We start from the raw sequence: 144,179 nt of genomic DNA, 5'->3' as shown, positions 1-144,179 counted from the left end.
GTAGTCCTGGATTGAGCAGTGATGACACACACTCCCTCTGAGTGCATCTTGGCAGACTTTAGATAACAAATAAAAGCCCCTGGCATATCTGACATCAACATATTGGTCCGAGCAGGTGCAGAGGAGGAGTTTAGACTCAAAGTGATTAATGGTTTGGAAGGGTAAAGATATACGATTTCTTAAGAAGAGCTGGTCAATGACCCTCTCTACGGCCCTTCATTATTTGATCCCTTCTGTCTGGATCAATTTATAATTAAAACAAACATCATTGGGATGTTTTCTAAGATGCCGTTGCAAGAACTTAGTGTCTTTATTGTCTCAAATCTCATCATCACGTGTCATGTCTCTGCATTTCCTCTTTATCAAACAAGTTCCATTTCGTCATTTTATTATGAATCCTTTGAATGTAATTTCATGTACTTCCCTGATCTACACGGACTAAAGTTTACGACACCAATCTAACCTCTTAAGGTGAGAGCAGCAACACTCCTTCAAGGTAATTTAAGCTATTTAATAAGAGATGTCGAGTACTGTATTGTGTATTATCTTTAGGGAAATTAACACCACAAGTTTTAATTACCCTGTCATTCTCATTTATTCTTACAGGGAACCAATTAATACATGTAATTGTACTTGCAAGGCTTCTCATTAAAAAAAAAAAATCTTTTAACACCATCCTTTTGTGAAGTGTGTGTAATAGAGCTCTTCATTGTAGCTGTTTTAAGTAATTGTTTCAAAGAGAAACTTTAATTTAAATACATTCTTAGGATGCTGATAAAGCAGACGCAAATATTAGTAGGGGGAACAGTTGCCTCACTCAGCCTAAAAGTAGAAGGTTTTACTGAGGTTTTGTCTTCTTTTATTTTTTTTCTATCAAGGTAGAGAATTCAGAAAACAATGGCTTAATTTAACTAGAATGACAAAGATTAACCAAAATAAAAGCAATTCAACCATAAAAGTCCTTCATACTGCTTGTCCAAACTTCAGGATATTCTGAATACTGAGAACTCCAGAAGTTTTCATGGACAAAAAAAAAAAGAAACAACCAAATAAAATCCCTCACCCAACATTCAGCATGGAGTAGATATTGACTGAATTTCCCTGTTTGTGTGAATTGTCCCTTTAAGTGAGTGAGCCCACACTTATTGTAAGAAAGAAACGCTAAAAGAACGGGATCAGAAATACATGCCTCTGCTGAAGACAGCATTATTCTGATATGAACACAAGTAAGACAACTCTGAATAAGATGCAGCCATTTAAACAGCATTTTAATGACCTAAACCTGAATAACATCATACGTGAAGTAAACAATAATGGAATCAAGGTGTAGAGCCATGATTCCCAACCAGTGGGCCGCCAAATCATTTTCCAAAATAGTAGGATTTTTTGTGGTGGGGCGGACATAAACAACCCATACAGAACAATGTTTTAAATTTTAAAACGCAGTTACATTTAAAATGATATCAAATCTTTAAATATCATTTTCATTATTTTGTTTTGTTTTTCCTTAGTATTAGACATGTGCCAAGCAAATGACAGATACAGCAGGAAATTTGGTTTTTAATCAGCCGCACTACTTTGCAGCGGGACTGCATTGCACCTGACTTGTCTTCATTTGATGCTGATGGCTGAAACTGCAGTGCAAGGATGGAAAGCTGGCTAGCAACAGGGAGAATTAAAGGGAAAGAGAGAAAAGACACTGATAGTGAATTGATAAAAGCTGTGTGGTTATATGCTAGCCTACTGATGGTGTTGCTATTTTTAAAGATGCTGTGTTAGTGACCGTGGAGCTTCCAACATGTTTCTCCTGCATTCAGCTCAGTCCTTCAGCTTCAATCTTCAAAAGTAGAAGTGCTATGAGAACACATTTTCTGGCCTCCTTATTTCTGGGGTCGGAGGTGGGCTGCGAAAATTTTTGAGGCTTAAAAGTGAGCTCTGAGTTGGAAAAGGTTGGGAACCACTGGTGTGGAGTATTCAGCATTCTGTCACAGGTAGGCAGGCATACACCAGATTCTCGGTCCCACAAGAGCTGTTGCTGCGTTCTTGGCACTTAGAATAAGTGTTACACAGTCAGCTCGGACCACAGTGTTTTGCATTAGTAGCAAGAAATTAACAGACATGTTTCAGATCAAATTCTGGGGGAAACTCCACTGAAGAGGCCAGGGCTGTACTGAGAGCAGGCGTCTTCAGTCGGTAGTCAGATTTTGCTCTTTAGCATGTAAACAGGAAATACGAATGAAAGGAACTGCCATTAACACCTTCATCAAAATATCATCCCATGTAGAAAGAGGCCAACTATTGCTATTGCTATACTATTGCTGTTCATATAAGCACAGTTAGCCCGTAGCTGAGTGAGGATAGCCTCGATGCTACTGTGCTGCTAGGAAAGGCTAAAATGATCCCCTCACAAATCATCTGTTTGAATAATATGCGTTCGTGTTGCAAAAGAAAACCAATAGCACATAAATAAATCATCATCTAATGAACTCATACACTGTATTGTTGATTCTTCATTGTTCTGGGTTTCCTCTGCCTATAGCCTTTGTTTCTTAAAACAGCTGTATAGGTAAATCTTGTTGATATTATTTAACATGATATATGAATACCTAATCGGATGTTTTAATGACCCGCACCGACACATCTGAGGTACAACAGAGCCAACAGCAGTCAAAGGAAATTGCCCACAAGCCTCACAGACTCCATGGTGACTCCCTGGTCAAAGTTCCTCTGTGAGATCAACATTTATCAGTTCAAAGGAATTGTAGAATTCATGAAAATGCTTTGAAGAGCCAACAGTTAACAACTTCTGACACTGACAGGGAGATCATGTCAGAAGTGTGAGTTGCAATAACTATTATATACATTTACACATATACACATTTAAAGATAATGAGGACAGCATGATGCTACAAGCCTGATGAGAGCAAGTGGTGATGTTGCTGCGACAACGGTAATCTTCATGACTGCATGATTTAGATTTAAGATGCATTGTTGAGACTTTGTTTTGTGTTTTGGGGTATTCCCCCATGGCCCTCTTCTTTATTTGTAGTCGATTGATAAGCTGGAGTCTTGATAAACTTATTTCTGTACAACCAGGCATTACTCATTGTTTTCACTTGTACCTCCTCTCCCAAATTCCCAGAGGGAAAGACAAAATATCTGCAAGACTCAGTTATAATGACCACGGACGGATCCTACAGGAGATCATTTGGAGCAGAGAGGGAACGAAGCAGCGGAGGGGGAGAGGGATGTGCACGGGGAAGTGAAGCCCACTTGGCAAAGTGTATTTCCCACTCCATCATTAAACATGGATGTTATTTATGAACTGATGTAGCCTCAAACCATCCAGAAGCATAGATTGTCTTTAGGCCTCTCTGTGTTCACCCGGGTAAACAGAAGCTAAGGCCGCTAACACTGGCTCCTCACTTGAATGCTGAGTAATAATTCAAATTCATAGCCCACTGATGAGCCATTTCCTGTATCCTGTGTGTGTCATATGTTTTGCCCATGCCCAGGTCCTTCAGCAGCAGGTCCTGGCTCTCAATTCACTCTAATGGGAGACGTGAATACAGACTCGTTTTTATAAGCCCTGTGCTGTCAGAGCGTTCTGACAGTAAAATCGCATTTCTCAGCCAGAGAAGTCAAGAGAAAATGAACTTTGCTCAAGATCTGTCTTCGTCTCAGCAACATGCACTTGTGACATCTGGCAAAACATTTCTTTATTCTATTGGGGCCGAACCTTCCAGTGTCACTGGCTGCATTTATTTGTGAAACTGAAGAGAAAACTTGCTTTTATGCTTCATCAACTTTCACAACACGTCTAAACATTTTGCGGGATGGGGGGGGGGGGGGGGGGGGTTTGACAGGAGCGGTGACCACACCCATTTACAGGACATTTCACAACATATAGCTTTGGATAAATTGTCTCTGGAAGGCCATAAGTCATTTTTGTAGTGACAGTTGATAAAACTGATTAAAATGAGAGGTTAATTAGCATCTGCATCTTCATGTGACACCATAGTCGGTTGATTATTATATAATTATTAATACTTTAACATTATTACTGCTGCAGCTAGGGCCATATAATTAAGTGGAATGGATGGTGACTGGTGACAGAAGCAATTATGAAATAAGTAGACACTGAATAAAAGTATCCCTAAAAAAAGACTTGCTATTAAGAAATAAAGACTAAAAAGTGGCATTTTCCGACAAACATTTTACACTGTAATAAGCTCGAGATTCAAAAATTATGAAACCATACAAATTAATAAGAAAAAAAGCATTTCATGACTAGAAGTGCCCTCAAAGACTTCCATTGAGGCCAATAGTCCACTTATAATTAATCCTTTATCAGGAACCACAAACTGCAAATATGCTATTACCAGTATTCTTTGTCAGTCATCGGTGTGCTTACATACAGCCTAATATTCCACTATCATTCAGAAAATGACAATATTCTGAATGATATAAGAGTAAACGGCTTGTCCTGGTTTATTATTAGAATTCAGCCTCTCTCCAATTTTAGCACATGTGGGATAAAACAATATCAGGCAGGTTTTCATGTTTTGCATGTCTTGTACATGTATGCAGCACATTCAGGATGTTTCTCTGTGTGACGAAAGGTTACAAACCTGCTGAAAAAAGTCAGCCTCCAGTCTCTTGATCATTTATGCATGCAGACTGCATGCATAAATGCTAACGAGCAATGTCTCTCTTCCGACTTTTGGAAATCCATTCAAAGTCTAACTGATTATTGATTGTGTCTTCACAAGGTAAGCGAACTGTAGAATAAGTCATATTTTTCTTTCATGAATTTTGAGGGGAAAGTGTCAGAGTGTGCAATACATTAACAGGACAGGAGGGAAACAATGACAGCCAACTTTTAGTTCCGACATTAGCCTTTCTGACAAGCCTCGCTAGTCTGAATTTGTGAGGCTGCGTGTAACTTGGATTATTAGCAGGATATTCCCTTGTAAACTACATCGTTAGAATAAAGTCACCGTTAGAATGAAGTCAAGAACTGGAGTAGTGGAATATTGAGTGCACGTAATCATAATCACTGATGCTGGACATTGTCCTCAGTTGTTATATTAGTAACTTGCTGCAGTAACAATACACTCTCAAAGTGAAGTAGAAGAAGAAGTGGACTATCCAAACTCTTGCTGAGAAAAAGCCACGAACACATAAACCTGCAAATGAATCCATCCTTTACTTAATATCTCCATGAGAATTCAAAGTCAGATTTTATGTACTCGATAATACGGCAGATCTAAATTACCTGAACACTGATATGACAATACAAAAGTGAACATAGTCCACAAGTGTCCTTGTAAAAGTTTGTACACTAAAGGTAAGAAACACTGGCAGCCATTAAGTGCAGGGAAAATACAAAACATAAAAGTCCTGCCAACTCTTTCAAAAAATAATGGAGCTATCAGCTGTAATGACATAGCCTCTGCTGCGGGAGACTTGGGGAATATTCAATCTGAAGGCTATAAAAGAGCATTGTCAACCCTGTTAACAGCCAACCTCTAAAAGCAATGTCTGGTTACATGTTAGGACTTAGGCGGTGGAAGCACTTCCTCTGTGCACTCCACGTACCCCAAGGAGATCGAGTGTGAAGATAATGCACCAAGAAAGATGTCATAGTCACAGCTTTGGCCTCCCCCCATACCAGTGTAGTTGTACTCTGGAGGCATCAACAAGGTGTAAGGACAAGAAAGCGATAAATCTAATACACGCTGACTGAAAGCTTGCAGGGTCTGATGCTGTTAAGGGAGATTTTCCCTTTTTCCTTTTACATCAGATGAATAAGTGGTGCCCAGTTCACTTAGAGTCAAGCAGAAACAGATTTCTCTCTTTTCCAACTGGAACATGATAAAAATGATGCCTGGAAACAATTCTGTCAACAATTTGAGTCATTAAATATACATATTCCTAGCAGAAGAGCATGCCTCACCTCCATGACTTTGTGTGACCTCAGAAGGGGAAAAAATGCCATATGTATGGATTGAAATATCTATTTTTGACAGGGTTATTGCATTGGGTCACATGAGAAAAAGGGAGATGTCAGCACACAGTTGTCAAGTCATAATGTAAACAGATATTTTACATGGCTGTCAGGCTGAGGCTAACGTCAGGAGACCAGGAGCAGCTGCCTCAGGAGCGTATCTCTGATATTACATTTTCAACAAATACTTTAAATGAAAGCATCCAATACAGCAAATTAGCACAAAATACATTAGTCTGGTAAAACAAATGACATTTAGGAGTTTGAATGAGGACAATATATTAAATCATAAATAATATGAAGATTATACAGCTATTGTTTGACATTGAAAGGTTACAGAATATTTGCGCTGCTCAGTATGCTTGCATGGTGATTGTGTCCTCACATTAGCAGTGAGGACTTTGTACTTAAAGGGCGACAGTAATGAATTACTTGCTCTTTATGGACAGCGGGACACCTAGATAAGTGATGGCCTTCCCTGCAAATTATTCTGTTTTAGGATGTGCACTTTCGCTTCACAGTGGCGCCAACAACCTCCTGTTGAGTGAGGGCATTTGGTTACAGGTGACACTTCGGTGATTAGAACTTAAGATGATTATACAATTTCTACTTTTACTTTTTTGGTAAATCACTCTTAGCTATTATGTCCAGAATGGCAGCAATTTTCAAGACATCATTTCTGTGTGTGCTTACTGAAACTGGGGACACACTGGAGGCAGAAATGATGCGAAGCTCCATGAAACATCAATTCTCCTGCAAGCTGCAACCTGACTGTTCACACCAGATTTCTGCACGCTGGTCAACAAGCGAATCTACTCTCTATTTTGTCTTCATGCTTGTGTGTGTAAGGCCCCCCCCCCCCCCAGCCTCATGGATTCATCCCACTCCAATCATTTTCTCTGCTTGTGTGCGTCTGCCTTTTTGTCTCCCTTTCTATCTGTGCATACACAGTTACGTGGGCTGCACAGCCAACATCATCATCAATCAGAGGGCTTTTATTTTGAAATGTCTTTTTTTTTAAAAAATGTACTGGCTGCTCCATGTCACTCGGTGTTGTGCTTCCTGCTTGGGTTGACTTGTTTGCTTTCAGTAAAAATAGGTAAGACAAAGCAATCACTATGCAGCTTTAGCAGTTGTTGGGGCACTGCCAGTCTGAGCGGTCAGATAACTTAAAATGGGTGCAGATTGGAAACTTTGTGGCGCTTCAGCTTCCTGCGTGTCCCACATGCTATAAATTACTATTTAAAAATGCTTCAACCTGTGTTTTTTTTGTTTATTTGGTTTGTTCCTTCCATATTTTCATACATATTTCAAATATTTAGTCGTAAATTTACAGGTTTGTGCCAAACTTGAGCAGATCTTACTGTTGCAACCTGATCTGCTCATGCCTGCATATGGTGGCAGCAGTGCATGAGGTAGAAATATCAAGAGTGAAACAAAATCAATAGAGCATTGGTCTTTCCCAAATGGAAACCACTAATGATGTTTTGAAAGAGGCATAAACGAGATGACTGCAACCTGCAAACACACTCGCTAAATCCTCCACACCGCCTCTTTAAGAGCCACCTGCAGTCAATGCCCCGATAGGTTTCGCTGTCACTATTAGATTCATCCCTCTAAAACATGCACAGTCATGATTTTCTTTTGTGACCCCCCCCCCGCTGCGCGCAGGCTCAGGTCAGCAATGGCAGTGTTACCATGATGTGACCTGGGCTCTGTTTTTCTCTCCGCTGTAGGTAGGTAACAAATGAAGATAAGAGAGGATGCAGAGGGCCAGCAGTATCCACCGTGTTCCAGTTGTCAGGTGTCTCGCTCTTTTAGTAATGGTGTAATGGTTCTCGTCATCTCACCCTTAGAGCAGAGGCCGAACTGCATCTTGCTCGCAAAGTTTTTTGGCAGATGCAATTCCAGACCCATTTACATATTAACAGGATTATATACTCGCCCCACTAACTGCTAGCATCAGTGTGCTGCTCAGATGGCTGCAGCACAAACAGCACTGGGCTACTTCCCTCCATTGTCCCCACCACCACCATCAGTCTGGGGCCGGACCTCTGAGGAAGCTGCAGACACCCACCCGACTCTCACCACAGTGCTGGTCTCTAACTGTCATTAATAGCTGGCCTCATATTGCCAACTTCCCTCCTCAGATCAGATGTAAGCTGCTGGATGGCCTCAGTTTGCCCTGCTGGACCACTTTTCAGGGTGCCAAAGTTCAGCTGAATGTTCAGACACACAAGCTGCTGCTTCACATGGTCAGTGGCTCCTCCTCCTGCTGCAGCATCCCTGTCCTCATCAAGCTTGCCTTCCTCCTGACAAGATCTGCCACCAGTGTAAGTGAAAACACAGGTTCCTTTGCAGTGCCAACGTCTGTCCTCTGTAAAGCAGTTAATTCTTGACTAGTCCACTTTTGCCTTCACTATGGACCTTGGTTTGTTATCAGCATTTTCCCTTCACACAGTGATGTACCACGGCACACACTCACGGTGCTGGTGCAGCATGTTTTCATATGTGATGAATTCTCACCTGAAATACACATTACTGAGTGCAAAGAATAATCGCCCTCCTCCTACCAGCTGGGGCGAGTCGAGAGTGATATTTCAACACAATCTGTTGAACACACAGAGCCAGACGCTATCATGTGTTTCCAGCCTCTTGGCTGATGCCACTCAATGTGGCAGAGAAAGTTATGGGCTGGCTAAACATAAACATGTCATAAAGCTAAAACTATGTCTCAGTACGCACCACAAACATGCAACTGACCGCCTACAGACTGCCGCGCTTAGGGGCGCAAGATCCGGCACTTCTGAATTTTGGCCTCCCTGTGTTCCGGTACTTATTTGGGCAGATCCGGTCCGGTACCTCGGTTATTATTTGGGCAGATCCGGTACCTCTTGTATTAAAAGAAAAATATGAAAACGTTTTAAAAATGTTTAAAATACAATCATAATGCGCATAGATAAATTTACGGACCAAATCCTTAGAATTTCATGTTGTTTATTAAGATTCAACGTCATTTGAAAGAGTCGGAGATCTGTTGATGCACTGATGCCGACAAACCACGCCCCTGACACAACAACCTTTCTTAATTCGCTGCCTGTGAGGAGCAAGCAGAGAGGAAAAAATAAACAGTTACCATTTCAACGCCAACGTGTTAAAAGACAGTTAAATTTCCTGTTTTTTCGAAAAGAAGGAAGAGTCGCATGACGCTTAAAACGAGTCAGAAAAGCCTCCACAAGCGGCGACGAGGGCAGCTGCAGCGGTCATGTTGACGATCAAAATCGGCTGCAGCAGGAGGCTAGCGCCGCCACGGCTAGCCAGGTTCAACTCCAGCTAGCCAAGCCGGGTCTAACGTGATGTGGGGTGTCTTGGACAACTTAATGGTGAGCATACCGTCTAATAATAGGCCGCCGTGCCAATCTTTAAATACCGTAATAATAATAGTAATGGAAGATTTGTGGTATTAATTGTGAGCTGCTTTTGGTTTGTTTTACAAGCTAGACCTGTTGAGAAACGAATTGCTGACTGTAGACTCAGGGTCCCACCTGTGGTGATGTGCTCCTGAGGAGGAGGATAAGTAACTGAATTGTCGTCATAACATTGATACCATGGATATTATTTGAAATGGAGGCTTGCAAGTCCCACATCATGGCAAGTGGACATTTGTATGTTGTTTTCTGTATACTATCCGGGATCTGTGCCCCTCTCTCACCCCTCATAAGTGTTCCGGCACCTTATGATTTACAAATTAAGCAATGGCCGTGCCACATGGCAAAGCCTGCTGTTCATGAATACATGAATGCAGACTATTTTCAGGAGACTACACACTCTAGCTCGCCCCTGCACCTTTTGTTGTAGGATAGTCATGTCATCTTAAATGATGCTTATTACTCTGACAGCAGATGTGACGTCTAGAGGCAAGGGAGGTTAGGAAGTGCTCTCCAGGGTAGGGAATGGGTGGATTCTATTCCCCACAGTGCCTCTCTGCACCTTTACACTTTGTATTGTGAGGTTGTGATCGGATGTATGTTAACTGCTTGGGGGCCTTAGTGTCCCTGTGGGCACCAACTACATCAACTTCACGTTTTTATCCCAATAGCGACAGCTTTTAGGGGGTGCAAGGAACAGAACTTTCGTTACATATTATAACGTGAGATTCTATAAGTACATAGAGCACATTCGTAAGTGCCTGTGCATGTTCCCAAGGGGTGAACCCAATAGAGAACTAAGGCTGTTTAAAACCTGTATAAAAAACAAAAAAATTCTACTTTTGAGCCACACGTGAGAATATGCAGCCTCTTGCTACACACGACATCATGAATATGACATCTTCTAGTGCTCAGTCGTATCTCGAAACCTCTGTACAACACTTCCTCTCTACTTTACTCAGCATTACTTTATGATTTTAATAGAAGAGAAATGAGCCCACCTGCTCGTAAACGCAACAGAACATATCTATATGAACAATTATGAAACTAAAACGCTTCCCTGAATTCTGAGAATATGGTTGTTTTTGTGGTGGACAGTGCAGTTTCCAGATTGTGAATCCTCACAGATTTGTCACAGACCAATTTTGGATTAATTTTAAGGCATCATTAAAAGAGGTTCATAGTGAACGCAGTGAGCCAGTAAATTATTTCAATGTAACAAATTGAACATCCAGCCCAGCCGTTGTACATTGATATGGCCTGGAATCACTGCGGTTTGTTGCCATGTTTTTTTTTGTGTGTGTGTTTTTTTTTTTTGGTGCCTTGGAAGATTTGCAGGTTGAAATTCCAGCCAGATTCAACACCAGCTGATTTCACCAGCTTGCTTCTCTCGCTCTGGCTGAAGGCATGCTGATGAGTAAAATTAGTGGGTTATGTTTGATGGGATTGAAATTCGGCACACTCCACCACTGGCGGGGAGCATTTGTGTAAATGATGTCCTGCAGAGCCAGATTGCACAGGCCCATCCCATAATGATGAGGCATTGACCATTAAACAAGTGTGACAAAACAAACTTATATTAAATCTATAGCAGACAAGGCACCTTTTATAGATTTCATGCAGTGCACATAGACTAAAGGAAACATTGTACATGGACCGTCTTTACATTTCATTTTATTTGAGTGAATTAATTTGTTCTTTGCGGCAAACACTTAAAACTGCATGTAACAGTTAAAATTAGAGTGCTTTTTCTTATCTTCAAGGATGAAGACTCTTTTACCACTAAGATTGTTTGAGCCTGTGATATAATGAATAATACAATACTATTATTAATTGAGACTATCTGTTTCCTGGCTGGCCCATCAAAATTACCCTCTTATTTCAATCCATCTACTTGAATCCAGGGGAAACTATGAAAAAGGACATTTTTTGGAAAAAATGGTGCCATTATCAATGTGCTTACATGTTACATTTTATGTACTGATACAAAAAAATAACACATGATTTAGAATATTAATATCATAAAAACATGATTACATGTTTGACTCTAAAAATCTCTAAATTTGCTGCTTAAAATGTGTATCTGTTTTCTTCCACCCCTGGTATTCTACGATTTAATGCAGACCATGCGTTATACAACATGGAGAAGGCCTAAATTTGACAAAGCGATTATATAGACACATATCAATAGTGTATTTGTCATGTAATACACTTCTCCGTTTAAGCTGGAATAATGCACTTGCTTTATAAAATCACATATGTGGCAGTATTTACTGGCAATTGACACATGACAATAAGTGAATTGACATGACCCAATACAATATTTTTATGACTTGCTAACAAAATGCATCTGGATACTAGAAAACACAGCACCAGTTAGATGTTGCAGTTCTGCTTGCAGGTTTTTTTGAGGTTTTTTTGTGTGTGTTTTTTTTGCTTTTTTGCAGAAGTGAAAACTGTTGGTTAATTGGATTATTTTTATTTTATTTTGTGTTTCATTTTGGTGTAGATCATTGTAATTCACAGGGTATTGTTGCGGTGATGGTAAAATTCAAAGATAATGAAAATCCTGATGTGTATCCTTGGAGTTATGATTTCAATTGCTATGCACAACTTGATTTTCAAGACCTGGAGACTTTCTGGAATGAATGCTGGGAATCTGGCTCTGGGGGTTAACAAGGAGGCTCCATATACTACTTAACAATTCAGCCCATGTTCGCACCACGTGACTGTGCATGCAATAGGGCCTGCACTTGTTTATATCTCTGGATAAAGCATCCCACTGGCCGCAAATTAAGCATTCAGGCTCGGCAGCCTTGTTGTGCTCCAGTATGACGTGTTTAGAGTACCAAATCTGACTCTGCACCTAAGGTACACCACAATCTTGTTTGGAGGCTTCATAAGTTCTGAAGCTGCCGTATCCTTTGAAATGACATCAATGCACATGATTTACACTTGATAAGGAATAAATTCACCCTTTATAATGGGGTGACTTGTGTGAGGGACTGCTGGGGAGTCATTAGAAATTATGGCCACAGATTTATCACACAACGGAGACAATATGTTCAGTACCTGGAGATAAACACTCATCTAGACTGATTGTATAAGAGCCAGACGAATGCTGATTTTGTTGCGTTGGTTTCTGACATTGTACTGCACAACGTTGTTAAGTTACTGTGCATCATTTGTTTCATGTTGAGAACCAATTTAGCTCTCGATGCTGGGTGATATTTGTAATCCTACTGGACAAGTGTTTCTAACAATTTGATCTGAAGACTAAAAGTAACCCAATAAACTTTAGATTTTTTTTTTTTTTTTTTTTTAAAGGGGGCACCTTGTTAAATATTCACCTTTGCAGTATTTGTACCTATACTCTATATTTGGGTCTTCATGTGGACAGAAAAAACCCCCAGAAAAATAAGAAAACCCAGTTATTCTGATGGGAGGTGGCCGGCTCTGTATTCTTGTAATTCAGTGAGCTATTCTGATGCAACTCCCCTTAACGCATCACAAGGGGCTTCATTGGGGATAGAAATCCCCATAGCCTGTTTGTGACAAAAGTGACTGGATTCATGGTCCGTAGAGCTGTAAGTCAGAGCTTTCTGTCTGTAAAAACATGCTATTTCATTAATTACACACAAAAAGGGTATTAAACTGGGAAAGGGGCATAATATGATCCTTTTGCAGGACCCCACACTGATTATCGCCAGTCCAAATGGACTATGGCAAAAATTAATTCACTGAATAACTACTCATTCATACAGAGCCTCAGAGTTTAAGTTGCTGAGGCAGAAATTTCAGAGGAGGAATACAAAGTGAAATAAAGAGGACATCTCAAATTCATTCATTCATTATCTATACTGCTTATTCTGTTCAGGGTCTCATGGAGCTCAAGCTCAGCTGACACGGGGGGAGAGGTGGGGTACACCCAGAACACATCGCCAGTCAATCATAGGGTGGCTCTCTCAAAAACATGTCTGATGTTTGTCAGTTTACCGGGTGACTCACTTCACCTAAACCATATATTACACAAAGACATAGAAGGAGGTCGTACAAGAGCAAGGTCTTATCTTGCACTGACGACAAGGGACAAGTCCGATCACACACTTAATGGACAATTCCTCAGACATAATATTACATGCATAATTAAGCACCAGATGAGATAGGTCAGTCTCTCAGGATGATGACAAGGATGATACAGGATCAGACCCACATCCTTATTTTATAGTTTTAGCCTTTAGTTCTGTCGCCTTTTGACACAGCAAGTCGATGCAGACAGAGAAACAAACCATAGTGTGAACTGCCTTTTCTTTTTTTATTATGACTCCTCTCTTCAATTAAACTCCCTACATTTTACACAGATCAATACGGAGGAGTCTATAAAAATGTCAATATCTGAAGCATAGACTGCAACTCAAGAGAAGCTGGAGATAATACAGCATCCCCCATGTGTGTCTGGCTTACAAGTTTCTCTCTTTGAACTTAATGCAGGCGTTCTTTGTGAAATACCAAAGCATTGATTAATCCATCTGTACTGATCTGAATTTTCTGAGTTGTGTTACATCCCTTTGAAATATTCAAAGCAGAGCTCTTGGAATAACCATTATATGGACCTCTGCTCTCCTAGGGCCAAGCGATGTAAGTGGCTGCATACAAATGAAGTATCAGCAAAGCAAAGTGAGTACAGAGCAATTGAAACTACACTTGCATAAACATGCTTTTAGAAATGGACAGACCTTAATGACAAAAGTTGTAAACAGAGTTTACTTCGTGATTAAGGGCAGCAAATACCTGTGGTTATAAACGTTAGGTAGGGTGTTGATACACCGTACCTACAGGAATTGCAGGTATGCAGAGTTGTTTCATATGACAGCAGTATTGAGGGACTCACCAAGGTTATGAGGATGTAAAGGTTTATTGATTTACCCACTTTTATTGGGAATGTAACTTGAATGAAATGGAGGTATAGTGTCGAGAGTGCCAAATATTAAGAATTTACATAATAAATGCCATAATTACTCAAAATCACATCCAGGATAGTTTAAATATATAACAGCCTCTATGCCTAGCAGGTGTAATTAGCCATTATTGTGTTGAACGTTAAACAATCAATGCTCCATTTACATTCCCTAAACAACATCAAGTGATACATGCAGATGAAATTCTGTTTTTATGTTAATGTGTGGGTTTCTGTCTTTTAAAATTGACTGTATATATTTAATAATAATCACTGCAGATGTATGGTGGCATATTTTTATTAAACAATACATCTTGGTATTTTGGTGTTTCTTTGCCGTTACCATGGGAAGCTGGATTTTATTTAAATTAAAACTGATTTATTTATTATTTTTTTTATATTAAGGTTGAACATCACTGGGTTTGTTAAAGCATTATGACAGTCTGCAGTAAATGTACAGGACGTTATGTTGTTTTAGAAGGAAACTCATGGGTTAAATCTGTAGGATAAAAGGAAAAACAGGTTGAGGTATAATTTAAACCTATATTATGACCTTTTTAAAAGTTATAGGGTACACGCTTTGATAGGTGAACTGAAGTACCTTTTTTTTTTTGCCAATGAACCTGAGCCCCTAAACACCTGGTACGATGAATTCAGTTTGCTAGAGGGCTGCACGGTGGTGCAGTGGTCAGCACTGTGGCCTCACAGCAAGAAGGTTCTGGGTTCGAGTCCCGGCTCGGGCACGGGATCTTTCTGTGTGGAGTTTGCATGTTCTCCCTGTTCCTGCGTGGGTTCTCTCCGGGTACTCCGGCTTCCTCCCACCGTCCAAAGACATGCAATTTGGGGACAAGGCTGATTGGATTCTCTAAATTGACTGTAGGTATGAATGTGACTGTGAATGGTTGTTCGTCTCTGTATGTTGGCCCTGTGATGGACTGGCGACCTGTCCAGGGTGAACCCCGCCTCTCGCCCGTAGATGCTGGGATAGGCTCCAGCCCCCCCGGCGACCCTTACTAGTAAGGAATAAGCGGAAGATGATGATGGATGGAATTTGCTAGATTATGTGGAGCTCGAAAAGTTCTCTCAACGTACAGTAATATAAATGCAGCACTGTTTCAGGAAGTCACCTCGAGACGGATTGAAATGCGGTTTGAACAACTTAAGTATCACACAGCCTGTTTGTGTCTACCTGTGAGACCCTGGATGCCCACTGAAGCATTACTATTGTCTCAGGTTTAGTTTTCAAAGTGATCGAAATATCAGGTCCTCCTCGTTTTTGGTCACTAATGATGGACATCGTGTGGTAGCCATGTTGGATTTTCAGATGTATTCTTTCTTGATATTCTATACTGTGAAATCTTACATGTTTTTACTATGGTCAAAATAACACAGTTACCTACCATTTTTGGTTGCGCTTACCAACTTCTTCGGTTGGCCATCTTCAGTATTTTATACATGCCTTGATGAATTTACCTCATATTTCAGTCAATTCAGGAATACATTTTCTTTTTATCCGTGGCTCTCACTCTTACAATATGAAGGCCCTGATATTTAAATTGGCACCATGGTGAAGTGAAGTGTGGAAATATCTTTTCAAATGTCACCATAAATGGAACTGACCAAAGTTCCCCTTAGTGCAATAACCCAAATACTCACGGACGAGATAATGTCCATCATTTCAGTTCCTGCTATCTTTCAGATTTTCTGAAAGACAATTCTGAGGGACTAAATCACCTCATCAGAGTCCACGTTGGTACAAAGCAAAATATATCACACGAGTTATAGGATCCTCTGGAGCCCTCATGGTGAGTTGTCCTAAACCTCGCCAAGCCACAGACAGACAGGCCCTGCCCTGATACCACCGGCATCCACAGTCTCAGCTGCTTTATTCTCTAATTTTGCCTTAAAATATGCAGTGGTGTTAAACTCTCAGCTGTTATCAGCATGGCTGGCTGTCTCTGTGCAGAAATGCAGGGTGTGTTTGACTTTTCTTAAGAGATATTGCAACGGGGTAAGCGTCTCAGCTGGCCTCACAGTGTTATCTCTGGCACGCTGCCAGCGCGATACAGCGTTCTGCACTCGGCTGGCTTCATCATGTTAGAGGCCGACACACTTGATAGGGGGAATTAGTGGTTACAGCCAAGCCCCGACTGTCTTACAGGAGACTCATGTTCGCAGTGGACAACACAATGCTGCAGTTTGACTTTAGGTAAACTTTTACCACCTTCAGTGTGGCACAGGAAAGTCACATACCAAGTTATTTTCCTGCAAAGAGAACCAGGCAGCTTTATGTTGGTGCTGCTGAGAATACTAGTGAACTTCAGCATGATGACCTTGCTGATATCTTAGTACTTATTCACAGTGAGCTTTTTGCTGCTGCATATGTTATTACATAATTATTGTCGAGCTTTAAAAGTAAATGCAGTTCAATCCATAGAATGTTGGGGACAAAGTGATATTATTATAGACCAACATGGTCAAACTCAAAAAATACATCAACATTAGGGATGTGATGGTGTGGAATATTGTGAACACATTTCATAAAACCCAGTCCACACGATTATTTTTTTTTCTCTCTAAGTGTTGCACTTTATATAGCAGAGTGGAGGAGGCTAGAAGAAGAAGACTAACACTATAAACTAGTGCTGCACTTCCATTTATGACACTGCTGCCAATTCTAGTGACTTTATGGACAAAATTCAGAGAGTTTCCATGGACTAGAGTTGTCATAACTTCCCTTCAAGCTTCTTGTCAAGCAGCGAGAAACAGTAGCCCAGAGCTGTGAGCAAACGCTAACACTGCAGCCAAACAGACAGCACTTAAGAAAGATACCCTGTAGCTTCAAACACTTTTGAGAAATTGTTTTCCATGCAAATGCAGCTGAAGACACAGCCCAGTTATACAGCTAGGTTTTAGCAGCTCCAGTAGCATAAGCTAATGAGTGGTAGCATAAGCAAAGGAATGATAGCGTAAGCTAAGGAATGGTAGCATAAGCCAACAAGTTCTGGTTAACACGTAATGTTAATGAGCCATGCTGTATTTAGTTAATAGTCAAAAGTGGTTATTTTTTAAATGAATGAAAAATATTTTATATAATTCACATGTAGTCACACATTCACATGTAGTCATGCATTTTTTTACAAAATATATATACATACCCACAGGCTGGTGAATTAGAATTCCTAGCACCTCATTAAGGGCGTGAGGGAATTTTCCTTCATACGGGTCTTCAATCATATAGGTTGTTAACCTTTGAGTAACTTAATAAACTCAAGCTGTTTGCCGTCCTCACCTGTAGCTGTGAGGAGACTGAGCACCACCAAGGCCCTTGTATCTGTCTCTGTGCTCTGACTCGCAACACTGCCACCTTTCAGGGTTGGAGACTAATGAGACACACACCGTCACGTTTAAATTTAAAATTCAGTCAAATCTTTGCTCTCTTTATACGAGACCTACCGAAGTTTAGCCTATATACTTTGAAGACCATCTTCTTGTTAGGTTGTGGAGTTGTGGAATGCTTATTAAGACATCTTAGCTACTCCTGAAACTTCCTCAATCACACCAGCTCACAGAATTTCCTTTCACAAGGGCGACATGAAATAGGTAAAACCTTTAAAACTGCACTAAAGTGTCTTTTGAATGATCATTTATTCAGAAACTACAGGTTTGGATATTGCTCTCATGTTGGACTCAAACATTCAAAGATCTTAAACCATCTGGATGTGTATTTACATTACAAAGTAATTCCAAATCAAGTGGTGTATTAATTACAGTCCTGGCAGGGAGGATTTAATAGCTGCAAATGTATTTTAAGCTGCGGCAAATGATTGTAAAACAAGTTCATCTGAATTAAATTCTGTTCACTGCTCATTTGTGGTTGAAGCATCACATGCAGGGACAGGAACAAACCTAAGTGGAAAACCAGGTTAGATTAATATTAAGATCATGAACACAACAAAGCTCCATACTTAATGGAATTTTATGGTCATTGTAAGCTTTATCCTGTCGTGCAGGACGATGTCGCCGTAGATATAAAATGCTCTTCATGTTCCTGGTCTTGTCGTTCCGCAAGAGGCTAACCAGAGTGTCTGATAAAACAAGTACTAACTTAGTACATTCAGCTGTCACATGAATCATAATTACTTCTTTCTCCTCATTATGAAGATCTTAGCTGGCAGAGAAATGTGGTGGATGACGGCCCACAGCCCTGGGACTGTATTTTGTAGATACGTCAAAGTGAAATATTTAATTGAACACACCCTCCTGCTTCAGTGATCACAGCAACAAATCAAATTTAACATGACCTGATCAAGCCTCTCTGCCACACAGAACAATCTAAAGCCTCTTGAGACCTTGAATTTAAAAGATGTCTCTTTTGTTCTCTTTCAGGCTTTTATGTGTAGAATAAAATAAGAATAAAACGCATGCCCCAGGGCCAAAGAGGATTCTAGCGGTTGTTAAGTACTACACTACAGATCTCGGCTACAGCACATTAATTTTCATAATTCAAAATAATACTGACATAAAGTTAGTTATGAATCCGAGTTTGGGGTTGAACGAATAGTTAAAAAGCAAAGTTATAGCTAACTACGAATGAGTACAATGCATTTCTTCGCTATATTTTTGAGTAGAATAGCATTTTACGGCAGAAAATGAAATGTGAAGCTTCAAAAAGTCGAGGTCAACTGAAAGGTATAGAAAGGAGACATGAATCAGGGAAAAAGAACAGGTAAAAAGTACAAGGTCAGTGGGGCTTTGATGAAGTGCAATTTACACTAAGAATGTTTAATCGAATGTTTGTCCTGTGACGATGAGAAAAACACCAGCTAAAAAAATACCTCTCTCTATAATTATATGTAGAATTTGGGTATAAACTGTGGGACAGGGAAGTTATTGGAAATGTTTTATAAATAAAAATCGATGTCTGCCTTGTAAAGGGGGAATTGTTGCAGGATTAAAAATATGATTATATATACGATTCAAAAATTATCTCCTTTTAAATTCCTTTTTTAATAAAAAACTGAGTATTTTATGAAGTGAAATTGGTTGAAAACTGAAGAGTTTGACATCAGAGTGGTTTAAAAATCACTGAAAATAGTTGTAAAGCTGGTTTAAAAAATAACAGAATATTGACAAATATCTGAAATACATGAACAGTTCTGAATTCACAATTTGCAAAATCTTACACTAAACAGGACAGTTCTACATATTGAGGTCGGTTATAATCGAAAGCAGCATTTGTGCAACCCCCAGCAGTGGAGGATCTCCCGGCACAGGCCATCTGGTCAAGGGCTTTACTAACAGATGCATTATTTTTCAAATCAATAACTTCACAACCCACAGCTTTGAAAGAAGACTAATTTCCTTATCAATCCATGCAGGTAATGATCTCATTAATTCACTGTTGATTCATTTTCAGCTGAGTGGATATTAACCTTTTGCTAGTAATCATTAATTTTCTGTGAGAGAGGTGTGGCATGTTGTGACTGGAGCTACATAAACACAACAGTTAATAGGCTCCTGACATTAGAGGTCCTTCATGATGCTGAGCTGACTTCTTAACATTCAGATGATCAATTTATCGATCACCCCTCAGAACTGAACAGATCTCTCACCTCACGTGGGGTACATGTGGCCCCATAAGTGACAAGGGGGATTATTTGTGTTATTTTGTGTAGTCAGGCATGCATTTTGAGGACAATTATCATGCTCTGAATGCTCACAACTTTAAAGGCAGGCAGTCGGGGATTAACATGCTGCACCTGGTCATTGCTTCCTATTTTGCTCTGTTTAAATGCCAAAACAGTGGCTGTGCTAATATTGATTAATTTAAAAGTTAAAAAAAAAATTCAATTTCTCATCAGAGTCACTTTGTCTCTTGAGAAAATCCTCTTCATTTTATACCGAAAAAAAAACTCCGCCAATAAGGAGTCAGTAGGGAATCCCAAATCTCCCATTTTTGAAATAGCTAAGTTTGCACTTCTCTATAAACGCCCTGCACAGCAAGTGATTTTTAAATTGGTAGTAATCACTGTGGCCCTTAAATTTTCCTCTAAACATAAACATGGCAACTCATTACAGATGCAGAACTGTCCACAGCCAAGTAAATAAGAGCTCATGCAGGGTATCTTAGCTTGTAACCCCCCCAGTGAGTTTAAACTCGGTTTTACTAGAGAATGTTGTTGCCTCACATGAGCCTCAGTTGCCCTGATAGGCTTCCGCACCAGAGCACCGCACGCGTTTGTTTTTACTGACTCCTCTGTGACAGAAGTCCACTAAATCCTCTACCAAAAGGGGAAATTGTACACAAACAAGACAACTGGAAAGAGGAGCACGGTAGAGTCCGACATGATGCAGAGAAGTTTGGTAACACAAAACGCCGGTTTTGCAAGGGAACAATACAGAGAATTGAACAATTAAAGGATGCTATTCAATTGCAAGTTGAGCATTAAAACCAGGCAAAATGTTATTACTTTTTCACACTGAGATTTAATTGTAGTCTCAGTCCTGTGAAAAAGAGTCAATGATGATGCAATAATTTGACCCCCAAAAAAATCGATATTGTACCACAAAGACTTAGAGTCATCAATTCAAAGCAGAAATAATTTTCATGGTTTGAACAAGACAATCATGGTTCAACCAAATGTAGCAAACTAATCTTCACACCCCCCACCCTTGTTTTTTTTTAAATTTTATTCTGCCTTCAACTCCCATCGTATTGCATGACTTTGAAAACAATGAATTTTGTTACATTTGTCCATCTCTCGCTTGCGCGGCGTGCACTGTGTTTTTCCTTTGCAACAGTATTGAGCAAACAGTGGCTCTGATTTAATCTTTTAGTGGGTGGAAACATGTCGATATGTTTGCTCACTGGACTGAGTCAGTTGCAACCGTTGCATCCTCATGCTGACAATGTATAAATGATGCAAGACTCAAAGTCATGTCAGGATTTTGCCTCAAGCAATCCAAGTCCTAAGCAAAAACACTGCAGACCAAAATGAAAAACATGCTTATTGCATAAAAAAACATCAGTAGCTATTTAGATAACCAGGACTCCCAACCTTCCTGGAAAACACACTTGGCTATGTTAAATTTTTTTTTTTTTTTCGTATTTTGCATCAGATGCTGTAATGCACTGACAACAAGATGTATAAACTTAAGGAATGTGAGGAAAACACATGTGTGAAAGCATTGTTCTGTGCGCTTCTTAGATGCGTCCTGTGGGGAATAAGGTTTGAGCTGGTTTAGTGTAATGAACCTTCTTGGGATTACACAGCAGCACACAGGTATTCCCAGCCTGCTGTCCATGCTGTCAAACAACAAGAGATATGTTAATATCTTCAACAAATAAGACCATATCCTGTCGGCTGGATATGCCAATTTATGTATTTTAAGGCACCGGCTGTTTAACAATGAGGAAAGTGGAGTTACTGGAGATACACAAAGATTCTGCCAACATACTGTAACACTTAAGACTTTTCAGAAGTGGCACAAAGGCTTATACATGTAAAGAACCAGGATCACTTTGGGGATTTAAGAGGAAATCTTTTGAGACAATATCAGAAAATGCAGCAGAACTGTGACTGAAAATTGTTTGGACACTACCTTCATTTGAATAATGACAAACACTATCATTTAATTGCGTAGAAAATTGTCAGCTTGTGAAATCACTACAGGAAGTGAGATGAGGCGCGCTGTGGCAAAAGACCCCAAATAACTGAAAACGATAAATCTAATCAGACGAGGGTTCCATGTTGAGGCCGAGGCGGATTTGTTTGTTACCTCTGCCTAGGAGGTTGTGTCTAAGGTGTAGTAGGTAACAGCAGCATGCAAAAAAACCCCTCCTGGGCTGATATTAATGGGTCAACAAAGCAAACATTACATTTTGGGGAGGATCCAATACTTTTTAATCTAATTTTGCATGGCAGGGCATATTTTTGGATATTTTCATTAAGGTTTCGCAAAGGAATATTTGATGGACTTTCAGGCATAAAACTCCCCCACCTTTTTAGAAATATTAGAGACATAGTTCAATTTGGGATTAGAATATTAATAGAAAAATATACCTATTACCCTCAGTACTAGTTTTTTTTTTTCCTCATCATAGGTTCTATTGGTGTAGATGTGGTACCATTTATCCATTGCAAGGATCCGATTTTACATGTATCAGAAATGTTTGTCATCAAATGTCGTGTATATTGTGAATTTGTTGATCTGCTATGCGTCGTTGTATCCATGTAATGTCAAGGTGATGCTCTTATGTGGCTTATGAAACTTTTTTCAGTGCTTGTGTGTGTGTGTGTGTGTGTGTGTGTGTGTGTGTGTTTGTGTGTGTGTGGGGGGGTATAAGGCATATATGGTTTCCGCAGTAATAGAGAGAGGCTTGGGTGACATGATAATCATCATATTATGTTATCTTATTGTATTTCATAGTGTTCACTGTAATTTGTTTTTTCTGCCTACCTTCCTAAGGACTGCATATGAAAATGAGCTAATTGGCTCTATTCTATAGGTAAAAACCCAAGTCTGTCCTTCCAGGGACAGATAGCCTTCGTCCTTCGACCATTTTTCCAGTGTTACAAGGATTTTTTGGGGGGCAGGTTTTCTTCAACCGAATTGTGGCTCTCAAGTCAGAGTTTGTCACACACCTTATTAAAATAGTAAAGCTGCCTGAGGCAAATTGTGATCTATGATTCTGGGCTATATAAATAAATATCGATTAATGTATTGTCTTGCCAGAGATCCACTTCCAGTTATCGAATGTTGAAGACTAACTAGGATATTTTCACTGTTGGATTGTAGTTTATGTATCCCGGAATCGTAGTTTTAAACGCTGAAGTCTCTCATCTGCAGCAGTAACAACCATCTTTGTTTTGTTGAACCTTAACAGCGGGGAGAAAAGGATCTGCATCAAAATTTAGATTGAAAATCCAAAGTTTACGCAGCATATGAGTAACTATATAAAGATATTTATAGTGCTGTGACCTGCTGGGGCTGTGCACAGACTAACATTTTGAAAAAGTGTGTACTTATACTAAAAATAAAGAACCTTTTGTTTTCCCACTGCCATTTTTTTAATGTTTTTTTTTTTTTTAAACAAAAACAATGTAATGGACCTCTGTACCTGGGAGCATGAACAATGGTAGTATGAGTCACATGTTTACATGGGTAAACACTTGTTACTGCACACTTTATGCATGTATTACAGGGTATGATTCACCATTTATAATATTAGCTCTCCAAAGAGGTGTTATAATTCTGAAATTAGTAACCACAGGCATACAGCAGGGATCCAGGCCAAAAAAATAGCGTGTGTATGTGTGTGTGTGCGTGTGTCTGTTTTGCAATTTGTCCTATATTCAAAGTATTTAGAGGTTTATGTACAAATTATTTGTGCTCTTGTGAGACATAATCTGATATAGTCATTGTTTTTTTTTTTTCACTGCAGTCTCTTGAAAAACAGAATTCTGGGAGGAAGCCAAGATTTCACTAACAAACATACGTTCACATGAAAACTGTGTCCGCAGATTTGCATAGATGAAGCTATGGATGAGAGGAAGCTGCCAGCATGGTAAATATTGCACAGTGCATAGGAGACCAAATGAGACTGTGGTGACAGAACTTTGCCAACAAGATTATTATAATCATCATGTTGTGAGAATCATCATTAGACGACACCTCTACCTGCTCCACACCGATAAGCAACTTTAACTGCCTGAATCATCCTCCTCCTCTTTTGATTGTCTGAGATGAACGAATCGCTCTGTTAAATTTGCAAACACTTCCGTGAGGTTAAAAAAAAACAAAACAAAACAAAAAAGCCTGTCACAATGAATCTCACTGGAGATAAGCCATGTCTTGCACGCTCAACCTCCAGAGGACAGGGCTGGGTTTCTCTGTTGTGTTTTTAAAGAATGATGAGATTTTCATCTGCAACTTGACCTGGAGATATCAAATGGAATTAATTCTAATACACTGATTTCACTTGTATGCAGCCACGCTATGTAAGCTCAGGAGGATATCACAATATCACAGATACAGAAGCATCACCCACTTCAATGATTTGTGGTCTTAGTCAGAAAGAAGGTTTCATCTGGTGTAGCCTGCGTGCGTGTCTCATTCAATTTATCCAATTTAATAAATTGTCCCTTCATTGCAGCTTTTCGTCTTCTTTTTCAAAGTTCAGGTTGGCCCATGTTCCGTAATTCTATCGAGGTAGCAGACATGCTGACATCTTAAACAGTTGTTGAGTTGAACGGTTAAAACTGACCCGTGTGCACGTTCAAAAAAGCTGAACGATATAAAGCAGCTTTGTTAAAATAGTTGTCAGGCGACAACTAGATAGAGGGATGCTACTAACTTGAGCTGCATCCGGCCAAGAATCTTGCAAAGTCAACTGATTATATTTGCAATGCAGTTATTGTGTTTGTGTGTAGATATGTTTTTTTTTTTTTCCACATTAGTAGATAGATACGCTATTAGCACTTGAGTAACATTATTGACCTTCCGTCTCCTCCTACACTGACGGGCACGAGTGATGTGAAGAAACCAACAGGGAAAAGGGTTGTTTTTAAAGGCGTAATTAATGACACAATTAGAATACAGTCTGTTAAATTATCATCAGTAATTTCCATGCAATATTTAGTAATACAATCAAATCTGCTTGTGTCAGGTCAAAGCGTGATTTTTCTGTCAATCAGTGTTGAAAGGAACGCTCAGATGAATCACAAGAAGTTCCCAAGTCTTTAAGCGGTTAATAATTGTGCTTCATCCCAGGAACACTTCACTTCGAATTAGGATTAAAAACAGACAGATTTCCTGATTGGCAAATACAAGTTCAGCTGTTTTAGTCGGCATATTTTGCCAAAACAAGCGAAAGGGTCGAAATGTTAATAGCTGGGAGGGTTGAGCTGTTATACCATTCCATGAAAAATAAATTGTGCTTCTGTGACACTGATTAGTGGATCTTCATTGTGTTTCTCAGCCCTCGTGTTCTCATCTGGTTTCACAACTATACAAACGCCATTAATTTGACCACTACTCATACATTGCAATGGGCTTATGTCCTCCTTAGAAAAATGACAAGAGCAGTCACATGCCAGGTAGCACGCCTAGATAAGCTAAATAAAAGGTCCGCAATAAACCCAGCCTTCACGAGGATTATCATTTCCAGTTTTTATTGAATCTGTATCTGTTGGAACTAATTGGTGATGCCGTTACTGGGTTATCCCTACTGAGAGCTGCTCCTAATATCTTGTCAGCCTTAATTTATATAAATGTGATGGGGAACTCAAGTCACATTTAATCGTCCATCTTTTCAATCATTGTTGAGACGGAGGAAAAAGGTCTTTGGGAAAAAATATCAGAAATGCTCCTTTTTGGTTTGATCCTTCTGGAAGGGTGTGTTCGTGTCTGGTTTGATTGATAGCAGGCAGCCAGTGGATCGATGCTGAGCTTAGAACACACTGGTGCACATAATATATGGCATGCTCCACCCCTAACATCAACAGGGAAATACCAATAATACCATATAAATGTTCTTAACAATGCTCATATATGAACTCAGAGCAGACAGCTAAGAACTTGAAGTACTTCAGACAATAATTTTCACCTGAAGAACCAATTTCCAGAGCAGTTTCTTCAAATGCGCTCTCTTATTCCATTTTTGATGACAAGACCATGAGAGCAAGTACAGCTCACTAAAGACAGGGAAGAGACACCATTGACACTGAGTACTAACATCCAGATTTTGATGCCAAAAGTGAAAAAACAAAAGAAAACAAAACCTAAATGCTTAGTAAAACCAATCTAAGGTCTTTATTGAGGCGGTGACACGCAGCAGTCTTGCACCTGCAAGCGCGGTCCCATCAGCAACATGTGCATTGCCGTCACTGGACGACTAAGTTTGTTGTGTTTATGGCAAAACAAATTCATCAATAAACCCAGTCTTTTATTGGGACATGATTGAAGCGCCAGGCAAGAATACTGCTCTCGGTGTTAGAGACTTGCTCTGTGTCACTGTGGGAGGAGGGTTAGTGGCGGGCGGGTTGTCATCTCCAGTTAGGTGTGTTCTTAACCAAACAGGGATATTGTGGGTTTGTTAGCTGTTATTCCATTTCTATGGAAGCTGGGACGTATAAAAACAGCTTTCATCCAGAAAAACTGTTTAACTGTAAGATTATGAGAAAATATGCGCATGTTTCATTGAGTATTTTATTAAATAATCCATATTTTTCATTGAATAATACAAAAATGAATTATGTATTTATATGCATTCAATATCTCATTATATATGCATAAATGTCAATGTATTTTACAAGTATTTTTATTTATCTGTCTTAGGAAAGCATTCCTCCCGTCTGAGTGTAAATCGCAGTTCACGGATGTTTGAATCTTTAATTTTATCCTGAAGCTTAAATCAAATGTTTGTGAGGGGAAGGCCCAAGCAGTCGCTCTGTTGTTTATGAGGCTTAGAAATGCAAATGGGAGCTTTTCAAGACACAAAGCATAAACTATACTCTGCATACAAGAATTTGTTTATACTGTCACTGTTACAATATAATATTTGATTTCAAGGCAGAGGTTTTATCTGCCTAACAAATCAAGGTTATACCCAGCGACAGAGGATAAGTCATGCAGTTTCTGCGGAGGAAGTGGTTGCTCCCCGGATGACACAAAATCAACTCTGGCTGGCTGCAGTGCGCTATAGATGACGAGGTCAAAAGAGATAGGAGAGGACTCTTAATTAAAAGTCGCTGGTGATACGACCCAAATTCAGCCTGTCCAGTCATTTCTTTACTGACAAAGAATCATTACATTAGATGTCAGCGTGGATCAATATTCTGACAGGGTGAGGTACCCTCATTCCCATCTCGTTCACCAAACCTGTGCATTGACTGCTAACCTTAAGCAACAAGAGGGATGGGGTCAAAGATTTGTTGAAATCAGCGGCTCCATCCCCGCAGCTAAGACAAGGGGAATCACTCTTCGTTTGTTGAGGCAGACTGTACCAGTGAGGCATCATTAAATTCCTTCTCACTGCTTATTGTGCATAATTCATATTCAGCCGCTGAAATATAAATGTTGCTGTGTTGCAGAAACTCTGCAAGGCACAAGATGAGGGCCGGGATCGACCTCCTTGTGGGACTTCAGGTTCAAGGAAAAGAAAAAAAAAAAGTACAGGTGAGGACTTCTTTGGACAGTTGTGGATCGCCTGCAGCGAAATCAATTTTGAATGTTATCCTGAAACTCACGCAGCACGTAAACAAAGATGGCAGTTTAATTGCTCATTATGTGAGACACTCCTCATGCAGACTACGCTTCGCAAAATGTCTCTAGTAAACGACACCATCATGCACCTTGAAGATATTGAGTTTGCAGCGCAAAACTTCATAAAAATGCTTTGAAAAGATAAATGTGTCAGTCACTGGCTGATGAGCAGGCGCATCACATGTTGCCTGGCAGGAATGGTTCGGCATTCTGCCTTTTACCCAACTATTCATCGCCGTCACTGCTATTTTTAATGAAAAGTTTCTGGAAAAAAAAGAAGATGAAAACATTTGCAGAATTTTAATCATAAAATGATTTGGACAATACTTATTGAAAAGCACATTTTCATTTAACATATTTATAAATCGCTTTCACAACCAAACCAACTGGAATAAACAACTCATGTTTCAGAACCACAATTCTCCATAAAGCTGATGGAGACCATGATGAGGGCTTCAGAAATTGTTTTTTGGAATTTTTTCAACTTTGACTGGATATACAGTTATTTTTTTATGAAAAATACTCTCCAGGTTTAAATATACCTTTAAGAAGTACTAGAGTTAATCTACATTAAATCTCCTATCTTGGTCATATGAGTTAACTGTCTTCATAAGCAAATATCCACTCGTGATGACATTTCTTCATATATTTTACCACAAACTACAGCCAACAATGTTTTATTCTGTTTTTTGTGTTGATGTCTTCACACAGAGGAACTCTGAACCGGTCACACCACAGCTCAGCTGCCTAATATGGCAAGCACCATCCAGCAAATGGAATCACTTCGCCCCTCGTATGTAACAAGTGATGATAAACATCAGGAACAACATTGCACATCTCCATGACACTTGTCTCTACGCGGCGTGCTCCTATATTCACAGGAATGTAGCTCCCCTGGCTTTGCTTGCATTTAGGTGAGCTGTTCCTCCTGTGCAGTGTTCCCGAGAGAGTGATTCACTGTCCCGTCTCAATCTCAGCCTCTCAAAGCCTTCGAAGTTGGCCTGCTTTCAACCTCCTGAAACATTATCAGTCAGCCGGCATCGTGTTCACTTTCAAGCGAAGCATCACTTACAGAAACATTACATTTTCCAGCTGTTGGCACTTTCCTGCACCAAAACTTCCACCATTTAAGTGCCGCTTTTCCCCACAACGACGTACTAAAGTTGTATGTAGTCATCGCAATACGCACAAGATTTGAGACATTTGTTTTGATCACAGCCCTATATTACACAAACACTCATATGCCTTCAGTATAAGATGATTATAGCTTAGTTAACAGTGCTTATAAGTGTGTGTGTGTGTGTGTGTGTGTGTTTTAAGGGTCACCTATTGCAGCAGTGGCCTTGAGATCAGTGTACTTCCTGGCGGCTGAACAGTATTAATGAGGATAGTGTAGGTTGGAATAGTTGATCCCATCTATGATGCTCATTCATTTTACCTTTGCTGTCACAAGACTGTGTGGAGAATGCATGTAATGAATAATACACCAGAAGACTAACAGCAGGGTAATTACAGGATAATGAATGCACCTGCATTTTGCCTACAATGTCAGAGAAAAAACGACTTGCAATATGCTGGAAATCACCGCTGCTCATCCCAGGAGTGCACTCACTCACACTATAGGAGAGAGAGGCTGGGTTTTATAGAGCGGCAGCCAGTTTGTGTTTTAATAGATTCAGTTCGCCACTTGACTGTCAAAATAATATTTCTGTGTGTTGCCACACTGCTGTAATTTGTAATGATGTGCTGGTCTGCTGAACATTTTTCAGCTTTAACAAAAACCAAAAACAACAACAACAAAAAAAATCCATTTGTGTACAGTGCAGCATTTAAATATTGATTAAGAGGGTGACCAGAACTCAGGGAGCTAAAGAAATATAACCGGAAACAATACAGTATATTGACAAAGATATTTCATTTTATTTTATTGGTGTGTCCTATGGGTTTCCAGGTCACAGGGCTTAATAGACATTCTAAATCCACACGTATTCTTACCTCAGACCTAATATCCTCCATGATTTAACGAATTACGATACCACATAAAGTACAACTTAAATTCACATATTTGTCAAATTTTTCATAAGAATTTTGGCCTAATCACATTCATAGCAAAGGGCCCTCTGTGGAACAGGCTGACTCCACCAGTAATATTACTACATGCATGTATGAAGATTCTGCAAGAGGGACGTTTGACATTAAAGTAGCATTCACTCGATATTGTTAGCAAGTAAACGGTTTAAGAAGGCAAGCAATGCTTTAAATAAATGGCATGATGAGGAGTGAGATGTTCCTGGTTACACACTGAATGTATTTGTGCGATTCCAGCAGTCTCTCTTTATCAGACACACTCAGATGTACACTGATGGTCACATGCTGTCAGCCATTTGAGAATTTTAGTGCAGTCTCTCTCAACCATTGGGCTGAGGCCGGGCGGCACGGTGGTGCAGTGGTCAGCACTGTGGCCTCACAGCAAGAAGGTTCCGGATCTGAGCCCCGGCTCCAGCTGGGGATCTTTCTGTGTGGAGTCTGCATGTTCTCCCTGTTCCTGTGTGGGTTCTCTCTGGTACTCCAGCTTCCTCCCACAGTCCAAAGACATCAAGAGGGGACGAGGCTGATTGATACTCTAAATTGACTGTAGGTGTGACTGTGAGTGTGAATGGTTGTCTGTCTATATGTGTTGGCCCTGTGATGGACTGGCGACCCATCCAGGGTGAACCCTGCCTCTCGCCCAAAGGCTGCTGGGATAGGCTCCAGCCCCCCCACCCCCCACGACCCTTAACAGGATAAGCGGTAGAAAATGGATGGATAGATGGGATGGATGAGAGCGGCCTCTAATGTGCTGAGCAGTGCTTTCAAATTGAAGCTCAGTTTTTGTGAGGAAAATTATTCTTTAGAGAAGAACATTAACTGGAAAGTATGAGGGAAACCAGATGTTCATGCCATGTAAAGTTTATAAAAACATTAATTGAATAAATTAGAAGTTCTATCAAATCTCAGCATTAATTTTGGATGCTCAGTTGAGCAAGTTGACCGCTAACATTCCATTGTGTTGTGGCAAATAGTGGAACATTTCTTATAATACACCCCTGCAATTTTAGTCATTTTATTGTTTGTTTGTTTTTTTTATTAATTCCAAGACCCCTCTGTGTATAACGGGGAATGGTGGTGTTGGATTTCATAAATACCTTTGAGTAGATTTAATAGCATTAATTTGGGATGCATTTTTTTTTAACTGTAGGTCCACTAGAAGAATGAAAAGGTTTTCTTCATTAAAAAAGTTAATTAAATTAAACATGAAACTATGATTTTAGATCAAAATTAACTGTTGTAATACCAGTTGATGGAAAGTGGTTCTCTTTTTTTTTTTTTTTGCCTGACCACTTCCTTCCTTGTCCTTTTTATTTTCTGATATACCAAAAAGTTCATTTGACAGCCTGTTTTGTGTTTCACTGTGGGAGGAAAAATCCCTGATAATGGATTCATAATCGCTTATATTGTTGCTTTTCATTCTTGTGGTAACCTGATTTTTATATGCCACAAAGAGGTTTTAGAATATGAATGATTAATATGTTTTATCTTTTGGAAAGGAAAAAAAAAAGAAGAAGAAGCTAATATGACAAATGAGAATCAGACCTGCTGCCAAGGATACGTTCATGAGGTTTTGTAGGTCAGTAGTGGAAATTGTTTTTCAGCAGTGTGAAGGACATTTACTCCATCTGTTATTATGGCAAAGCCAAACATAAAAGTACGTCAGGGTGTCTTTTACAACATATTTTATTAAAAAAAAAGAAAAAAAAGATGGCAAATGCAAATAAATTTAAATTAACAGTTTTTTCCCCATCTATTGTGTTATGGCTGGCCAAAGTCCGATAAACTCTTTGATCCATACTGAAATATATTAAAAACTAGGGGGAACAATTGACAGGCATTTATGCATTCATAGATTACTGTTTAGGATGTGACAAAGTAATTCTGGTTGAGACTTTTAATTATAGAAGTCTAAGTCTGGATGATGACACCATTTCAGAAACATTTCAGTGCAGTGAAAGCTTATGATTGACCTGCAAGCAATTATATAGTGCTCAATTTTTGCAAAAATGAATACAGTATCCTAGTAATCATTGTTTTTTTTGCAGTGGGTTGTTTAAATCATAGACTTTGAAAGAGTCCCATTGCACAACCATGCTGGCTCTTGGATTTCTTCTCTTTTGAGGAATTTGATTATTTCTGTTTAAATTCTCTCTATAAAAAAACAGCCAGAGATGAAAGTTTGACGTAAGTGAGGCAACTAGTCAGACTTCGGCATATAACCTAGGCGGAAATCAATCTTACCATGTATTAGAGCAATTATTGAATGCCATGTTGCCCTTTAGCATGACTAAAAGTTACCACTCAGGTCATAGAAACCACTTTCAAAGATATTTTTGCATTTAATGAGAGTTGATATACTTTGAGGCAACATGTACATGTTTTTGACGGTAAAGGGGCTTATTCTGGATAGAAATGTGGATGATTTAGTATTAAAATAGTCATATTCTGGTACACAGGAAGTATTTTATTCCTTCCTCCCTCTGAGTGTTGCTTCTGATGCCGCTGAGAATGAATTGCAAAAGCTTGTCCAAATCAAGTTGGCTTGTGATAAAAATATGCTGTGCATATGTTAGATCATTTTAGCCTCCTTAGCTCCTCCTGGCTCCCTGTGATTGCAGTAAGATGGCTTGGAAACGGGGCACAGTGACTGAGGACTGACCTTGTCCAGGACAATCTTTCAAAGTAATTGAGCCAGGATGGTGATGACAGTTGAGAAATGCCGGGCCACACCAGTGGGGATATATCATTGGCTAAAATTGTCTTCATATTGACCTCCTTGAAAAGAATGAACTCATTCTTGCAGTGGCCAGGGCGGAGATCCCAGGAAGGAAAGAGAACAGGAGTGCCCAGAAACAGCTGGTGTGTGTCTGTGCCACTGAATGCAACTGCCAGTTCATGTTTGGGGTTTGTAATCACTCTCAACATGAAAACACGACATTTACTCCGGTTTTTGTTGAGCTTTTCAATTATTTTTTTTGTACTCCCTATAGAAACATTTGATTCAAATGGTAAAAACAGGTGAGAAGGAGTTTGTGATCATTACATTCTGATATTCAATCCTTATAAAGATTAACACTGTTTCGTCAGATGCATTACAGGCAGTAGTTTGAAAATGTTGCTGCAGACTTTACTTAAGCATTCATGAACTGTCATAACTTGACATTTTGTTGTCCTTCAAAATGTTTTCGGCATCAAGAAATTGAAAAGAAAGAAATTAAAATATTGTGAATTGCCAAGGCAGGCTCCGGAACATGTTTGCAGTCCATCATCAGCCTTCAGCTGCTAAACAATAATACATGGAGTACATCAGTCGTCACTGGCCGCACTCACCGTGATGGCCAAACAAAGTCAAAACATGGAACTATTATCTAGTTTGCAGTAATGAGCCATCTTGTATTTTTGAATGCTAACATCATGCTCCACAACTCTGAATGTACACTGCTGTGCATTATGGCTGTTCCCCTTTCAACATGTTGCCATTACTGTCAAGGCAATAACCTTTTATGAAAAGTAAGATGTGGAGAGGACACTTACTCCTGGATTCTAGTAAAACTTCGAGAGGGTTCTATATCATGTGCAGTCATACAGTCATAGTAAAGAGGAGACAGGCTTTATTGCTATATGAGGAATGATAGGAGGACAATAAATGCTGCCAGCACAGGTGTCGTTACCATCACTGGTGCTTTTACCGTACATCTTAATTGTTTGGTTCATCCCCTGTCAACGGGCCCTGTGAATTTTATGTTTAAAGCAGGTTTCCTCTCCTGTAAATCCAAAGAAATGGGATTTTGACATCCGTGTTTTATGGACCATTCAATTAAATATCCACATTTGGTTACATTTTCATTATGTCCCACATTTCACATCTAATGGAATTCTAACTTGACATTCCTGTATCTTCTACATACTTCATCAGCACCAAATTTAGTATTGTAGCAGTTGCAGAGAATGTTAGCCCCTGTTTGAGACCCTGAAGGTGTTTTCAGAGTAATTAATTGAAAGAAAAGGAGAATGCAAGATATCTGGTCTAAAAGAACTTGCCTAAATTTATCCTATTTTTTTTGTATATTTATATATTATTATTGTGGAGAAGCAACTTGTAGCAATGTTAAAAAAAACAACAACAAAAAAAAACAACAGGTGAAATTAGCTTAAGAAGCTAAACTAAGCTAAGCATGCCAGCTACAATCCAAATGTTTCTGTTCATCAGTTGATTTTGTTAACATGTAGGAAGGCCTCACTGGTCTTTCTCTGGGGCTTCTAAATCACCCAAACAACCCTGCTCTTGATCACCATCAAATTACCTACAGTGCAATAATTAAATATATACGAATGCCACTTTTATGTGTTTTTTCCCTTTTTTTTTTAATCTATGTTGTGAACTTTCACTATCCATCCATGTATTTATTAGGCCAGTTTATCTTAAGGTGTTGTAAAGAAATCCTTGATTAGCTGATTTTGTGTGTTCAGCGCTGTGTTAAATCCCTGCGGCCATATTTCATCAGCTTCATTGCCTTCTGCTGGGCCTGGGTCCATCTCAGGGTCCGGGAACTTTGCCAGTTTACATAGGTTGTGTAGCACTGCTGCGGTTTTTACGATCAAAGCCACTTTCTCTGGTGGATACTGGGAGGTAACCTTCGCGGATGATACAGAAATTGAAAGCAGCCTACAAACAAATACCACAAGTAGGCTTGAGTTATTTAGATGACAAATTGCTCCTAGATTACTGTGTGTATGTGTGTGTGTGTGTGCGCTCCTGTTTCCCATTGGAGTCATTAGGAATGGCTTTAAGGGATATCCACCAGAGTCACCGAGCAGCCAGTTGTCTTTCCTCCAGATGAGCATTGATGTCACTGCAGACATTGAGTGTTAAAGACGAGGCTAAAGATGGAAAGAAAATTAGGACCGAAGGCTCTCTGTAGATTTTGTTTGATTCCTATAGTCTGAAATTAACCCTCATTTTTAGGTGAACACCCATGAAATGACACATTTTTTCTGTAAAATGAAACATATCTAAATTGCAGGTCATTCGCAACTCTTTGAAAATACTCTTTACTTTTTAGAAATTTTCACCAAAAAAAGTGAAAGTGTTATCTATGGTTGGTAACAATTATTACCCGTGAGGTAATGTGTTGTATACTGAATTACTTCTCCCAGGTCATCGAAAATGTTGCTATACTCCCAGCGGTGAATACATTTATAACTGTTGGTGGCAGTGTTTCTACTAGAATGCTCACTCACATTTATGTGTGCCTTGCGTTTGAGACTGCGGCACCATGAGTTGCATGAAGCCACTTTGTTATCAAATGCCTGATCATTATACCATCCCCCATGGCTTGATGGTGTCCTTGGCAGCACACGTATGTTGTCTCATCTTCCCCACTGGAAGCCTTTATAGGAGACCCATCAAGAAGTCCAATTACAGTAGGCAATCAGGCATCCGACAGTCTGAGTACAAAACTTCCTCAATCATGGTGGGTTTTTCTCCTCTGAGAAACTTAAAGGTTTTGAAGAACCAAATAAATTAGTAATTTCCGTTACCGCTTTTCTTAAATTGTGAGGCATTGCAGGCTGAGGTTGCGTTTCCGTTATGACCACCTCACCTCAGCCCCACTGCTCGGCAACTCAAAACTAGGTCTTGGCCAACTGTAAGGTCATAACCCAGCGATGCATCAGTCTGTAGCACATTGTTGAGGACCTCCATGAGCCTCTTATTAAATGAATAAATGAAATCCACCTGACATTTCGTATAACAAAGATAAAAGAGCAGCCACTCCGATTAAAAAGTAACCTCAAAGCAAGCAGAGTTTCAAGTTTGTGGGAAGACAGAGATACACTTTTCCAGTCTAAAGTAAATATGGGAACATTGGGCCTCATTCATGAAATGTTCTTACACATCCTCAGTTTGGTCTTATAGACAGGAATCAAGCGCGTGATGCCTTTTTTTTTTTACCTCCTTGTGTACATTTATTGTGTACCTCTTGTACCTTGCAAAGACTATAACGTTATAAGAGGGACACAATAGAGATCAGCAAAAAGGCTGAAAGGCAGTAATACAAGGGCTGGAGAAGTTCTATAAAGTGGGAAAATATTTGTGCTCAAGAACATTTCCTAAATGAGTTCCAGCTACTTTGAGCAGCCAGTCGGAATGAATGCAGTGCAGTAATACTACCACTGACAGTAATATTCAACAGTAATTGTAACTGACAGAAGTACAAATCCAGAATAATTGATCCACTAAAACAACTTGACACAACATTTAGTTTTACTTTCAGGATAATTAACACAATTCAATTTTTAATGCATTTAACAATGAATATCAAATTGACCCATATTTTTATTTTATTTATCCAATTTCTGCAATTACTGTGATATAAAAGGCAACTGCAGGAACTGTTAGAAAATATTTCGGCATTTTTCTTCTTCCCAATAAACAAAAATGAACTAAGGCAACAAATAGCAGATGCTGCAGTAACGAAGGCGTTTAACCCCATCAGAGGGTTATTATTTTGATCGGAATAAATGTACTCCAACTAGAAAATGAGCAGAGGAAATGATCAGCTTTGCAGTTTGTGCAAAGTTGAGAAATGTCAATGCGCTGAGTCATTTGGGAGTATTATTCAGAGGTCTAATGTCTGGGACTGAGCTGCAATGTTTGTTTCGGCCTGTTATGCAGACTTAGTCGAGAAAAAGAGGCTGATAGAGACCCTGCGTTGAATATTCTTCTATTTTGATCATTTACTCAGCATCAGTGAGGCCAGTGCTTTTCTCTCTCTCTGTGCCCTGAGAGTCTGCTCCACTGCTCTGCTGATGGTAGTGTGTGAGGACTGGCTGTCCAGACTCTGCAGCGCAGCAGAGATGTTTTTGGCTTCACATCGCTGCACACTGCTGATCTTTACTAAATACAACTTGAAGACATGGGACACATGCACGGTTACCACAAAAAGTTATTCCTTCCAGCGAGGATAAAAGGAGATTTTTTTTATCCTTGTTTAAATTGGATTGCTCGAAGAAAAGAGGAAATTTCTCACGTTTTGGTACAAAAGCAGTGAGTGTGTGATCGGCACGTTTTATCTCCAAGATTATTGTTTCACAAGCTGTGCCGTGTGGAGCTTGAGGTACTTCTTAAATTCATAATGAGGCTCAGTGCTTTATCGTGGGGGTTTTAGGCATTTAGAAAACACAAAATACAAAAGCAAAAATTGTAACAATAAACACAGGCTAAAGTACTAATCGGGGATTCAAAAAAATCTAAAAAAACAAAACAAGACACCGATATTTTTATACCAAAATTGTGGACGTCTACCATTAATGATTGAGAGCATGTGTACAATTTAGGTTCATCATAGTGATTTCTGTCATTTCAAGCGTAAGTGCCACAAGATAGTGGCAACTGAAACCAGTCAACTGAGCTTGACTGGTATAATTAACTTTATATAGCTCTTGTAACAGTGTTACAAAGGGCTTCAAAATGAATAGATCCAGAAATGAAGACCAGAGGAAATAAAAACTGGAATGAAGAAGCAAAAAAACCAAAAACCAAATAAAGATGCACGCCAATGATCTCGTTACCTTTTTGGCAGAAGTAAAAAGGTTACAGCAATCAATCAACTGCATTTCAAAGATGGTTTCTTTGTTATATTTTACAGAACGAGCATCCCCCCCCCCCCTCATTTTATTATGTCAGACACTTTTCAGGAATGCGCTTGTCTGTCAGTCAACTCATATCAGGCCACCTGGGTTGATCGCTAAAGATCAAGTCTTTTGCAATTAGTCGCTTTGCCTGATTTGAAGAGCAATATGTGATGTAAGCGTACAGGGTGGCAAATTAACACTAGCCACCAGGCAAATCAAACATGCTGAAGCTTTGGCAGTGACAGGAAAGTGTCAACTCTGCCAGACACACTGGCAGGAAGCAGACCAGCATTTTGCAGTATTTTCAAGTACATTTTTTTCCAAGCTATTTAAGATACGAGTGCGCAATAAATCTATACATTCAGAAAAAACATCATCCTCTAAAAAGCCTATATCTTGTTTTCTCTCTAATTGTCCCCTAGCTGTTTCCGTCATAGCACACCCAGTGTCACTCCTGCCACTGAAAATATGGCCAAAAGAAAACCTGTCTGCTATTACAATTTTTAAAGTTACATAACATAGGTAGGGCAGGAATTTGTCATAAACAGCATTACTAATCTTCAAAGCCATTTTGTGACATACTGGAGGAGGTTTAAAAGAATAAATGTTCAGTTGACAAATCTGCTTCATTTGCTATAATAATCCAGGCTGCTGTGTACATCACGGATTTCAGAATTTAATAATTAAAAAAAAAAAAAAAAACTATTCAAATATTACATTTCTCTGGGGCCATCCTTGTCATTTATCGTATCCCTTGAGATGTCCTTAAATGAAAGAAGTATAAACTTCAAATATAGATTTCTGATCATCAACTGGAGTAAGTAGTGCAGTGCTTTTATTGCATATAAATGAATGACCTTTATATTCAAGCTCTTCGCAACCTCACTAAATGCCGTTTTTAAAATTTTGAATGCGGCCCTAACACCCACCTACTGTACCTAGTTGCGTGTGTTAGCATGACTGAAGTGTTCCGTTCCAGGGGATTTATGAGTTTGTTGCATGTGCAATGCTAGCAAGCTAGTTAGCAAGCTGCCTCAAGGGCAATAGAACAATTTATGTTACTGATTACAAACCAGAAATACTGCATTGTGGGTGTCTTGACCTTTGACCTCCATTATTTTCCCTCCACTTCATCCTTAAGTCTCAATGGAAGTTTGTGCTATAATTTGTTTGTATGAGTGGGTGCTCCCCTGAGCTCCAATTGGACCACAGATGTCCCCGGAGCAGAAGAAGAACCCAATTCCAGAGTCCCGCCACTGGATCTGCTAGCAACGTTTATCGTTGTTGTTACAGCTCCTCTCAAGTACAGCAGGGGAAGACAACGTTATTCACTACAGCTTTAATACGCCAAAAAAAGATTACATGCATAATAGTTTGCTCTTACGTCTCCTCTTCCATTTCCTCCTCACATCGCTCCTTCAACGCATTCATCCCATGTCTTCATCCAGTCTCTCAACTTTTCAGTTAGTTTCCTATTCCTTTATTCTTTTCCTCACTTCCAACTTTCTGTCCTGTCATCCTCTCATTAATTCTGTTCTTCCCTCCTGGCTCTTCATTCTCTTCTTCTTCTCCCTCCTTCTCTTAAACTTCTGCTTTCCATCCCTCTCTCTTCTCATGTCTCATCAGCTTGTCCTGCTTCCTCTCCTGCTCCACAGGGTTTACTCTGTCCTTCCCTCTTTACTCTTCACTTCATACCTGAGAGCAGCTGGAGTTTGGAGCTCTTTAGTCACCGTTTTTCTCACAGTTCAGGTTTGGCACTTCTTCACAAATGTAACTGTTATGAAACCTTGTCTTCTGTAATCACAGCATATTTGATAAATGGAAGCTTAAAAGTCTCCCACCAAAATTCAGACGATATAAAATAAAGGGCAATACAAAGTCTGTACAAATCTACAGTAAATTGTGAGCTGGTCAAAGATATTGAATGTGGTGCTTCTTCAAATCACCTAGAAACAAAAACTCTTCCAAAGTTTGGGAACAAAGTAATATGGGGGGCTTATAAAAGGTAATATTGTGGTCAAATAAATCAATAAATACATTTAACCAGGTTTGATGACAAAAGCTTTTGATATTCTCCGGTAAAGATGTGACCCGTCATCACCGATAGTAGAAATGAGTAGACTGGGACTCCGCTTTGACAGCTTCACCTACTGGCTGATGGCATGAAAGATGAGAAGTGTAACCTCTTACATCCAGGGACACAACAGCCACGGGTCAGCCCTCATCTCCACAGAGAAAATGCTGGGAGCGGGCCAGCCGTTTTTAGTTTGCACTTTGGGGATAAAATCATTTTACCTCGCGAGGCAGGTGGAGTCACAAGATCACGCAGGGATCCATTTAGCTGGCTTCAAGTTCTGTGCTTGTGCCAAAAACCCCAACCAACCAATCTTACAGAGGAACGACAGTCAGCTTCAGCCACAGTTAAGGTCTGATGGCAGCATGATTGGCCTTTCAAAGCAACGATGGCACCTCCTGAAGAAGTTAGCAAAGATGCTGCTAAATCAGAACTAGTCAATACGACTTCATTGAAGGAGTGAAGAAAAACACTGAAGGCTTTTCCCGATGGAGAAGTTATCCCTCTTTTACCAAATTGCTTCAGTTACGACAACAGTTGAACCATGACAGACGGACGGTTCATCCAGTCTACCACGGATGTGGTTGTTTTGTTTTTTTTAATTGTCTGCCCTTTTATACTAACTCCAAATAGTTCGAGCAACTTCTCAGATGGTTTCTGTGAGACAAACATTCATGCAACTCTTCAGATCCTGCACATGCGCAAACACACACACACACACACACACACACACACACACACACACACGCTATTCTGAATGGGTCCTGTGAAGCAGCCTGTCATTGCTGGCTATGGGCCATGATAGATGATAGGAAATGAAACGGATGAAGTAAAACTCTTCAGAAAGAGTCTGATTGTCTGTGCGAGCTAACATTTGAAAATGTCTTTGCATCCCCCCCCCCCCCGACTGATATTTTCTAACAACATTCCAGCAACGTAATCTAGTGCTCTCTCCAACTGAGTTTCCAGCTGTTGTGCTCAGTCCATAATAACAGGCGTACAAGCCAAAGAGTCTAAAACCAGAATTCCTCATGCCCTCAAAAGTAAGTCTTGGCTGTGTAGAAGTTTTTTGAGAAAATCATCCTACTTTGCTTCCCTAAGTAAAATCTGTGTTTTACAGTCTCGATTGGTAGTTTCAAGTTTTTTGTGTACGTTTTGATTTGATTTAAAGAAAAAAAACAACAACAGATAAAGCAGGGTCCTGAGGGTTCGGTTGTCATGTGGTCTGTGACCTCACCTCACTTGATTCTAGCTCTATGACCTCAACTAACATGGTTTCCTCCAGTTATTAAATAGTTGGTGAAAGATTGTCAAACTCAAGCCCTCAAAACACGAGTCGATAAAATAATGAGTCAGTTCAGTCCCTAAATGTTATAATATTTGTTGAAGAGACTCCAGGTTTCTCTTGCACCGTCATGTTTTTGCAGTCTTTAAGAACTAAGCTATCAATGGGTCCCACAGCAACATCAGTAGGGATTCATACAAATGAAATATGTCTGCTGAAAATTGAGCGGGTTTATTAATTGGCAGGAAGTCCGGCAGTGCTTGGGAGACTCCAGAGATGGGCTGATTCATGTATCAATTCTTCATTTGAACAGCACTTCAAAGTTAAGTAGTCAAACTGAGTCTGCAGTGAAATGTTGGAATAACACTAGCCAGTCGCTGGACTCTGCTGCTACAGCTTGGAAGGTTATGAGCATAAAGCGACGTTTAATACATGTGGCCTTTTTCCAGTAATAAGCTAAAACACGTCCCCAGAAATTTTGAAGTCTCCTGTTGATTCTGTGAACTAAAATCTGAATATTTTAGTATTGTCATTTGTCTGTTTTTGTAATTTACACGTACAAAAACAAAAGAACCGTATAGCTCATTAGCCCTCATTATAAATTTAGCATCATTTAGTGGGCATGATGTTGTACAGCCATGGCTGGAGCTGCTTTTGCTGCTATCAGAGCTACAGGTTTCCATCCACAGTGGGACTTGTGGTTGTACCACTCCTGCAAGAGTAGCCTGAAAGACCAATCCAAGGCAACGCTCTTGAACCAGAACATCCACAAGATACTCTTCAGGTGAGGCATTTGTAAATTCTGATTCCCAACAGTCCTTGCAATGAGAAACTCTGAGGCAGTTTTCCTTCGAATAGCAGACAACACCGAAACATACATGGGAAAATGTATATAAAGCATGGACGACTACACTGTTAGTAGTGTTGAGTCTGATGCCAGTGTGTGTGTTCTGATGCATTTAAATCTATCAAGAGAATATTCCAGACCGCAGTGAACTACACACTTAAAGTAAAATATTTCTACCTCTAAATGGAAAAAAAAAAAAGAAGCAAAAAACAAAACATGTCTGGCAATGCTGCTCGAGTTGCAGGTACTGGAAAATCATTGCCAAGAACCTTAGCTCAACTTTCCACAAAAACAGTAAAGAGGGAAGCGGGTTTGTTTCTCTTAGATATACCTACAGGGCTGTTCTCTTTATCCGCTGGACAACTGACTTTGATGGGTAAACTGCTGCTTCTGGCGAGGCGTTGCATTCTGTTCCAGTGGATCAAGCAGAAGACTCCCCCAGTCACACAGCAGGACAGAGGAACATTTATAGGCTTTTTTCTATGGAACACCTTTGTGCTGAATAATGGTCTTTTTGGTATTTTTTTTATCTTAGTTGGCAACGTTTCCTTGATCTCTCTGCTTTCTTTCAGAACTAATGTATGAATGTCAGTACAACTCTACATTAACAAATGTTTTTGTAGTAAACATTTTCAGGGCTGTGTTGCTCTTTGCGCTGGGGGGGGGGGGGGGGCGTCCTCTCAAAACATCAGTAGTATAAATAGCAGTTAGCTTTAAAGAGTAAAAGGTAACATCTAAACAATCAAATACAGCCCAAGCTTTCACTGGCTTCCGAGGATGCCTTGTCATTTACTGTATGATCCGTCTCTTTTTGCCAACAAACAGTACGAGCGCAATACTCTGGAGAGCGTGTTTAAGAGCAACTGCTAACAATATAACCATGTGTTAAAACACCTTAGTTCATACAAAATCCGGCAATCGGATGCAGCACTTTGATTTCACAGTCACAAGCCTTCAGCACCTGTATTTTCAAGACCTTGAACTTGACATCTCTTCCTTGTGCTTCAGCTGGATAAAAGCCCTCAATTCAAGGTGACAGAAGACCACCTTAGAAGAGCTTTTCTGCCCGTGGCCTCATGACAAGCCTCGGTTTTGGCCTGGAGCCTAGACACTAAATTCTACTCCTTGAGGCCTGGTGTCCTCCAGCTTTTTGATCCTTCTTCTGATCTTCCTAGATAGTTAATGTGCAGCACTTGGTGCCAGGCAGATAAAAAGCGGGTGTGGTTTGTTAAGTGTCAGGGAGGATCAAACACCTGCAGGACACTGACCCTGAAGGACCAGAATTAAATATCCAGGGAAGAGAAATCTTTATTATTTTTCTTCCAACTGAGCAAGTCTCCGGGGAGTTTGAATCCATATAAAAAGGAACCTACGTGAATTCCTTTTTCTCTTTTTGTGGTAGCCTGTTGCTTACATGGAGCTAAACTCAGTTGTACCAATTACTACAATCATGGAGGGTAAGGCTTGGATCCCTATTTATAGTTCCATATATGCGGGGTGCATTCCATCTCACCTGTTTAATTCTTTCTCCCAATCATCGACTATCTTATCAGGTGAGCAAAATCTACAGTAAATTAGTAGAAGTCCCAATATGTGTGAAATCGTTTAAATCTATAAATTTTGAGATAGAGGGTACCCCTAACATTTTAAGATCACGCATTCACATTTGGTTTAAACTAGAATCATTGCTTTTGGAGGTGTCTGCCTGTCACCGTGGTCACTGACTGCTGGAATATTTTCAGTCCATCCATAAATGTGCATTAAAAATTCTTCATGCCAAAATGCACATTTTTGCTGTTTAATTCCATACAAGTACTGATGGGCTATTGTGGCATCTCTTGAGTACAGATGCAGCTGTGTGTGTGGCGCCTCCAGTCAGTGAGTGGTATTTTCACTGGGATGGCACCACTCCATGTGTCATGTTGAAGCATTTTAAGCTTTCCAGATCTCGTTTAGAGCCGATTTGTCCTTAAGGGCTCCAACTGTGAGGGTGGCACTTGTGAAACCACCAGAATTTTACCAAAAAAATGCAGCCTTTTTAATTAAAAAAGGCGCAAAATGGTGAGAGGCCAGTAATGAAGATGACAGTTAGGGATAGTGACAAAAAAAGCCCTTTGACTGGAACTGCTCTTACATCATGTTGAACAAAGGACAAAATGCAAAATCGCTCCGCAAAAACACGAAATGGATTAATCATGGATACCCTATTTTTTCAATATCATGGGATTTTTAGACTTGCCTCAATGCAAATAAAGAAAAACCTCTTGGGAAATTCAAACTTTACTGTTTTTTTGTCATTGTAATTACTCAGAAATAAGTTCTTTGGTGGGGAAAGGAGAGGGGTGGTTTTAAACTTTGCCTGATGCAGCAGTTTTCTAGTTAACAGTCACCTGCTGCTGTGTAATTATTCTCTGATCAGAATGGGAACCAGTTGGACTCCACACTGAACACCAGCTGCTTCACAGCAACATTCAGAAGTCGAAGCAGCAGAATGAGCATCATGCAAGAAAGAGGCAGTTGTTGTTGTTATGGTGGGTATTAATAAAGAAGGGAGGGGATTACTAGGTTAATATAATTCAGGCTACTGATTTAATGCACATCATCACAGCACAGCTTGAAAAGCCAATATCATAACACACATGTTAATTATGTATGCCTTATTTATTGGTTTACATTACAAACACATTCATCTTTTAGTGATTACTGTTTAATTGGCGATTAGATAGCTCAGCACTATGCCGAGTGTCATTTTGGCTTTTAAGATCATCTTTGATCATGCGGCTCTAGACACCCAACAACATCTGTATTAAACTGAGCCACAAAAAAAAGGACTAGAAAAGTGAATAAATCAACAAAAAAACTCTTGATTTTTGAATATTTTCCATCTTCATTTTTTGTGAAAATGTTGTTCAACTGATTTGTTTCTACATTTGCATTCAAGCGTCTTTTTTTTTTTTTTTTTTTTACATAATGACAACAGCAACTAAAGATTGTGAAATTGGATCAGAGAACTTTGAAAAGGTCTTTTGTTGTTTAAAAGAAAGGATGCACAGTGTGCAAGACAGGTCAGAAATCAGGTAGCACGGTCGGGAGCAGGAAGAAGAGAATGGCCTGGTGTGTCAAGATTTATGGGACAATGCTTCTCTTCTTCTGAGGTAGTTTCAGAGAAAATGCACTGAATCTGGACACAACAACTATTGAAATGATTACTTCTGGTAATGACCACTGGAAATGGCAGGAACTGGGTTGATCCAAGGATGCAGGAACCACGTTTGATTGAGGATGTTTTCTAAATTTATTTCTGTCCTGCTGCTATGGACTTTGTGATGATTATTACAGCAACTTCAGCCCTAGTTTCCATATTAGATTCATCTCTGAAATTGGGTGGAATATCATTTCTACTCCACAAAGCAGGGCAACACTTGAATAAATTTAAATTTCATACAGTATTTAGAGAATGTAGTAGTCAGGCGTCTTCTAGAGGAAACAGGAGGTAGACTTTTATGTTTGGGTGAATCTTAATATGTTCAATCATCAATGTACATGTTGCCCTTGGCAACCAGTCCCTTACTGACCCTCCTCCACACAAAGATGTTGAAAAATTCAGATAGAAGGGCAATGTTGAGAGTGAGGAAGGATTGTGCTTAATCCTTTATTTGATGATCAATAAGATTGGGGTGCATGAGTAGGAGTTAAATTCAATGAACCACTAAGCTGCCTCAGGAACATTTCTATGCAGATACAATTGCAAAATGGATATGCTGGGACCACAGGGATTCAGTTTCCCATGATCCTCCATGGTCACAACCCCCTCAGTCACTTCTTGTGGCCGTCCCAGATTTAACATGCACCAAAGCTGACGTCATCAGATCAATACAGACTGCAGCTCCGCTATCGATCTCTTTCTCTGGCGTCTTTGTCACTGGTGGACGCAGAAGCTCTAGTGGCCCTGCATGAACCAAAGTCCTGAACTCTTGCCTCCCTGAGTCCTCGATAGAACTCAGTCCCTGAAGCTAGTGCTAACAGACTGCCAGCTGATCAACACAGAGCCACTACTTGTGTAGAGAGAGAGTAGAGAGTAAAATGTGAGAGAGTAGAGAGTAAAATGTGAGAGAGTAGAGGGTAAAATGTGAGAGAGTCTCCCCCCCCCCCCCAAAAATAAAAAAAACTTACCTGAGTTGCTATTTTTTTTATAAAGCAACACCTTTACTCCTGGTATTACATTCATACATATAATATTTTCTCTTCAATTATACACAATTTTTCTGTCCCACCATTTAAATGCACAACATGGATCACTGGCTTTTGCATTCATTGCATGTTATTTCATGCATGTCATGAATATTTGTTAAATATCTGAAACGTGTTAAGTTAGGCATACAGGTTTTCACTAATTTGGGCTTGGACAGAAATGTTTGCGCTTCTCATACACTTTCTGTGGACTCACCTGCCACAAATTTGATAAAAGTCAGACAGCTGAGGTACACAGGTCTTATTTTACCACGGTTCTACCTTTGATATCGCATGAAAAAAATAAGTGTGAATACTTTGAACATAAGGTGAAGGTTACCTTCACATCTATTCGTAGGAAAGAGGCAGAGGAGAGTGTCAGTACTCACAAAAACAGGGACTTGACTCGTGTAGAGGGACCACAGCAGAATCCAGGAACGAACTTCTCAATACAGTCATTAAGAGCTCAGCAAAGAAAGTTAGCAGTCCAAACAGGGAGCAGGCAAAACCCAAATCCAAAACCAGTAGAAAGGTAGTACAAGATGAAAAAAACCACAAAACAAAAAACGTTTCAAATTACACCAGCAAAGATTATAAAATAATCCCACACCTGAAGGGCTATTCAGGAACAAGACACAGGTGAACTTAATTAGGGCGGAGCAAGTAATCAAAGAGGGTGGGGAAACCAAACAACGACAGGAAGGAAAAGCTACATCAACACAGGATGGCAGAACTACAAAATAAAACAGGAAGTGACAAAGAAATAAGTCCAAAGAGGAATCATATTTGCACTAAGCAGACAACATGCTGGTGGTACACAATTCTCTTTGACAATGTGCTAATTTGTAAAGATTGCCAACCCCCCAATTCCACTGTGCACCTAGAAAACATGAGCAGCTGTTCATCAAAGAGTTGGCTAAAGAACTTGTCAGACCTCACATGGTGAGGTGATGCCGGCATCATTTTATAGAAGCAAAGGGAAGATGTGGGATAAAAACACAAAACTCAGAACTCAAATCCAGCCTTCAGCCACTGGAGGATATCAGTGTTTGGGGGGGGGGGGGGGGGGGGTGTGACAAGGAAGAGGTGCCAGATCTCCTGAGCTGCCAAAGATAGAAAAGTCAGCAGCTGGTGTTCCTGGTGGACCAGGCCTGAGTGCAAAGGAGCACAAACATGTAATTGCCATTGGTGAGGCACGTAAGCACTTTTGTGATTTAATCTGATTATTTGTATTTCTTTTATTCAATCACATTCAGCACATTTCAATATCAGTATCATTGGGTTTGCAGTGATGCAGTATGCTTGTGTGGCAAAGTGACAAAAACACTCAGCCATGCATGAAATAACACAGGAAATGAATATGGATCATGTCGACAGTTGTTGTGCATTAGAAGGTGTTGTGCATCAAAGAGTCATCAAACATCAAGAGGGCAAACCTTTGCTCGCCCCGGGCGGGCTTCAATTTGTCCTTCAGTACCTGTTGATTTGGCCCGTCTGTGCTCCTGAGTGTAGAGCAAAGTGCATCTTGTTTGAGCAGAGGGTGCGCCTGGGTTCCTTTCACCCATCATGGCCAGTGTGTTTTCTTAACTTCTACACCACTTATCCACCAATGAGCCCTGCTACACTCAATACTGTGGCTGAACGCATCCTGATTAGACACGAGAAGAGGAGTGCAGCTGCATGAGAACTTCCTCGGACACTACATCAGACCTCCATTCAAAAAGGGTTAGTGCAATATTGATTGGAGAAGTTGACACGCTATCATTCTCTAAGCAGAAGTGACAAAAATCATTAGTTGGTCTTAACTATTCTCACAAAACCAGACATGGTTCGATTAAGCATTGTATAATCAGTGGCTCTGCTAGCATGTTTAATTCTTAATGAATGGAGGAAGTGGATTGTGGTTTTGCTGCTTTTGGCCAAATAATAAAATCTCATATTTCTGAGGATATCTGGCTCCAGAGTGAAGTCTTAAAACAAAAGAACAGAAAAAAAGAAGAAAGAAGCATTACATCAGCTATCAGAGAATCTCACCACGGTTCTTCAGTAGACTTCTTCATGACGGTTTCCAACACAAACGTTTCATGTCATCCCTCTGCTCCAGACTCCCTTTAGAAAATCAGTGTTTTACCGCAGCAGAGTCTGACAGCTCAGGCCCAGCTCTGGGGCTCCTGTCAATCCAGGAGTAGCAGTACTGCCTCTAGTGGTGAGCCCCCGTGCCGTACAGCCACAGTTGGCCCCAGTTGCCTCATTGTAGCTTCTCTCTGACTATCCGTCTGCACAAGTAGTGGAAGTTCCCTCCGATTTTAAAAGAGGAGATGGAGCCGAGAACATTGCAGATTTATAAACTGGTGTTATCTGGACAAACTGACAAATGTTGGTAATCTGTATGGTGTGTCTCTCACCAGAAAATGTATCAAAATGTAATATCTCTACAGAGTGATACAGCAAAAATGACATCATCTTATTCATGCTGCGTGTTGGTGCGAGCAAGGGGACATGTGATGTTTGGGTGGTGATGAATTTATCTTAGAATATTTTTATGATGCACATCCCGCGGATTAAATCCCCTCAGCAAAAAAATGCACAACCACAGCATCAAAGTCTTTTTAGACACATTCTGCTAGCTTTCCAAACAGTCAATTACTCTTTCAGCTCTTTGCCAAGTTGTCAGAAATGACTAATCTGAATTTATACTTCATTTTGGAATAACGCCACTTAAAGCTGTGACAGTTTGATGAGGATGAGATGCTCGTTCATCACCGGTGTTCTTTACCTGGTGCCGGAAACACTGATGAACCACATAACGCAGCATGATCCCCACTGGGAGGAGCAGTTGAAGGACAACTTAGCATGCCTTTCATGCACTGTAACTCTCGCAGGATGTATCACAGTATTCTTCCTGTGACCACTGACAAACCTAAAACAAGCAGGAGGAACAAAAGAATAAAGGTATGTGTTTCGTTCATTGAGGGGTTGGATCCAAGTGTTACGTTTGGAAAGGAATTCCCTCATGCAAGTGATCCTGGAAATGCAAACGATAATAGCACAAGTGCATATTCATAGATGGAGGATGGAGTCTTCATCTGTCCTGATAAAACTGCAGGGTGCCTTTTGAGGATTTCTTTGAGTATCTCAACACTGAGTAGGAGGGCTGTCTAGGTTTGAATTTGAATTACATTTGTGTTCAGGCAAATGTGAGTCGATATATTTTGAGGGTGAGAGGCTTGATTAGCATGTCTTGATTGCATTTCCTAATAAAACGCCTCTGTCACAGTCCATCAGCACACCGTTTCAGCTGCAATGATGTTTTGGAAGGAATAAAGGGAGGTAGGGAGAGTGGGAGTAAAAGCACAGAGAGATTGTCAAGAAAACACAGAGGGATGGCTGCACAGAAATGCCTCAAAGTGGAAGTTGTGACTCTAGGATAGTCAGACTCAGAGGTAAGTGTTCAGGCTTGGCGCTACAAAGGGCAGTATAGTGCTTACTTTGATTGAATCAATTGCTCTGTGTAAGTAGCTGCTGGTGCCGGCCTCCCCAGGGTGACAGAGAGGTCTGCAGAGAGTGAACCAATCCAGCCATCCACGACCAGAGAACAGGGAGGATTAACAGAGCAATGCATCATAGCTGCAGCAACCACTGATGTGTAGCAGACTGTATTTATTGACTCATTGACTGTATTGATTGTCTCAATTGATGAAAGTCCAGAGACAACAGACAAACACAGTGAGTTATGCAAAAAAAAAAAAATATTAATGAGAAGGTTGGTTTTGATACTCATAAATGAGTAAAGAAAGGAGCATTTCACAGCAAAACCTTTTTTTTTTTTAACATATGCTATATAAGCATCAGCCCATCACAAATGTTTGGTTGTAAACTCACAGCTCATTTCCCTGCCAGACATCAGCTCATTCCGCTTAAGCACATACAGTGATGGCTCAGTAATTTACCTGCATGTATGTAGCTTTTCCTTGACAGCAAATTTTCTCTGACATTGACATTGTTCCAGCAGCAGCAGCAGCAGCAGCTTTATTTAACAAGCCATTAATCTCTCATGACAGAAGACCACGCGGCAGCAGATGTTTGTTAACAAACTTCTGCCCGGTCCTGCAGCGTTGTTCTTCACCCTCGCTGACGTGTGACAAAAGGAGGGTCACGAGGCAAATCGTCGACGACTGTATGAGTTAACTGGTGATTTTGGCAACAGGAACATGTCAAGATGCGAAATTGTTTGATGAACAGCTGAGTATTGATATTTGTTGTGTATGGATCCATTTGTCAAATTATGCCAAAAAACCTCCGATCCTGCAGCACATCTGCGTGGTCATCAGTATGCTAATATTCAATGATGGAGTGAAACCGTCCAATTATTGAATAATGGTCACTGTACATCAGCTCTCTTATTGAATAAGTGTGCAATTAATGAATGTAGGGCAACTGGAGTACATTAACACTTTGGTAAACTTTGACAGGAAAAAAAAAAAGAAAAGGATTGTCTCCAACAGAACTCAAACGATGAACACGTGTGAAAGGATCGTTTTATCCCTCATCTGTAATTTTCTCTCTATCTCTTTCTCTTTTAAAGCGAAAGGACAAAGTTGAAAGAAATGATACAGAGCACTTCATGGCCTTAGCCACAGGAATTGATTCTTTTTGTATTGTGTGCTGGTGAGTGGGTGTGAGAGCAACAAACTGCATGAAAATAAAGGGAGAAGAAACAGGCAGATTTTACCCTTAGGGCTCATGAGGTAAGGACACTTAACTCATTGCATGCATTGCCATAGTCAACACGATTTTTATATCAGCTCTATGTTTCGGAAACAAACAAAAAAATGAATAAATCATCTCCTTTTCACAAATATAAATATATTTTATGTTTAGTATATACAATAATGATTTGCCATCATCAACAACATTAGTATTGAAGAGAGAGAAGAAGCATGTCAGTAAACTCTTGCTAATGGATACAGACACTGCAAAGACAGCCATGACTGATTGATGTGCTCAAGCAATCTCCCAACACGAAGCAAAAACGATAGTTTTATTGAGAAGGCTGGTGGTGCGGCTACGCTGTGCCATGCCACAGTCTGCTAGTCCTGAGAGCTTCGAGATTCACTGTCCTCCTCCAGCTCCCATTCAAAGTTCTGTCCCGTCATTTGGTAGAACATCATGTTAAAGGGTTTGTAGAACTTGTGCAGCCGCCGAATCACATCCGGGTCAATTTTAGGATGAGTTCTCCCTTTAGACTTGCCGAGGCATCTGGGAGTACTGCTGTCCTCTGGCTTTTTCAGACATGGGAATCCTTTAGTTTTATTGAAGTAAAAGTGTTTGTCTGTGACGATCCGTTTCAGCCCCAGGAAGTCCTGCACTTTAGCCATCTCCCCTGCAGGGTCTACAATAAGCCTCTCACCACTGACAAAGTGCATTTGGGAGAGAGGGAAGTACTGCATCCAGCTCTCCAGGTGCAGCGCATATATTCCTATACGTAATGCACTCCACGAGGCATCTATAAGACCCAGCGTCCGGTTCTTGAAAGCCAGAACCTCAAAGGTTGGGATCTCAGGTTTCTTGGACAGAGTCTGAGTATAGTCAGAAATGGCTCTAGTGACAGGATTACGCACCACAATAATAAGCTTGATGTCCCTGGCCATGGAGTGGATGCGCTTTGGGGCATGGTTAGTCACAAAGTAGCTGGGTGTCTTCTCCATGGTGATCTGCCCCTCCAGCGTCGAAGGCATCAGGTCTCTGTGAACACAAAGAGCAGACAAAAACAGCTTAGCGGTATTATCCTCAACACCTCCTGCGGTGCAAATGAAATACCCAAGGACACAGGGAAAGCAAATTTGGTATATTTATTAAGCAGTACATTATTTAGAATTACAAGTGAAAATAAGAGTTATTATCACTGGACATTATGTTGCAAGGAGAAACACACAGCTAATTACATCCATGGAGTAATATGCAAGAGATAAAAGAAAGAAGATGAAACGGCAGGCAAGCAAGTATGCTCATTGCTTAATTGACTCCATCTGTGTTACTCCAGGAGCTGTTTTGGAACTTTAATAATGAGTTCGCTGCATATCATTAATACTGGGGTGCCTGGGGTATTGTTTTGTCATACATTTATTATGCACGCTAGGCTCATACTCTGTGCAGGCGGTTATATTCCTTATACACATGCACTTCCATAGCAATGACACATCTTTTCTTCTCCTCTCTATACCGCGTGTCAGGATATAGTGGCTTTTTTATCGAAGGCAGCAGTGATTAATTATAAGATTCAAGGTGATCATTTGTAGTACAATGGGAATGTCCCCCCCAACTTGAGAAATTTATCTCAGTAGATAACAGGGAATTCATTTGCCATCGCCGCAAATACTATGTTCAACTTGAGTTGTAGGCTATGACTACAAAAACAAGCATATTATACGCACGCGCGCGCGCGCACACACACAGAAGCAAGTCTTGCTTCTACAGTTTCAGCTTCTGTATCAATAATAAACCATAGCACTGGCCTCAAGCAAATCCTTATCAAATGTTTACACTGATGTTCATTCCAAACTGTGATGTTTTCATTGTTTGTAGGCTGCATGATTCAGAGCTAAATTAGTACATTAAATCCTCTCTGATGCATCGTTTATTTAACTACTAACAAATACAAGACCTCCGCAACATCAGACAAACAACATTTAAACACTGTTTGTTTTTTTTTCCCCTCCCACAAGTGTCTAATTCCAAATGACACTATCAGGAATCTTAAAAAAAAAATCATTATAATTCTGTGAAAAAAGTTACTTTCTTCTCACTGCAATTATATCTATATATCTATATAGATATATAGATATATTTTTTTCTCTTCCCATTACGCTGCCCTGCACCACAAACCTACAGCTGTAACGATATAGTCACATCAATCATTTGCATCTTGGACATATTCTAAATTAACTGTTCCCCAGCAAAGAATCCAATTTACTCTGCCAAACATAAGAGCTGTTATGCACATATCGACCACCCTCACACACAGACATGCACCCATGGATACCAGGCTGAAAATCTCACAAGTGGCCTGGTAATTGCATCTCAGTAACAGTATTGCCTTGCCTGATGGGTAATTTCCCTCTGGATCATGTTTGTCTCTTGACAGTATAGAATGTGGTTACTTCTTGCCCTGTAATAGGATATTAAACATATCTACAGATAGCAAAGTGACTAGAAAGAGTATTCATTTTCATTACATTCCATCACTTCTCTCAGTTCCTCCTTTGTAGTAATGAATGGCTAAAGATTTTTGTAACCTTTCAAGGACTTCAGCTCTTTCTCGCCATTTAACTCGAATTCACTAGGTGGTCCGACAGTGCAAAATAAACCTGTACTACGTATAGTCATAAAAGGAAGCTGAGGAACAACCTTTACGGACAGGAGGTGCTGCCTCGCGCTGGTAATGTGCCGTGCATCTTTAGAGCACATCCAATTGATCAAGGTTACCTTTTTGAAAGCATGCACATAACAACCTATTGTCCTCATCTGGCTCAACACTAATCATCATATATTCAATTATAAAACAATGAAAACTGCACAAGCCAAAGGTTTTGTTGTGTTACCGAGGCTCTATTTTGATGGGGAATCATCATCAGTCATGGATCATGTACGTCTAAAATGTCAGTAGGACAGTGAGGCGGGACCAAAATCAAAATGCTGATAAACAAGCTAATTTCTCTCTGCGTGCAATGACTTCTCTGGCCTTGCAATCTAGCGGAACTGGAGTAAACAAGAGCTAACGGTTAACCCCCCCCCCCCCCCACATCAGCTGCTGAGCTCAACGTAGGTCATTCAGGTGGGTAGGTAAATAAAATCCATAGCGCTAAACAGGCCTCGCTTACCATCTGCTGTTTACTGCCTCAGACTGAGAATACACCACATTAAATTTGCTTCTTGTTTCTAAACACATGTCTAACACTTTATTTAAATAGAAAAGAGAAGATAAAGATGCCTCACACTTGGAGCATGGAGTTACTGTTAATGATCTTTACCATAAGAGGCATAGAGAGAGAATATGGTAATAAATAATATAGACAAGATAACAGCGGGTAGGTGACTGCTACATTCTTCACTGCACAGGAAAATAGACTGACAAAAAAAAGTTGTTAATGGAAAACATTTGAAAGCGGTCTCATTACCTTTCAGTAATTTGTAAAAAAGGTTGACAAATTCCCTAGAAGTCACATTAAATATGTGTAACTAAAATATTACCAGGCAAATAACTAATAACAGGGGAAATCAACCTTTATAACATTTGTATTTGTGTCATGCACTCTAACTTTGGACGGAAATCCATTTCACAGCCACTCCACGTGGAATTCGGATCTGTTCCCAGTTGTCGCGAAAGGTTGATTCATCATTCAGACACCATCACAGCAAATTTTGGTGTTTGGTAAGTCAGAAACTAATCTTTGCAGATAATCACAAGTCCTCGAGCCTTGAACACCCACCACAAAAGTGCTCTGGAACATGCCTAGGCATTTAGCTCAATGTTTCATTACGCTCTGTCAAACTAGTATACAGGGAATATTTTCGCTCATGATGAGGTGAGGGATCATGCTAATTTACATTCCAACATCCTAATAGGTCCAAGCTGTTTCTTGAGAAATAGAGTTTCTCCAGAGGAGCTTAGTTGTCTCTAATAATTAAAAAAGATCAAATAAAAGCTCCCCCCGGTCACTCATTTAGATTGATCAGGGCCATGCCGCATCAATCCACCAAGCTTTCTCCATGACATGTCAGATACAATCAATTATTCTAAAGGAGTCCACTCATAACAGCTCGCGGGTCCTCGCAGAGCTAACTTTGAAGACAGTGCCAGAGATGTGAGTAGACATCTCTGAGCCGGTAAAATCATTCCTAAAAATAATACGATGTGATTGAGGTGTGAGTTGTGAAGATGTTTTTCTCCCTCTCATCAGTATTGACGAAGCTGTCATGGAGAATCATTGCCCTTTGTGAAATAAACAATTCAAGTTTTATAAAAGAGATGATGAAAAGGTGAAGTTTATCAAGTTGCATATCTGACAGGATTCTACATTTTTCCTGAGCCCTCCTACGAATGTCCAGCAACAAGAAAGGATCAGCGCACCTGCAGGAAACCCCTGCAGTGAGAGGGGAGGAGAGAGAACCTCCAGGAAGTGACAGACATTCATTTTATTTTCAATGGAAGATTCTAAGGTAGTTGCTGCTGAGGTCTGGTTTGGTTTAGGAACAAAGCCCACTTGGTTTGGGAAATATCTTATTTTGGGTTTAAAAAAAACAACAACAAAGAATTCAGAGAGGTAATATCTCTGCAAAAGTGAACTTTTGGCCCCTGGTACTTTTAGGCCTGGGCTCTCGTATTTCCCACATTTTGATGTTTGTGGCTGTTCCGTGGAGAGAGAGAGGGAGGCGAACCTCTTCAATTCTGCATTAAGGGGCAGGCTAAGGTGCAAATTTCACATCATGCATCCACTAGGCAGCAAAAGAGAAAACATGCCTGCTGTTAATTTTGCTTCTGTACGTAAGTCAATAAAAAGGGCTGCAAATGTCACGATGTCTCAGTAAAAACACACTATTTCACCACCAGAAAGCTCCTGGTTTATGATTACATAGGAATCATAGTGCAATACATAAACACAAACAGTGAATGACAACAACTTGAAGTATTGTCTCAGTACTTGATGGTATTTTCTCTGTACAAAGTGTCTTTCCCGTTGTATTGGTAGCACCTAATGCATGAAAACAATAGCAAAGAAAAGTAATGGTAATTGAACTGTGGAGTTACTCTGATGGCAAATATCAGCAGTAATCAGTCTGGGCGTGTGAGGCAGCATGGTGGTCAGTTTCCAATGAATAGGCCCATTATTACACACTGAGTGATGTTTGTGATACCAGCAGAACAAAGAACAAAGACAATGGTTTAAGGAGAGCTGGAGAAGCGAAAATCAAATGAGTCACTGTTCAACAAGTGGATGTGTACTTGAACACACATGAACATAAGCCTACAGGCCAGAGCCAAGGGTCCTGCAGGGTCTGTTACAGAGTGGGAGGCATTGTTTTGTCATAGTGAAGGTGCAGGTGGGGTGGGGTGGGGGTGTTTAGGAAGGAAAACAATGCTGCCATTGTCAGTGATCAGTTCTGTAATGATACGTGTGTGTGCGTGTGGGTGCGTGTGTGTGCGTGCGTGTGCGCGTGTGTATTTGGATCCAGGTGGGTTTGTTTTTGTTTGTTTCCAAACTTGAATCTGACCTTTGCATCAGAGTGTAGTGAGCAGATCCACGGGCTGATCTCAGCTCCCAGCTATTCACAGAGTCCACACTCATGTGTTTTAAATAGCACTGCTGGAGGCAAAATAGTGACCCCCCCCCCCTCCCCCGCCCCAATGGTTGTATAATCCTCTGACTACAAGTAGGGGAAGATTGACAGCATGAGGATAATTGACGCTGTCAAGTTAGAGAGAAATAATAATAAAAAATAACAACAGCACTGCTCCTCAACATTGCTGTGACTGAGAGATTTAAAGCAATGCGGTGCAGCAAAAGGTTTTTTAATTTGTTTTTTGATTAATTTCTGTCTTGAAATGTTATTTAACTCACATAATGGGATATTGCATGAATCTCTGTTGGAAATTCATCTCAAAGATTACACCTGTTACCCCTCCTTCCATATCATTTCATCCAATTAGTACATACTTCATATTCTTCACACATTGAGTGCCACACCAGTCATTACATTAATTTACCTTCTTATGGTTCCTGTTGAATCTATGATACATCTTCCAATTGGGTCACTTTCAAAATGGAAATCCTCCAAATCAAATGAAAAAATAGACTTACCAGATTATTAGGGACACCCACAACTCATGCAGTCTCAGCACGATGCATTTTACAAGATGTTTGTGTGACGCTTTCCCAGAGGACGGCTCGTGGTGCTTTCAGAGGTCTTTGTGCTATTATATCTTATGGCTGGATACATGGATGGATACAGAGTATTTTTCACAATATATACATCCTTCTGACAAAATCTTGTCACGGCATCTGTTAGAATAACTTACCAGTACCAGTAGAAAGTCAAGGAGGAGCCTCATTCATGGTGGACACACTAAACCCTGGTTCAGTGACACTATGGGCGTCAGATACAGGTTTGTTGATGGGAAAACTTCATTTTTTACTGTTGTTCAGTGAAAACAGCTTCACAAAGTCGCATTTATTGTCAGGAAATAATGTTTTACGATTTGTCGATGATTGGGGTTAAAGATGAAAAACATGGTGTTGTAAATGGCATTCGAACAGGACTCAAACACCGTCTCTCACTGTTTTGTACACATTGTCGGTGCTCTCCGATGTAGACAGCAGTAATCACGTGTATCATGATTTTGTTGAGCCTTCACCCGTAGAAACCCGGACAAAAGTCATGTCGTGTGTGAAGTTTCTCAGCCTGCAGATTGAACTCCTATCCTGCCATATAGTTAATAATATTATTGTTGCAGCTGTCTAGCATGGAGTCGGTTTTTAGTGAGAAGAAAATGCCGAAACTCATTAAAACTCTAAATAAGTCCGTTGTACCGCTGCAGGACTTCACCAGAATAGTTGAGGACAGAAGAGACAGCTGGTCCTGATCAAAACCTTATTCCCTCCTCTCCTTCTGAGATCCCCTAAAGACCACCCAGCTTCCAGCAGGGCACGGTACGCCAGGTATACATCCCCAGACTGAAGCACTGTGATCTGACGCTGTGTTCAGAGGCCCTTTGGACATAAAACATCATGAAATAAAGTGTGTGTGGGGGGGAGGAAACCTATGGGGATGTTTGGGAAGTGGAGCCACCCTGGATCATTAGTCCTCAACAGAGCCACAGAATTGCTCTATTTTTAACAGTCCATAGAGAAATGAAAGCAGTCTTATCTGAAATTAAATGATCAAAGAATTTTTAAGTTCAGTAACTCAGTCACTGGATATTCTGTGTACAAAAGAGACAGCAATGTACCAAACTTAGACACACATAGTACACGACAAACCTAAAATCATCTTGGCTCTTGTGACAAAGACGATGAGACACAAAGACTTCAGGTTTCACTGATTCTGTTCATGCTAAAATGATTAAATTTAGAAATAAGAAAGTGAGAGCCCTCAACCAACAGTGCTGATATTTGGACAGTCGGGTGCCAAACTACCTGAAACTGAGCAAATCTGTGTTTGCTGTGTTTATTAAATTCTAATCCTCACCATGCATTCCTAAATAACCTTAGAAGGGTTCACAGTATAACGTTCTTTATCAAACAACAAATCATTTCAAACAATCTGAATAAGCAGCTTTAGAAGTAAAAAAAAAAAAAAAAAACATTCTGAAGAGGTATATTTTTACTTCAAAAAAAAAAGCACAGAACGGCCAACTATAAGTGGTGGTCACACCTGACTACGTCGGAGTCAAAGGTTAAAATTTATATCCAGGATATGTTGCAGATTTGCCTCAGTAAAGCAGAACCACTTAATGCAGCAGTTTGAAAATGATAGAATCCCTCGCCTGAGAAAAAAAAAGTCATCTGGCACTTCAGGATTCAATCATTCTACTCAAGTGGACGGCTGATAAAATCCTGCACTGTCTGACCACGGCGGTATTGTAAATTAATCCTGCTTCACAGCTCATTCACGTCTGCTTGTTATGTTATGAATGAAAGAATGCATCTGCATGTAGATTTTATAAAACATACTTGGATTAACGAGGTTCATCCATTGTTGGATTAGCAGTATGCTGGTGTGTGGGCCGATTAATCAGTCCGCGACTAGTATTATTCCTTTTTTGAAATTATAAAGTCGCATTTTACTGTCAAAACACGCATGTAGATCACATTTACAAAATAAATGCATCAACTGCCCACATTGATATACGCACCAGCCAGAACACGTTCTCATCCCGCGTCAATTAACGCCACTCCCCAGCTCATCAAGTTAATTGTGTCCTGTACAAATGAAGAAGGCACCAGCTTTCCGCTAACTCCAGTTTAAACACATCTGCATCAGCATGAGACACTCTCGGCTTTCTGGAAGAAGGTTCATCGAGCAGGCGCGGTGATGGATCGGCCAAATAAAGAGCATCGTGCTTGATACGGCGGAGGGGACCCACTTCCTCTTTACAGCCACAGGGTTCTCATTTGAAACCCCTCCAGGCTGCGCCAGCGTTCATGTAAATGCTATAACTGAGGTGCTGGTTCAGACACAATGTGAACCATCTGAGTGTCTCATATTGATGCTAATGGGCTTTACACCGGAGTTATTTGACAAACCCCTGCATCTCATACAAACACAAAAGACTGCTTTGTGTGTCAATCAGTATCAGACGTCAAGGACAGTGACAAAACATATGAGGACCTGGGAGAAAGATTAAATGGGCCCAAGTATGAACAAAGCGGCGCTGAAACCTTTTTTTTTTTTCCCCTCTGAGGATTAATTGGCTGGGCTCTTTATTCTTGCTTCTGTACTAATGATATACAGAAAGCGCTCAGGTCACACATCTTCACCGAAGAGGCTTCATGGATTCAGAATACAAATTTACTATCGTCAACATATGTTCATGCAGTACCAGACCAGTTTCTAGACCTGAGTATTACAGATCACCAGTCCAACAGGATCCATACCATCTCCACAAGTTTAATACTCATCATACTCATTAAAATTCATCACCAAAACAAATTTTATCAAAATGTTCTCCAATTTTCCGGGCTATCAACCATTAAACTGAAAATAGGTCTGCCAGATTGTTGCTTGTAATGTGATCTATTTGTCCACAGAATTCATTCAAATCTCGCCATTAGTCTGTGAAACAAACAAATAAACAAAAAAACAGTCTGTCTCTTGCTCTCTCTCTCTCTCTCTCACACACACACACACACACACGTCGGTGCTCTTGTTGTATGGCCATGAAGACTGAGACATATTGTGAAGGTTCCAGTGCTGGATGAGATAATCAGATCCTAATATATCACTGTAAAAATGTGCCATCGCAAGTAAAAAGCTCAGGCCCTGAAGCAAATTCAACAAGTGCCGTTTGTGAGCATTTGTCAGATTTGGCGTTTTGAATGTACTTTTACACACCAAGCCTGAAGTGATGCGGCATGGGACAAGACGGAGGGGCATCAATGATTCTGAGGATAAACAAATGGCAACAAAGATATCAACAGCTCTCCATCAGAGCAAAGCCATATGGCTGAAACCATCATCACAAACAAATGGAATAAGACCGCTCATTAAAGACACCAAATTAAACCCCAGCTGTGCCTAATTTCATTCTCTGTGACAGGAGAACAAAATGAATTCAGCTTCTTTTAAATAGCATTTTTAGATGCTATGTAGCCTTAAGGTATGAATACCTGTACAAGTGTGTTTTAATTTAATTAAATATCAAATAGGTTATTTTTGTCATTGTTATTAATTAAACACATGAACATTAACCTCTTTGGGATATAACCACTCATAATCACTTCCATGTCTTCTAAACTGATCGTGGACCTGCAGGTCAACGTGACGAATAGTAAGAGAGAGCAATCGGGACCGACTATGCTGCTATGAGGAAAAAAGGCGGCACGGTGGCGCAGTTGTTAACTCTCTGACCTCACAGCAAGAAGGTTCCAGGTTCAAGTCCCGGCTCCAGCAGGGGATCTTTCTGTGTGGAGTCTCCACGTTCTCCCTGTTCCTGCGTGGGTTCTCTCTGGTACTCCAGCTTCCTCCCACAGTCCAAAGACATCAAGAGGGGACGAGGCCGATTGATACTCTAAATTGACCGTAGGTGTGACCGTGAGTGTGAATGGTTGTCTGTCTCTATGTCTTGCTCCTGTGATGGACTGGTGACCTGTCCAGGGTGAACCCTGCTGGGATAGGCTCCAGCTTCCTTAACAGAATAAGCAGTAGAAAATGAAAGGATGGATGATGAAAAAAGGGAGAACAAGTGTTGTTCCTTTGTGAGAAAACAAACAACATGTCATAATTCCTATTATTCCTATTCATACTCGAGCCGTATGGATGCATTAAAAGGTTAGAAGTACTATCATCTGCCCCATCCATTCACTCACACCAGTACGGTTGGTAACCCCTGGCCTCCTGTTATTTTACAGAGAAAAAAAAGCTCCATGTGTCTGGTTCTAAGTTTGGGAGGGAGAGAGCGGAGTTTATCAGACTGGTACACACAGATACCCTCAGCTGAGGTATCAGGGGTGGAAAAATTCCAGCTTGATAGTTTGTGGAAATGAACTTTTCCGCCCTATTTGCAGACAATGTCTTACCCTCTCACCTTCACACTCAACTGGAATTGCACAAGATGCTGGACTACATTTTTGTTTTTACAGTACTTAACTCATGTCATGCACCGTGATCTAGTTTTTCTGTTCATAAAATCATAACACTTGGATTAAAATCTTTTTGAGCCATCGAAAACGAGGTGTTGATCAACTGCATTAACTGTGAAAACATTTAAGGACGCGCGTGTTTACCTCACTGTAATCAACATCATCATGAGTTTTTCTCTGTTTTTCCCTTCCCACGGTTTTCCTCTCCAAAAACTATTCTATATTCCTCCACATTTCTAAATTGAATTATTCAGTTAATCGAGAGTAGTGATGGAGCGATGAATCTTAATTGTATCACCAGCTGTGCTAGTGATGCATTTGCGGTGTAACGTCCACGTCCACAGAAGCAACCTGAGGCGAAGTAGCAGTAAAAAGTTCAATCAGTCCTATTTCGATCATCTGGAAGGGTTCTGAAAGTGGCAAAGGCTTGGTCATGTGTGGTCAGCAACAAAAAGACGATACATTAAGAAAGGATTTTGCTTTAATGATGGATGGGAAAGTGTGTTGGGTTTGATTGGCAGCTGGGATTATATTCGATTTCCAGCTATCTACTATTATATTTATGATCGTATGCTGATAGTCCTTTTTAAATAGTTCATAACTTTTCAAATATGGTATGAATATACAATAAGTTACTGTGGAGTATGTTGATGCTGTACCTGCTGCACTGCAGGTATGTAATCATCCATTTTAATGTTATCTGGCCTCCTGGTGTTTTATAGCTTTATATTTATATTAAGGTGTGTGTGTGTGTGTGTGTGTGTGTGTGTGTGTGTGTATGTGTGTCTTAAAGTCACATGGTCTTCAAGTGTGTGTCATAACTAAAATCTGCATTTGGAGAGCCACCAATATTCTTTTTTACTCCCAAAAGACAAAAATAGAAAATAAAGAAAAGCGAAGGTGTGAAATTACCGTGAGACGTACCATCTTTCCATTTCTTTCCCCCCCAAAGATTCACATCTTTAATGTTCAAAGCACCACGGTGTGTGTAGTGGTGTGATGTCATCTGAAATATCAATCCCAAACTGTGGTGCAATTCCTTTCTAGCTGCCGTGGCAGATCTTCCACACCCATCACACCACTCAGTGAAACATTTTGCCGTTGGAAATTAAGTCAAGAAAAAGTCTGGAAATGACTCATCAGTACAGGCGATGACATCATTCATTCGTTGTCTCTTTTTGCCCTCGCCATTCTGCCGGAAATGAAATCCATCAGAAACACAATTAATCACTCAATTATTTCAGTTTTTAAAAATGAGAAAATAGTTCCCTCCTACCGACATACAAGCATAGCTGATCAGTTTAAGCCTTTGGGGCACAGCAAACTGGCGCTAAATGGAATGTCGAGGCTCTCCGTCCTCAGTCGCGGCTCCATGTCCACTGAGCCTTGATGGCAGCTTATTGTGTTTTGCCATAAAAGCATGAATTGTTTTCGAAATTATTAAGGGGAGCTCTCAAAAAGAGATCATCTTTAGCAAGCTGTTCTCAGTCACTCCGCAGCTGTAAAAGCACTATAAATTCAAATAAAAGGACGTAATCATGAGCCAGGAGTGAGATTTTAATCAAATGTTTGAATTTTTGCAGCCTGTGATTTACTTTATTTTATTTTATTTTATTTTGTTTTATTCCAAATCATTGTCTTCCCTGGGTGTTTTGTTGTTAAAACTAACCAGACCTAAACAAAAAGCAGGGTCACAGCAATCTTAAAATACTGCATTTTCCACTGCAAATAAAATGAATGTTTAGCATCTCGCTTGAAGTTATCACTGCTGGGGTTTCTGCAGGCGCACTGATAATTCCTGTTACTGGATATTTTATGTGAAAAAAAATTCACGTAATGTGTCTCATCATAAAAATGTTTCTAGAGAATAATTTTCATTTAATCATACTTTAAAGGGCGTCACGGGGGTGCAGTGGTCAGCATTGTCGTCTCACAGCAAGAAGGTTCCAGGTTCGAGCCCCGGCTCAGAGTCTCCATGTTCTCCCTGTTCCTGCGTGGGTTCTCTCTGGTACTCCAGCTTCCTCCCACAGTCCAAAGACATCAAGAGGGGACGAGGCTGATTGATACTCTAAATTGACCGTCCAGGGTGAACCCCGCCTCTCACCTGAAGGCTGCTGGGATAGGCTCCACCCCCCCTTAACAGGTTAAGTGGTAGAAAATGGACGGACGGATGGATGCATGGATGGATGGATGGATACTTTAATGCTGTTTACAATGTGTATGTAAAGTAAAGAGCTAGCAGCAGAGGTGCTGAGAATTTTGGACATTTTTTACAGACTTTACAGCCTGTAACTGCAAAACTAAGATACAGTAACTTCCTGTTTAGCTACAGTTGACAGTAGCATACTGGCAACAGAGACGTCATCATTACTGAGGAGAAAAGGAACAGGCATAATGTTTTATAAGGTATCGTAAGAATATTTCTAACCATGCCATCTGCTTGACTCTAGCAACTGCCAGCATCGGACAATTCATACATGCAAACAGTCAAAACAACACACATCAAGCACCAAACATGCACGTGACCTGCCGTGAGCCGCCTTCCTCATTGTTTTGTTTTTGTTTCAGAGGCTGTGAAAGAAATGACCGCTGGTTACCCTGCTGAACTTAATTCAAGATAATCCCAAATTTCTGTTGCCAGATAATTACTCTGTGCATCTGAAAGCATATTTATCTCATTGCCACTTCACAAGTCTGCATTCATAAAGCTGTGGGCTGCCCCGCAGCAATCTGCTGAAAAAGTGTTACTGACTGCACGTGCAGCTCATAAGATTCCGCTTTAATGTTGGAGGCTCGCAAATAGAGTCCACATGAAAGTCCTGTCAGTGAAAGATGACGGACAGCAACGCTAAACAAAAGCTTTGATGATATATCTAGCTTTTACATCGGTGTTCATTTCTGGTCGAAATATGTTAATGTTAATAATGGAGGAGGATGTGTCTGTACTACGAATGATAATGGAAGAATCCTCTGAGTGGTATTTCTGATCAAGGAGACTTCTGAAACAAGATCAGACCAATTAAAACGACGATACCATTTCATTCGAATATTTAACTCTCATTTGAAAAATGTGTCGGGCCTGTACCTGTTCAATGATCGTGCTGAGAATCGCTCACTATGATGCACTTGGATCTATAGGAAGGGGTACACTTATTCTCTTTAACACACACGCACACACTCGTCAGTAGAGTCGTATCTGTATCATATGGCATAATGTGATTAATCACGGGTGTATTTCATCAGAACAGCTGGAGGGAGCCACGATTGAAAGCAGAGCAGCAATCTCAACTGATGAAAATACCTTATGAGCCGAATGTTTGAGTAATGTACTTTTAAAAAGGGGATTTAAGTACAAAAAAAAAAGAGCACAAAATGACTACGCCGCTAAATGTGAACTGACTAAAAGCCTTTTTCCTCATACGGCAGCTTTTTCTCAGCAGAAGCGTCTTGTACATGCAAGAAGTTAAGGATGCTGTTCAAGTTGACGTTATCGTTTGTCGATTCGGTGAACAGGTGAAACAAACAGAAACGCCACACTATAGCAGATTTAATGCGGCAAATATGAAGACAGCTCTAAATCTTCCAGCTAAAATAATATATAAATATATGATTTGCACACTTATTAGAATCAGCAGCACATTTATAATAAGGCTCTTGCCATATACGTCCATATTTGCAATGATAATTTAAAAGGATATTAAGTCCCTGTGATCTAAATTTGTTCTCGGGGGCACGGATGGATGTGCCGCAACAACATCTGGATGCAAGGAAATAGGCTGCAAATGTCATAATCATGCAGACAAGGCCTAAGCTGCTCCATTACGGGCTAAGCTGACCTATCAGTAGGGCTTTTGCTAATCCAAATTGTGCTTTGGCTGGCAGAGATTGCTCAATTCAGACAGTCTGCTGGAAGAAAAAAACAAAACAAAACAAAAAAGTACCACGCCAAAATAATTCACCTACCATGTGAACTGCTATCATTTATTCCATGATTATGTCCCAGGATCATATGTGTACAAAAACTGAGCTTTTTTTTTCTTCTTTTCCTTCCAAAGTTCATTTCCATGGTGATTGTGACGTTTTCTTACCACATAAAGGCCAGTTATGACCAGTTCCAAGTGCCATAAGTGCACTTTCATTTGACACAAGCTTAATAGCTCCCATGCTTACATCAAACCTCGAACGTGCTGAGTGCCAGTTAAATTTACCACTGCAGACAGGAGCAAGCACAGTCAAAAATTCTTTTATGTGAGATTTACTCAGTTTATGATTGCTGACAAAAACAGTTTTAGGGTATAATTTTTAGAGAATATAAATTGACACTTTGGCATCCATAAATTCTCATTTGTCTTAGTTAAGTTCCAGTTCATGTTGTGACCTTTGCAGAGAGGCCAGCCAGTAGTTAGCTGCTTTATTCTGACGCTGGTTTGACTACAGCTGATAGCAGCAGCACACACTTGGCTCCACAGATACACTCTTAGCCAGGCTGACATAAACTCAGGGGAAATTAATTTGCCACAGCCTTATAATGGTTGGTTATTTAATCACTGTTAGATTTAATCTAACACCTTAATCTCAGTGGGTTGCTTCTCCTCCTGGAGTTTTATACCTGCAAAGGTAAGAAGGGATTACAGACAGCGGCTGCTGCAAGCAACAAAAATGAAAAGAAGAAAGAAAAAGACCACCACAATTTCACAGAATGAGTGGGTTCACTGTGATGTCAGAGAGAAAACATGAAAATGGCTGCTAAACAACCACTCCATTAAATGTCTCGCTTTATAGAGACTTCGGATGACGGCAGCTGAGCTTTTTCGGTTTCTGTCATGTATATTTAATCATTCTCAGGATCAAAGCATGGCAAGCGCCTTCCCACTCTCCCCGAATCAAAGAATGCTACTTGCAACCGTGACTCGGGCGAACACCGAGCAGAGATGGCAACTCACTGCACAGAGAGAGACTCCGCAGGACCTCTAACCTATTTATTATGGTGTTGCACATTATTTCTGCTGCTCACAGCTCCGAACCAAAGGAATATTCTGTATCGCAGAGAAAATGGACAGACAAACACCTCAGCTGTGAAATGGCTGATGCAAGTCGTTGAACATCTCGCTGGTTTTCAATACTGACGATGGGAGGAGATATGAGGATGTAATCCTTGAATGGATCTTGGTATAGCCCTCAGCCCTTTGAGCAGCTTGTTTGAGCACTTTCAGTAAACCCCTGTACACACCCTTAATCTCCCTGGCAGAGGTAGTTTGACGCAGCAAGTGAATCTGCCATAAAAACACATCACAAACGCAGGATAATGTTTTACAGATATACAGATTAACTTGTGTAATCCAGGCTGCCAAAGGGAGAGCTTAAAGAGAAATGTGTCAAATGTTTATAGATAGAATAGAACCAAATATTAAAGCGTAATCTCTAAAGATTTTTTTTTTTTTTTTTTTTGCTGTCCTCATATGCTCTATTCTGAGAGTGGAGGGAAGAACAATAATACAGTTTGATATAAAGAGTAACAATGCACGGTAATTTACCTGCACAGTGGGAAAAAAAAACGTCTTACTAGGTAGATTTGGGTAACTTCTAGTTGAAAAACTTCAGAATTACTGAGTAAGTGAGATAATTTTGTGTTATAACAAGAAATAATTGCTTACTTCAACGGCAGATTCTTTTATTTATTACAAACAAACAAACAAGCTTTTTTGGTTTTTTTGGGGGGGGTTCATTTTGACTGAAAATGACACAAATATACTTGGCAAGACTTCGTTTTTTGCAGTTCAACACATTTATTAAAAAGACTGGAAAAAAGTAATTTGTACTACGTTAACAGATAATCCGAGAAAAGCCGTACTTGCAATTACTTTTGTTTAATTACGTTATTTATCAGCTTTATTTTCTTGTTGTGACACAACAGCATGAGAATTTCACATTGGCACGTCTTGGCTTGTGTACGTTACTCAATTAAATTGTCCAAATTCTCATTGAAATAAACATTCCTTTTGTATGAATATCAGTGATGAGTATTTTGGTGTCACATTCTCTGAGCAAAATATGACCAATTATTAATTCCTCCCTTGTTTTGCTACTTGGTTGCTCTCCCAAAAGTACTTCAGCCATTATGCGGTCACATTTTCTCTGCTATTAAGAAGCAAATCATAGTTTGTTTTTTTTCTACGACGTTTTCTCCTAAAGCAGATACGATCACTGAGACTGAATTAAATTTCTATTAGTGATCCAAGGTCAGTGAATTTCTAATCACTGATCCAGCTCGAAATGTTGATACACTGACAAAAACATCATCTTCTACTGTGTATTATCACACACACACACACTCTGTGTGGAGACTTTCTCCTTCAAGGTAGAGGAAACTGCAAAGCCTGCTGCATCTGCACTATGAGAGAACTCAGTGCTGTATGTCTTGATCGGTGCCTCCGCTGTGCCTCTAGTAGTCCTCACAAACAAGTATCTCCTGCCACTGGTTGAAGGAAACATTCACTTCCTCTGAATTTCGGCTGTAATTTTCAACAGATTCTCTTGTGCTAATAGTATGCAAATGTTATGGTTGAAACTTGAACCTCAGCGGGTTTGTCATTAACCACCGAATCTATGCCACAGCTCGCTTGTTTATTTGGCTCACATCTCCGCCACAGAAAATCTGCCTAGTGGATAATGCACTGGGAGGCATACTGTGTACCACACCGTCCCCCTGCACGTACTTATTAACTATTAAATATTTGCATATTTACAAAGCAGCGTGCAGGCTCGATGGACTTTCATCTCTTGAACTGAACCTGTGAAGTATTTACTGCAAATAGTTGGCCTACATTTAAGCATCCCTGCTACGAGACACATCGGTGAACTTGGATATTTCTTGTAGCCCGAGGTGATGGCTCTGCATTCCCGATGAGATATATCTCTGAAGTCTACCTGATTAAAAGCTGCTTAAGACTGAGTTATGACTCCATTGCAGCATTCACTCCTTCTATTGCTTGAGATGTGTAGATTTCTTTTCTTTTTTTTTTTCTGCTATGTATCATGACCATGGATATCCCTTATCAATAACCAACACTTAAAGCAGGAACACTTGCAGCACACAGGATAAATGAGTTCAAGCAAATTATCCATATGGGCTGAGTAGCATGTTTTAATTACTTGTGAAACTTGCTCAGCTATCTCGGGCTGTCTGCATTTCACATCAGTATTCAATTAAGCGCTGTGATCAGATGATTTGGCAGAGCGAACTGCATTGCAGCGTTTAATGCTTCTCTTGGTATAATTCAGGGGTTCCTACACTGTAGGTATATTAAAGTGTTTGAAATTAGCGTGGGTTCATACTTGGAACAGATGTAAAATCCAAGATGTGAAAAACGATTTTTAGAAACATGGAATTTAAATAAATAGACAACTCTGTGTCTTTGATTATTGTGTTAATTCTCTATACTCTCACACACACACATATATACACACAGTGTGGACATTAGAGATGTTTAATCTCTGTCAGGACCCTGGTTTTTTTCTTCAGCGAGCCAATGAGTTGTGGATACATCATTAAACACCATGCGCTTTTTACAGATTTATCAGCCAAGGGAGAAAAAAAAGCCTTTGGTCTCCAAACCGTTGACCAATCTATGCCCTCTAATACTGCAGTGAATCTGAACCCACCGTGAAAGAAAACCTTTTCCCACAATATCATTCCACTATCAATCCACTCCTATAAATTGAATCTGACATCACGGTGTGTAAATTTGTACAATAAATTAATTGCCTAATGACTCTTGCACTTATAAGCAATAAGCTCAGAGCTTCCTCTGTATAGTAGAGGGGCGAACAAAGGCAGAGAGCAAGAGCCCCGCTCTTGCTTGGTGTCAGCAGACGTGTTGGCAGTTCAGATATCATTCACAACAAAATGTCACTTCCTGTTTTCTTCAGTGACAATCTCTTTAGGCGAAAAATGAGTGAGGAAAGTTCAAACAACTTCACCGAGGGCTCTCTTTTTAGTGACATTTTCAGCTCATTCAGACAAAGACGTGTTAAAGGGGGGAGTTTGCTTCTTAAGCTGGAACATTAGCGGCACATGAAATGTCCCTTTATCATCAGTAGCATAGATTTAGTGTTGTCCTGCTGCACCTCCTGAGATCAGTGAGGACAATAGATGATATGCACCCTCTGATCACCCTGTCTGAAGTATACAGGGACTGTGCACATAGAATATTTGGACTATGTCCCTTCTTCCCGCCAAAATGAAGACATTTCACATGACCTCATTCTTCTTACTCGCTTTCCCAATGTAGCAGATAAGGATGCCGCCATCTTGCACTGCTGATGATGGAAGTGCAGTATTGAGATGCTGCCTGAATGCAGTTTCACAATGGAATGTTGATTCCCGCGGTACTTTGTTCAGAAAAGCTGTCACTCATGAAGTCACACCCTTAGCACCCAATAACTCATTAAAATCAAAGTCTTCGCAAACAGAATCAGCTGAACGTCAGTGACAGAAGTCCTTCCTAAAATGAAAGAGAAAAAAAAAAAGGTTTTAAACTCGCTACAGTTGAGTAGCAGATGACCGATTCTTACAACCCGTCAAAGTTAGCATTGGTAAATGCACTGTTCCCACATCTCAAAGAAAACTTTTGTCTTCTGAAAACTTGTCTGAATAAAAATCCGTCACACTCGCTTGGTGTACTTAAGCACTTTGTTCTATGGGTTAAAATACGTCAGTAAATACCACACTTGGGAACGTTCGAAGCATTTGAGTGTCTTACATATAGCCGATGCTATCAAGAGGCTAAGCACTGAAATCAGGAGATACTGAAAGCTTGTTGTGGTGATGCTGAGTTTAGCCCACCCATCGGCCTACAAACATACAACACCACCGTGACAATCCTCCGTATCTGCTGGGATGCTGGAAGTACGTTTCACAACCGACAATATAGGCAGCCAACAGGGGGCGATCATGATTTGTCTGCTTGTCTCTGGTGTGAATCACGACAATGACAGTGATGACAAGATGATAACGGACATTTGATGGACTGAAGTGGGTGTTGATGCGCTGTAGAAGCTTTCTGTCTTGGCAATTGTTGTTTACCTTTCATGTTGTCATTTCTATGACGTGACAGCAACATATATTTAAAACAAACAAACAAACCACATTAACCCTATGGTCACAGTTTGGATTAAATAAATCCTGTGTGATAGACCCTTGTTCGTCATGGTTGCAATAATAACCACAGGGTTAACTGGGGATGATCGTGGTCATGGTGTAAAGAAAAACCCATTAAAAAAAAAGGCAATGCTGACTTGCGGTTGGAAAGGGGAAATGAAGAGTGAAATCCCAAGTTGAAGTCCAGCGTTGTGTTAATTAATCCCACTGGCTGTTAATCTGCTTTGTCATTAATTGTTTGGAGTACTTGGTGAAACAATTGATTCTGTTTGTAACGTTCAAGTCGACGTGCTCCTCATTATACACAGCCAAATCTGATTATTGTTCCCTTTTTTAACCAAGTAGATTCATATCTGTTCTTTTCTGCAGTTTATTTGAACAGATGTTGGTGTAATTAATATCACACACACTCTCACACACGCACGCGCGCACGCACGCACGCACACACACACACACACACACACACACACACACAGTCATCTTTCACATCAAAAATGATTTACACTTTATTGCTTGGACCGAAAATACCCTGGCCTCTCCCATCACTTGGATCTTAAAGAAATTACGGAACTAAGAGTGGTTTCAGCAGGGATAATCTCAGATGAACTGAAACGAGTCCAGAGTTTTTAATGGACAGTTTTTATATCTGAGCATTGCAGTTAAAAGCCTGTCGGAAATAATTTTCTCCTCAATTAATCCTCTGGTTGCTTGTTCACATGATCACATTTCAAACGTGCATTTTTTGAGTCGGCATGCAGGCACTACTAATCTTTACAAGCCCGGTAGAATTTTGTACGGAAAAACCTTCAGCGATTCGCGTGACTCCTGTTAATATTCACACACACTGCAGATGCATGTAATGTGTTGTTGGTTTTTTGCAGGTCTAACGAGCTCAGAAAGACTTGTGCTGCTTGTCTGGGGATGGTTTGTGAGCCAGGAGAGTTTCAGGGCCACATTATGTGAAACAATATTATCACGAGGTCCACCTGATGATTGCCTCATTAAAACTAGTCCCCACATTGACTTTTACCTCAGCAAGACAGAAGTCTATTAAAAAAGCGCCTTCTTCTTCGTCGTCGCCGTCTTCTTCTTCTTCTTCTTCTTCTTCTTCTCCTCATTATTTCTCACAGCTAAGGATGTTGACATCTCAAACAAAAACAGTGAAGTGACCAGCCTCAGGCCTGTCACAGGGAGGTGAGATAAGCTTCATATGCATAGCCACCCCCCCCCCCCCCTTCATATTTCATTCAAATGGCCAAGAATGATGAGGTACCGTCAGGATAATTCCACTTTTATAAACAAACAAACTTCTTTTGAACGTCATTTTCTTAAATTGAGTGTAACTTTGTGGCAAATATTGCAAAAAAAAATCATATTTGGGCTTTCGACATATCTAGGACAGCATGATGAAGTGAAAAAGAAAGGCGCATATTATTGATAAATATACGGTACTGTATATGGCTCATTTGGACAGCCCGGCGTTTATGATGACTTAATGTGCATGTAGTGAGATGCACAAACCATCTCCTGACCGTGTTGTCAGACATCCCAATAAAAACTGTTTTTATTCATTTTAAGTGCTCCGAAGAAGAAAACAGGGTTGACTTACTTTCATAGGAGCAGAAGCAACTATGAGAAAGAAATTGGGTAGTTTTGTGTGTGTGTGTGTGTGTGTGTGTGTGTGTGTGTTTTTATCTTGACACAGAAAGCAGAAAAATATCAAAGCAGATATAATTAATGGCCCTGCGCATCTATAAATAGGTGTGTGAGATTTCTGAATATTCAGACCTCTTATTAACAAAATATAAATGTGATGGTCACGCTCGATAGACCCTAATCAGAGGTAGTCCGTGTGCTGTAGCAGGTACCTGGACTTTATTTTGCGACACAAGTTCATCAGAATAAACCAGCAAGTGTCCCGACCAGACTGGACCAAACCCAACCTCTGAATCCATCACCTACGTCTGACAACTTAGCCTCTGGAGCAGGGGCCAGTATTTCAGAGGACCCGTGTAGCCAATGGATATTTGCTCCAAGAATTCTCCTTCCATCCACCACTCATTGTTTACATCCCGCATTGTTCCAAATGGAGCCAGTTTACACTCTAATGGGTATGCAGATTAAAAAAAAAAAAAAAAAAGCTAATAATTCGTTAAATCATGAAATTACAGCCATTTTTCTGACCTTCCATTTCAGTCAGGGCTCTCCCTGTCTTTTGCACTCCACACGGACTGTTTACGCAACGGAGGCCGGCTAAAAGGTGAGTGGTAAAAGCTGCTAAAAAACAAAAAAACAAAACAAAACTCTTCGCTGTCCTGACATTGTCCCACTTACTGGACCTACAGTTTCTGCATTTAAGCAGAATCTGTTTAAGTTTGCAACAGCAAGACACGAGTGAAGAGGAGATGCCACTATCAGCTCCACCACGCATGAAGGCCTCTCATGTTTTCACTCTTCTGCAAATAATGATATTTGCACATAAAGCAAGAGAGAGAAAAGTAGGATCCAATGACAAGTGGTCACCTGAGACGCACGTGAAGTTGCGTTCTGATGCCCGGTGTAAACCAACATATTTAGATGTATCCACTTGTGATCCCATCGCCCAGCATGCATGTTAATGGCAGGTCTGCCAGGTCTATGACATGCATAACAAGTTTTAATTAATCTCAGGTAATTAAAATGTCTAACTGGAGTGTTTGTGTATCTTTAAAGGTTATCTTTGTTGTTTTGATGTCCTCGACATGCTAGTAATCAAATCAGACATATTTTATGTTGATTTGATTAGTATTTAGGAACAATGGTCCCATGATATTACCAACTTATTCTCTGAACAGATGTCCAAAGCAATTTGATGGAGCACCATGGGGAAACGAAGCTGCTGAAAAAAGTGCCAATAAACTACTGCAATCTACACTTCATGTTTACGCATTTAATCTTCAAATACAATGAGTGTAATTAAAATTCCAAACTACACTCACCCCAGTTTTAACCTACAGAGGAGAGCAACACCGTAAAGATTTAGTGTTGTTCCATTTTTAAGACATCCCTTAATACGATCACAGTTTGATTACCTGGCTTTATATTTGCTTCCATCCATCCATCCATTTTCTATACTGCTTATCTATTAAGGGTCACTGGGTGAGAGGCGGGGTTCACCCCGGATGGGTCGCCAGTCCATCTCAGGGTCATCAGGAGCAATTAGAGGTGAGGTATCTTGCTCAAGGACACTTCGACATGGTCACCGGGGGAAGTGAGGACAGAACCAGCGACCCTCCGGTTGCTAGATGGCCACTCTACCTCCGAGCCACGCCGCCCTCCAGCTTATATTAACTTATAATTGAAAAATAAAGGCTCTCTCTTCTCTTCCTCCATTGTTTCTCCACATGGCCTCTTCTGCTTTAAAAACATCACTTTCACTTGAAGTGATTATTTTCTGATGGTTTGATGATATGACACTCTCTTGCCGTTTTTTAAAGTGTGTACTTCTCAGCCCCAGACAATCCTCCTCCTCCGCTGTGCAGCTGAGTGACAGAGAGCCCTGTCTGGCTGTCATTTGGCCTGACCATGACAGAGAAGCATGGCTGCAGGCTGCATACACATTCCCTCTGCATCGCATCTGCCTACGACATTGACACTCTATCTTAGCTGCAAAGAGCTGTGTTCACACACTGGGAGCCAACGCTACTATCTGTAATAGAAGTAGTTTTGAGGCGCCTCTGAATACCTGTCAAGAAACAGCATTGTTGTTCCTTTTAGCAATTCCAACTAAAGCAGCGACACAATGCTGAAAGACCCATCATCTGGTTGTTTGCTGTATTTTTTCCATGAAGGGACAGAATGCCCACTTGGAACAACAAATTTTGTATTCTTCAGTGTGTCTCATGAGGTAGAATCACCAGCTACTTTCACACGGGGGACGCATTCACCATGAAGAGCCACATGAACACGCGTCTCGTGGTATTCATAACCACGGAACTCCATCATGTACACAACTTCATCAGCAATAACTGAGGTTGATGCAGTCATCGGTCTGAGAACTTCTGTTTTGAAGTATATATATATATATATATATATATATATATACATCCTAATATTTACTCCTGAAGGGGCTTTCATTTAGAAAATGAAAGTTTAGAAATTTAGAAAGTGATGCTGTATTGAAGATGTGTAACCATCGATTGAAGCCATGGACTCTTTGGAAAATTATTGAAGAAGGTAATGAACCATGAGAGAATTTGGATGATTTTCTCATTGAATTCTGTGCAATCAGACTTCTTTTTTGCAACCAGTGAAGTCGCCCCCTGCTGACCAATGGGAGGTTCAAAAATCTCCAAGTGCATGTCAGGTCATATTATTCAGACGAAAAACTTGTACGGCAAGAACAATTTTTCATTCATAAACGTATAAATTTACAGCAACATGAGAAACCAGCACAAACCTCTGCAAAGAGAACTGTCATTCTGATTCAAATTAATAAAATATAATGAAAAAAAATCTAAATTTTTAATGGTGACAACACTGGGGTAAGGATTTGGAAAAAGATTTAGGCACAAATAAAGCACTTATTTATAGAGAAAGATCAAAGTTTGGGGTAAAATACCAATAAATAAATCAGTTGATAATGAAAAAAAATGGCTTCAACTGTACTGATGTCTCACTCCTGCTCCACCTGGTGTAAGATTACCTGGTTAAGATTTGATTTATTGTGGACAGCTTTTGGTTGGTAGGGGTCCAGACAGTGAATGACAACAGCCGGACCGAGGCGAGCTACGTCCACACTTTTACACATGTCAGTGGGTGGTATAATCCCAGTAATCCATAATCTGGAAAACCTTCAACACACATTATCGGATGTACTGTCATCCATTCTATAAGTGAATGGTGTGTGCTGTGTCATAACATTAAAGTCTTTGAGTTGACTTCTCTTTTAACTTGCTCCAGTGTTACTAAACCATATGCAAAGTGTTTGCGAGTTGTTTCGCTGACCCCTAAATGTGATTTGAATTTAAAACATCATTTGCCAAGACATCCGCAGTTGTTGGCAAGCAAGTACTACTAAAGCTAGCTGCCACTGTTTTGTTTCAATTAACATACGCTGTCCTAAATTTGCTGAGCGCTGGACTTTTCTCAACACCACCCCTGGGACAATGCCTTCGAGAGCAAAATAATTAACAGCTGTGCTGACACTTAAATCAGTTATGTTTTACTGTTTTCATTATGTGTGTCAGGATCATTTAGCTGTGTCATCTCCGCCGAGAGCTCCAAAGGAAACCCTCCATGTTTGACCGTTCTGATATGACATGCAGTTTTTGAAGATGGCTTCACAGATGAACAATGAGGTTGGAGTGATATTTGATGTGTGACGACGTGAAAATGACAGGAGGGTACGATGTACAAGCATGACGTTAAAGAAATCTGTTTGCGAGCACCCCCCCCCCCCCCCCCCCACACACACACACACACACACACATACAAAAGTTGTGCATGTACTGGCATGACTATGTTCACTAAGGGTCATCATTTTCATAAAATATTACTTGTAATATACTTCTCTTTTGTTTGGTTCAAGGTAATAAGAATAAATTGCGATAAAAGCCTTGTTTAGTTTTTTTCTGAAGATATAATTGACTTAATTCAAGCCATGTCAGATTATTTTTCCCACCAAATTGTTCACAAAGCAAATGAATAACATTATTATTTTTGGGGTAAATGCAATCAGGCCGAGTTAAATGGCCAATAGCAGGTCTATTATAAGCTTTTATTGCTTGTAATTGAGATAAAACCAAGAACTGTTATTTTCATTTAAAATTGCTATGCGAGTGAAACATCGGCCCTGCAGAAACGACAGGTGCGTCACAAAAACCCAAACAGCAAACAAGGGTTCCAGAATGATTCCACATCATGCCAAATTTGTTGAACTAAGAGTTATGAGATCGTCCATCTTGAAAACAACGAGGCAAACACAAGAGTATATCAGTGGTTTATCCCAAAAATATGAACGTACTCTTTTAAACATGATGTCAAGGCTGAGAAGAGAGACTTTGGAAAGGATTGCTATCGTTTTACTGGTGACGGATATTTCACGACTTCACTACCTGGGCATCTTTTGTCTGTTAATCCTTTTAAATAGCCGGACCAAGGTCACTGCAGCTGTGCAGTTAATAGTAAACACGATAGGCTGAGGAACTATTTTGGGGAAAGAAGTTTATATCAAATGTTGTCTGACGATGTTAGAAACTGAGATTGATTGTAGCTGCTCTGAGAAGCAAACCAGAGGGCCGGAAGTAGAAGTCGGACAGTATAAATAATGGAATTAACCCATTATTACCCCCCAAAATAGACAAATTCAGACCCCTAGTTCTTTTTTCCCCTTCACACATCTGATAACCAGGAGAAAATATTCTTAAAGTTCAAAGAAAAATGCCTTTTCAACCCGTTTCAGATCACCAACAACATTATTCACCTGCTCAACAATATCTAACAAAAGATTAAAAAAAATCTTGACTTCATATCAAAGTCATAGTTTAGCAAAATAGTCCAACCAGTTATATTGTGATACCCACCTGTCAATCAATATCCAAGTTTTAGCTGCATTTATATATGAGCTAAGATGCGTTAGCAAGCTACCTAGCAACCATGTTACTTTGGTGTGCCTTTGACTGTTTCTTCCCAATGAATCGTATGGTTTCGTGCTTGCTAGCTCGCATTTATTAAATTTCGAGGACATTCCTATCTTGTCTCTATCACAAAAAGCAGTTACAAACTTTTTAAAATTCAGTTGCAGCACTTCTTTTAATGCAGCATCGTTGTTTGAGTTTCAAGGAAGGCGTGATGGACAGAATGAATGAAAAAAAAAAAGATGAATTCTTTATTCATTCCCATGGGGAAAATTCAAGGTAACATGGCTCCATGTTGGGTGGCTTCCAAAGCTTTAAGATTCTACAATGATGAGAAGCTGTGACTTATACATGAAATCTTGTTAAAGAGTCTTGCTGAGCCAAATTTAAGTCTTGTGCACATGATTTCCTCCCCGGCACCTTGCTATTTCACTGTACTGTACATGCCACAGATTCTAATTGTCATTAGAAAAAGAGCCAGCTGAGGAGGATCAACAAACTTGTGATTCTATAGGGAATTGCACTCCTGCACATAAAGGGACTGTCTGAAATAGCATCTTGCTCTGCATGACAATTACAAATCCTTGAGTATTTTTAAATCTGTCAAGAAATGGTACAAAGAAAAAGGAGACAAACGTTTTTGTCTCTTAAGCATGTTTTTAGCATATTGTCATTCTCTTGTACTTCTAAAAGGCCACAAAAGAAATAAATTAGATTTTCAGTCTTTATTTCGTAGAAGGTTATCCTAGATTTTTTCTTCTTCCCTTGCACTTGCTTGAACCACTTATTGTTCTTTAACATTAGAATAAATCTTGTCTAAACGGCTGTCATTTCCCAAGAGTGGAGTATTTCAAAGGTTCCACAAAGGAGCTGGCGAGGCTATTACCCTCATAGGCAGAAGTGTTTTGATAGCTGTCTTGATCGGGTGGCCTTGTGAAATATTGTGAATCAAAATGTGCAGAAATGTCAGTCAAAGCAGTTAAATGTCATCCCTAACACAACGTGGATCAGGGCCTAAAACTTCATCTCAGCCAATTAAAGATAAATATGCCACGGACGGATAGCAGAGACGTTAGGTTATCAGGTCGCTTCCATTTCATAGCAATTAGGCTTGTGTAGAGTCAAAGTTCCTATGAAGGCTGAGCGACTCAGCGCAGTGTCAAGAGACCTGGCACACGACATCAGTTAGCTCAAATCAAAGTCTCTGACCTTTGCTTCCTTAGGGATTGTTGACTTTTCTTTACAGACGATTATAGAGTGTAGATATCACAGCGCAGCCGGATTCCGCGACTTGTGAGCCAACACGCCGGCCAGTTTTTCGATTTTGCTTGTTTATACCCGTCATGATGCCTTTGTACAGAAGAAAAATAAAGAAAATCCAGCTGTTCTACCACAGCCATTATAATTGACCTGTTGTTCAAATGATTTTCCTTGTCCTCTGGCATGTCAAGACCTGCAGGACCGAAGGGCAAGAAACAATTCGCTTGAGGTGATATTGTTTCAGTCCGTACGCTATTTTAGCTCTCCTGATTATTCCAGTTAGTAATTGAGCACTCAGTAAAATGCCATATTTAAACTCTAAATGTGTAAAAGAGAAAAAGACAGATTTTTCTTAAAATCAACAGTCAGTTTTCCGTGAAAAGCGACTGCAATTTTTTCCTGTGCTTATTTTCTAAAATGACACTTGTTTCAAACTCTACAAAAAGCCCATTAACATTTGTGTTTAGTTTTCAAAAGGACATAATTTATATCCATTCTCAGGTGGAATTCCTGAACAGTGGTCATGGTTATTCATCGGTTCCTTTTTTTTTTTTTTTTTTTTTTTTTTTAGCACTGATGAAAACCTGGACGGACGAATCTTTAACCCCATTCTTTCATGAGCATAAAACCAGAGATTCAGTGGCAACACCTTGATGTGTAAAGCAAGTATATGGACGGCACGCGGCACAGCGCACTTACGCCGACTAGCTGCTAGCTAGAGCAGCTTAGCATAGTAAAGGAATATGCATTCTAAAAACACACATTTACTGACTGAAGCATCTCTTCATGTAAGGTGATGTATGTGCTTAATCAACTTGGTTGCATATAATACATGTTATTTTCTAGCTTTCATGTTTCAAAAAAATGATTGATATTTTGCAATATTGATGTAGTTAAAAAAGTTTTCTTTCTCTCTTTCTCTTCTAGTCCTTCTCCATGTCACGGATTTGGACATGACAATCTTTAGGGCTCATGAGGTTACACAAATCTGCCCCTAAATTTAATGGCTTCTTCCTGGACCCATGATATACGCCTCCACCGAGTTTAACAGAAATATGGTATCCTGCTGATAAACAGGCACTTTTTTTTTTTTTTTTTTTTAATGTGAAATAAATCTGTCCCAGAATAAAATAGGTTCCTCCTTTTCCCAGTGCAACATGCCTCCATCAGGCGTGGTGAAAAGTGTCCTGGTTGTTTTGGTGTAATCCTGCTGACCCCAGACAGACAGACAGTACGTGGGTGAAAACATAACCTCCCCAGCAGAAGTAATAAATAGATGAATTGATCTTGCATTTTATCGCCCCACCATTCTATTGACTTTAGCAGAAATATGATTTTGAATTACCTCGTTATCAGAGATCAGAATGCGAGTGAGGCAGCACATTTGCTTTCACCTTGTGCTTGTTCTTCCCTCTGCACTTGATTAACCTTTGCTCAGGTTTTAAAATGCGATGCTAATGTGTCTAATATAGACACAGAAACAGAGAATTCTGTGTTATGTTGGGCTTGCAAGGATGTGCTAATATCATTCTGTCTGAACAAATATTAAATGCTGTGATTTCATCTTTAGATGTGATTATGTTGATCTTGATGTTTGATTCATTATTCTCTATATAGTGTCTTTGCACGTGCGCCTCAAAAAAATAAAAAAAAAACAGCAAAAAAAAAAAAAGGGAACAGTTGATCTCCAGATGCTGTTTCGATATAAAACAGGATTTTCTTTGTGCAATATCAAGAAGAGGAGAAGAGCGGTAGTACTACAACAAAACAAGGTAACATTATTTTCCAGCCCGTAGCACACGGTACACCAAAAACTACATGATTTGTCAATCATCCCTGCCAGGATCCATGCAAGTTAATCACTCAATGACATTAAAGCAAAGAGTAAAGCAGGTTGACACTTGAAAATTACACTTGAATTTGAATGATCTGCGGCTACCCGGCAGATCCAGGATGGCACTCAAACAAACAATATCATTAAATATGGATGTGTGTTTTGTCTTCTAAAAGTGTAAAGTGTATTTGCCCAAGTAATGGATTGTTCACGTAGCGATTGAGACACAAGAACAAAGACTATTCAAGCAAAAAAAATATGGCCCTTTGAGAGAATATGATCACGGTGAAATATAAGTCCCTGTACACTGCACATGAGCTGAGGAATATTTCTGGAGTAACTTTTTCGGTGTTGCAGTCCACTCATACGGACTAATGTTACCTGTCCAGCTTGGAGGAGCTTGGTTTGTCACCATTACTGCAATGGGAGGGAGGCTCTCTTTCTGTTGTAACAAAGTTCTGAGCAGTTGTTTGTTGAAGTTGTTCAATGGAATCTTTGAATATATTCACTGTTCTCTCACATTATCTGTCAATTTGATCCTTTTTCTTAAAGGGAAGATGCATAAAACTTTGTCAACTCTGACTGGCCTCAGGTTGGATTTCAAGTAAATTATGTTCAATCAACAGGGCCTGCAACTCAAACAACCGTAGAAGTTAAAAGTTAAAAAAAAATAAAATGAATCTCATAGGGTGTCCTTCTTATTTTGCAGTACTACACTGATAACCCTCCGTCCGCTCCTTGAAATCATCCACTACAGTTCTTCAATGTACTTTTGTCTAAAGTACCTCTTCCACTTTCCTCCCATCTTCCTCTAATTGGAATAAGTGAATAATCCACTGCACCAGCGAGACTAATAGATGTAAATATATGGATTTTGCAGTAAATGAGATGACAGTAAATATCTGGTGCTCACCTGATTGAATAACTGAAAAATCTCATTCACACACGCAGCTGCAAAAAGCAAAGCATATTGAATATATGCCTCTGATAACTTATACGAGTAGTTGCACCAGCGCTGTAGTTCAGCTGAGGTGGGTTGGAATGTATTAAGGTTAAACACCAGTGACATCAATATCTGCTATCAGTTATGGCGATCATATTTCTTGTTTATGAGGCGTAATATTTGTCTTCCAGCTAGTAATTTGTTACACAAACAAGTCACTGCCTTTTATGTCATCTCTTATCATCAAGCTCCCCCCCCCCCCCACTTTTTTTTTGTGTTTTTTTTTTTGCATGTTCCTATTCTTGTGATGAACATTAGTGAATGATAATTGTGCAATATTGCTTTATATAACTGATATCCTCGCCAGTGGAGACATAACCTCTGCTTAGTTCTACTCTGAGACCCGTCTGAAGTGTGCGCAGCCTCCTCTCATTCATCATCCGCACGCCAAAAAACACTTCTCTTCCCCTTGGGAACAAGAAATAAAATGACAAAGGCAAAACAGCGAAAATGAAAAGTAAACCTGATGGTGACAGCCGTGTTTACAGTGTGTATGTAATGTATTTTAAATCTTTCAACCTTTTCAAGCCTCATGTCCACCGAGAGACCAACGGGCGAGGGATGCAGTTGCACCTGTGCTATATGGTTACCATGGTAACGCTAAGAAAGGCTCAGACTGGCGCCATCTGTTTTATTAAAGAAAAAGGACACAAGAAGATAGAAAAAAAAAATAACCTTACAGATTTCAATATACATGTATTATTATGACCTTAAACACTTTTCCCAGATACAGGGTTGAAAGACAGGTCAAAGATTCTCCTCAAATAAAGTTGGGATGAAAAGTTGGGGTTATGTAAAACAGTTTGTAACATTGCCAAATTTAAAAATGCGCATTTCTAATATTGGGAATAAATTGTTGAAAAGTGGCAAACTCATTAAACAGCGTATTTTGCATCATATGTTAAACATAAACATGAAAAAAAAAACCTGGTGGGGAAATATGACCTTAATAAAAACAAAAGTTTTATTGAAATACGTGACCACTAAAGTGTCTGCTGTCAGATGTGCAATGCAGATACTTAAGTTTTGGCTGCTTAGTCAGCAAAAAAAAAAGAAAGAAAAGAGTGTTTGTCACTTGAAAGTTCTCTGACAAACACATTATATTGTTCATTTACAGAAGCTTTGTGTTCACAAAGAGCTCTGATCAATATGATTTTTAATGGATATTCATTGATTAGACAGAAGCCACATATCATTGCTCTTACAGCCTCAAGCTAATTTGCAGCACTCTCTACGATAGCCTTAATTGTTAACTGCTGCTTAAATGCTAACACGATGCATTTTTCAGCGAGCGTTATTGAGGAATAGCTTAGAGAAGGCATTTAATGGATTGTTGTTGAATTATAAACCTTCAAGAAATAATTTATGAGCCGAGCTGTGAAGGTACTTGCGGATTGTACATTATTCATGGCATTTATTTACATTTTCCCGAGACAGACGTCCTATGGCCCAGAGAGAGACAGAATTGTTCCCTCTGAAGATGAAACATTATAGAAATAATTTTGTCTCTCTAAAGAGGAATGACTGCACCATGCAGCCGTCTCATGAAATGATGGCTAATGCCTCTCAGCCGCAAGCACCTCCCCATTACACCACCATTTGACAGTCACGCATTTCCATTTTTTTTGAGGGGGGGTTGTGCGTCAAACTGCACATGATAGATAACCTGAATAGATTACCAGACATGACTGTAAAAACCACCCACGGATTATATTGTAAATATCAATCATTACAAATGCAAAATCTGAAATTTTTAAAGCAGTGCTGAGCTGTATACTCGCTGGTAATCCTTTAAAACCCAACAAATTCAGGGAATTAGGTAAACTAATTCCATCCTTGACCACTCTGATATGCCTATGCAGCTTTAGCGCTGCCGTGAATAAACAGACGGTTTTGACGTCTAAATCGCTTGCTAACAGCATCCTGGATAATATTCTACAATGGAGATCAAAGGTTTGCAGGAAGGTCATGCTGGGTAAACCATCATATATATATACAGTATATATATATATATACAGTATATATATATATATATATATATATATATATATATATATATATGTAAAAAAAAAATTTTAATTGAGAATGAAGCTATCAGTAATCATTACTAAAATAAATGACAGAAAAACAGACAAACTAATTGAGCATGTTAAGTGCCCTTCAAGTAAATGAGGTATGACTAAATGCATCCTTGGAAATATGAAGCTGCATTAGGTCCAAAAAAACGGAGTGTTCAAAAACGTCAATTATTCTTAAAATTTCCAAGTAATATTACCCCGCCCAAAAAAAAAAAAAAAGTCTGGTACCCTTCTCGTTATATTACTTTTCTGTTATACTGCACAAAACTGTTTATTGCATTTTCTATCCTCAAAATGCCTCTGTGTGAATATTAGAGTAATTGGTGCTAAGTGCAGCTAAGGCTTCAAACTAGCAGTTTGTTACTGCAGCATATGATTCCATAAAAGTTAAAGGCTGGATGAAAAGCACACCTGGCTCAGCCATCCTGTTCGCCCACAGAGGGCTCATCTTTGGCGGGGTGCATTTCCATGAGCTTCACATTGTTGTGCTGTCGTAGGTGTTTTAGGTCTGAGCTTGTGCTATTCACAGTGAAAAGAGCCTTAATTCCAATACCTGCACATCTTTTCTCTTGACAAAAACAAAGTAATGAGTCTAAATAAGAGAGGATTCTTACTGAAATTTGTAATTTGCTCCATTATTAGAGGGGAGAGTATTTTTACTCAAATGCTTTAACGCCCAACGCCGATGCCAGATACATAAAATCAGGAGAGAAATGGAAGGAATAATCCTCATAATTTTAAAAAAGGTGCTGCGACAATGACGGAAATCCAAAATAAGATGTGTTTTGTGTTTGCCTGTCCCTTTTATTACACTGTGATGTGCTGCCTGTTAACCTTCAAACAAGAACTGAAAGCGGTAAGAAATTTCACACGCAAACACGCTGCAAAAGGGCTGGTGTCAAACATCTGAGATGAATTTGAGATACAGTGAGTAAGAAACAGTTTTCCCTCCACATTTCCATACCGTAAAATACTTGTCTCTTCATATGTTCTATTGGTTTTACTTCTTAGTGACAATGAAAGATTGTAAAAATAGACGCTGTGATCAAAGGCACATCTGGGACTGGTGAGAAGAAAAAGAATTCATCAGCAGTCAGAGAAAGTGGGTCTGCTTCTCACGTCTGTCTAAAAGCAAAAGAAGAAACCACGGAGCGGTGCCCGTCTCCGCTGAGAGCCAGGTGCTCAAAATCACCTGAGGTCACCAACTCTACTCCCATATGGGCTTCCATGCCCTCCGCAGGTGCTATCAATGTTTAAAAGCTTTATAAGCATGGAGAGTCTGTGAGGCAGAAACGGGGGGGTTGTCATTTAAACTAAAAGCAAAGAGGGAGAAAAAAATAGAGAGGATTTGGAGAAGAGGGGAAGAAGAAGGGGAAAAAAAAGTAGGGTTTGGGAGTTAACTTTCCCAATGAAAGTTCTTATTTCTAAAAACCTAAAGTGGGTCATTCATTTTGGACAGTTTGTGTCAGGAAGTTTCTAACAAATCAGCTAATTCCCCCTTCTAGTTAAAAGCAGACTTGGACACATGTATGAAAAATTGATGGAGCACAAAAGATAACACTTCCTGAATGCAAATGAAATCTCTGCCTTATCTGTAGCAAAGGATATACATGTTAGAAAAACACAAAGAATGCCTTAAAGCCTGGGCAAGGGTTAATCAGTTTAGCCAGAAGGCAACTTATATTATTAAATATGCAGTTGTTACACACACAGCGGGTTTAATTACTCCCTAAAGCTGTAGATGGTTTTAATGGTTGATAGTGGGTCCAGTTGCCATGTAACACGCACACTCTGTCTGCCTCACAAGGGGAGCCACCTTTAAGTGAGATCCAGGAACCTGTGGAGTAAATTACAACAACCAGTCATCAGCTAGAAGTCAGCCAGGTGGGAAAGACATTACTTGAGATAATACAAGTCATTATCAAGTGTGAGGGTATTCTTGGTGGTGAGCAGCATGCATGAGGATGAAGTGGCCCTCATTTAGGAAAAGCAAAAGCGTGAGAGGGTTGAAGCTCCGACCTGAATCGCAGCTTTGACAAAGAAAAATGGTGAATGATACACGGGGAAGAGCTCCAGGATTGATCCTTTAAATTAAAGTTTCATGGGAATTTTGCAGGAAGACCGAGAGTTTAAAGCTTTACTGAAGCATTTTTGTCTCCATCCTCTGGCACTGACAGGTATTACAATAACGTCATTAATAGTTCAGCTGTAAAACTGTGGATACATTGTCCTGAGCCTCTACAAATCTGATAATTTGATCCGACAACATTTTGGAAATGTATGAATGGGCAACAGATTTGAATCAGTTATTCACAAACGGTCGTTAGCAACAGCAGTTGATGACCACAAGCTGTAGTGTATTCTGCGCTTATAAATATCATAACAACACCTTTACAGGTACAATATGAGCAGTACTGTGTGCATGACTGATTTCATGGGACAAAAATAAGACACAAAAGGGAAGTTTTGTAGGTGTTTATGTGACTGACTCAGGGAGCAGCTGCTCTGAATTTTGATCTCGGGGTTCCTCAGGTATCTGCGTTTCTGACTGGGAATCTGACTTGGAAACATTCAACCAGGAACTCTAAAATTAAAACTTTCAACTGTAATGCAGCATAACTACACAGAGCCAGCTAAGCCTGCATCAGTCTCTAATGTGCGTGCTCCGCCTATAGAGCATGTGCAGGATTAGGGCTCATCTGCAACAGAAAATGCGAGTCTAACGATCGTCGCTGCAATCTGTAATCATTGCAATCACTTGCACTGTTCTTTTTGCGAGACACCTCGTCAGCACACAACAAACCTCTGTTTTCACGGCAGGTCTATTTTTCTTCCCTTGCTTTGTGTTGACGTGGTCCTCCGGGCATTTATAATTACAGAACCTCCGTAGGAATGACTTTCCTCGGTGCGCTTGAGGGTGGCCAGAGCCAACGGAGGCAGAAACACATATTCAAACGACAGCTTTTAAATAATCGCTGATGTGTTCAACTGATTAACCCTTCGCAACAACATTACAGGATATTTCAACTTCACAGAGCATGTCAAGACTCGCTGGCTAGCTTAAACTATTAAACATATCGTCTAATCCTGTTTATGGTCTCATATTCAGCAGATGCAGGGGAAAGATTGTGGGAACAGACGCGTGACTTCTGTCTGTGTAGAACTGACCAATCACGTTCGCTCCCGTACCTGTAAACAGTCTGTGCAGAAAGCAAAAGAATGCGTTGGTTGAAACGCAACCTCACAAAAAAATATGTATGATCTTGAAAGAATGTCACTTTTCACTTCATCTCCACTCACACGTGATATAAGAGAGGCGCCTTCCAAAGAAGCCGAGGAGAATTTACACGATAAACAAAGAGGCTATAAGCTCCACTGGATGCCTGACATTTTGGTCATTGCCCCCAGAAGCAAATCACAGTCGTGCTGATTGTTTTCTGAGATATCTGTCTGAGATGTTTGCCTCCACCTGAACACAAGTCAAAGAGCTCAGACTTCACCCTGCTGGTCTGTGGTTGATCCAATAAAAGAGAATCACTCTTTCTGGAAAGATACATTAATATTGATTTTTTTAAACGCCACGCTCCACCTCCATTGTATGGGGTTGTCTATCAGCGTGACAAGATACTAGAAAAAAGTAAGCAATAAAATATCTTATTTGTCATATTGACAAACAAACCATTTACGTGATGCTTGCCTGCGCTTGATACAGCAAACACCGCAGAGTAAATTCATTAATATTGACAACATAGGAAAATTATTTCATGTAAATTTTCCTATGAAAACGAGACGGGATCTTTACATCACCTTATTGCATTCTAGTTATAAAGATTCCTGGTCTTTCTGTAAATACCTCATGAAGTGCATGTGAAGCCAACATATTCGTCGGATGTTAAATAGTGCGGCGTCAAGCTTTGCCTCATTAACGGCAGCATCATTAGGCTGAAGGCTCTGGGAGCAGTGCTCAGCCATGTGACAACGTTGTCAGAAACGTGAGGAGCAACTGCACTTAATGAAACATTTGCATCTCAAAACAAATCTTTTTCCTTTTTTTTCTTCTTCGACTGGGCAGGACGGAGCACCGGTTCTTACAGCTTTTTATGTACTTTTCAAGTTGTCAGTATTAGCCATGTCACATTCCTGAGCATAGCACTGTGAAAGCAACCCACTGTGCTGTAAACGAGATGAGATGAGCCCTGTTGAGAGGTGGCTGCACATTCTGTCTCTTTTGTGTGTCCCTGACCTTCTAATGATCGAGTCATGGGCCCAAGCAGGCAACCTTGTCTAAAATTGCAACTCAAGCCATAGTCAGAGGAATGAATTATGAACGGTTAAGACTATGGCGCACGGAGACTTATTTCATCGCACCATGCAAAGCTGATAACAAAATCCCTCTGACATTAGGGAGGTAGCTGCCTTCCCATTTTAATTACCTGGGAAACTGCAACCCAAACAGTATTACTAAAGCCTCAAGCCTCTTTGATGGCAGTTGTCATTTTAGAAAGATAGGAAAAACTGTCAAGTAGAACTAACCCCTCTCTGAAATGGCACATAGATTTCCAGCTAATCCGTGTGGGAGAAGGAGACTGAATGGATAAACACTGAAAAGAACTGAGCAAGCAAACAATCTGAACTGCTGCTCAAACCATGTCTTAAAGTAAACAGCCCCTTCAAAACATGGTCCTAAATTATCATACCTTGAAAGAGAGAATGGGGGTATACTGGAACCAGTGCGCGGCACATGTTGTTGTTTTTATTATTATTATTATTATTACTCAGGTTTTTTTGTTGTTCTTGTTTTTGTTTTTGTTTTGTTTTAGTTGTCATAGGATGGGGAGCATCTTTACTCTGTTTCTCAGAATAACTAAAAATAGTCAGTTGTATAAGACTGGGCTCTTTTGTAAGCTATATGCCCATGGTGAAAAGGCGCTAAAAGCTAAGGTCTGCTCAGAGCTTCTGCCTGATCCACAGAATGTTTAATGGCATGGAAACGCTTAAAGTCAAGAATGGTGTGTGTGTGTATTTACATTTATGTTGGTAATGGTGGACCATCTCCTCTGGTATGTGCTTGAGTAATTAAAGAGGTCACAGATTCAATTGGCCTGTTGTTTGTTTGTTTGCTTGTTTGTTTGTTTTTCTTTTACTTGTCTAACTAGTTTACCAGATCTGAAAAAAAATGCAGTCATTGTGCAGGATATTTATGGTTTTTATTTTTTAATAATGTTCACTTGAGTTGTTAAAAACGCTTGATTTTACTGGAGAGATTCTAAATTTGTTCTGACAAAACTGATTTAACGTATGTTTTTTTTTTTGTGAAAATCAAATTCACAATTTCATAAAATACAAGTTGGAAAAAAAACAACAACTGATGGTTGGTTGCCAATTTAATTGGCCGATAAGACAGTCCTAGATTTACAGTGAGGATGGACTTGATGCTGGCATGAGGTTGCAGGGATAACTGCTCTAAAAAGACAATCTTGATGATGATTCTTCAAGGGCCGGATGTCTCCAGTGTTCTAACCCAAATGTTTCTGGGACTGGGAACTGGGGTTTTATATGACATGGAAGCAAATGCTTCAAAGTAAACTTGGAAAACATCTGTAGCATCATTAGCTTGCTGATAGCGCATGCTATTATTAGCCGTACCGGGTTGCAGGGAGTACTAGTTACATTCTGTCTCTCATAAAACCAATCATGGTAAATCTCCTGTGTCACCACTGCTGCAGAAATCTGAGCTAGATGCCAGTTTCTGTTTGATTTGACGACACGGGGTTGTTTTTGATGGCACTGCTGACCGCAGCTAGCATGCCAGTGACTTGCTGAGAACGGTTACTGATGAGGTCTCCTTCCCAGGACACCCATCTCCTGAAAACGGCTGCAATGGGAGTCTGGTCAGACTGATTAATGAAGTGAAACGAAGTAGATATGTCCCTGATTTCAATTACACAGCCTTAATTTGAGGTTACTTCTTCAAGGAAAACATTATTTTAAGAAAAAATGAATCGACAACTATGTATATTTTCAGTTTAGACCCCAAAATAATGTTTTGCATTTGATAGCAAAAGGTAAGCTCAAGAAAGGAGAGTTGTGACTGGGGGTGTACGACATGCATCAAAGCCAGTACGCTGAGACAGGAGGATGTCCTACATTGTTGGCATGAAAACATAATAGTGTATTTATGATAGTGGGGGACCGGCACTGGCACAGTACGAACAAAGTGTGTTTTCATTTTTCTGGTTACTCCACTGGGTCTGCAGTCTCTGAGAAATTAAAGAGATTTTGCGATAGACTGATAGGATCATTTAATTATTCTGGTTTCATCAAGAGAGCAGATTTCAAACACTGGTGTTCTAAACAGCAATCAGTGTTACATATTATTTAGAGCTGTCTGGAGATTAAGTAGCGCGGCGAGGTGATGATAAATGACTCTGGACAAGGATCCTGTTTTTCTCCTTGATCAATGTTATCTTTTCTTTTTTTCTGCCATGTTTTCTACACTCTGTTCTTGTACTTGGAGTAAGTCTCACTTGAGATAGTGTCACTGGAAGGTTATACTGAATACTTTTACAACCCCTCGGTTCTTGAGACACTCTTTGCCTCTCATCAAGTACCCAAACCAGACATTGTCAAACACTCTTAAAGGTTATCTGTGGCCATCCAAATATCCCCATTATAGATAACTCTTTTAGCGTGCTACAATTTCAACATGCATGGCTGGATGACACGGGAATGTTTTACAAATTACAAAACGAGAGAGAGAGAGAGAGAGAGAGAGAGAGAGAAAAAGGACTCATTTATTTTTTAAATACAGTTTAAAAAGTGATCATTTGTTTCATGACAGGGTTCATCCTGAGGAGTGTTTCCACTGCAGTAAACAACACACTCAAAACCCAACTAAACTGTGCAATTCTCAGAAAACTGAAACAAAATATGTCTCCTGAGAGAAGGAAAGGAGGAGTGTGCTCATTTGATTTACCGCAGAGACTGCAAAGAAGAAAACTTGAAAGACACAGGTTTACTAGAGTGAAGCAAGGCTTCCCCCAGCACACTGTAAATTATCTTCTTCACTTTGAAATTTAGAAGCAGAACCTGAACTGGAAAAAAAACAGCCTTTTAGAGCAAGATGGGGATCTGTTGAAAGTGATAAATTTCTGGCAGAAAAATAGTGTACATTCTTATATGTGCACCGTTACTCATTCAAAAATCACTGAGATAGAGTTGATTCTGGCAAGATTTCTGTAAAGTTCCGCAGTCATTGGGTCACGGTTATCTGAGAAGCCTTCAATCAGGAGCAACCAGACTTTTGTTGTGTTGAAGAAGAAGCTGACAGTTACGTGGGAGACACACGGATCACAAGCAGGAAGTGCAGTCCTTCACTGACCGCAATAGGAACATCAGATTAATTTCAAAAGATTTGAGCTTGGCTTGGCACCGACTACACCTACGCATTGACTCTCTCCACCCACTGGAACACAAGCTAGAAGCTATCAGAACCAGCTAATACCAGCTAATAATATAAAACAAGCGCTCATTCAGGCCCAAGAGAAGTAGCAAAGATTCTTGATGGATGGACTGATACCGATGGACCCCTCCATCGCTGCTCTGCTTTAATTCAGTCTAATGCCAACAGAACATGAAGGCAGTGACAAATGCACTGACCAGTTGTTGCATGTCGGGCATCATGAAGGTGGAGTGGGTATAACTAATAGGTCTCTGGTTCAATCCCCACTTCCCACAGACACCATTTTAAGTGTCCTTGAGCAAGAAGCTGAACCCATCTTTGTTCTTGATGTGTAAGCTGGCACCTTAGATTGCAGACTTCACCTGAACAGGTGACCGAGGCAGCACAGGAAACCACTTTGAATACGACTGAGGCAGAAAGGTGCTGTATAATACAGTTCATTTACCATCAATTCTGTCCATAAAGGGAGCATAAATGATTATAAAGTGGTCAAATACAGGAATTTGAGAAATTTGAGAAAAGGCAGAGGACCACTCCTACGTAACAAGATGCAAGTGAAAGAACTACAAGACTAGGACAGATGGAAGCATGTTTTAATGCCAACTGCGTCAATGCCACGACAATTGATCCGGACCAACTGAACTTTTATTTGTAAAAATGCCTCTGTTGCAAATCTGAACCGAGAATTCTGAGCTGCTTTACACCTGGAAGAGAGTTACAACTTACGAACTGCGGGATCAGAACAAAGGAGGTCAGAGGAGAAACCAAGGAGGTGCCACATCTCCTATTGCAAGTCAATGTACAGTTTCATCAAAGTGTTGAAACAGTTCGTTTAAGCTCAAAATGCTGCTTAATTGCTTTGACAAAAATGAGGCATGATGGCAAGTTTTAACTCCTGGCTCCTGTTAGCCATTTCACTGAAGGTCTTTGTTTTGTTGCTGTGACATTTAGTTGAGCTTAATTTAGATGAAAAGCTAAAAAGAATTAGCCGGGCCCTCCGCGTGCAAATGTTAACTTCTTGTTGAGCAGTGAAATTACCTTATTCATCAGGCCTGAAGGAGACAAACTAGTGATGGTAAAGAGTTTATCTTGGTATAAGAGATATTTGAACATAAATGTAACATTTATCATAACCAAAAAGATTTATATTCCCTTTAATTTCCCAGTTATAAAGTACCAGTTCTTTAATATCCTTTCAGTGGCTGATAAAGAGGTGAAAAGGCCTTCCCTGCAATGAATTGAGATTCCTCCCTCTGCTCCTAACGTGCAGAGATGGCAAACCTTCCCTACATTTAACACTTTACATGGACTGTGGTTTCCAATAGATTCACCAGGAGTAAAGAAGCACTAAAAAAAAAAAAAAAGGAAAGAAGAAGAACCAGCAGAGCATTTACTGGCTCGAGCCTTATCTCTTATGACAGCAATTAAGGTTTGAATATGGAGAGTAGCAGGATAAGTATATGAATGCTCCTCTGTTAGACTAATTCACAAAGAATCAATCATACGCTCGCACTGATTCAGCAAAGAATATTCACCTACATAGCACTGAGTACATCTTTCTGAAGTTTTCAAAGTGAAGCCTTTGAACTTGGCAGGCTGCTCTCATTCGCACTTCCAACCAATAATGAAAGGTATAAATGTTAATGCACTATATTTTGTATATAGCCTGTGTAATTGTGAGCCGCGAGCCAGACATCCGAACATTCACAGCTGTTGTTCTGGCAACAAAAGTGGGTCTTTTTTTAAAATAAAATGTTAGGACATTTGTACTTGTTATTGTGGGGTCAAACCAAGGTTTTTTTCAGCAAGTTGTCCAGACATATGCAGCTGTTCTACTGGCAAAACCATGTATCTTTAGCAAGATGTCAGGATGTTCACAGCAGTTTTTATCCATCCATCCATCCATCCATCCTTTTTCTATACCACTTATCCATTAAGGGTCGTGGGAGGGTTGGGGGGGGTGGAGCCTATCCCAGCTGAAATTGGGCGAGAGGCGGGGTTCACCCTGGACGGGTTGTCAATCTGTTGCTGGCCATCAGGAGCATTTAGGGGTTCGGCATCTTGCTCAAGGACACTTCGAGATGGTCACCACGGGAAGTCAGGATCGAACCAGCGACCCTTCAGTTACTAGACGACCACTCTACCTCGAGCCATGCCGCCAGCAGGTTTTATTCACTTATGAATCTGGGTCAAGGTTCAGTTAATGCAAATAAATACATTAAAAAAGGGCTGTGAACGTACCATAGTCTTGGTTCCTGGCTTATAATTACATGCCTTATTTATATGAGCCTTATCATGCATAACTTTTTTGTAAATGTGTGTGGACAGAAGGGGAACAGCCTATACTCTTTAACTCTACTTTCTGTCATTACTGGCTTAAAGCAAGTGAGGTTCAATGTAAATGAAGACCTGAGCTCTGGCCTATTCCATTTATTGAAAGCTTTTCCAGCAGTCAAAGGCCCCTGGTCATTCAGGGGAAAAGCACAGATGGTTAATTTTTAACATATCTCTTCATTTATTTATCTTCTGCATGTACTGTCCCTTTGTGTCATCCATCGCAGCTTGAAAGCAGCTCTTTTCTACACTACCATGGGGAGCACGTCATGCAGTGTTGTGTTCGAGCTTGACGCAGATAAGAGTAAGCTCATGTGACACACAATAAAATCTCAAATCTGCACTGCACACAAGCATAGCCTAGTATTTAAGTATTGGGTAAATTAGCAGCAGTTCTTCCGCATAGAACACGTGACAGCGAGGGATGCTGCTGGTTAGTAAATCAAGAGCCATTTGCATTGGAAGGCCCTTGGACAAAGATGGAAGAGGGGAGTTACTGTGTTTCTGTCAAATGATAATAAAAGTGATGCAGATACACACAAGGGGCAGCGGGGCCATTGTGAGGTCATATCCATGTCTCGCTTTGCATCAGGATTTTTTTGTTGTTGTTCTGTCATTTATTGTTCTTAACCATTTTTAAATTTTGACATCCGAGGAAATCATGTCACAGGTCACCACTGCAACATCACTATCAAAACAATAAATTATCCAAAACAAGCAGCGTCAAATGTCCCAAATACCTTCCCCACGTTGCTGTTACGAGGCAGTATATTCCACTGCTTACTGCTGAAGGTTGTAAACCTGCGAATTGTCACAGAATGCCAACATCCTTCGACACAGGATGAGAACAAAAGGCAAAGGGATAACAGAGCTAGTTGTCTCCAATATTGGATATTACACTCTATGCCAGCAGAATCGCTAATGAACTTCATCCAGTTTCATGCTAATGGTTATCAGGGTGATTTCATTCCCTTGGCCTTTGTGTGTAATTATTGATTGTCCCAAGAAAGGTGGGGTGTACAAAGCCCAGTAAACAGCAGGTAATTAGTATTTCTGGACCTTTGGCAGGATAATGTCCCGTGTTGCTTTTATTTGTATGCATGAAAGCAGAGAAAGCAGGCGTTCCTTTTCCACAAAGAGATAACTGGGACCAGAATCGCAAGCTGCTACCTGAAGCTTCATTTTATCTTCCCTCTTAAACTTGTTAACGATTAGAATTCCAATTTGAAATCACTAATGTTTTCAATTAAAGCCAGTAAAATGAATAATCTGCTTAGATTCTGTGTTTTCCATGATAATGGGCCTAGCGTGGGAGAAATCCCCCCCAAAGCCAATTTTGCCCGCATGCCCGTAAGGGACACTGCGTTATTATTACGTGTTTTTCAAAATGCCGATATTATTCTCATTGCCATGATTTATCTGAAGCGATAATAAATAATGTGTGAATCTGACTTTTGCCAGAGGATTAAAGGCACTGATGTAAATATTAACTAATTTTCAACACTTAACTAAGTATTCATGGGGAGTCTCAGCTTGATACACCCAGTGGTGGTTTTGTGGTATGAGCACAGACCCTCCCGGAGCAAGAGCGAATTAAATCATTTCACATAGACAACAGTATTCCATGTCCACTGAGGTGAAACATCCTTAACACCACCTTTGAATGATTATTTCTCTCTCTCTCTCTCTCTCACTCTTTCTCTCTCGCTCTCTCTCTCTCTACATATATATTCAGGTCATGTTGCCTACGTATCATATAAAGATTTCTTTTTAAAGCTATAAATATTTTCCATTGACCAACAAAGATGCCATTTTTCTTTGATTGCGAGAATCGTCGTGAAGATGTTGAACTGTTTTCTGTAAATGAGGCGACTTCGCCAGTCACAGCTAAAAAATTAATTCTCGAGGTCACATCTCCATTAGCTGTCCGTGTCTTGAAGGGCAAAGGGAGCATAATAAGGTCTTGTTTCATATCTATTAAACTCCATTTAATGACTCCCATTCCTCCCGTCCTAAGCACTGACTATCAAACACTCTGCAGGTGGGATGCAGCGTGCAGACTTCCTCTCAGCAGCGCATTAATTCACTATCATGGCAATGTGAGATTGTGACCATGTGTTTGTTGTTTAATGCTCGTTTTAGAGGCAGAGTATTACTTGTGTTTGTATCAGGGGGATTGGCTAGTTAACAGAACTCAATTTTTAAACGGCATCACTCATGCAGAGTGAAATGGAAAGATGATTTGCCTACTGAAGCGTCACCTCTGGATGGCCGCTATGACCTGTGATGGGGATGGAGGAATACAACAAACATTGATGAAATGCAACACACCCTTAATGGACATTTGTTGTGGATCACTCGCTTTCCAAATGTCAACAGGGTTGCAGGCTGCCACTCTTGCCCCCTGGCCCCCCTACCCGTTTCAGTCCTGGGAGTGAGGTGATGCAGGGTCACTTTTAGAAAGCCCCAGTAGCTTTTAATACACATGCATCATTCATGTGATGGCGAGAGCCAATTTCAAGAAAACGAGAGTGAACCTGGAACAGGTTTCGTCCATGTCTGAATGTTTCTAAACTGAAGGAAACTTATACCATGTGTTGATTAACTGATGCAATGTGTTTGCTTCGGTCAGTACGGGACACTCAGTGTTGAAACTCAGTTGCTAAACAAAGAAAAACTTTGAACATGTAGTTTTGGGACATTTTTATTGAAATATGCAAAAACGCTAATGAGTCAAGTGTCTCTTTCTAGAGAGATAGAAGTAGTAAATATTAATTGGAGGCAAGTTTGAAACCATCTGACTCTCACTAATGATGACAAGCAGGTGAACCGTTGTCCTAATTTTTCAGTCATTTTATGTAGGGACATTTTGAGGGAGTTTTAATGAATTTGACAGGCTCATTTGGGGGCAAAACAATATCCGTCAGTCTTTATCCCAAATCTCCAAATCTCACTGTATTCGTAGAAACACAGAATATTTGCAAGAACAAATGAGACAGCCAGAAATCGGTGTGTGTGTTGTTTCAGTCTGTGCTTCGGGGTGTTCAGTCGTTGAACAAAAGGGGGGATTTTTGATGGATTTAGTTTTGTCAACTTGCTGTTGGGTGGGAACAAACATCACCTGCAATGACATATGTTGTCATTTTTCTATTATAAAATCAAATGCAATGATTTCTCAATTCTCTCTGAATCCAAAATGAGGACACACGTTTTACCGCAGATATTCTGAACAGAAACATTGTTTATAATGAGGATACACAAGTCTAATCAAGAACTGCTGGGTACAGCAGCACCGCCGAACTACAAATAAGTACTAATTAGGCATTTTGTTTTCTTTATTTTAAACTTTGAACTCGATCCAGATCCTTGTTTAACTTCATCCTAAAAGAAAGTGTTGAATTGAAACCAATGATCCTGAAATCTTAAGTTGCACTTCATCTTTTTTTCATGGTAAAAATCTTTAGAGCAGAGTATTTAATATTTCACAGATATCTGCAAATCCTCTGTGTGAGTACACAAACCTCTTCTCTGTGTACCTGCTGCATTATTTAACCACTTCGTAATGACACTTAGCAGTCTGATAATTGAATAAACTTCAAGGAGGCGCTAACTAATTACAGCAACCTTTTCATTTATGCACATATGCGCTGGTGGCGGAGAGGGTAGTCCTGTTGGTGAGCGCGTGCCCTGACGGACAGGCCGCCTCTGGCTCGGCTGTCTCTCCCTGACACTAGATGACCCGATTGATTACGGCTACTGCCAGTCTTCCCGAGAACTGCCAATACCCAGTGTCATGCTAGAATAAAGGCATCAAGTGCGTATACATAAACAGCAAACACCTGCAAGTAACTGCAGACACTGCAGCGCGCTGGCCCCTCCTTCACACCAACACATTCTCTTGCATTTGGATGATTAAAGTCATCAACAGCTTGCTGCTACTTTTGCTGAAGTTTACAATGCGAGATGGAAAAATGATGGGGAGCGATCAATAGAATGCAACATGAATGAATAAAAAGCATTTCAGTTATTTACACTCCTTCTTTTATCCACCACTGCGCTGGATGTTGTCTTTGATAGAGTATGTAGCCCCATACATCATGAAAGGAAAATAGTGACGGTGGCACATGCAGAAGCACCGTCACATTTTTGTTATAATTTGCTTTTATGTCACCTTCAGTGAAGCATATATTTATGGTTTATATGACTACAATGCACTCACCTCAACATGTGAATGTTTTTTTTCCCCCCCTGTTATTAGATTACTTAACCCATTGTTCACAATCCAATAAACAGATACTTTGCATTTATGTAGCCATAAACATCCTTCTTGTGTGTTGGGAATGGGGACAGCAGACCTCAAGTTAAGGTTTTAAAATGATCAAATGAATGACTCTTGGAAGGTGGTTGTCCTACCTGCCCCTTGACAACGTCCTGAGGGTTACATAAAGGTGAAAAACAACACCTCGCCAACATAAAAATGCAGAGGCTACCAAAACACTAGCAACAGCAGTGTGTATCACTCCTCTTTCTTTAATTAATTCTGCCACACGGCTCTCAATAGCATCTCAGATTACAGAAAGCAAATTGCTGTATAATTACATGCTAAAAGTTAGACAATTACAGCTATGCTCTCTTTTCTACAGTAACAGCTGCATAATCACATGTAAATTAGCTTCGGGGCTGTTATCACTTACCTTTGTGAATGGCAGACTGAAATCACTGTGGTGCAATTTAACTCTCAAATCACTTATTCATCCATTAGGAATAACAAAGACTCATGTAAGGTGAATGATAAGGAGTTCTTAATGCATCTTTTTAAGGTTAAAAACCATCAGGGGCGATTAAATCAGTGGTAATGTTCTAAAAATAATGAAAATGTATCAGCGGTGGTTTTGTTACTTGCTTATGTTTCAGTGTTAAGAATAGAATGAGGCTGGAGCAGGTAATCATTTCTACCATCTTTTTTTTTTCTTTTTTTTAATGGGAAGGAAAATAGGAAGTTGGCCTAGCAAAGGCAAGGATTCCTTCTTTCAGCGTCTGCAGCAGCTCCTGGCAATCACTTATTAGCAGGCAAATTATCTTAGCCACTGACCCCCATGCCCTCTGGCACTCATTAGCGCATGTGACAGTGACCCATGTATTCCCTGTGTGAGCACAGTGAATACACAGGTCACAACGATGGGGTGGACAGATTAGCGTGCACCAAAAAAAAAAAAAATAAAGCTTTCTAGTATGCGCTGCCCAGGGCAAGCTTTTGCATCCCATCCCACCACCAAAACCCTTAATCCACCATTTTCTCCTCCAGTTATTCTCTTCGGGATATTGGAGGAGAATGAATTGGGAGAATGACTGCACTGAGCGATGTTATGTAGCTCGGGCTTTATGTGCCCGACATGCTGAGTGCAGTGAAATGAGAGAGAGAGAGAGACAGAGGGAGAGAGGATCAGCTGCAGTTTTCTGGCTCTTCCTATTGCATCAGGTGTCACGGACAGTGGAGCATCTTTGGAGGACCCCTGGGGTCACTGCGCTAGTATATAAAGTGCGGCTGGTATTGACTAAGCAATTAGGACAGTGTGCTTTTATACCATACGAGGTTGGACACAAAACAGCAGAAGGTTTAAATTCTGTTGAGTCTTATGCGGTGTTTGAAGCCTATAGTGTCACATTCTGTGCAGATGACCAATTCCTGCCTCGTTTTTTTTTTTCTAACGTTGCATAGAATTTTATCACTTTGTACAAGGTTAAGAGACATCCACACCAAGGAGAATACAGTAATAAATATATGGTTTAACAGATTCTTAAAAATCAGGTAAACTGACTCATTCTTTTATTGGTTGTACTAAAAGCGTTTAACAATGTTGCCTCATTCAACCAGTCCGTACACACACTGATCACACTGATGGTGGAGGCTGCCATGAAACCTACTCATCTACGAGCTGGCCACTCTACTGCCGTGCATCTCGGAGTGGATGGCAATCATGTGAAATGGTGGCGTTCACATGGCAACAGTAACGACCAGAGTCTTGAACACTATTGTTGGAATCACTTTGGGAGTGATTTGATGAATGATAGAAACACTGGAAGACAATTAAAATCCACCCACATTTACAGGAAGCTATTAGGTGTCGTTAAATGCTCACATAATATAATACTACGCTGTTAATTAGTGAGTTTGTTTCATCCTTACTGGTGTCCTCTATGACGATCACCGCACCGGCCCGTGGATTCAAGTCTCCTGGTTTTGATTCGATACTTTCGCTCATCTTTAAAGAGTTTCTACTTCATACTCTCCTTTTTATTTCTCGTTGCAATACACAGCAGCAAAACATATCATCAGTATCCATTTTCCTGAGCTGCCACTGACACGACTGGAGTGTGAGGCGCGTGCTCAGCATCGAAGAATCTTATCACTTATCAGTGTGGATGCTCACAAATTATCGTTACTGTTATAGAACCGTTCTTGGTGTGGACGGTCCATTATTTTGCAATCAGGCTGTCAAATGAAGATCCCAGTAATATATGATGGAATTCAGATCAAGCCCCTAAAATAAATAGCATTAGAAGTTTGAAAGCCAAATTCTGCTTTGCAAGCAAAAAAACTAAAAAAATATGTATGTATTATTGTATTATTATGAGGCAATTTGTCTATGCAGTAGTCTTTTCTTTGAATATAAAATAACCAGCAGCTTGGGTAGTGAAAAACAGATGAAAAATTAATCTGTCACATGCTGTCGCACAATACAAGTGAGCCCTTCACATTTGTTCGGTCTGTATTTTACTCATCAGGAGATTTATTTTCAGATCCACACATCTCCTCCCACCCTTTCACGGTTCCACCTAGGGACTTTTCAGTGCTGTTACGGGGTGTAGGCACTGACACATATGGAGGATTGTTCCTCTGGCTTTAGGTGTCTGTTTGACTATGGCTCTCAAAATAACACGGTGCGATGTTAACACGTAAACCCTCTGCAGCTGATATAATTACTGCATGTGACAGAACATGCGTAAAGAAAGTGCAGAGAAAGAAAACATTTGAGTAGGTGGGATGTGTGGCTAATTTCATTCTTTAGAATAGGCGAGTGTGAACACTATGGAATAGTGCTCACCCGCATACTGTATTGTCCAGATTAAGCTGGTTGGACAGACGGTCCCATGGTATTTAATCAGCTTCCCCAGGCCATTACCCCAGTATGGGGGTGTGCAAACACCCAGTATTGTCTTTTCTCTAATTCTGTGCTATCTCTTATTAAACCAGCATGACAAGAGCAGACGTGGGAGAGGCGGTGGAGAGTGTGCATGAGTGTGTGAGAGCTTGCATGTGTGTGTGTGTGTATATCCTTGCAAAGCTGTAAGAAATGACAAGAGCAAGGAAGTCCGTGGAGAGGTGGTAAATAAAAGGAATATCTAAACCTCTATCGAGAATTTTAATTGGCTATTCAATGATATAATTGCGTCGACTTCGAGCCACAATTTCTCCAAATATATGATATTCAGGCTGCTAACTATTACCAAATTAGCATTGCAACTGTATAGCTGGTGCCCCTAATAAGAAATTATTCAATGATGAGACTTCATTTATAATGATAAAGTGTCCGATTTGCACCTGCTTGGATTTTCTTTGCTGGTCAAACACCAAAGACGGTGGGTCTGTTCCCTCAAAGAGAGCATACTTTCTTTGTTTTTGTTTTTTTCAGAATTCTTCAACAACCTAGGGTCGACTGACCATTTTCACTCTCTTACTGATAAGGCACCATTGTGTGCAGCTCTACTTAAGTTTAATTTTATTTCAGAGTGACAGCATTTGCCCAGCATAAACTGTGTTCATCTGGACGACAGAGCTGACAGAGGAGGAAAAATTAATGGCAGTTAAGCCATTTTGAAAACGCTCACTCGACAGATATCATGTGTGAGTCTATGTCCGGTGTAACATCAGCCTGTGAAACTGAGACTATGAGCTGACAGATTCAGCTTTTTCCCCCCACTACTGGGTTCATGCAGCTGTGGGCCACTAATCCAGTCAGAACCTGTAACAGCAGGGCAGACATGCAACCGCCAGCTCTAACTGAGCTTGAGATGCAGACTGAGTCATAACATGATGGGTGAAAAGCCCCCAAGAGAAACAACAGGAGTTGCTAGTTGCTCGTCGACATCGTCCCAGAGAATTAAACTGACAGTCCCAGGTTGTTTTCTCACACATCCTGATACAGACGCATGTGGACCTTCATTGCAGGCCGGTGACAACATGAGATGGGCTGGGCTGTCATCGTGCGAGCAGCGAGGTCAGGGTGGCCGACTCGGCAGATTGACGTTCTCTTCCCTTTCCAGCTGCATCTGTCATATTTCCAACGATGGAAAATGGTTAATAATGTTTTCACAATGCTTAGCGCCAATTTTGATCCCCGGGTTGTGTCTGCTTGTCCGCTAACAGGATATCTTAAAATCTAGCGGATGGATTTTGATGGCATTTTTTGTATTCTGGGTTTGTGACCCAGAAGAACTACAGCTCTATCATGATCGGTATCTCTGAGGAAATTTGGTGAGGCGCTTTATTCTAATAAGAGAGACAGAGAGGGGCATTTTGATTGATAATCTAGAAAACCATTTTATGCTGAAAGGTAGGAAAATAAACAACTTTGATTATATTTTGTTGATACTCAATAGCCTCCCATGACCTCTCTGTACTTTTGGTTTTATAATGTATCGCTTTGTTTATTATTTTTATTATGTTAACCAGTTGATATTTGCTGATTGCATTTTTTAAATTCATTTTGTAATTCATGTTGTTTGCGATCACTATAAAAGTCAGTGGCCGTCAGAATAATGATGTGATAAGTTTGTACAGAAGGAGCTGCTGTTCGATGTAAAGAGAAGAGTCAGATTTACCCGACTGCAGCCTTCTGTGTTGCAGTGTGATGCGTCTTTGTGTTAAAGATGAGAAGATTTGAAAGCTATGTTGCGCTTTTATCTCCGTCCAACTGACTTCCCACGCTGGTCGCCATGAATACGACGACAATTTCATTATTTATTTATTTATTTTTGTTGTTATTGTATGGATCCACGCTCATGTCCTAAACAAGGGTGTACAAGATACTGTAATGTAGATGGCAGCTCCAGCACGAAGACACCATCCCCAAGAGCATTTTTTCCCCTCCAATACCATTTCTTTTTGTATCCATTATGTTCCTGAATCCGAAGCCCTCAGAGAGGAAGACAAAGAAGATTTACTTTGTTCACTACAATGTAGGCCATAAGCCTTAAAGCAAGGGTCGAGCCCCATGGAGTATTCTCGGACCGACTCTGGAAGAGAATCAGAGAAAAACCACCAAAACCAGACATGTCTGGTGGGGTTTTTCATGCTTTACTAAGTTCATTATATACAGTAGTAAAACAAATAAAAACAAAAGGGAATACAAATACTATGAGTTACGTAAGAACAGAATCCTTTTCTTTCTTTCTTTATGGAGGAAATTTGCAATGTCTTTAGTGGTTTTGCAAAAATTCATTATTTTCTGAACACGATCCCAAGACAGAGACCTAAAACAATGATTGAAAAACACACAAAAATCACCACCACTTATACATCACAACATAAAAGAGGATTTCTGCAGGATTACAAACACACAAGATATTGTTAGTATGTTTTTCTGACCCTTAATTTGCACCCTACTGATCACTCATTAATAAATAATCATCAAACAGCCGCATAAGCGACCTTTGCTACGTTTCAGCTGCTCATGCCCCGCTCTCCCAAAGGGCCACTGTCAGACACGCAAGAAGTGAAAAAGTCCCTCCGGAAAACAGCCCTCCGTTCTCTGTACGACGGAGTGTTTGTGGTGTAGAAGAAAGCCCAGCGAGAGATGTCACAAGAGGAGGCTTCATGCGCAAACCAGGCCATGTGGATCCTGTCGTGAAACCCTGAAGTAAATAGCTGCACAACAGAAGAGCCTGAGGACGTACTGCATCAGGAAGCACGTGCTATCTTATTATTGCTCTCATGGTTTTCACACGTACAGTTTTCCTTCTCTTTGGTCTCCAGTCAGTGTCACAGGCTTCCGCCCCCTTCAGCTTTTTGTTGGAAGCAACTCAGAAAGTTTGACAGATGGGGGACCGAGGTAGAGGCAGGTTAACATACGCTAAGGCTGGATGAGAATTCCCATCTCTGTACATGCAGGAACTCTGTTTACGTAATATTCTGGAGGGACCTGTGAACTATGTATACTGCTGCTGGCTTCTTAATATAATACACCCCACAATTTACACGTTACTGGGTCTGCATACAGCTTTGTTTAATCAGTGAGTCATACATTATATAAATAAGACAGGAGCGTAAAGCATGTAGGGAGGGTTGCAAGGTTGAGCTGCTTTTCAAACGCTACAACAGCACAGGACATGTGATTGACCTTTTTAAGTGTCATGAATGTTGGAGACCAGTCTCTACAAAACAGCCGATCTTATAGGATTTTACACACACGCACACACACGCACACACACACACACAAACACACACTTAAATGGCAATTGGGTAATGAACTCATATAGGAGAGTATGATGGATAAAACGGACACACATGAAAATGTCGACAAGAACACGACCCTGACTTTATTTTACTCCGTATGCCCCCTTAAAAAGAGAAAAAAAAAAAAAAAAAAAAAAATCAACAGATTACATGGCAGATGAGGTGGAACATATCTGGGGCACACATGTCCTGCCAAAAAAATCTGCAGGAACAGCAGGAGTCTGCTCCGGAACTTCCACAGAACCTCAATGTATCTAAATATCTCAGGGGCCCAGGAAATAGTATATCAATCTGACAATTCTATTGAGTATTGTCGGTTTATATGTTTATTGAAATACTTAGAACCACTGTTGGGCATATAGTGTGCAAATATGTTCTCAAATATAAAGATATGTATCCTCACATTTATTTTTCTGTTATGAGCATAGGTTAATTTGTGTTCCTAGACCTGACAGGCTCTCAGAGAGGTCCGAGTGCACAGAACATGTCGTATTCATGTTCATATTCATGAAGTAACACTATATTTATGTGTGTATATACCAGTTTGGCTCAGTGTTCACATGATTATGCGCTGACCTTAAGGAGCTGTTAATTTTTAATTATCCTTCTTTTCTGGTCAGTCTTGATTGATTCCATACGGTTCTAGACTGCACCTGCCTGCATGAAGCAATCATGATGGGAGCCCTCCCTCCCCCATGCCTTTATATTTGACAGGTTTTTCACACGCTCACCATTGCTGCCTGGGGAAAGGTTTGACACTTGATACATGTTGCAAAGTGGACTGCATGAACTGTAAGCCTCTATGTGCTCTGAAATCCAGTAGATTACCGACAAGAGAGCAGATTTGAGGGCATTAAATTAGTGTTTCGTTTCCTACAGTGGCTTGTGTTTTATTGTTGTTGTTTGTTTTTTTGCCAAATGGAATTTTGGGAACCTTAAATAAAATCATTGTGGTTCTTTGATGTTACCCAACCCAAGCAACAATATACAACATCTCACATTGTCCTCAGTCATAGCGTGATACGTCTTGGAAGTCACCTTATTCAATTTAAGATTCGACTTGGTGTTCATTTTTGTGCAACAACTAAGCAGCCTTTGCGAGTACTGAGCACTCTTGACTAATCAACTTTAAAAGGTTTGAACGTGTGTGAGTGGGGTGAATTTAACAAAGGACTGAGGATTGGATGGCCATTGGTTATTTCTGCATAACCATTATGTTGTCACACATTTTTGTTACCCCCACTTTTGCTCATTTTGACAAGCATGTCCTTCAATTATCTGTTAACAATTCAACACCCATCCATCCATTTTCTATACTGCTTATCTGTTAAGGGTAACGGGGGGTGGAACCTATCCCAGCTGACATTGGCCGAGAGGCGGGGTTCACCCCGGACGGGTCGCCAGTCCATTGCAGGGCCAACACATATAGACAATGATTAAACAGCTGGAATATAATGTAATTTTAAAATCAGCTTTTTTTTTGGTGGTTGTATAGAGCATGCAAAAATACATTTTCTATGCATCTGATTTGCATTAGATATTCTGGGAAATCGCATATTTGTTGACGTGACATAACGACAGACTGTCAGTTTGAGGAATGGTTCATCATAGTCATGCCCATGGGCAACGGGAATTGAGTTGCACAGCTGGAGTTATGTTAAATGTAAGGCGAAGTGACAGAAATGCTAATCAAGTATCAAAACTGACACTGCATTCCCATCGATGCACATCAGACCTTCAATGATTTATTAGTCAAAGTAAGAGCATGTGTCACTGCGTTGAGTGGCTCATGGGTAAACACGGGCCCTGCCAAGGTGCACCACTTAGTTGCTTCCCCCCTCCACTTCCCCTTGAGCCTGAACAGCACTCTCCTACGAGGAACACCAATAGCACAGTCAAAGACTAACTTTAAAAACAGGTAAGCCACACGCAATATATCTCAGCAAGTCACTTAAGAGTGTACTAAAGGGCTATTATCAGAGCAGAAGGTTTAAGGAGTGCGTGTGTGTGCATGTGTGTGTGTGTGAGTGTGTGTGTGTGTGTGTGTGTGTGTGTGTGTGTCCCTACTTCAAATAGGTTCTTCTGCTGAGTAAGCCCTCCCGGCCTCCCCCCTCTTACTGACTCCCATCCCATCTCCTGTCCCTGGATCAGAGAGAAGATGAAGGACTGCAGCAGACCCCAATTTTCTGACCATCATTTACAATCCTTCTTTTTCCTCTTGATCTGATGGCACAGATGAAGTGCAACTTTCAAAACAGGAAAGACACGCAGTGTATCTCGGCAAGTCACTTAAAAGTGTACCAAAGGGCTATTATCAGGGGTGTATGTGTCTTTACCTCGTACAGATTCCTCTTCCGAGTAAGCCCTGCCACCCTCCCCCCTTCCTAACTCCTGTTACTTCCCTGTCGCCAGATCAGAGAGAGGATGGAGGAAAAACAGCAGACCCCAATTATCTGACCGTCATTCACAATCCTTCATTTACCTCCTCAATCGCTGCACACTACTGCATTAATTTTAGTCAGGATATTCCTGCAAGAGCCTTGGGGAATCAGGGGTGCAGAGGTTAAACACTGCACAGACAAACCGACTCTGGCAAAAGAACTGAGATGAGACATGAAAAGACAGCGAGCTTTGCTTTTGCCTCCCTGTACTGCATACTGTTAGCATCGTGGACAGAGGAAGAAAGTTATCTGTTTGGTGTGTCTCTACTTTGGTGTTGCCAATTAATTCTGAATTTCTTTGTGAGTGGTTTGCTGGAACAGGGCCTGGTTTGATGGATAAACAATGCTCCAGTGCATAATTTAGCTGAGCATGGAAGTGAAAACATAAGATCCATTCATGCTCGTTCCCCCAGTTGTATTCTTAGCATCCACTTAATTTGACGGCACAGTTGAAATGAGATTATTTTGTTTGGGGCTGCGTGACTCAGGTGGTAGAGGGGCCGCCTACTATTAAGGGGTACCGGTTCAATTCCGTCCTCTCCCGTGTCAAAGTGTACTTGAGCAGGATACTGAACCCCTAATTGCTCAAGATGAGCTGTTCGGTACCTTGCACGGCAGCCTCTGCATCAGTGTATGAGTATCTGTGTAAATGAGGTTGCGTTGTAAATCGTTTGGAGTGTCGTTAAGGTGGAAAACTGCTGTATAAATAGAACCCATTTACCATCGAGCTGATAATTGATAACAGTTTTCGTCACTGAAATGTTACCCTTCTGCAACATTAGCTTTTAGCAATTGCAAAAAGTGTAAATATATGACAGGTATTCACACCTGCTCTCCCTGCCCCCCCCCCCCCCGCCCGCGACAAAGAATATCACATATTGTGATAAATATTGCAATAGGTACTTTCTGCATAATTTATACATCTTAAGATCTAAGAGGATGCCCACCCCACCAAGACAGTTCATTGGCTGCTTCGCAAATCTGCTGCCAAGTTCTGCAGCTATACTGGGTTGCTTCATTTTTAATAGTGCGACTCGAAAATAAAATGACTAATGATGCTGATTATTCTGTTAGGCGGACCAACATGTTTGGTTTTTCCTTGAGAGAAGCATGAATCATCTCAGAATCATGAACTTCCTTTATGTAGAAAATACTACTCGTGCGCATGTGCGCACACACACGCACACGCACACAGTGATTTAAAGGACAATTTTTATATGAAGCTTCTTTAATCACTTTATCACCAACTATAAAATTCCTTTGTTCGTATATAACTAATTGATGTAGACTCTCTGATGACTTGAGCGTCGTTGAATTTATTAAAGCTGAATTAATATTCCACGCAACACAACAGCATAATTATGCATAATAAAATCTCTCCAATCATTACCGTAGGCTACTTCATTTTTTTTTTTGTGTGTGTTTTTTTTAAACTTCTAAACTGATTCCTGCCCTCTCTGGGGAAAAGTTCGTCTTTTGTGAATATGGCGCCTGTTTTCCTCTGTTACTTTATGGATAGTATGAGCTGTTGCTGCTGCACGAGAGTAGCCTGGAGCAATTTATGCTTTCATGTGAAAAGTGAAGGGGAGAATGCTGTGGGAGATTAATGGAACATAAACAATATAGATGACTATGTAAGCATAGAACCAGTGTCCTGTGCATGTTTTTTTAATCTTTAGGCATTTATTTAGTCTCAGGCGATTCTTTAAAGCATGTAGGTCCTGACAGAAGCTTTGCCCAGAGGTTTATGTTCTCATTGTATCTCCAACTTGCACGTGCAGACCATACATGAGCAATGTGGGAGATTTACAGGGACCTTTTTGCTGAAGTATGATGGGGATATAATAACCATTTTCATTAGCGTATAATCACGTGTAATGTGTCAGTGTATTTGGTTGCTTAGAATGAGCCTTTTATAAAGAGCATGTCACATTCCGTGGAGGCTGTAGCGCTGCATCTACAGTAGCCAAGAAGGGACAAAGTAGCATCTTTATATATTTTCCAATTTTTTTAAGAAGTAGTAATCTAGATATGCTCAAAATAATCAAAGTAAAAAATTCAGAGAAGAGAAGATTTACAGATACCTGGAGTTGTAAAAGCAGTTTGTCGTTATTTGGACAGACTTGACAAAGCACAAATTTATGCTTGGGTCAAATAGGTATCATGATTATTTCAACATTACTTTTATGAGTTTATTGCAACTAAGTGACAGCATTTTTTTTTGTGTCGGAAGCAGCAGTTATCCACATGAAACTCCTGAAGACGACAGTGAAAGTCAGCAGCCTGTGAGCGCCTCCAGCTCTTGTTATGAATACACACAGATGGCATTTGGTTTTATGACAAATCTGCTAGTTCCACGACTACAAAAAGCAGCAATAGTTAGGTCGGCCGTGGTTGATGGGGGGAAGAAATGGAGGTTTAAAAAAAAAAGGTGTACATGGATGTAAGTATTATTCTTCCTGTTTTTTTGTTTTTGTTTTTGTTTTTTCTGAATGACAACGATGAATATTGCTGGCTTGGTAATTCTCCCAAAGGGACTTCAGGCTCTGTAGTGTTTAGTTTGTGTCTTCTTTGCTAACTGTTTTTCTTAAGCATTTTAGACAGTAAAGAATTTATCTGCAGGGATAAATAAAGTTCTTTTTTTTAATCCTAAACAGGTGGGATAACTTGAGCTGGCTCACACATCTGGGTTGTAAAGAGTTTCAGAATCTAACCTAAACTAACCCTACACACTGGTCCTTTAACTGCAGTTGCAAACACTTATGGCTATCGTCCACTCCTGTTCTTTCCGGCCAACAAAGAGAAGTTTTGGATATGTTTTCAGTTGGTTGTCAGGTGAAGTATTTCATTCAGTAATATTGAATATTTAATAATAAGACAGCACATAGATCGCAGTTACAAATGAATTCATAATTGTCAGCAAAAATGATGTTTGGCATAATTTGAAATTTCAACGAAACACAGAAAAACACTTTTTTTTGTAAAACAAAGGGTGCTCACTAGTTCAAGTTGACATGGAGGGGACACAGATGAAATAAACACACACTGACAACAAAAGTAATTCATCTGCCCGTTCACATCCATGTCACTGGATGATGAGAATCCAGTCTGATATGCAAGAATGGAAAACAAAAACAAAACAAGACCATTTTTCTAAAGTCACTCACTTTACCTTTTGTTGGATTTCAAACTCACACACAGGCACATGAACAAAACTTTCTATCCTCTCAGTTAGCAGGTTATACATCAGATGAATCAACTCAGTAACCAAAAACACGGAAAATATTTATATCCCAACAAAAAAAGTTAAGGTGTCGTGCTTGTCAACATAACATTTGTCTTATGAATCATCCTCAAATCAATTTAAAGCACACAGAGGATTTCTAATGGAATGCAAATGTTGCACTGGGAGTAGTACCTTTAATTAATTTGGACATGGACCACACAATTTTGACTTGGGATTGAGTTGTAAACAGATGAGTGTTTGGCAATATGTAATAAAGATGTTCCCATAGCACTTCCAAACAGCTCAGATATGCAAGTGTGGAAATTCACAGTGAGCCCTGATTTATTTGCTGTTATTGATGGGGCCATGTTGAAGGAAGTGGTCTGTGGCTGCCAGCACAATATCTGACCTCTGAGAGTGCATTAAATCAAGGCATTAGGGGATGCAGTAATAAAGAGGCCAGCTAAGGCACTGAACCTGCTCCAAAGCAAACAAACAACAACACTAGCATAGCGGAGGCGCAAATCACACCCAGAGGCGTCTGTCATACAGAGGAAGCCAACACACAAGTCCAGCATTGTGTGCTAGTACAACTGTTCATTCTCCAAAGTGGTACGGCTAATAACCCTCGAGTTTCCCATTCTTTCTAGGCAGTTAGGATGAAATGAAAAATAGTTCTGGATGATGCGTACTGCTTCTGTGATACTGCCATTCATCATCAAACTGGGAAAAGTACAAAGTCATTCATGTTGCCGGTGAATATTTTAAAGTATTCTGATCTCTGTACTCAAGAATAATCTGGGCATAATATGTACGATTTTACTTTGACTAACGAGAGAACTTTTTACCTTGTTTGTGCTAAAATCCTATACACTGCAGCTCGTGACAAGACAGAGGTCTACAAACGTAGATTTAGCTTGAACAACATCAGAGTTTCCATATTAAATAAAGCACAAACAGACTAGACATCGAAAAAATTGAATCAGCCATAAGCATGAATGCACTTTCATTAGTTTCACATGGTACCTGTGCAAAGAAGTATAGGTAACTGAAAAAAATCTGTTTTTTTAGTGACATTTTTTCTTCAAAACCTTCATCTAACCCCCCCCCCCCAAAAAAAATCAGATAAAGATCAATTTACAATGGTGACCTCACCAAAAGACATCAGCAAGGATAAATACATTTTTAAAAAGTCAAAACTAAGCAGCACATACAGAAGTGCAATGGAAGAGTGTGTGACAAGTACAGCTGGTTGGTAAAATTGGTTGTTAGATGCTTGAAGAGGAGAAACCTCAACAGAGGAATGAGTATTTTGCTCATTTGTACCATTATGAAAGGAAAGCTTTGTTCGTCTCAAGATGTCTTTTTTTTTTTTTTTTTTTTTTTTTTAATTCCACCCACTTCCTTACCTGCAGCTTTTAAGAAAAGGGATTTTGGATTTTGGTCTAAACCTGAACCACAATCAGAATTTCTAAATGATTACTCAGCCTGTAAGTTTTCTGGTAGCATCTTGCACAGTTAAGAGGAAAAAAAAATAATTCTACCAAGCATCAGATATTAACACATGCCAAGTTGTCAAAAACATCTAGAACATGTCTCCAGGACAACATAATCACACACACACACACACACACACACACAAAGTGAAAGCACTACCCAATCACACCAGTTGTGGGTGGCTAAAAAAAGGCCAAAACCAATGCATCATTTTAGTTTCCTTCCCTAGAGCTTTCGCTGTATTTTAACAAAACTCTACAGCCTCACATGTGATGTTACACAACACAATATAGCATATTATTATTTAATAGTAAAGAATGAATCCATTATATCATCACGATCCCCCTCCCAGCTCTTGCTGTCTACAGATTATTTGAAATCAACCAAAATTGAAGTGAGGTTTGTTGTAAATCCATTATTTGACTCAGACAAAATCAATATGGTTTTAATTTCAGCAAACCGCACGTATTTTGAGCACTATAGGCTTTTGATAGCAGCAGTATGCATTAAACATAAAGAACTCTCAACAGTCATCACGATCCGCCCACGTGTCCAGTGTGAGGTGGCCTTGATGAATACGGTGTTGGTGCAAAATTAATTCTGATCTGCAGAGGTAATTTAGTCGTATATGAGCTACATTTAAATGAGAATCTGCACCACATGAGCAGCGTTAGTTTCCCTTTAAAAGCCCTACGGTTCCACACAATGAACAGAAGCAAACTATCTTTCTCAGAGTTTCTCCAGCATTATACTAAAGAGCAATGGATGGAGAGGGATTTTGTTCCTGTTTCATATTTTCATAGTCTCCAAGACTTGACACTCACACTAATATATATATATATATATATATATATATATATATATATATATATATATATATATATATATATATATATATATATATATATATATATATATATATATATATATATATATATATATATACATACATACATACTAATTGCCACAAAGCAACAGGAGGTTGGATGATTGCATTCATTTTCACCCCATGATTGCTGTGGCGACATTCAGTTTTTTTGACGGAACATGCAGCGGACATTGTTGTGCTGTTCAATTTCAGAGCTTTCACAAGTTGAAATATAAAGACTCGAGGAAGAAAAAGAAATGGAGTCGTTTAGAAAAAGCAACATCGGAGTGTGTGGATTAGCACTTATCCGGGGCAGGGGGCATAACCTCTCTAATGTCTAAGTGTCTGTGCACCCCACTGACTCATTATTAGTCTGTCAGAATAATTTACCACCACACCTCCACAGACATTTCTTTTTTTAAAGTAAAGAATGACAACTATTACAAAAATAAAAAAAAAACATTTCACTTTTTTTTTGGAAGCAGTATTTATGACAGATATATTACTAAATGAAAACCTTTGCTGAATTGTTGGAAAGCAATTAAAGCAATTTGAAGGTAGATGAAAGTTTAAAGCCAAGCTGAAAGAAGAAAAAAAAAAGCCTTTTCAAGCCTTTTAGTGCAGCTCTTCCATCACACTGTTCACCAGCTCAACATACGCGAGGGGGAGAAAATCCCTCGACACGAGCCATTAGAAGCATGTACCAACAAATTTTAACCAACAATACTGTGACGTCTACTTGTCAGTTAAATTTTATTGTGCAAGGGCAGAACTTCCTGTCGCAGGTCTCTTCCCTCTTTGAACATTTTTTTTTCTTTTGGAAAAACTGCCCTGGATATATTCTCCTCTGTGATTGGCGGTGGTCATCACGGTCACATGGTCACTGCGGACCCCCGAGTCACCAGGTTCTCATTGTATGGACAAGATGTAACTAGCTGCGAACTTGAGCATGTCCCGATCAAAACAATGTAGTAGAAGAAAGCTGCATGTCGTATGGTGCAACGTTTTGTTGACGAAATTTGTAAAGGTGCACGTGACAAACCATTATTTTTCAATACATTTAAATGACATTTAATTTATGCTTTCCATAATCAGACAAAATCTGGCGATTTCTTGCAACAGCTCAACTCTCGCGACATGTAAGAGCGAGACTTTAGCCTGATCCCAAACACGGCAGTAACCTGATGGACGTACGATCGGGACGTTCTTTTCAACTTTCACGTGAAATCGTCAGACGATCGTCATTCAATCTGAGCCTGTCAGCGGCATTGGAGCATGTTCTGGGTGTGCGGACAGCTCTGCCCTTGCTGGAGAGATATCAAACATGGACGAATCCATCAATCGCTTGACAAAAAAAAAAAAATTGTTAGGAGAAAAGTGTTGATGTTTTAAATGCTAAGAAGCAGGGGAAGTCAACTGACCACCTGGACAGAAGGAAGCAGGGCTGAGTTGCGGTAGAGTTGCATTTGGTATTGTTCAAATTTACCAAACTGTGCTGGTGCCGGTGGAGGCTGCAGCCATGTTGCTAAGTTACATCCATGTGAGTCCTTTTAGTCTTCAGTGAGAGCTTTATCATTAAAATAGAAAACACATGGAGGATTTTACTCCAAACAAAAAGATATAGTTCCTTCTACTCCTCATACTCGTTTGCGAAAAGTACACTCTGTAACAAGCGCAATCCTAACTTGACAAAATAGAAATGCAACACATGCTGATAGGAATAATGACCTCACAAAACAATATGCAAAGTTACCATTGTGCCGGTGTGTGATGATCCATCTGCTCAGATGTGACAATTCAACAATGTGTGACCATGAAATAAAATACAGAAACATATGCACATCACAACCATGGCAAATTACACCGTATATTATTAAACTCAAGGTGTGAAATTCCTTCCACCGGCATTGCTCCGATGCTGAACTAATTATCATACCACATTAATTTTTCAAACCCTGAAGCCTTTGTTGAGTTTACCCGGTGTGCACAGGCTACGTGTTTCTTCCTGTAAAAATGAGGTATATTACAAAACAAATTTAAGAAGGAGCAATTGGCTCGGAGCTGCTGGGTCTGCTTCATTTGTATTCTGTTTGTATCGTATCAGAAATTTGGAAAATGTTAATTGGAGACAATGTGTTAAGAGCCAGATATGGTCTGACATGTAGCCAGCATTACAGTATTAAGGATTATTTCATCATTTGAGTATAGCAGAAGGGGTGAGAACCGAATCTCATCTATAGAAATTAATAATAGATGAAAAAGATAGCAATGAATGGTAAACATTTGCTGGGACAAATACGCTGGAATGCCTTTCAGCTGACAAATCAAAGACACTGTTCCCCCCCCCCTACATCCAACAGTGGACATGTTGACAAAGCCCTCATTTATTAAAGATTCTCAGCCGGGCGAGCCTAGCACCAGTGTGCCGCTGATTAGGAGACTTGTACAAAATAAGCCAGAGACCCCCATTTCTCCACAAACCTATACTCATTTAGTTCTGCAGATTTATACATCCAGCTATCTAGGCACGAAAATCCAGCATGACATGAGAGTGTATTCTGCCCTTTTTGAAAACGGGGTTAATCTCTCTTTCTTTCATGAAGAAGCCTCAATCGTACAGTGACCAGCATGTCTCATATGATGCCGGGGCTGAAGCAATAAATTGAATTAAATAAACCCATTAGTTACAGCATCTACCTTCTCACCTCGGCCCAGATGCACTTTCATGGTAAGTTGGTCCTTTATGAAAGACCAGAGGACACTGTTTAAGATTGTGATGGCAGAGCGACCTTGAGTGAAAAGACAAAAAGCATGTTCTTGTTCATTACTCAAATCAATTAAGACAGCCGCTTTGCTGCTCAGCATCGCCCCAGTGTGTTCTGCAGGTGTTTAAAAGTAAATGTATGCTCATTCAAAAATCAATTCATACTTAAGATTCTGCCTCCTCCTGTCTTGTAGACATGAAACAAAGTAGAGGTCGATTAAAGCAGAAAGCAACTGTTGGGAGATTCATCCTGGATGTACTTGAAATGCATGGAATGAATAAGCAAGTGCACATTAAAAAAAAGGGAAAAAAATGGGAGGAGTCAAGAATCCTTATTCTGCAACAGTGCGAAAGCAGATGGGAGTTTTGTCACTGAAATCAAATGCAACATATTACTTTTATCTATTTCAGTGTGTGTGTGTGTGTGTGTGTGTATATATATATATATATATATATACACACACACAGATATATATATAAATATATGTATACATACATACAGTATATACACATATATATATACATATACACATACCTATACACACATACATATATATATAAATATATGTATACATACATACAGTATATACACACACACATATATATATATATATATATATATATATATATATATATATACATATACACATACCTATACACACATACATATATATATACACACACAGATATATATACACACACAGATATATATACATATATATTATACATATATACATATATATATATACATATATATACATATATATACACACACATATACCTATACACACACACACATATACACATACATACATAATATACTGTATATAGATGTGCAAATGTTGTCTTCTAACTGGCTGTTTATTTATGTGCAAAGAATTTCAAGAAGAACCAATCAACTCACCGACAGAAACTGACTGATTCTTGTATCATTTCTTTGGATTCCCTGCAGCACCTTGTGCCTGACAGCTGTTGCTCCCCACAGACTTGTCACTGCCGCAGAATGTTAAACTAGCCAAGTTCAGGGCATTTTTAAAGACTCATTTTATATTTTACTAGGACAGCACTGATTGTATTCCGGATACTCCGTTTACGAATAATGTGAAATTATTGAAATGAAAAGATTTTGGGAATTTTTCATGCAACTACCTGCAGCAAGAACCTCAAGCAAAATGAAGGACATTTATTTTCTTCTCAGTGACAAATGAAATAATGAGATTTAAGATTGCAACACCACAGAATAGACAACAGCTGCCAGACGTTTCAGAACAAGCAAATGTCCCGACGTCTCACTAAAAACACCCAGTTTGTTGCCAGACAGACGGCTGAAATGTCGCAATGACTCACTGCTGGCTCATGATTACGCAGGTTATATACTGAATTATGGTCCATTCGTTCCCACTGGTATGAAGAGTGAATGCAGCCTGCTACAGCGAAACCAGAGATATTTCTTCAATAGCAAAGAAAATAAAACCTTTATAATTAGTCATGTAACATGGTTTGATATCACAATGATGGTGAAAATCAGTGACTGACATCGTGGATAATTTTCATCCATTCGAGTCTCAGCCTAGCCTCTCCTGTTCTACCTGGCCGGTAGAGGACGCACGATGCTTGAACTCCACCGTGTCTGTGGACTCGGACACACAGCTCAGCGCTGGATATTGCTCATTTACATCCTCCCCCTTCCTCAGTGTCACCAATACAGAGACCAGCAGGACCAGCAGCCTGCAACCTGGACCACACATGACCCATTTTCCCAGAACTAAGTGAGTGAACCTGAATGTGCATGCTCTCTGTCAGCTGACAAGCAGGCTGAAGTGATAAGTGAATCCGACGACAGACCCAGAAAGGTTATTTTCTGTCTCTGAGTCAACCCACTCTTTTCCCTGTTCACTACAAGACCCAAATCATCCGTGTGTGCCAGCACTTTGCCCACGTGCGTCACCGCCTTCCTATCTGAGCGTGCCAGCAGTAGCCAGTCATCCAGTTATGTGGCCAGGCGGATATCACACTCCCAGAGTGGGGCTATATGGCTACCATGGTGAATTTTACAAACACCCTCAGCAGCTAAAGGGGAGCACTAGTGCATGTCCTGAAAAGTAGACCTCAAATATTTTTGTGGAGAGGGTAATGGGCATGTGAAATAAATTAAAGGACATTGAAGTTACAAATGTATTACTGTAAAACCTGAGGGGAGGGGGGTGGGGGTGTTCCCCCTATACAGACACCTGTGGTCAGCCTCATCATGACCATGAGGTTTGAAAACTAGAGTAACTGGCAGCATACCGCTCACTGGATTATTTTATATTCTCTTCAAACAAAAGGTTAGATTGGTTTAAAGGGGTTACATTGAAGGTGACGGAACGAGTCCACGATCACCAAAGTCAACATTTGACTGTTGACTCTGGTTCTCTAGACCCCCTGAACCCAAAATGCTCAGCTTTGTTTCACTGAGTCATCATATTGTAGGAAAAATGTTCCTGATATTGTCTTCTTTTATTTATCATACAAATATGTGCATATTTAGATGAACTTGCATTGTAGGAAGCCAAATAAGCAGTTTTGAAAATCAGTGGACCCATGGACCGGTGCAGTCAGTTACTAAACCAAACTATGATGACATTTTCTTCATAAAACTTGAACAGATTTCTGCTCAGTTGACACTGAGAGACAGATATTACCGGAAAGGGAAGAAAAAAAATCTGCTAATTTTCCACGATACTGACACTGAGGAGAAAGGGGGCAAGTTCTGATCTTAATTGGATAAATTGGGTCCCTGTTGGCAGCAAGCAAATAAAAAAAAAAAAAAGTACCATCAAACCATATCAATTTGCAATTATGGGATCCTAATTGAGCAATTTAATTTTTTTCCACACTGATTCAATTTGATGATTTGACACGTTATATTATACCCTGATGTTTGCAACATTAAGAAAATGAACAATTTTTGCACTAAAAGTTCGTTTTCTTCGTGCTTGCTGCACAGTCCAAACTCTATTCAACAGTATGTGGATGTGTGCTGAATTATAGATGAATGTAGGAAAGCCTCGTGGTTAGAGGCGAGTAACAACCTTATGAAAGCGGGAACATATCAACTCTCTCCTAAATCGCTAAGCCAATAATCAAAATTATCCAGGAAAAACAATCACCTTCTGATGCTGAAATGAGAATAATCCCTTAAAGCGCCTTTTTTTCTGGTTTTCCAATGTGGTTTTGACTTCAAACACGCTAAAAAAAAACGCACATAGCAAAATCAGGTGGCAGGGACGGTCCAGTCAGTCCAGCACCTCTGCTGCATGTTAGGGGTCCAGTTTACACATCTAACACCTAACTCATACAATGTTTCACACTGTGCTAAAATTATTCTAACGGAATGCCCCGTGGTGATTTGAGGGAAAAGAAAGAGCATGAATAAGTAAACAACATAAAGCGATGAGAAACTTCAAAGGCGACGGGACAATCACAGCAAACAAGATCCTGGAAGCCAATGAATGTGTTTGTCTTTGTTTGTGACAGTGACTCAGGGGTGTAAACAGAGGAATTAACTCACACCTCCAGAGTCTCAACACAGCACACGGCCTTGATTGAATTAAGTCTATCAGGGTGTTGCTGATTATGAAGTGCGAGAGATTTATTTTGCCTCAAAGATGACCTCCAGTTTTAAAAATGTCTTAAATCGTTGAAGAAATAATTAGCCAGTGGAAAAATAAAGTCTCACTTTGGAAAATGGTAAATATTACATTTCGGTAGCCATTAAATGCTAATTTCATTCTGACAAATTGCATTTTCCTTGATGGATAAAGCCAGATGCTACACTTGACTGCATATATATGTTGTATAATGGTCAAATGATAATGATGCCTGTACCACAGGGAGAAGCTAAGATTTCCATTCCGCCCCGTATCCTCCAGCGGAACATACTACAAAAGTACCAATCAGCTCACGGACACATATTTGAAACATATTCCCAGCCGTTCGTGTATCTTGGCTTCATGACCATTCCTGTCAGGGTTTTCCCTTTGACTGCACAAATGCATCAGCTTTCGTCATGAGACCACATCCCTCGCAGCCAATAAGGAGCGCGAGCAGCGGCAAGTGCTCCAGGAGATGTAGAAGGAAAATTGGAATCTTGACAAGTATGATTGGCATGCGTGTTTGTCCCAAGGTTGTCTTATTTGCAGAGATTTAAAAGCGTCTGTAAACCAGCATTCTGCAGAATGGAATCATTGTTGTAGTCTCCTGTATAGAGGCATATTATGGCAATTCTGTTCCATGCAAATAATCTTTTGGGAATAGAATAAATCCTTTTGAGCATAAAATGGTTTAAGTTTATACTTTATTTTCGACCTAAAATAAATAATTTAACAGATGAAGCTATGTCTTTCATTTTCAGACAATCTGCCTATGTCGAGGAAGAAAAACACAAGCTTCCTTTCTATCTCAGCGACCATAGAGGAGGAGGCTGCTCTGAATTTTATCCGGCACTTTTTTGATGGACACAAAAATAAAGTGGATATGAGCCTTGATGGTGAAGCATAACCCACGGCTACTTCATAGTAATAGAAGGGGGAAAAAATGGTGAATTAAATTCAAACCATAAGTAAAATAGACTTTCACTTGAAAGCATCAGAGTGTAGCTACAGCAGGGCAAGAGAATGAGATGAATGTGTGTGTGTGAGAGGACGAATGCGCATCAATTCTGAACAGGACTAAAGTCAGGATGAAATTGGCTCTACCCATTAACTGCTCAAGAGATTTTTTTTCCTCCATATGCAGAAACGGATGGAGTAGTATTACTTCTTCCATAATTCTCATTTTCACAATACAGATCACCAGAATAAGCTCAAACCAATTCGTAATCCCAGAATGGAATGAAATAAGGAGGCTCTATTCAGCCAAAACAAAACACAAGTGAAAAGGAAAACCTCCTGAAAGGTAATTCAGCTCCGGGCTCGCTAGTGTTGATCCTCTGTATTATGATATTTGCTGCAGAAAAGAGGAATCCTGGAGAATACTGGTGTAATGATTGTGCTAATTAGCGGTGCTGAAACGGCAGCTCTGGGTTGTACTTGTTGAAATTGAAAAAACAACAACAAAAGAGTTTTCACTGGAAGTTAAAAGAAGTAAAAATCGGATGATACATTCTACAAAAGTCTGTGGCGGGATGTCTGGGGGGAAAAAAATGGATTAAACTGAAAATGGGCGTGTTCCTTTCATGGTGCGATGTTCTCCGGTTGATCGTTCAGTTCTTGTGAACAAACGTGAACATCTTGAGGGAATTTGTGTGTGTGTGTGTGTGTGTGTGTGTGTGCGTGGGGGGGGGGGGGGGGTCATCCAAAATGATGAACTGGAATGATTTTGGTGGTCAAAAGTCAAGATCATTGTGACTGCACAAAAATTGAAATACAATTCTTTATAATACAGATAATGAATTCTTGAGTTACGACAAAGCTTCACACAAACTTTCTGGCTATATTCCATTTCATCTCAGTGATGCTCAAGTCCTTTGTTTTGTTTTTTTAATCCCCTTAAAGTCTCCGAACATGTCTGCATATCGTGAGTTGGGGCAGGCATGAAGTTAATCTCCAAAATAACAAAGAAACAAACATCACATCACGGCAGTAAGCCTCCGCGGTGTGTCACAGACTCAGAGGCATTCAAACGGCTGAATGTTTCAGAAATGGACATGTTTTTATCTTCCATTGGTCCAAGAATATCAAGACATCATCAAACTCATTAGGAGGCATCCAGTGGAATGCATGAATATTTGCACCACATGCCATGGCAGCCCAACCAATCCCTCTAAAACTTCAGTTTAAATCAAAGAGGAGGACCGGGTAACCAACGCAGAGACAGAACATGATCCAGACAGCAATTACACGTCCTTCAAAAAATATACTTGGCAAGACATTTCACGAGTGGATGTCATTTCTAGAAGACAGGGTGGTGTGGTGCCAGTATCTGGTTTGCCAGTTAAGCCATAATTGTATTGTGGAGTCCAGATGCAACCAACCAGAAGACAAACAAAACTTTCAAATTCTGTTAACATGCTCCTCTTTGTAGATGTGCAAGCAACTGAATTCATTTTTGCTTAATCTAATTTCTGTGGGAAGAAACACATGCTCTCCTGTTTATGAACATACACACAATACATACAATGCAATCAGTGATCCATTAATATGCGACGAATTTGTTCTGCTCAAGAAGTCAGTGAAAATACAAGCAGGAATATTAAATGTGACATGTATGGATGGAAATTTTCATCTTAAATATCCCACAAACTGAACCTCTACAAACACATGCTGCAGACATTCCTTCCATGTTATAGGCGATTTTAACAATAACAGTCGAGGGCTTACTGCTTATAGCATTGATTTATATTGTTTGAGGTGCAAAGCACAGGAAATAAGCGTAAGAGCACCACAACAAGAAATAAACATGATTGCTCCTGTGGTAACTGGAACCTCAGAGCTCCATGACGCCTGGGAGTTTAATCAAGTGGAAAGAGGGTGGGCAATGAGAAAGACCTGACTGAAGCGGTCCTCTCTTGACAACACGGGGTATGCTGCTAATTAAAAAGTTTAATTCCACAACTGCAGCACTGGCATCAGAGCACTCAGGAGGTGCGTCCTTGTGAGTCTTGGCGTTGTCTTATCAGGCGTAGGCAGATTCGGGGAGCCACTGCAGCAGCACACAGAGGCCCAGCTGGAAGCGATGGCATCCTGCCTGCTTGGGGATCTGGCCCACCTTGCTCTTTCCCATCTCCCAAACGAGTGGAGTCACAGTCTCCCAGTCAGGTGGCAAGAGTTTGGGGCTAAGCTGCCCGTGGAGCAGCTGAGACAGGGAAAGCAAGGCTAAACAAGGGATGAATGCTGGATTTAGTCTTTCTGCTGGTGGGCTAGGCAGTGGGTCCATTACACACCTCTTGTCATCAGGTCCTGTCTTATGACCCAAGATTGCAGGTACACTAAAGCTTGCGCAGCAGAACACTCTGTTCCTCAGACCCACAGCATCTGAATCACACGATAGACTGACGCTGCCATGAAAAGACTTTAAACTAAAGGATCAGTTTCTCTTATGAGGTGAAGAGAGGAGTGAATGCCCTCTATGGTGTGACCTTGGATGAAGCAATTTTATTTTGTTTTCTTTTGTTTTTTTTCACTGAAGAATCTATTGATAAGAATGCATTACAAATCACACAAAGGAGAGAAGTCCTTGAAAATGGCACAGCTCGTTCTGTGACATCCTTTTGAAAACATTTTTGTCTTGTGAAGCATCAAGAAAATATGAAAAAGCCAGAAACAAAAAGAAAAGGTAAAATAATCTTGGACTATAAACCGGAATGAAAACAATGTCTGCTGGGACTAATCACCACAGAGCTGGAAGCTATTGGTGACTCATTCTCTCAGCGCGGGGATGCAGCCCTGAAAGGGAAGGAATACCGCTTCAAGAGATTTATAGACACATCCCCTCAGCTTTTATTGCACAGAGGGTTAAAATGTCATTTTAATAACACAGCGATATTAGAGCTTGCACACCTCAGTGAAAACTTTTCTGGTTCAGCGTGAACTGATTTATCCTGCATATAAATTATGCAGTGACAAGACAGAATCCACGGGAAATGTAATGGACATGCAATCTTCAGCCGAAATGTTTAGTTATCAGTTTCTAATTGTTGGAATTGTTAGTAAATCAAATAAATGCCCACAAATACGGGAGCTGTATATTTTACATTAACAGAGCCTGTATTGTAAAACTCACAGGAGTCAGACGGTTGTAGCTGTATAGGGGTAATATGACAGTAATAAATTCAGAATCGGGACATGGTTTCACATGAAGGGCCAACACAGAGTGAAATATGTCTGTCACGAGTCCCTCATAATTTTAAAAGGTAGGTTTAATTTACTGTTGGGGACTGTCCTCCCGAGAAAAATGATCAGATAATTTGTTAACGAGAGCAGTCAAAGCGACCTAGATATTTTTGACAGCACTCATCTAGTGGTTGTAGTGGTTTGACCACGGGAAAGTAGGAAGTCAGCCAGCAAGAATATCCATGTAAGCCTGAAGTTGAAATGCTTGATGGGTTCCTAAATGTGGATGTGTGTGTGTGTGTGTGTGTGTGTGTGTGTGTGTGACCTGTATTAGATCCAGTTACCTGGCAGCTGGCAGTTACCAGTGGAGACGGCTGTATTGATGAACGTCTGTGTCCTGATTCCAGACGGGAGTCAAGACAAAAAAAAAAAAAAAAAAGGGCAATTGTCCTAGAAATGTACCACCTTTATTTAAACCTTATTTTGTTTTTTTGTTTTAATTTACACCCTATCACTCCTAATGACTCAGGATTATCAACTTTTTAAAGAGGTGGTTGAAATGAAAAGTCAGATAGCATCTACTCCCCCTCGTGCCCATAGAAGCTCAGGTGAAGTTTTTTAGTCTAGGTTTTCACCGGAGGAGGTGGTGCAAGAATCTCCCAAACAAGGGAATGTGACCTCAGACATTAAAAAAAACTTGATAAAACCATAAAATCCAAGTAATCCAAGTGTCCTGAAGCCTCAACATTGTTTTGAAAAATGCTGTAATGCCGTAGTGCCATAGTGTTTATGTGGACACCTATCTTGGGTTATTTACGGTACAGGTCACATGGTGACAGGAGCAGCCACGAAGACGTTATCTGAGGTGTTTTTATGACCCGAGGGGGTGAGAGGGGAGCCCCACTACAGCTGACCGCCGTCACCTCTGATGTATGACGTCACATCTATCGATCGCCGCTGCTGATCTCAGAAAGCTGTGTGTACATTTCATTTGAGCCTTTTGTTGTTTGGATGACAGTTTTTTGGCAATGAATCGAACAAACGCAACAGTCGGCTGAGTGCTTCTGGTTTGCTGAGAGTCGCAGAGATAGACGCCATTGTTTCAGACTCAATCAAACACAACATGGCGTCACAGCCGAGACACAGCGGCCACAGTGAAGCATGGGGCGAACAGCAAGGCTTCAATGAACAACCTCAAAACAGCTTGGCATGTTCAGGCTTCAGAACACTTGGAGAAATTGACTGAAATTCTTTTATTTTATTTAGGTGAACTATGCCTTTAAGGCGTGGTTCGCCTTTCTTGACAACACAAGGGAGGGAGGAGGAGGAGGAGGGCGGATGGATGGCAGGATATGTACGAGGACACGTTCAGCTTCACCAGAGAGGACATTCTGAACCTGAATTGGTGCCAACTGCTATGAAAGCTCCACAGAAGAAGACAAATAAGAAGAAACACCTGCGTAATCACGGTCATGAGGAACTGAGCACGCTTGAATGTATATGCTCAGGGTGACAAATGACACGAGCTGGCCAGTACACCGCCTTTAGCACACCATCTTCAACTGCCTATTGACAGGGAGGGGCGGGAAGTCTTCAGATTTCTAACCAGCCGATTGTGTGTGTAATCTTATAATGAGACCTTATGCATTGACTTGTAAGATTGCAAATCAAACACACTGAAGCGTGACAAAAGCGGTACAACCAAATACGTTTTATATTACTCTTAAAAGTCTGACGTCACACACGGAGTGATTTCTAGAGTCGGACTGTTACTGTGCTGGATGATACTAGGAAACTTAATAAGAGGGATGGCTTCAGACTCGGCGCCTTGAGGGGGCAAGAGAGGCTTTGTCAACAAACATTATTGGCAAAGACATACAAGTGTCAACAGTAATGACAACAACTGTAATGAAACTTATCTGAAGTAAATATATCAAGCTTGTTATATGATCAAGTCTTTCCTCGCTGAGCAAACAGTACAAACTTAGTTCAGAGACAAAACACTGTAACTTTAGCACCCTGTTTTTTGTCGTTGTCAGTGGATTGATTTGTTTATTGGATTTGAACCTTACAGAGCACAATGTCATGTGACAAAAACTGTTTAACCTGCCAAAGAGCTTTCTCTAATTTACAGCGTGTTTCAGGAATAACGATGGATGTCAGAAGGTGGCTTTGTATTTTTAAAAAAACAAAAAACAAAAAACTGCAACATAACAGACCCAGGGGCTGCTATATTGCAATATTACTGAGCTCAGCAGCAAGCAAGATCACCGTATGCTATTATTTTACTAGCTTGTCATCTCTCAGTGATTGGAGTCTCTCAAAAACTTGACCGTTTTTTGATCTTGCAGAGTAACCTTGAAAGTGATCAGATTCCTTCAATAGCACAAGGACACTCAGGTTATTACTGGCTTCAGCACCTCTGTGGAATTTCAATTTAAAATGGCAGTCTTGTGTTTGTCGCTATTTTGCCTTTCAGAGGCTTTTTTATAAACCGACAAGACAATTTTTAGCTGGTGACCTGGCAATCTGTCTCAAATAGTCCTGTTTGATATTCAAACCATGCATACATAGAAGAGGTAAGGTAGGAAATTGGTAGCACCTAGTCAAAAATGACCACCTGCAGGATGGGGAAAAAAAAGCAGTACATGCACTGCATGATGATAATAAATAAGATTTTCCCCCTCCAGCCTCACACAGACATACAAGACACACACGGATTGAAACACAGAGTTACTTGACATTTGCCCAGGAACAATGTTTTACAGCCCTATCAATGTCCAATGAATTTCACAGAGTATGGTGCCGATTTGCAGGTCTGTCAGTGTAGTTGTGTTCCCGACTCCTGCATAGATTTAGTCCCCGTATTTCTTTAAACACAGATTTCACGAAGTCTTGAGTTGCCACATCAAACAATGTTCCATTAATTGCACTTCCTTAAATCATAGCTGAAGGGTACTTTTCATGCTCCAACACCGAATTTCTTAATGACATTTATCATTCCATTATTGCACCGTATATTTCTCAACACAATAGCCCCAGACCAGCTTGGCTCAGTGTGAAGAGCCATTCTTACACGCCTTGTGAAGAGACTGATGTAACTGTTCCCATATTGCTGACTGTCCAGTTCACATATCAATGCAGAGCAGAATTCCATTGAGCCTCAGTAGATGAGAAAAGTCGTGGCTTCGGCTGGATTATTTGACGGGAATCACACATGCCTTTCAAAAGGAATTAATTTGAAAATGGACAACCTGACACTGACTTGACACAAAGTGATGTTAATTTCATCTCGGCCGAGGAGGTTCTGTCTGTTGGTTTGTCTCTTGGTGGAACAGGGCCACGCAAAAAGAAAAAAAAACAAAAAAAAAAAAAACACCAGATACACCAGACTTTATCCTGGTTTAGGGCAGACCCACATTATAATGCACTTCAAAGCACTACATCTGACAAGGTGTCCATGCTTCTGTCTCACCTCCGGGTCAGAGTTCACCTGCATGCCCAGACTTCACTTTGAGGAAATACATTTCCTGCAGGAATTTACCCCACTTTTAAGTTTTCCTACTTGTTGAAGCATTTTCTGATTTCAGAATAACTTGCAGTTTATGGAGGTGTTGAAAACCAAACGACTGTGTTAGGCTGAAGAAAACGTGATTAAAAGGTTCAAAATAACCCATTTTTGGTAAATGTTGGAGTAAAATCAGGTCTTGTCTAATAGTTTTGAAAATGTACAGCAAGGACGGCCCCTACGGGTTCTACACCGTCAGCGTCTGATTATCACGACGCAAAAACCATCAGGCGTGTGGAAATGAGGAACCGGTTGAAATGTGAGGCAGATCTACATAAAATAGCAAAAAAAATGCTGTTTTTGTACAGTGGCCTCAGTGGAGGTATGCTCTCGGCTGTGCCCTTCTAGTTTACAATGTGATTGGCTTTTACTGCCACCATTAATCTGCCGGCTCAGTAATATTAAAGTGCTTGAAATATATTTTCTATTTTGTGGTGTAATACTTGAACCATGTTTAAAATAAGAGCAGTACCCCTTGTCATCTTGATTTATCACGAGTTTTCTATGTGGTTCATGTGATTATTCAACGATATGTTTTGGGTTGGGTCCATTTTCATTTCATGTGGTCTTGATTTCTGCTCTGGCAGATTCTCCTTCCTGTTAACACAGAAATAAACTCTATTTATTTGGCATTCTGCAAAAAAAAAAAAAAAAACGCTGAAAATACCATGCAGTCAGCCTCACTAATAAGCTCTCATTAGGCCACTGTCTAACTAGTGTGAATTCCTGCTGAGAGTGCTCACCCATTGCAAACATAAATCTTCATGTATGATCGATAATCAATGACATTCTTTAGCACAATTTATGAGGCACATTATCTCTCCATTAAAGTAAATGAACACTGGCACAGAGCTGGAGTAACATTTGCTGTATTGGCCAGTATACATCAAATATTTCCTTTATCAGCATGAGCACTTGCAACCCACAGTCTTTCATTCTGCCTACAAATGACATAACTTTACACTTTTAAAATAGTGCATGGTTGATATGCCAATTAGATAAAATGTTGCATTCAGAAGATATGCCAAGGAACACAGTGTGAAGTAAATCAGATGATGTCTATAAATAAGAAAATCAAAGTAGGGTGGGTGGAAGGGTTCGGTGCTTTAAACTGCTCAGTTTTCACGTCATAACCAAAGTCACATGACATAAAGGAGGAAGTAACTGTACCTCTTGTGCTCACACGCTTCATCTTCCACAGTACAGGCTTTGATAGGGTGACTGTTGAAGGGGATGCATGGTATTCACAGATTTTTTTGTTTTTGTTTTTTTGGAAAGGATCAACGTATCACCTACACACAACAGTGGACTTTAAAAATCGCATGCAAGTTAAGTTCTGTTCTTAGTGATTGACTGGTGAGATCTGGCTGGCATTTGCACCAGGTTGGAGGATGCTCCAGAGACCAGATGAGTTAAATTCTTGTGATGGTGGTGGCTCATCCTCTTTACTCAGAAATAGAAGCAACATTACAAGTGCCAATTGGCTGATGAAAGTCCTCTGTGTACAGTAATGATAGCACTACACTGCTAATTGCTTGTTCAAGTAAGCCCAAAACACACTAGATAAACTGTCCATGAGAACTAAAAACAGGAAAGCAGCACCAATCACCAATCTGGGCCCGTCTTATGAGGCTCATACCAGAACTACACTAAAGCTGGAATCCTGATCGGAATTTTAGATGTGCTCTGGAACTTTTCATGGCCAGAGAGCTCCTTTAGATTGGGTTTTTACCACATCCTGATTCTCCTAGACACGCACGATGACAAAAATCAGAGACAGGAATCGGATCAAAAGGCAATAGTGACTTAGGAGTCCAAGCATTCTTTCCAGGAATGCCAAAAGTGTGCTGGGAAAAAAAAAAAGATGATTTACTGCGAACTTCTAACAGTCTGACTTTGTTAACTTTGACGCTGTCATTTTAAGATTCTTGCAGCAGCAAAGGGTGTCAGTAATGTGTCTCTTTTGCAGCACTGGGATAAAACACCACGTCATATGTCAGAAATAAAGACGGCTCACAAAAGCAGCCGCACATATTACATCATTTAAACGTTAAGACTTCTAGTATCTGTCACCAGTAGAGGAACAGAAGCTAACTGGAGAAAAATCTCAATCTACATGTTTGATTATCCAAAACTTTTTATGACGTTATTAGATCTGAAAAACTGAAGTAGCCGATAGCAGCAGGATGTCGAGCATGATCAAGACTCTATAGGGCAGAAGCATCTATATTGAAATAAATATATTGAAATAAATTCTTTATGATGGCACTCTTAACTCCATTACTTTTATTTTATTAACTCTAAATCCTTTATCATTCATTTTGCATAGACTTGTGATTTCATATTCTCTGTAATATCTACACTGGCGAGGTGAAGTGGGACTAAACTTCCCAGAAAATGTGGCGTTATCAAGAAAATATTTTGGGTTATGTTTTAATTTATTGTAAATTCGGTGCAAAGTCACCAAGTTGTAGCTCTTTGACTTACGACCCCAGACCTCTCCACAAATTGGTAACAAGCTGTCAGGGATCAGCTTTACTTTCCAACTCCCACATTGAGTCAGCTATCTACGGCCTGTAGACAATCCAGATTTTTTTTAAAAATGTTTTAAAAAATTCCTGCTGTCACAAAAATTGCATCAACATGGAGCACTTTGATATTTTTGCTACCGCTTGAACGATGCCAACAAAAAGCATTTACTGTACAACCTCTCCTGCCTCCAGAGGTGCATTTCTAATCATGTATCTTAAGTGGAAAAGTAACGACTTTTCATGTAAGATCAAACCGGAAAGTGGCATAAAGGCGAGTTTGCACTCACAGTACGTTTCTTCCTTTGACATTAACAATGTTGAACTACCTTATTCAGATGTCTCCTGCTGGCAGTGACATCAGTAACCTACACAGCTGATTTTCAACGCATTGACGCTGTAGATTCTCACATCACGGCAGGTTGTATGGAACAATGGAACATTGGGACATCTCTATATTGTCAATCATCATAATCTGGAAATAAATTTGGATTTGCTGCATCGGGATCTCTGGCCACGATGATGCCTTTGGGTTTTACTCCACATAGATGATCCATCGTATCCATCAAAATGTGGAGCAGGTGTCCACGTTTATGAATCGCACTTCCATGAGATTGCTGGTCTCGTTCAACGGCACCGATGTTGAGCGGTTGAAAACATCTGTAACTGATCATAATTCCACTTCCATTAAGTGCACATTAGCCGGGGTGTCACAGATACGCAGTATAATGCATCATTTAGAAACAAACATACAAACGTGGTCTGCATGAATGACTTTTACATCAGGAATCAGAAGTATTTAACTGTGTTTTATCGCTGGCCCTTAATAGAAGCAGAAATCTTGCCTGGCTGTGTCTTCATTGATGCAGCCTTTATTTTCAGTGAATGCACCGTGCTAAGTTTAACATTACACACAGCGTCGTGACAGATGTCGAAGGAAGGCTGTTCGGGTTTTTTTTTTTTAAGGATTTTGTTTATTTCAGGGACCCTAAAACAAAATAAGCACCCTTATTATTATTTACGTGAGCATGTCATCTTCCTGTTTAATGAGCCTAATCAAACGGCTTGTATTAACGCAGCCTAAATGAACAGCCAAGAGCTCCCATGTCTATGCAACAAGATGAAAGCAGATGCTCCGCGAACCCAAACAGCAGCGTGAACAGACCTGGTTCCACGGAGAAACAGAAGGGACCTTTTGAGTCAGCGTCGTTCTCGTCAGCTCATTGACTCCATTAGACAATCTTGAATTCCCATGGTCAAACACTATTACGCGAGAACAACACCTAACTGAGCCATGACCAACTGACCATGAATGAACCCCTCAAATTGATTTTTCTCACATCAACATGGCAATGATAAACAGGTTCTCGCCGGGCTAATAAACCCGCGGACTCAAAAGTGAATGTCACCAGCACATAGATGAGAGGTGGCATGAACACACACACACACACACACACACACACACACACACACACACACACACACACACACACACACTCCTCTAGCTAAAAAGAACTGCTGAACGTTATTCAAAAAAAATACAGCATTTACTGTTTTTGGTGGTAGATCGTATACTATCAAACATAAGCACTTAAAGTGAAGGACGTGTTCTGGTAATTGATAGGTTGGATGTCCTGTTGAGAGAGAGAGCAAGATAATAACAGAGTACAGGAAGAGGGGAAAAAAAACAACCTTTTTCTTCTTTAGCAAAATTACAAGAGCTCTATAATGTTCCTGATGTGCCCGGAAATGTGTACTTACAAAGAAAATATATCTCCTCCCTGCACGCTTTCATTTGTAAGTGTATGTGGTGGATGCGAGTGTTTTTTAAGGTTCGCGAGGAAAAATAAAATGAACAATAACTCAGGAAGTCACTAGCAACGACAAAGAAAAAAAGACATTGTGATTGTGTGATAGATTATTTCATATGAAATGCATGCACTTTTCTTGCACTCTGTCATGGATTTTTGTATTCTTTTATTTTATAACCGGTGTGTGAATGAAGTTTACAACGGCTCTGTCCAAAAATTGCTAAAATGAGTATTCTGTCAGTGAAAATGTGATTTTGAAATAACAGTTACGGAAAATATTTGTTTGACTGAAACAAAAGGGGAAATCAGATATTTTGTCCCGCTTTGTTCCGTCTGTTTCTGCATGTATGTGAGTACCAGCGTGTCTCTTGATAGTGCAGACAGCAGATTTCATCATCAAAGACAGCCACTGAGAGTCTCCACTGACTTCTAGGATCTTAAAAACACACCGTGCTTCCAGAACTGAGTGTAAAAAGATCATTTTCCAACTACTCGGTCAAGATGATTGATGCGTCTCTGAATGTGGTGCGAGAGGCATCAATGCAGACTAGTAAATCTCGTTTAACTGGTGTAATACTACAGTACTTGCAAAACCACCTCCAAGATCACTTTCCTCCAAAACTCCTGGTAACTTCTTCCTCCCATCCCTTTTACCACTGGATGAAAATCCTCTTGAAACCAAAAAGTGGTGTTAATTTTGTTAATTCTGCGTATCCAGCTGACTGGAAGGATTTATTTGAAAAGTGTGCATGGCCATGGAGCTCTAAATGACTTAATTATCTTCACTGTAACGTATTTTCAGAAAATAAAAGCACATTGATGAAACAGTCAGACTGCAGACGGCAATCGGAACGTGACCTCACCTGTACCAGTCCAGCCCCTTCTCGTAGTTCCTATCAAAGAAGTGTGGCTCGTTTCCAACAGCTCTGACGTCCGGGTGCACCCTGAGAGCCTCCAGCAGGGCTCTGGTCCCCCCTTTCTTCACCCCGATGATGATGGCTTGGGGGAGTTTCTTCTCTCCATAATCCGAGGTGCAGTTCACCCTGAGGTCGCTGTCCGTGGTGCTGAATTCCTGGTGCTCCCTCTCCAGCGCGCTGGTGTGATACGCCGCCGCCGACTTAGTTGGAGACGCCTGAGTCCTAATCCACTCCACGGTCCTTTGTTCGGCCTCAGCATGATCCTTCACGGTGGAAATCGCGGTGGTTCTCTCGACCTCGGTGAAGCCCTGGGAAGCGGAGTAAAGTTTCTCCCTCAATGTCACAAAAGTTGTCTCGTCCGTCACCAGCCTCCCCTGGAACACGTAGTTGTCTTGCAGAGGGAACTGCAGCGAGTTGTAGCAGCTCATCAAGCTGTAGAACAAGTAGGTGACAGAGAGGGAGAGGGTGAACATGAATAAGATTTTCCGGGGCACTTTAGAGGTGAAACCCGAAGTGCTGGACCAAAATGCCATCTCTGATAGCAGTGATCCTCTCAAAGAAGTGGCCAGACATCTTTCCACCGCGAGTCTTGCATGGACAAAATCAACAGCAATAATCAGTCACTATCAGCGCGGCTCCAGCTATAAAAGCGTGAAGCTGGACCAAACCAAGCCAATCCAAGCAAATCGCATATTTATAAGGATATCGGGGAAATAGATCGTTAAAATTCCGCGTCCCTTTTCTGGAGTATTGATTTTTTTATTCCAAGGCTGACAGACAATGTCACAATTTATTGGACTGAACTTGCAGATTTGAGAGGCTGGAGGTCTGGCGTCCTTCCAAATGAGCAGCCTGGCTTGAACTGGACAGAGTATGACGGACGAAATCCTGGCATTTTAGAGAGAGGAGAGAAAGAAGAGTGTGGAAAGTAGGCTGCTTCTTCTCATCAGCCGCTCAGCTCCAAGTCCAGTCCAGTCTGGATTCACATTCATCCAGAGAGAGAGAGAGAGAGAGAGAGAGAGAGAGAGAGAGAGAGAGAGAGAGAGAGAGAGAAATAGTAAATCTATCAAGAAGCGGATCCTTAGCGCGTCTCTGTTTACTTTGCGCTGTAGTAACTCGACAGCCTCTGCGCAAATGCATCCACTCTTCCCACCAGAGCTGAGCTGCTCGCAGTCCTTGCGCCTTTTTTCACACTGGTAGGATCCTACGATGTGCGCAACGGCTGGGTGAGCTCATCTGAACTGAAGCACCGTGGAGCCGCACACAGCATGTGTACACCCACTTTTTCCCCCCCTCCATTCGTTCACAACTAGAAGGCTATAAACGTCAGATGTCCTTATCTGAAAGAGTTGTGCGGATCCTCCTCTTTACCGTGACTACTTATAGACAACGGGAAGACGCCACGACACCGCGTGAGCGAGGACGGCAGTTTTCACACCGTATAAAGTTAACAACAATATTTAAAAAAAAAGAAAAAGAAAAGTCAATCCCAGAAAGATTAATTTGATAGAGATTATTCCACACAAAGCTCATGCCTGCACCCTGCTGGTTTTCTAAGAAGAAGTGCATAGTTTAATTTATAAACATGGTGTGGGGGGGGGGGGGTAGAGAAACAAATGTAAAAGCAGGCAGTGAGAATAAAACTAGAAGAGGAGCAACAGTGTGTGTTTTAAATTAAAAACCACAAGGAGGGAAACTCACCTCTGCACCTAAGATGCAAGACGCAGATAACAAGGACTGTGTTGTGCATTGTGCTGACAAGAAAGATGCTGCTTAGGCACATTATACACCGGGATTTATTATATATGCGGTGCAGACTATAATTACTGATGGGAATATTCAGTAGACCTTAACATGTTGCTGCACTTTGTTGCTGCAAAATGGGGATTTAAAATTGCATGCCACAGACACGTCTCCCTGTATTAGAGACACTCATTCATCACACGCTAAAGCCGGCATCACAGTGCTCCACAAACCATTCGCTGAGGATGGTTTTCAGGAGAGCACGCCACGCTTATATCTACAGTTATGCATTTCAGATTCAGAATAATGCATATACCGCTTATCAACACTTGTCCTCTCTCAGGGTCTGTCAGCATGCAAACCAGGAGTGATGGCACATTATCAGAGTCATGCCAAAGGACAATAACAATACTTCTTTTTTTTTTTGCTAAATAGAACATATGGTTATTGAATTGATCATATTCTATTTTTCCTAGCCTAGCTGTTAATGTGGAAATGATGCTGCTCATTTGACGTAGGTGTTCTAGTCAGTTAATCCAGTGATTATTTCTTTATGACCAAATGTGAATTATCGCCTTAAAATGGGACAAACAATGATTAGTCTCCATTTCTGTCTACTAGGATGAATCTTTGTTTTCAATAAAATTTTAAAAAAAAATCAACTGTTGGCAAGCCTGCTTTCATCACATTTTGAAAGGAATTCTCTCCATCCTGATTAGATTCTCCAGTTCTAATATCAAGTTGTTGGCAAACTCTGGGCCTGAATGCAAGTATCGCAGGTGATGGGGTGAGGGGGAGGGAAGCGTGGACAAGAGTGTGAAGCATAATGGTTACTGGGTGTTTGGCAGTCAAGAGAGCGTAGGAGAACTCAATAGGTTTGTTGAAATTGTTGTATGCGTAAATTGCCACTGGAGAAGCGGAGAGCTCTCTAACACAAACTGCACTGTTTGTGAATTCCCTGGTTTTTTTTACCTGTCTAAGAGTCACCCCGGCACAGGGTCTTTTTTTTTTTTCCTTCCTTTCCGTTTTGAGCGTGCTTAGACACTTACTGTCTATGGAGTAGTTAGAGCTTCAGTGTTAACAGCGCATGTGAAGTGGTATTAAGACCGCCGCTCCTCAACGCTGACGAGAAATGATTATCAGAGCATGGGAGAAATGTATTGACCTGTTTTATCTTCTCTTTGTGCTGTCTGTTATCTGAGCCATTCATAAATTGCTCAGGAATTGTCTGTCGCTGTGGAAACTGAATGTTCAGATTGTGTCTATTTGGATTCACAATCAGCAATCACTCTGGACAAAATGGAGTTTACTGAAGTTTAACTCCAGGCAGCTGCTCTGTTAGAAGAGAACACCGCTCCTGCCTCCACGTCTTCACACGATTCAAGTCAAATTATTCAATCCAGACCTGCGCGTTTGTAACCGCCAAGCTAACGACTCTATTATCACAATTAACCAGCGCACACTCATGTTTGCCAGCATGATATTCTGAGCCACGTGGAGCAAAGTGGGCCTCTTTGCTGCTTGCATCAACATTCACCGCATGTCTAGATCGTATTAGGGTATGAATTATCCATATCACATTTACACCTGGAATTAAAAGTGTGCCTCCGCTATCCATCGTGTCTGCAGTTCCACTTCAATTACGATTTTCAATCCCGAATTCACAATTAAATGCAAAATTATTCATCTGATTCGTTAGAAATATCTTCTCACAGGCTTTAGGAGGTCGCAGCACAGAGTCGGATTTATTGTAGTTCAAAAACTCTTTCATGGTCCCACCATACATGTGGTCGCGGGTGTTTTCATTCCCTCCACTCAGCTACTCACCTTTGAGTTCACCATTTCAGAGAATTCAACACTGAAACAAATGAATAAACAACTCACCATTAAGAAAGCTAAGTGTCAAATCAGGAGGGCAGTTTGAAAGACAGACCCACATCGGCAGTAGCCGTGGGTGTGTTTTGTGGCAGCGTGGCTGAAGAGCCCTGAGGCAGTTAGCACAGACAAGGTTAAAGACTAAACTGCATCTTTCACAACATCTACTGAAACTAGGGTGAACTGATGCGGTGACAGAGCCTTCAGTGTCTGCTTCGGCACCACAGGGTGCAACAAAAAAAAAAACACTTCTATGCTGAAACCTCAACGCCTTCAAACTAATTCCTGTCCAAGTCCCTCTGAAAGGCCACACATGAATTTCCTCTTCTGTCAGTCCTGACACATTCCCTCAACATAGTTACAGCTCCGGAGCTGTTGCGCCACCTTGAGATTTGGGTCTTCTAATAAGAAATGACCTGATTCTGAACTCTGAGCCTGTCTGCTGCAGAGATGAACGGCTATTGTGGGGAGGTTTCGGCAGGTACAGCCATCCAGAGTGTTACTTTCCTCAGAGTAATTTAAGGCAAAATCTGCAGGCAGGACTGCAGCACCACACCCTGTTGTTCCACTCGGGCTGACACCAGCAGATATGGCTTATCAGGCTGCAATTAGACAGAAGATGACTGCTAATAGACTATTAGAGGCACTCCAGACAATGACAGAAGGGAAGAAAAATGTCCTCTTAGGCCCCACATGAAATTTCTACACACTAAGTACTGCAAATGTGCAAATGCTGAATAGATAATATACTGCAAAGTCACAACTGAAAGAAGATACATGACCCGGGGATGGCTCTGATTGCTGTCTGCATTTAATGAAGACAACAAAATTCTCGAGGAAACTGCTGTCAAGCTGAAGGGATTTTCCATGTTAATTTATCTACAGTAAGACTGGAAAAACTAAGATTATATTGGGCCATGAGTAGGAGGAATCTCGACTGAAGGTTCAAGCAGGAATGCCACATGTATTGCGATAAACCACCTTTACATTCAGCCGCCCAATGAGAAATGTAGGCCTACCATGATTTATTTCTGGGCCTGGAAAATGCATTTGGATCAGTATCACACAAATTAAATCGGAAATCTGGTTAATGCATGTGTGAAGGGATGAGGAAGAACAAAATGGGCCAAGCAAAGACACAAATTCAATACATCCAGAGACCTGAAGCTTGCAGCTGTGATTATATGCAAACCTTGAATGTATAATCACAAACAGAATGTGCAAATACGTGTGGCACTCTGCCGCTGTACGCAGTCAGTATATACGTGCTATTAGCAAGTGGAAGATGGCAATAAGATCCAAAAATGATACACCACTGAAAAAAGGTGGAGCTGCCTTACACCTCACATGCTAATATGCTACAAAAACCTTAATTTTTTTACACTGCTGTTCAGTCATGATTCATTTAGTCATAATGATTGCCCAGCATCTGTCAGTTGTGTTTAAGATTAACGTTTTGATTTTACATTGCTTTGACTTCGAAAGCCAACAAATCAGTAAATAGGCCGGAGACTTCGGAGCTGTGGTATGTGTTGGCATGTTTGTGAGTGAGGCCAGTGAGCGGATGCTGCTGGACTAGCTCGCCACTTTGGTCTCATAAATCCCAGGGCTGGTTTAAAGGATGTGCTTAGGTCATCACCCCTTTGGAAGACAAAATGAAACCTGATCTAAAGGTTTTATTAGACCCAAGAGGTTCTCTCGGCTTCTATCTGGGCCAGTCCCTTTTTCCCTCTATGTCCCTGGCATTTATTCTGGCATGTTGTGGATTTTAATTCAAGGAAAACTAAGCCTATAACTGCCAAGACAACGATCTGGGGAATTGGGGTGTATGCAGATATGAAGACAGATAAAAACTGAACAAAAGTTTACCTCACTGAAGAATTGATAGGGTCACAAACCCATCAAGCAGTTGGAATTCTTTTTCAATTCAATTCTGTTTGTGCCGAAGCTTCAGTTTACGTGCCTTTGTCTGGAGTAGAGAATTACACACTTGACACACCTGATTCCTTTTGGCTAGCTCACACAGGAAGTGATCCGCAGGAAGTGATTCGCAGGAAGTGATTTCAAGAGAAAAGACAATTACCAAATGAGAGGAGCCCTCTAGAGGTGGGATGATGAACATGACGGAAGAAATTCCTCTGACAGCCATTGTTTCATTTAAGACAAATCAACAAGATGCAGTCAACTTGGGCATGTTTCAAACGATGAGAAAGGAAGCCCATTTTCCCTCCAGTATATACACACACACACACACACACACATATACATGTGTGTGTGTGTGTGTGTGTGTGTGTGTGTGTGTGTGTCAGGGATGTTCTCCTGAAAACCAATAGTATTAACCTCAGTTGATTTCACAATGTATAATATTTTGTAATGAGAAATTGAACAGCAGCAAACTAGAACAAAACACAAGGTATGAATCTAAATATTAATGTATGCTTAAAAGGATCCCCTTTGACAAGATGCACAATTAGTGCTATGCCACAGAGAAATGGTACCATGTCATGCGTTAAGGTCGTCACTGTTTTTCTTCCTATTGTGTTGCAGGATCCATGTCTCCATGTCCTTACACCACCATCAGCCCCCCCCCCCCCACACACACACACACACACACACCGCCCCCTCCTGAGGAAAATGGAAGCAGCTTTCCATTTTCTTCAGAGCCGAGCAATTACCGACAACACAGTACACAATCCAATCAGCAGCACTTTGCAAATAAGAGGGAAGCATGTTCACTGAAGAGGTAAAGTGAATTGAAATTGTCATCATTTTATGTGGACTAAAAACATAGTTTCCTACACAGAAGTCACTACAGCAGGGGCTGACGCTGTGAGAGATGTGGGAGCAGAAGTAAAAGCCGTAATTCATTCATTTAGTTTATAATGACAAAAATGTAAGCAGATAGAAAAGATACTTGTTCACATGAAAATCAACAGCCAGAAAATATGTTCTCATCATCTCCAGCACCAGTTTGGCTGGATCGCCAGGCTGGATTCCTTTGTGCAGTAAATCAGGCCTTTTTTTTTTTCCCCAGGAGATCTCATAGCGAGTGGCAGACAGGATTGAATACTGAAAGCAAGGCTTACTGTAAAGGGAACCAATCTAAACACAGATGGTGTAAGGCACTACACTGTGCAATCAACTTTGATGACTAAAATCCCCCCCCCCCCCAAAAAAAAGCTACTTCAGTATAGTTACATAATTTTGCTTTAAATATGGCTAAGAAGGCCTTGTTTTGCCTGAATTTATGGATTTGCCATTGTTGTCTTCAGCCTCTAGCAAATCAATGAACACTATAATTAGTGGTACATAATTGGAAGGTGGTAAACTAACACATGACTATCTCACATTTACAAGATATGTGTGTGTCAACACATTTGTTTTGGCCCCTCTTTGGTGGCTGGCCTTTGACTGGACTAGTTTTGGGCCAACTTGTATGTCCCTCCATGTTGTATGTACTTTAAAGAGCAAACAATTATTGGCATTATCATCCTCCTCTGGGCCCCTTGGGTCCACCTGGAGCCACTGGGACCCTTCAGTTCAGATCGCCACACTGATGTCGACGGCTGTTTAAAACCCACATTGTTTTAACAGAATCAGTTATAATAAATTCATATGCTAAGTTTCTAAGAGCTTTGTCTGAGGGGCCCACCATTTCAGCCTATAACCAAAACTGGGCAAGGAGGAGGAGCTGCTATGGGAGGAGCTGCTATGGGAGGAGCTGCTATGGGAGGAGCTGGCCATGCATGAGGCCTGGTCAAACATCAGGCAGTTAAGGTGAAAGAAAGGAGGAGGTGAAGAAGAAGAAGAGTCCTCCTGCCAAAGAGGTCAGAAGAACAACAGCGTCAAGCTGAACTGGACCAGCGGCAGATCGGTAGAGTAGCTACATAAAGCAAACTTCAACAGGGACCGGTGATGACAAACCAGATGAACTTTTTCATTGAAAGCTGAACTTCAGCAGTTCAGAGACAAGCAGCAGAAGTCTTTGAAGGAGGACATGCAGGAAATGCAGGTTCTGAGGGCTGAAGCTCTGAAACACAGGGAAGACAAAGAGGGTCTTCAATGTCACATGGAGCAGCTAAACAAGAACTGAGCAAAGAAGATCTCCTCTGTCCTGGTGTCCAACGTGCAGGATGAGCCAGAGAAAACACAGACCTCCTGTCAAAGAGGTGTATTAGGTGCTGTATTTGTGATCACATGGAGCAACTAGGCTACACCAAGAACTGGGCAGTGATCAGAAATTAGATTTTTAGTTTAGTTTTTTTTTTTTTTGGGGGGGGGGGGGTTGTTTCAAGGAATTGGTTTCAGACCAGTTTGGGAACCACATCATTTTAAAAGAATCTTGATTGATACATTTTGAACAATACATAAGAGCACATCATCTTCATTCTGTTGCTGAAAAACCTTTAACTTGAGCCACGTCAGTGAATAATGTGTGGCTGCATTTGGTTGCTGGTTCATTTATGAGCCTTCAGCCACACACTGCTCTTTTAGCCAGGAATGAAAATGGGAAAATCCCCCCAAAACAATGTGGCAGACTCTTTTTTTTTAAATTATTTGTTGAACACAGTATTGTTTGAAAGTTCAACGTGTCCGAAATAAGACTCGTTGAAGTACGAGCCTTTTCATATTTTTCTATTCCTCCTTCCAGAATGTTATGTCTTCAGCGCTGTTCGTTTGGCTTCATTTAAGTTTGTCTGTCTGTTAGAAGGAAAAATACCGGGCCAATGATCCTTAAACTTTACTTTTATAGCATTGGGCTTGGAAGTTAATGGGTTCATTGTCGGCCGATGCGACACCCATCCACAAAGTTTAATGACCATCGGCCGGTTGCTTTCCTGCTGGCAGACAGACATGCCAACAAATACACGGTGCCAAAGATGTAACCTCCTCGGCAGAAGAACTGTGAAACACTGGGATCCTTATTTTAATGTCATACAGTGGATTCTAATTGAGGACATTTTGAACTTTTAAAGAAATTATGCATGTCAACTTTTCCTGAAAAATCTGAACCATTTAGGATTCCACATCATTGTAAAGGGTTTGTAATTGATACATTTCAAATTATATAAAGTAGACTTTGAGTTGCTGAGGAATATTTAAATGATACATTAGGATTTTTCTTGGAAATTGCTACTTTTGGTGTTTATTGTCACAGTAATGTTGCAGTTAGATGAAAAAGTCAGTGCAACAAGTCTATTAGTCGATGAGCAAACCGAGGAGAACAAACAAATGGCCGCTGTTTTGAATGGCATTCATGCTTCTCATCACTCCACATATATATTGTCTTCCCTGTTTTCAAATGGCTGGGGTGTCGATGCTGAGGTGAAATGATAGATACTATCCTTTACTCGATCAATAATTCTGCTTCCCTCCAGTGTTGACCAGGCTGCCAGTCTGCGGACTAATTAGATGATAAAAGTGATGGATGTGTATTAAATTCAGCTGCCCCTTAAGAGAACTCCTTTGGGCTTTGTACCATTTCCAGCTGACCTTTTGGATCCAAACTTTATTATTTTACGTAGATGCAGTTATATCAATTTGCTGGGTAATTGTGATGCAACAATTAGCCTGTGGTATATAGATCTTGTATATATACTGTAGGTATATATGTTGTGGTATATTGATTTCTGTTCTATATATAGGTATATACAAGCCAATCGTCATGCACATGCTGTGTGTGTGTGTGTGTGTGTGTGTGTGTGTGTGTGTGTGAAGACATTTGAAAAGGGGAAATGGGTCAATGTTCACATCACACCTATATGAATAAAACAAAGCCTAAATCCACATTGATCCTCATTTCACAACACAAGATAATGAGATTGCACAAATTTGCTCACAGATAAGTCACAGCAGCTTTGCTGTAAGAAAAGGGACAAATTATCCCTACTGGAATTTGTTGTACCAGGAAATCCAATAACCTCTTTGAATGGGTCATATGTTCAATAGCATACTTGGAGAACATGAGGACCAGTCGACCATTACTGGAGGGAAAATGAAGAAGAAGTAAATCAAAGCAGCTCTGAGTTCACATGGATCAGCTATTCCCAACAGGGTCAGTGAGAGGCCATAATAAAGCTCTTATACAACAATCGCGGAATATTTTAATACAGCCTTTTTCACCATCAAAGTAATTGCCGAGTCTAGTCAATACTCTGTTCTGGAGCAAAAGCACATTTAAAGACTCTCCCAATCTCTTCCTCTCATCTACTCTCCACACGCACTCTCAGCTGCTCAGTGACAACAACCCAAACACTTTGATCTCAAGCCAAAACCTAAAACAATGTTTTTATTACTGTATGATGCATCTAAGGACATGAGCCCTCGGTGTCCTTGGAATATGAAGATACCACCCTCAAAAAGACTTCTGGACGCCTTGATGTCAGTAGATTGGAAGATAGTATCCGAGGTCTTCTCTTTAGAATGTAAAATCTAATCATTTTCAGCTGATTTGGAGGTTTTCTCCCTTTTCCTCATATTTGCTCAAGCGTTTTGATCAGATTCTCTTTTTTAAACATCCTCCCATTGTGCCAGTGTGCTATCTTTAGGTTGTTGATTAGACTGATGTAACACTTGGTCTGCTGTGCTTCTTTTTCTTTAAACATGTCATAGCGCAGCCACATAATGGGCTACAATTACAGCAGTGGTAAAAATGTTCTGTTGGAAGCATCATCACGGAAAAGGCATCGTCTTTAATGAGGGTTTCTTCTTCTTTTTTTCCCTCCTTTTGGAGCCAGCCTAAAATCCCTTCCCTCTAATAACCTCTCAGTGGAAAGTGTCTTGAATTGATGACATTCATTTGCCCTTTACACAACTTGTGCTTTGGACATCTGTCCCAGCTATAATGTCCTCCATGGAGTTGCTGTAAAGGCTTACTTTTCCCAAGGCGAAACAGTGGCACTTGGACTCGAACTGCCCGTGGACAACGGGCCTTCTCTGGAGTCGTTGTTCCTGAGTTAGCAAGATGTCCCCCAGTGGCTCCCAGGTGTGGCTCCCTCAGCATAATTAAGGTGGGATCTGCCAGGGCTTCTGGGCTAGGGTCATTCATCAACTGGATCACCCGCAAGATTAATGTGCACTTGATGCAGCGCTCCAATGGATTGCTGCCACTTGCTGAGATCATTAGCGTTGGCCTCCGTATGACTGCAGAGGGCTCCGCTCAGTGGATGGGGAGATTTGCAGCTTTGCATACTAAATGAATAGTCCATCATTGCCTAATTAAGGGATTATTGGAGACACTTGTGTCCAGTCCCCCGGACAGTAAACCATAACTGAAGGGCAAACCAGATAGATTAGCTCCACCTGCTTAGTAGCAAAGTGTAAAGTAATGAAACTGCTGACAAAAGTGAGCTCAAAGGAGAAGGTGGGGGACACGCATCATTACACAACATGTAAGTCCCAAAGGGATTCACAACACAATGCTATCATTTATAAAATTTGAAGATTGCAACATTTCATTCACTGAAATAAAGTAGAATTAAATAGTGTTAGCATCTTCGTGTATTCCCCATAAAATCACTAGTTTAATATAGATTTTTGTATCAATCCTTTCTATGGAATGCAGGGACTGTCTCGGTAAGAACTGGTTCATTTTGAATCAACTTTTGAAGTTTAATAGATAAAACATTTTAAGACCCACATCAATCAGGGCATGCAAGAATATTCTAACAAATATCAGGTCAGAGCGTAGCTATTAAAAAAAAATATTATCCTTAAAATGCTGCCTTCTTCTCGCTGAAAATTCCTCAACACATGGAAATGAAAATAGTTTGCATTTGAAAACTCTAACCTCTGCACTATAAAATCCATTCTGGACGCTTCAGGTTTCCACATCATTCTTGTGTATACTGAATATTGGACCAGGATTAGGTTCGCTATGTTTGTGTGTCACATATCATCCTTGTACCCACCTCTAAAAATCAATTCTCACTGAGAAAATGTACACTTTCATCAAAGAATGTGAAGCCAGCCGTCTTGGGAAACTCTGCGCGAACATCTCCCTGCACTATGAAGGTCAAACAATCAACTGAATGAGGGAAATACCTTTTTTTTTTAAGCCTGAAAGGAGAATTTAAAATTTCTCACACATTATCAAGTACAAATATTGAACTACTACGTTACACAAATATAAAGTTGCATTAATTTTTTATTTTTTTAGCAGAACAGAGGAACCAGAGATTTGTTGTGTTATTTATTTGTGATTTAAGTGCTTATAGATAACGTGTTAGCAAACAATATTGCTTGCTTTTATGTCCAATAAAGGAGCATGATGAAGATCTCACTGGAGTTCTTTTTTTCTGGCACAAAATTGAAAGTCTAATATCCAGTGGATTTTCAGCTTTGTTGTGGTCTGCTTCAGCTGCTTTATGGGAAAAGAAAAAAAAAAAAAGTCCATACCATCAGCTTGCTAGATGTTTACATTTTAACACCAGATATATACTTCATATCTGTCCGTCATGCTGGACAGTTTGGCTGGAAATGATGAGCCAAGAGCTTAATGGGGGCAGGGATACTCCAAAATACCTCTTCGTTGAAGATAAAAAGGTATATGCTGCTGTACTATTACATTAAATGATATTTATTTGTGATATTCCTCTACACCAAGATAACCTGCATGCTATCGAATTAATTCTGCAACAGCGCACTTATCCAAAATAAATCTACATACACCAAATTCACCAGAAATGAGAGGAGCATCCAATTGTGCAAACCATTATACGGTTTCACATTGAGAGGCAAGGGGAGGGCTGAGCACGGCTTTTCGGGCTGTAAGCCTCCCTGTATATGAGGCTTGTTTTTCATTGACTGTGTCAGGAATCAAGAGGGCTAATCCCTCAGAGACTTCAGATGAAAGTTTCAAAAGAAATAATGAAAGGCATACTTGCCTGAGGGTGCATATCGGGGTGAACATACAGCAAGCTGGAAAGAACAGCAGCGGCGCACGACAAGCAGCAAAGGAAGAACATAACAGCTTCCCTTGCTACCACCCCCACCAGTCTAACTATAAATCACACATTCTGTCTCCAAGACATAAACAAATACGCAGCAGAGCACATCAGAAACTTGGCACAGCATGAATACTTATAACATTTTCCAGCTTTTTCTTATAAAATGTCTGAATGATCCGTAAAATGACGACAGACTTTAAACCAGGGAGAAGACCGTGAGTTGTTGTAGCTGGGTATACCTCAAAATGTCAAATTCCGGTATTAAGAAAAAAAAAAATCTTCCAACAGGAAGCATTTGCATATTTGGTGACTAAGATTGATTTAATGCAAGGATGTGTTCTCTGAATTGAATTGAATTGAATTTGGCAGCAGCGTTTGGTAAAAAGTCCTCTGTGTGAGGTGTTTGGCTGAATTTGTGTTTGCATTTATTTTTCTGTGGTTGTGTGGGTGCGTGAGTGAGTGTCAGGTGGAATCTGTCCACATTGTCCGGAAGGTAGAGAGTAAATGTAAAAATCCTTTAACAATATAACAATGTCGACAAATGTAACAGGATTTAACCGAATACACAAATCTACAAAATTAAGAAATAAAGAAAACCCTGCAAATGAACCCTGTATCATCCTCTGAAATCTGTAAAAAAAAAAAAAAAAATCACTATGATCTATGAATCCCAGAGAAAATGAATTATAAATGAACAATTGTTTACTGTAAAGCCCCTCCTCTGGGCTTT

General features: G+C 40.3%; 1 protein-coding gene across 2 annotated transcripts; it reads right to left on the bottom strand.

Moving 5' to 3' along the window:
* Positions 1-49,574: 49,574 nt before the first annotated feature.
* On the bottom strand, positions 49,575-136,525 carry hs3st4 (heparan sulfate (glucosamine) 3-O-sulfotransferase 4). Of its 2 annotated transcripts, XM_086184459.1 has the most exons (3): positions 136,371-136,525; positions 130,830-131,315; positions 49,575-51,571 (listed from the first exon to the last, which is right to left on the bottom strand). In XM_086184459.1, the coding sequence occupies exons 2-3, from the start codon at positions 131,309-131,311 to the stop codon at positions 50,917-50,919; spliced, it is 1,137 nt and encodes a 378-aa protein (XP_086040585.1). In that variant the 5' UTR covers positions 131,312-131,315; positions 136,371-136,525; the 3' UTR covers positions 49,575-50,916. The 2 variants fall into 2 exon arrangements, with proteins under 2 accessions (XP_086040585.1, XP_086040584.1); XM_086184458.1 differs by lacking the exon at positions 136,371-136,525 and having other exon boundaries at positions 130,830-132,416.
* Positions 136,526-144,179: the final 7,654 nt, after the last annotated feature.

The sequence above is a fragment of the Aulostomus chinensis genome, chromosome 18 (assembly GCF_037954235.1).
Source record: "Aulostomus chinensis isolate RoL2024-O1b breed Wild chromosome 18, RoL_Achi_v1.0, whole genome shotgun sequence".
NCBI classification, from domain to species: domain Eukaryota; kingdom Metazoa; phylum Chordata; class Actinopteri; order Syngnathiformes; family Aulostomidae; genus Aulostomus; species Aulostomus chinensis.
Note: the sequence above shows the minus strand (reverse complement) of the source record. Positions and strands in the feature narration are given on the sequence as shown.

What these genes read in the sequence shown, in the direction of transcription:
- hs3st4 (XM_086184458.1), bottom strand. Translation starts at nt 131,416, where the DNA reads ATGGCATTTTGGTCCAGCACTTCGGGTTTCACCTCTAAAGTGCCCCGG. An exon ending in AAGGGGCTGGACTGGTACAG is followed by an intron (nt 51,572 to 130,829) that starts GTGAGGTCACGT and finishes TTGTGTTCACAG; the next exon opens with AGACCTGATGCCTTCGACGC.